The 144,179-nt window shown below is 38.4% G+C and overlaps 5 protein-coding genes and 1 long non-coding RNA gene across 10 annotated transcripts; 5 read left to right on the forward strand and 1 right to left on the reverse strand.

Moving 5' to 3' along the window:
• Window positions 1-9,873: 9,873 nt before the first annotated feature.
• On the forward strand, window positions 9,874-18,738 carry LOC117412739 (spondin-2-like). Its single transcript, XM_034021292.3, has 6 exons — window positions 9,874-9,992; window positions 11,244-11,466; window positions 12,174-12,397; window positions 16,040-16,231; window positions 16,392-16,560; window positions 16,823-18,738. Exons 2-6 carry the CDS (start codon window positions 11,247-11,249, stop codon window positions 16,999-17,001), a joined length of 984 nt encoding a protein of 327 aa, XP_033877183.3. The 5' UTR covers window positions 9,874-9,992; window positions 11,244-11,246; the 3' UTR covers window positions 17,002-18,738.
• A 2,194-nt stretch (window positions 18,739-20,932) lies between these two features.
• Window positions 20,933-38,363, forward strand: LOC117973818 (lysine-specific demethylase 3B-like). Of its 4 annotated transcripts, none has more exons than XM_034927109.2 (25): window positions 20,936-21,512; window positions 23,976-24,143; window positions 24,411-24,524; window positions 24,670-24,775; window positions 25,019-25,143; window positions 25,343-25,411; window positions 25,681-26,319; window positions 26,562-27,924; window positions 28,371-28,578; window positions 28,968-29,182; window positions 29,662-29,814; window positions 30,163-30,270; window positions 30,399-30,526; window positions 30,779-31,151; window positions 31,311-31,567; window positions 32,021-32,287; window positions 33,126-33,297; window positions 33,754-33,844; window positions 33,965-34,095; window positions 34,869-34,988; window positions 35,819-35,842; window positions 36,307-36,446; window positions 36,543-36,719; window positions 36,849-36,983; window positions 37,200-38,363. In XM_034927109.2, the coding sequence occupies exons 1-25, from the start codon at window positions 21,303-21,305 to the stop codon at window positions 37,278-37,280; spliced, it is 5,574 nt and encodes a 1,857-aa protein (XP_034783000.2). In that variant the 5' UTR covers window positions 20,936-21,302; the 3' UTR covers window positions 37,281-38,363. The 4 variants fall into 4 exon arrangements, with proteins under 4 accessions (XP_034783003.2, XP_034783004.2, XP_034783000.2 ...); XM_034927111.2 differs by having other exon boundaries at window positions 31,314-31,567; XM_034927112.2 differs by lacking the exon at window positions 35,819-35,842 and having other exon boundaries at window positions 20,933-21,512.
• A 3,146-nt stretch (window positions 38,364-41,509) lies between these two features.
• LOC131699643 (uncharacterized) lies at window positions 41,510-42,299 on the forward strand. Its single transcript, XR_009308235.1, has 3 exons — window positions 41,510-41,578; window positions 41,879-41,978; window positions 42,184-42,299. It is a non-coding gene; the product is annotated as an uncharacterized LOC131699643 (long non-coding RNA).
• An 825-nt stretch (window positions 42,300-43,124) lies between these two features.
• LOC131699604 (uncharacterized) lies at window positions 43,125-71,552 on the forward strand. The gene is made up of 37 exons (XM_058996714.1): window positions 43,125-43,291; window positions 43,835-43,999; window positions 44,424-44,570; window positions 44,750-44,809; window positions 45,100-45,214; window positions 46,724-46,860; window positions 47,570-47,651; window positions 50,308-50,421; window positions 50,885-51,057; window positions 52,198-52,340; window positions 52,517-52,626; window positions 52,848-52,980; window positions 54,069-54,185; window positions 54,421-54,520; window positions 55,229-55,375; window positions 55,834-55,896; window positions 56,916-57,037; window positions 57,244-57,416; window positions 57,858-57,966; window positions 58,182-58,244; window positions 58,493-59,148; window positions 59,538-59,641; window positions 61,231-61,866; window positions 62,111-62,254; window positions 62,621-62,782; window positions 63,297-63,389; window positions 63,581-63,730; window positions 64,062-64,195; window positions 64,418-64,611; window positions 65,098-65,330; window positions 65,773-65,848; window positions 66,523-66,907; window positions 67,165-67,184; window positions 69,807-70,036; window positions 70,130-70,287; window positions 70,927-71,030; window positions 71,195-71,552. Exons 1-37 carry the CDS (start codon window positions 43,169-43,171, stop codon window positions 71,491-71,493), a joined length of 6,174 nt encoding a protein of 2,057 aa, XP_058852697.1. The 5' UTR covers window positions 43,125-43,168; the 3' UTR covers window positions 71,494-71,552.
• Window positions 71,553-72,258: 706 nt separating this feature from the next.
• On the reverse strand, window positions 72,259-77,941 carry LOC117412794 (programmed cell death protein 4-like). 2 transcript variants are annotated; one of them, XM_058996859.1, is made up of 11 exons: window positions 77,834-77,941; window positions 76,624-76,866; window positions 75,930-76,018; window positions 75,715-75,828; window positions 75,243-75,464; window positions 74,811-74,908; window positions 74,375-74,489; window positions 73,960-74,067; window positions 73,616-73,726; window positions 73,311-73,454; window positions 72,259-72,841 (listed from the first exon to the last, which is right to left on the reverse strand). In XM_058996859.1, exons 1-11 carry the CDS (start codon window positions 77,871-77,873, stop codon window positions 72,827-72,829), a joined length of 1,299 nt encoding a protein of 432 aa, XP_058852842.1. In that variant the 5' UTR covers window positions 77,874-77,941; the 3' UTR covers window positions 72,259-72,826. The 2 variants fall into 2 exon arrangements, with proteins under 2 accessions (XP_058852842.1, XP_058852841.1); XM_058996858.1 differs by having other exon boundaries at window positions 76,624-76,890; window positions 77,834-77,936.
• A 1,009-nt stretch (window positions 77,942-78,950) lies between these two features.
• On the forward strand, window positions 78,951-94,603 carry LOC117412757 (receptor expression-enhancing protein 2-like). The gene is made up of 8 exons (XM_034021319.3): window positions 78,951-79,145; window positions 84,857-84,929; window positions 86,878-86,954; window positions 87,429-87,549; window positions 87,941-88,054; window positions 88,420-88,612; window positions 88,816-88,964; window positions 89,733-94,603. The coding sequence occupies exons 1-8, from the start codon at window positions 79,114-79,116 to the stop codon at window positions 89,805-89,807; spliced, it is 834 nt and encodes a 277-aa protein (XP_033877210.1). The 5' UTR covers window positions 78,951-79,113; the 3' UTR covers window positions 89,808-94,603.
• Window positions 94,604-144,179: the final 49,576 nt, after the last annotated feature.

A 144,179-nucleotide genomic window follows, 5' to 3' on the forward strand; every position in this document is an offset into this window, starting at 1 on the left:
GTAATGCCGTTGTCTTCTCTCGCATTTCTTGGACTTTTCGCCAGAACATTAGCTTTTCCTGGAACACTTAAAAACAAAAAGAAATCCTCAATGTTTTATGGGCAAAAGAGAAACGGCAGACGTTTGTAGTTTTGAAACTTCAAACGAGTTGTCAGAAAGCGTCTCTGTAGCCAGCTTTGCAAGGCCGTCAACAAGCTGCATTTGTAATCGCAAGCTGTATCTTCCCTTTTCAGAAGTCATCATTCTATATTGCAACTGTACAGCTGTTGAGGAGCCAGGAAGTTAGATAACCATCAGCTCAGTGATGTCATAATTCAGTCAGAGCTCTTGCTCCCAGTCCTTCTCTGCTAATGTTTGTAAGTGATAGCTTTTCCCTCTTTACTGAAAAGCACAGGAGAGGCCTGGCACAGTGCTGCTGGATGCTCATCTTATTGTATCTTTTATTTTCTTTCAGTGTATAATGAAGTGCCTGTCAGATGATCTTTTTTTTCACAGTATCAGGAAAAAACAGAACAACCGGTCTCCAGTGTGTTATAAATAAAACCACAGCTACCGAAGATTTATGGGGAAAATCAGTGAACTAAACAAAAGGGGAAATGATTTCATCAGTTCCAATCTGCATGGCTTAGCAGCTGCTGTGTTTTGAGAGCACCAGGTGCATTTTTAAAAATGACTTTTCATATCGCATTACATACGTTTCAGGGTACCTGTCAGTATTATTATTAGTATTTTTTTTGTCTTATTGTTTCATCTGCAAACACTGTCTTGGAGGCTGTTCCTTAGGAGCAATGTGTGTTTCAATAATTCCCCTACCTCTGCAGGAACAATTACTTTTAATTATGGGTTCATAATAACAGTCTTTAACAATAGATTGTCTGAGCATGCATGCAGGAGCTGTCACAATGGCTATAGGGCATCCCTGACTTGAATAACCCTATGTGTGCTGTCCAGTTGCAGCCTATGGGACAAAGAGCTCTATAATTATATTAGCAGCTGGAGAGGGAATGTCTAAATGACATATCTAGTTCCACTCTGCTAGGCTCGTCAGCTGTGTAGAAATGACGTAATGTGTTGATGTTTTAGTGAAAAAAAAAAAAAACAGTGGCACCAGTGGACAGCTCTTTCTAAATCTTAGACTTCAATGCTGTAATGCCGTTGTCTTCGCTCACGTTTCATGGACATTTCGTGGACATTAGCATTTCTTGGGGGGAAAAAAAAAAAAAAAAAAAAATCCTCAATTTTTTATGGGCAAAAGAGAAACAGCAGACGTTTGTAGTTTTGAATAATTCCCAAGCAGTTCCAGGGGACTGAATATCCCAACCACCTCCTGCATCCAAATGGTTGTACTGCGATTATTAGAATCGGGGGTGGGAGGGTAATTGTTTTAGTACTATGAATTTTAGCAGTTTTCTTTTCATTACTATAAATATGTATTTGTTTGGAGGGAATAATTGCATTATGTTTGAGGTGATAACTTAAAGTTATTTAAACTGTTAATTGCAAATTGCTCCCTTCTGTAAATGTTACTTTATTAGCATTATTTTCTTTTAACGTTTTTGTGTTGGTTTATTTATTTTCTTCCTTTCTCGACACCTGCCTAGGGACTGCCAATGAAAATGAGCTCATAGCTACATCTGGGTGTGACACATCTTGTGACATGTCATAAATGTTAAAGATTGTATGTTGTCCCTGTCAAATATATATATATATATATATATATATATATATATATATATATATATATATATTTTTTTTTTTTTTTTTTTTTAATGTAAACAATAATAAGTAGTTGTCATGCCGTCAAAAACCTATAAATACCTCCAATGTTTGGATTCAAACACAGGCTCCCTTGAGAAAGATATGTACAACATATCGAAACGTTGGGCAGCTGGCTCTTTGAGCTAAAATATATATATATATATATATATATATATATATATATATATATATATATATATATATATATAACTAATGCACTTGAGCTTCCTGAGAACTGAGATGCAGGAACAATTACTTTTAATTGTGGGTTCAGTAATAACAGTCTTTAACAATAGCTTGTCTGAGCGTGCATGCAGGAGCTGTCGCAATGGCTATAGGGCTAAAGAGCTCTATAATTATATAAGAATCTGGAGAGGGAATGTCTTAATGACTTATCTAGTTCCACTCTGCTAGGCTCGTCAGCTGTGTAGTGTCTTTATCAGGTGTCCTGCAAGGTGTGTTTCTGTGGACAATGAGGAATCCATTGCTGTGGTAGCTGAGTGAAGGATGTTAGAGCTATCATCACGTGTCAAGGCAACAGGAAGGATTCTCGCCTGTTCATGTGAGGACAGGCATTAATAGGCCCTGCTAACATGACTAAGCTGTGCTCTTCACCTGAGTCAGTGGTAATGATCTGTGACCTTTCTTCTTCAGTGCATTATGTAATACAATCTAAACCTGGATACACTTCTAAATACAGGTTCATGTATTACATTGTAGATGACACTCTTCGTAATTCTAGCACTGTTCGGATATTGTGAGTTACAAACGGCTTATTTAGTGTTTCAGGATGTTGTGTTGGATGATCATCTACCAAAGTTTATAACTTTTTATTGTTATGCAGCCATTAAATAAACACCATATATTGTGAACTTGTTATTGCACGCTCGTACTACTGAAATGTTTATCACATGGATGATTTCTTCAACCAGCCAGAACTTGCATTTACAGCAATGACTTCATATACTAGTTTACACTAGATGCATAGGTTGGGCAGCTTCTTTTTGTTGTAATCTATAATGAAAAATAACATTTTTCTTGTAAGTTCTTGAGGCACTCTCTTCACTCAGATTTGTCCCACCTGGTTCTCTAACTTACAATTGGGATTTAATCAGCTGAGTCTCCAATGTGGTAATTCAAGTCTACCCCTTGGTTCTATAAGCTCTACCCATAAGAAATAAACAGATAACAATCAAAGACTAATGGGACCTTCCAACTCTCTCTATATGTAGCTTAGGTGGGGGAGGCTGGAGCCAAAGGTCACACTATCACATGACTTGAATACAATACAATACAATACAATACAATACAATGCAATTCACATGTCTCGCCTTTCATCACAAGGATCCCAATGCACTTCACACAAAATATGATCAATTAAACCATTAAATTAAAAACAATAAAAAAATGTAATGACATTAGAATTAAAAAAGAGAGAAAAAAATACAACTGAATTGTAAAATTACAAAAATCTGAGATAAAATTCCAGCTTGCTCATAACATACTGCTCCATTCCTTTAAATTCCACAGCAACCATTTCAAAAGCTGCTCCCGACACACAAGATATACATGAAGTGTAATGAGAAAATTAGACCTGTAAAATTCTGCCCAAATTACCAATAAAAACCTTTCCTTGACTCAGTGCTAGAAGGGAAAATGGGAAACAACCACCAGTTTTATCTTTTTTTTTCCAAATAAAAAGTTTTATTTAGTTTTCGTTTTTGTATAAGATTTATGGATAATTAGCTACCGGGCTAACTGATGTCCTGAGGTAGCGAAGCCATGTGAATATTTAACAAGCAGAAAGGTTAAACACCTGTGCATCTGCATGCAGTTGGTGAGCAAACCATATTAATTTAATCCTCCATGCTCCCTGCAGAAACTGACTCTTTCATGTATTTATGTGTGTCAAGCGCACTATATTAATGGGGAAATTATATTTAACGGCCTTGGTTTCCTTTATTTTTGTAGTCTAGAACAGGGCTATCCTGTTTTATTCTTTTTCAGTTTACTATATTTTATATTACCCAGTACCTTTATTTATTTATTTGAAGCAAAAAAAAAAAAAAGGATTGCAGCATGCTATAACGCAATAAACCTGAAGAGGCTTTTGCTGAAATACACGCTCTCGTCTTACAGTCTATGAATAAGCCTTTGTAGTTGAAGTTACTCAGTTTATTTTTTAAAAAAGCATTCGATTCAGCTCAGATCCAGACCAGGATCAGAATTAGAGAAACTGAGCTCAGGACTGGTGCTGATCCTTTCAGTACAATCCAACAGGAACAGAGCCTGGATCCAGAACCGGGTCCTCTTACTACAACCAGTCCCTGGGACTTGGAAGTCTTCCTATTCCTAATCTGCAAAATCCAGTCCCCTGTGCTTTCTCACCCATTTCATTTCTGTGACTGGGCAGCCAGCTGGTAAGACCCAAGGGGATAGAAGCAATGTGTGGCAGGTATCTCCTCCAGTTACAAAGTGTGTTCACACACGGATCCATCAAACTTAACCGGATGCTTTTACACACAAAAGATAAGTGCCAACAAGGCTAGGGGATTTATGCCTCCAAAATACACTGTCAGAATGTTCCCATAACATGACTAATGAAGCTGGTGTATGAAGTGAAATACAATATAAAGTACAACCATGATATTTTCCACCTTTGGGCACAAATGAGATTTAATGTAATATTTTATATAGAGAACCACCTTCGATCCAAATGAGGTCTTCCCTAATACCTGACTATTGTATAGATCTGCGTTAGGAAGATAAGTAGTTTCAGTTGGTTCAATGGTGACAACCTATGAGAAATAATGTGAAACCATCCTTTAACAGTAATGCATTGCCAAAGATGTACATATTTTATATATTTTAGTCCTGTTGTTTTTAATTTACCTTTACCACACTAGTATGCACTGTATGTCTTTAAGACTGGCTTTAATCCAGCATGTTCAGAAAACAGCAAGAATTTTAACAGCAACCCTAGAAAATACTTGTTTATTCTTTACATGTATTGTAAAATACTCTTGGCATATTCAGAGCACTCAGGAACAGTACAGTGTAGATTGCTCAGCTGTTCCAGTGACACAGATGCTATCTTGCATTCCAATCTTGAAATAACAGCCCAGAAGTTGTTTGTTTTTTCCAAGACGTCCTGGCAGCAGCAGACAGTTAGTTTTGAATGGTATGTGTGCTGTCTAAAATTGAGGATTGCTTCCACACAAGCATTCGTCATGTCATGCTGTGTCAGCACCTACACTGAGTACACTGCATCTCACAAAACGCCAGTGCACTGCTGTCAGCTGTGGATTATTTTAACATTAATTCTCCGCTGTGAGGTGTTCATTCCACTTAAGACATTTCAAAATGCCATTGCCAACCGCCATTGATATTTCACCTGGTCTTAGCAACTAAACCATGTTAGTTTAACAATTTAATTGACTTTACACTTTCAGAGTGGAAAAGGAGCAATAGACTCCTGTGCATTCGGTGACTGTGGAAAACAAATCTGACTCTGATTGTTTTGTGGGAGCATTGAGCTGACAGAAGGTGTTTAATTAAAATCTTGGATTCCTTTAAAACACTGCTGCTGACTCCTGAGACAGCTCTGCAGATCATCGTTCTCTGTGTGTGATTGTGTTGTTCTGCTAACCTAAAAAGTACATTTTTATGACTTAAAAGTTGAAAAGAAACAAAAGAACATTTAACGTGAGTGCTTCCTAAGTACAGCAGAGTAAGACTGTGTGAGTCAGGGGCACATTCTCAAGGAGGTGCATGTTTGCAGGCTTGTCTGTCATCATTCAGGCTGTGTGTTAACAATGACGACGTAGAGAGTCTGCTATTGATAGGAGTAGAGTACCTTCAAAGCCATGTAGCAGGCTCTATTTCTCACTTTAGGTTCACAGCCGTGCGTGTTTTATCTGTCTGTGTCTCTGACCAGCTGATACCCCCCACACATTTGTGCAGGTTCAGCTTGTTACTAAGACAGAAACACATTGCAGCCAGATGCACTCCTGTCGTGATCTGAGTGTATATAAAGCGAGTGGATAGCAAACCCCTGAACTTTCCTCCTCCCTATCCTGCTGTGGGGGCTGAGGCTCTCTGTGTACCATTCTAATGAGGAAAGTGCCCTCTTACTGGACTGTACGGGTATGTTTTCCAAGGCAGGGCCATTGACTAATGGCTGGCTTTGGGGTTTCAAAGACATCTGAGGATCTCATCTCACCATGCGGACCCGTAAGATATGACTGAAACAGTAAACCCACATAAACACAAACACTGTCACTGTGGAACTGCTGAACATTTCAAAATACAGGTACATTAACTACATTAGTTACACGGGAGTTTCCATTTGCTGATATTTACCACATGCACTTAGCGCAATATTCTTTGGTTGTGAGGATGGACCAAAGTAATGGTTCCTGTAGTTAATTTACCCGTGTTTTGAAGTGTATGCTTTATCATTACAGGCCAGTTTTAAACTTTTCCCTCGGTGCAAAGTTATTTTTCAAAAAGACGAAACAAGATGTTGGACCAGTGGCTAAATCTATTAGCATTAAAATCACCCATACCCCCAAAGAAGTAACCATGCATTACCATGTGTCACTGCGCTTTCCAAAACTATACTGTGGTTTTAACTGCATTGTATACATATACCATATACGATATGCAGTAGAGGTTCTGTCTGGCCATAGCCTCACTATTCCTAATGACACTTCGCCTGTAGATAGTGGTATTATACACAGTTCTAACAGGAACTATATCAATGCATATCCAGCCATTGAAGATTCTGAGTCTATCATTTTAATAAAAAGTCATTTTTAAGAATGTTGGATATTGAGTACGATTTTAACAATAGCAGCTTTGTTTAAATATTGTTGTGGAGCTACTGTATCTTTGTTGCTATGGTGATTTAAGACAACATTAACAGGCCCAAACTCAAGGATTTTTATTAGTCTATGTTTTTTCTCTCTAATTGGCCCTGAGAAGCCCCCCTGTCATTAAGTGCTGTAGCTTTGTCAAGTCTGGTTTTGAACCCATTTCATGTTTCTTTAACAACCCACCCCATGTAAAAATGCACTTAAGAAATCGAACCCTAAAACTCATGTCTCAAGGTCCTTACAATGGGGCTCTGCTTCATTTCAGAAAATCTGAGGGATCGGTCTCGTTTTGAAGACATCACCTGTCCTTCATTTTAGTTCTATCAATGTATATTGGGTCTACTAAAAACTTCAAATAAAAACATGGGAAGTAAATTAGCTCTACCTTGAAAATATACCGTTTAAAAAAAAAAGGGATGTGGAAAGGTGTCTGACTGGCTGGTTGATGTGGGAGTAGAGATTTAAAAAAGTAATAATAAAATAAATAAATAAAATAAAAAAGAAAGGCTGTCCACTAACTCAGCCAATAGTGTTGCAGCTGATCCCTATCCAAACAGGAAGTGCTTGCTTCCCACATCGCTCAGGACCCCGGCCTACATCCCCTTGTTCTCTTCCCCTGGGTTCTCTCCCGGGCAGGAAGAAGCCTTAATTGAACTGGAGGTAGGAAGCTGCTGCTGTCTGTCTCTGTTGTACTAGAGCCAGCAACCTCCATACTGTGAAGCTGAGCTGCATATCTATATGTGGAACAAAGCTGTTGATATGGAGAACTGTTTTAAAAAGGCATTGGGTGGAGGAAAGGGGAAGTTGTGTTTGGTGGCACTTTTGCCAAACTGCCACTATGGGTAAATGTGCTTTACAACAGATGATGTTTAACTTGTATCCATGGCTTCTAAAATCTAAATGATCATAGTAATTCAAACCATGGAAGAGATAAGCTTTTGCTTCTTTCCATACTTTTAAAAAGGTTATTACGAGGTCCAGCAAATTCGTCAATCTGTCAAATAACTGCTAAGTGTTCTTTTTTGTTGAAAAACAGTTGCTGTTATTCAAAGAAATATACTTATGCATTTGTTATATTCTACATATCAGAATTTTACAGTGATCATTTTATATAAGTGTTGGGATCATATGAACCAATAAATAATCCATCCATCCATCCATTATCATTCCGCTTCTCCTGGTGAGGGTCGTGGTGACCAATAAATAATGTTAATTATTTATTTCATTTTTCACTTTGGACCAATTTACTATAGCACTAGCATTCCAGATGTGTTGTAACTCTAAAAGTTAATGTGTCTAGGTTTTCTGAATTAAATAAAAATCACACGTTTCTACAGCCATACTGTAAAAGCGCAATAACAGAGGCATTAAATAACATAATTCAGATTTATTCCAGGTCTATATGGTATTAATCTCAAATAATCTTCAGAGATAAACAAGCATGTATAATATGAATCACTTGAAAGCAGATGTTTTTGATTTCCCCTAACCTAGTTTTCATGAAAGCCAGCCCAAACACAACAAGAGCTGAGGGAAAGATGAGAGAGCTTTGCGGACATCTCGTTTGTTTTATTTACAATGCCAAGTTCTTTGAAAAAAATGAAATGTTGGCAGTTCCTGAGTGTAAAAACTCCCCAAACTGACCTACTTGTCATTCTGCAGCTCAGAATCTTAATAAAAAGATTAGTGCGGCATACACCAGATGCATTCTTGTAAAAATCCCAATTTTTGTCATAGCCGCTGCATTAATGACATCATTTAAAGTGATTCCAGGAATATTCAGCCCTTTAGTAATGATCTTCACTTCTGTCACAGCTCCCTCCACAGTTTGGGCCAAAATTAAATTTATGTTGAATGGATCTTTCACTTCTGAAAAATGTCCTTTAATTTGTCTAGAGCACCAGGATTTGGTTATTCCTGGAAAAAAGAGTCCTTTCTAGCAGATTTAATATGAACAATAAGAACCAAACTGCCATCCAGTTTTCAGGAACCCTAGACTGTTTATGACATCAGTAACACATAAAGAGGGGACCTTATCATTAATCGGATAAGAGGGCCCACAGCCTGAGGCAGTCTATTAAATACTGATATAGAGAGGCCAGGTCTCTGGAAGCTGTCATGCTAAAGTTGTTCAAGCGTAGGATTTCAAAGACCGGGTACAGAATTCCACCGACAAGATACGGTATATCTGAAGTTGTAAATGCTTCATAGAAAACAGATCCAGCCACAAGTGCTTTTGTTTGGAACTTACTTGAGTTCTGTTGCCTACATGTTTGTGGTTGCTTGAGACAGTTGTGTTCTTATTGGATGTTCCACAATGTCTAAGGTATTTTGTAAGTTCCGCAATGCGCACTGTAGTTAAAGGCAGCAGAGTAGAGGTTACTAAAAAGAAACTCATGAAATTAAATGACAACCATTTCAAGACTTAAGAAAGTTTAAAATTGTTTATGTCAGCTGGTGTAATAGACCAAAACATGAACTATTGTATTAGCTGAGAGGTTAAAGAGGACATGTGGTTGTAGATTGCTGCTCCCTGGTTTCCTGTCTGCCCTCCTGATTAAGGACAGTGTGTCGTGTGTGATGGGATCCCTTTCTGTCTTTAGTGTCTTGTTTGGTGTAATGGTGCTGTGCAGTGCTATATATTCAGCAGAATCATACAAGAGTTCAGAGTGATTATAATAAAGTATAGAAGCAATCACAGTAGCTACAATCATATTCATAATGACATAAAAAAGCAACAGATGATGCCCTTTGAAAGAGCTGCAACACAACAGGCTAAGACCCAACTTTGTTATATACAAAAGCCAATACATTTACATTGTCATTTCTTTTATTTCTAATTTTGAATAAATAAATAAATGAATGCTGAAATAAGGGCACTGGATTGCAAATCTAATAAATAAAAATTAAAAATTAAAAAAGGAATACAAAGTAATGTAACCTTGGGCTGTATTGCATTATTGAATAAACAATCTTTTAGAGAATGTTTGATTTGCATGATCTTTCCATATGAAAAAAAAATAAAATATGCCATGTGTATTGTGCTTTCATCTGGAAAGAGGCAGAGTTCCACCAGTTAGAAGCAGCATCTGCAGACAGAATGCCTGGCTAGAACAATCACATGCACGTGAAAGAGTTAATGATCATGAAGAAGATGATCTGCTTACAGCAGTCAAGTTTTCCACATGGCCAATGCCTTTTCCATACATGGGGTTACAATAATGAGGGAGGAGGTACCTCCCATCCATAAAAAGAGCGCAGGTGGTACTCTGTCTGAGGGAAGCAAAGAAGCAAAGGGAACTACACACAGCAACTCTACACAACAGGCACCTTGCCTTTCAATCATCACCGGTCCTGGTAAGCCTTTCAATTCCATTATTTTAATTTTCTCCGGGATTTGTTTCAGGGGCTAATGGATTAGATTTAAAGCCTTTGCTCAAAGTTTGCAATGTTTTCTTTTCTAAAATAAATCATAACTCGCAAGAAACCAGTTGCAAACATCAGTCCGGCTGCTAGTTTTGCAAAATTAAAAGTTTTGTATTTCTCTCTGACTAAAACTCAACAGTTATGCAAACTTACCACGGGTGAAATAAATGTTTGTATTGCATGTGTCTGCTGCCTGCTTTCTTAGCTTGATTGCATTTCTCCTGGAAGAATCGCTTAACTACTTTACTCCAGAGTAGAATGCAATCAGGGGCTCCCTGTGCACACACCGTGTTGAAATATCATGCAATGACACGGAGGACTGCAAATATTTGTGAAATGTATTTGGTTTCTAGGAACTCTTCATTGTTTTGCTGTTGTGAAAACACTGCTTCTTGCTTCCAGACGATTACTTACTTGTAATCTCAACACAAAGAGACATCTGTCTTTCAAAAAAGTGCCAACTGCACTTCAGCTACTAAAATACCAGTAAACAAATCTTTTGTTTAGAAATATAATGCTGTTAAAGCAACAAATGATAGAAGCAATGCTCAAATGCCAGCCCATGCAGTGTATGGTATATAAAAATAGAAAATGATACAGTCCTTCTTGAAATACTATGGTGGTTTGTTTTGATTTTGTATGTGTATATTGTGTATTTGCACCATTATATAGAGTACTCCAAGGGTTGCTTTTTATTATTATTTGATCATTTCATTTTTCTTTGTTAAATGGGACTAGAATATAGAGTTAAAGACGTTCTCATATTCAAAGCCTTGATATTGGTTATGTTGTTTTGTTTGTTTGTTTGTTTTCCTTTTATATTTTTTGTATTTGGGTTCAATTTTGGACAATGACCTTATCGATGGCACGAGAGCAAAAGCCATATATCCTTGTTCAACTTAGCTAAAACAAACAAACTCTTTTTTGGCAGTTGTGTCAGACAGTCAAAAAGGACTGGAGCCTGTTTTAGCTGAGGGTAGAGTCCAGTGCCGGAGACCCTGTCATGACAAACAAGCAGGTGTGCATTCATTACAGACTGCTCTATAACTGATCTGCAGTACCCTGGGATCTCAGCTGTTTAGTGATTGAAAAAACATGGGACAATCCAAGTTGGATGTTTTATCTGAACATACTGCACCGACATGCCCTTGTGCCCCATTCTGATTGTCTTTTTTTGTTCAGATTATGTCAGCAGAGCTTCTCCCTCCTGGTTGGCTGCAGAGGACCCTGGCAGTGATGCTGTGGTTATCATGTGGCAGCGCTCTCCGGCTAGCCAATCAGATGGCATGCACAGCCAGGAGTCCCGCCACTTACATCCTGGTCTTTACTGGGCAATGGAATCCAACAACATTCCCCAAGCAGTATCCTACGTTCAGACCTCCTGCCCAGTGGTCCAAACTCATAGGTAAGGAAAAAAAACATCCATCTGAGTGATGAATGACTGGCGTTCATGGAGGCAATGATGTTAAAATACGGCATTACAAACTTTAGCTCAAAGGAAAGGTATTAAAAACATTTCTTGATGTGGTTCTGTTCCTGTTGGCCTGGTAACTTTGAAGGACAGGTTTCTGTGCATTCAGGTATCCTTTATTGTTTAATTGATGCAGGACTAGCAGTATCATAATGCATTGTGGTGTGACAACCTGGAACTACATGGTCACCCTGGGCATTCCCATTCCCTGTTGCTGCTGGCAATCTCCATCCTAACCCCCCATTCTCCCATCCCCCGAGGTTCCAGGGTCAGTGCTTAAATATTTCCTGATGCATCCGATAAGAAATTAGGCCAAGGCATTTGGTTTTGCATTCACAGCAAAACAAGGATTGTATTTCAAGCCAACATTTACTTAGGTCAAAAACAAAGTCAAGATTTCCACTTAGATGGCAAATAAATAAACCATAATAATAATGGAAACCAGATGCTGATATATGGTTTTCTGGAGTGCTGGTTTGAAATACAGCCTAAAGACGCACTGGAAGCAGACAGCTGGGACTGCTTGCCCTGTTGTCACGAAGCTTTCCAAGGATCTTCTTTAGCACAGCTTCTATAAAGTATCACAATGTTGGAGGCGGTTTGTTCTGCACAGAGTTTTGTAAGGTTATTTTCTCTCCAAGCGGTCAGCCATAGCAGCAGATTCCACCTGTGGCAGGAGGGCTCCCTGGCCAGTCAGGGGGTGCAGATGTTTGCAGAGAGGGGGGTGACTGCCGCTCTCATCAAAGAGACCAAGGAGGTGAAGAAGAGTACGAAGAGTGTCCATGGTGTGTACAGAGCTCCGGGCATCTCTAACGGGATCGGGCACACCTCCACAGAGCTGCACATGCAACCCAGGAGCCCTCGGGTAAGGCTAGGCACAGGGAGGCTGCTGTAGTGTGCTTGCTAGGATTTTCTGTGCTGTTTATTAGCTAGCTCATTTATTTTGCTGCAGCACCACCATTAAGATAAGCCGGCATTTGTGTTGATTAAGCAAGTTAACTGACTTTGTACAAAAAAAAGATTTAAAAATGAATACAAGTGCTCAAGCAAAAAGCACTCCCTAGTTACAAATACCCACTGTAACTGCTGGTAGGCTTGTAAAATCCCCAAAAAGTCAAAGAGATTATAATGAACTTTATGTGATACATCCCAAGCAGCCAGAAAGTGAGGCACTGAGTCAATTCAGTCTCCCTGAATGTTAGTCAGGCCATGCTAATCAGAGCCCTGCATCTGGAATGGTTTCACTATTTTGCGTGCGTGTTGCCACCATCAAACCATCTTACCTACGAAACCTGAGAGGGAATGACCATGACCCGAAGTAGGAAACCCAACTATTTTAAGGACCCAAGTATTTTAAGGACTATTCATATGAATAGAGCCCTCTGAGAAGCGAAATGTACAGAATCCCTGTTTAAAGCAGTACAAGGCCAGACTGGCTGGCAGTGAAGATTGGATTGCTAGCATTGGTACCGCTTGTGCTATCCCTGTTCTGTGGATGAAGAGAGGGGATTACAGCACCTTCCCAGAGCACTGACATTAATCATGTGCTTACACAGGCAACACAAGCCAATGAATGCACTTGCCATGACGTATTACATGAGATTGATGTATTAGCATTTTTCTCAAAATCTTCCTTTGTCTGGCTTGAGCTTGGATGTTCAGTGCTAAAGTACTGTTTAGCAAATGAGGCCAGGTTCCAGTTATTATACCTTTTATTTATTATTTTATAAAAGGGTTAATTATTGTTAAATTGTGTTTTTCCTGGAACTCTTCTGACACCATGGCGATGTATTTAGCATTAGGCAGGGAACAGCATGTTAAATCTGGGGCATCCTTTATTAGAAGGGAGCCCTTTTTATATGAATATCTTGGCACGGATCCACTGGGCTGGCTGTTGGTTGCTGATATAAGGACAGGCAGCATTTGAATGGAACCATCTGGAGGATTTTATAATAAATGGCCCTGAACTTAAATTCAAGTTGGCACTTTTATGAAGTCCTCCTTCAGCCTTTCTAAACTCAGCGATATTTCCAGCATGAAGTCATGTAAAAAGAGACATTAATCAAATCCAAGCTTTTTTTTTGTTTTTGTTTTTCTGGTCAGGTCAACCAGATGTTATGTACAGTCAGCACTCGGATATATACGACACTCAGATACACATCAGTCACATTTTACTGTCCTTAAGAATAAAATCAATCTTCATTATATATATATATATATATATATATATATATATATATATATATATATATATATATATATATATATATAATAAATTAATAAATTATGTAATAAATTAATGCACTTACCCGTCACAAAGCAGTCTATCTTTATTGTGCAGTTACACAGAGCTTCCTCCAGTTTCACCTGATGAAAATGCAGCAACAACAAAGTGAACGAGACCAGCTACTGTAATGTAAAACAGTTCATCATTAAAGAGTTGTAGATACTGTGATGTATTTTTTTAAATCTGTAATCTTTAGTTGCTTTTGTGCATTTTCATTTGCAAGTGAACTGTGACATTAGGGCCGTATCGAGCACTATATTCTGCAATTTTGAATACTGATTTTGGATACTGTTTTAATAATGGAAACTGTTTTTTTTTTTTTTTTTTTTGCTAAATTGCATTATCTTTTACGTTGTAAGCAGTTTTGTGCATGGGCAACATTTTGATTTCATTTTGCTGTGGGGTTAATAGGGAATTTTACATACTGCAACAATATGTACCGGATTTAAAAGTATGTGCTGTATTACAGTCCACGTGTCCACAGTCGTCTCTTTTCTGAATTAAAATACTTCTTATGTTGAAAATATAGTACTGTACCAACAAAACCAACTACAGTACATCTAAATGGAAGCCTACTTATTTTAAAACACTGTCCTTTCAGCTATGTATTTTTGACATATTTTTGTGTTCCCTGAAAAATGGAAAAGGTTGGAAAGGGCCAAATGAAATAATCAGATATGTGTCTCACACTTTTAACCGTCACTGAAGTCAAAGCGTTACAGGGTCGGATATGTGAGTGCTGACTGTAGTACAGTATCTGTGGTATGTGTGTATAATGAAAATATTAGACACAGCAAAAAACGCCCTACCTCTTAGCAAGGAACATTGTCTCCTTTTTTTCTAACAAATTACTTTTACGATATGTTTTAAAAAAAACACCAACGGTTTAAATGATTAAAAAATAATTTATTTCAGGATGTTTCTGTAGAAAGAAAAGTAAACACAGTGCAGTAAACTTGAAATAATCTGACCAGCGTATTAAAAACAACATAATATTATAATAAAAGGACAAACAATCAGATATAAGTCATAGTTTATTCAGGCCCGTCATATAAAACATTTGCACAACCGAAACATTGTAAATAAATGAACATTTGAACAGAAATGGGTTTATATACAGACATGTTATATAAAGCACAACGGCAAAAAGCGATAAAAACATTAAATAAAAATAACATTTGAAAAGAAGTCTATATACAGGTGTATTATTTACATGCAAAACTGTACAACCAAAACGATGTAAATAAGTAAAATAAATAGGTTTATATACAGAAATAACAAAGCGCAAATACGCAACCGAAACTATGCAGAAAAAAAACAAAAATTTTAACATAAATGGGCCTTGTTCTGGCACTTGGTCCTGGCACTTCACTGGCTTCACTTTCACTGCTGCTGACATATATAGTAACCTGAGTAAATCTAAAAATAGATCACGGGAGATACCTGCTCACATGACAGACAGTAGCGCCTGAGTTACAAAAGGCAATAACTGCTCACATGACAGACAGTGGACGCTACAAAAGACTGATTGATTATAATAGATTCCTTAGATTACAAGAAGCCATTCATGTACGGGCTGCAGACTAATCTAATCACAGTTCAACACATCACCGGCACAGTCCTGACTGATAAATGCAAATAATAAAATAGAATATTGTATAAGCAAAATACTATTGTTATCAATGTAGTGGTCAATTTGCCTGGTCTGGTAGTTTTAGGTATGAGGGTATTATATCACCCTTATTTTTGCAACCCTGTGTTTCCTACTTTGTCAGGATAATTAATACATATATTTAGGAAAAGTCATAAGCATACAGACCCATATCTGCCAGACAGTAAATTTAATTTAAAAACCGCAAACGGTCAAATTGACCGCCTTTGTAGTTTTGTGTTTTGTGTATATCCTAATTATTTTTTTCTTTTTTTTGTACTCTGCAGTTATACCTCTTTCAAACACTCACATACACATATATATTTGAACATAATCAGTATTATTATGCTATTGCAATAAATGCATTTAAATGTTTAGTTTTTATCTTTGTTTGATAGTAATATACATATTTAAAAATGTATTATTATTTAAGACTCAAGCCAAAATGTGTTTCACTATAACAGTAATGAAACTAAGTAATAGAGAGCTGACTGATTGAACGTGTGGCTGGATTGGAGTTGGTTCAAAGCGTTCTCTCTAACATGTCTTGTGTGCACTGCCACCCCCAGCTGTCTCTGATGGGGAAAATCATTCCAAGCCCTGATTGGTTTGTTGGGGTTGACAGCCTTGATCTTTGTGACGGTGGCCAATGGGTACAGGAAGTATCACTTGACCTTTATCCATATGATGCGGGGACAGACAGCGGCTTCACCTTTTCATCTCCAAACTATCTCACAGTGCCCCAGGAAAACATCACTCAGGTAATATTAATTCACGTGTAATGCTCATCCTGGTACGTCTACTGAATGTTCTGAACTCCTTCTTATATGAATGAGGTTGATGTATTTTAAACAAGCTTTAAAAAATAAAATAAAGATCCTTGATTAAGGGTTTATTTATTTCTCTTTTCCCGCTTGCTAGATCACGTCGCAGAACCCAAACCACCCCGCTAACTCTTTCTACTACCCCAAGCTGGAAAAACTGCCCCCTCTGGCCAGGCTGACCCTGACACGGCAGACTGGGCACTCGCCCGGGCACAAGCAGTTCTCCAACCACATCCTCCGAGAGGCTGGCAGCAAACGCTACTCAGGTGAGCACTGACTCTTTACAGTCATTGATTTTATTGACATTGAGGCTGCATGTTTCTTGTTCAAGAGAGACCGGGATAATTAAAAGTATATACAATAATTCACTGTGCAATCACACAATAATCCTAAATCCAAACACATTAGCATTAATATTATTGCAAAGACACCAGCGGTACACATCATGCTTGCTTAACTTCAACTGAACTGTTAGGTTAGTATCCCACACCTGCTGACCTCAGGCTGTGTTTTCTCTCCCATGTTCAGAGACGCCCCTGGACTGTGAGGTGTCAAGGTGGTCCTCATGGGGTCTGTGTCTGGAGAAGTGTGGCAGACCGGGGATCCGTCACAGAACACGCTACATCCTGCTCCAACCGGCCAATAGCGGAACTGCGTGCCCCGACCTAGAGGAGGGGGAAACATGTTTCTCTGAGAACTGCATCTGAGCCCTGGCCAGGACAACCCTGGGAGGGGGGGATCACTACAGACAGACACACCTAGCATTCAGGACAATTCAACACTCCCCCTCCACTCCGCAATCTAAACAGACCCTCTTGCTTTGATATTTGAATTCAGAGCTCACATAGAGAAAAGGTGTCAGCAGGTTAATGCGCTAGCCTCTTACCTCCTGGGTGACAAGGAGGGACGGTTGTTAAGGTCAGTTTGAGGTGCCCTGGAGTAGATATTTGGGGAGGCTCACATGATGTAATAGCACAGCACCATCCACATTGTGCCTGTATGCAGCCTGTGCCAATGTTCCTCACAAACTATTCACCAGCAGCATCAATATTCTTTTTTTAATGAGGCATTTACTGTAAATACCAATAAAATAGTAATTTGTACTGTAGTCCTTTAAATTCACACAGACACACCATTTATAAGAGGGACTGGGTTAAGCAATTATTATTGTCTGCAACTTTTTTTTATAAAGTACTGGTAAACTATTCAATATATGTGTAGTTGAGTATATCTCAGAGGAGGACTGAATGCCAAGCAATAGACAGAATAAAGCATGCATTGATAATGTGTATATTTATATATTGATATGAGAATTGTGCATTGTGAAGACCATTCATATGAAATGAGTGTTACAGCCTGCATTGGGGAACTACTGTTAGTCTGGGTGTTTTAGCACAGGGTTGCTGGTTCAACCCTCAATTAGTTTATTATTTTATTTAAAAGAATCTTAATTAGAATATTTTCAACATAAGCTCCCCCTTGCAAAAATGTGATAGAGGTTTTTCTTTTTTTTATTGCATAAAGAGTGCCAGCGGGATGGAGAAAACTATTTGCAGTCAGCAGGCTCACTCGCTTACAATTAAGTCTTATTTGAAGGGGGCATTGTATATGATTTTATTTTATTGAAGCTGAAACTGCACTGGCTGAGTTCAAGGTCTGGAGCCATTAACTCCTCAGGCCTCAAATAACATAAAAAAAAAAAAAAAAAACTGGCCACATATTTCGAATGAATTCCAGAGAGTAGCAGCAGCTATGCCCAATGGTCCACACGTCTGCTCTGTATCAGGAGACAGGGAGGTATGACACAAGGATGCGGGTCTGAGCTCTGGATTCTCACCTGCTTTCAGATCCCTCTAACAGATGATCTCTGAGTGTGTTAAGTCAACACGTTGTTCTGTCTGCAAATTCGCTGTGCGGAATATGAAATGTGTGATGAACCTCCAAAGTCTTTTCTCTTGGAGAGTTGCAGTACCAGAATGCATTGAATCTGCCGTCACACTGCACTATATAATTAATTAGCACAAATGTTGACGAAGAAGGTCTTCAGAAGGAACCGAATACCCTGTGTTTTGTCCACGTTAGACAGGATCACAGGAATGGTATTTTTTGCATTCAAATGGATAGAATAGGATACCCCAGAGATATTCCTGTTTTGGTATCCGTAATGCTGGCAACTCTGGTTATAAGGGATAATGTCAATGTTGCTGTCTAGGAAACAGCTGGAGGTGAGGAGGTTAAGAAACTGCTGTTCAAAGAGCTAACAAGTTGAGCACCCACACTCATTTGTGCATTCACAGCTCCCTCTAGTGGTCAAGTCAAGTGATCACGTCAATTAATTTCAATGAATATTTATTCAAGCCAGTGTGAACCACGTGTTCAGTTTGACACTTAATACAATTCCTTGGTGTCTGTTTAATACATACTTACATTGTCTTCAAAGCAGTTTAGTGGTGGCATTCAATCACATTTTCCAGGCACTGCATATATATATATATATATATATATATATATATATATATATATATATATATATATATATATATATATATGTATGTATGTGTGTGTGTGTGTTTTGGGGGTGTCTGGAAGTCTGACTAAATGGCACCTATGAACAGGGCAATATGCAGGTATTATTTTAAACTCAATTTAAAAAGGTTACATTGCATGAAAACCATGTAGAGCTGACATTTTTACCACAAGCTTGGTTATATATTAAACTACAACCTGTTTAAAATTCTACAGGGCACCACAGCTTAAAACATTAAAACAACAACATAAAACATTCACATTCCTAAATATAGTCATACACTGAAAACGAACATATATGAAATAAAAAAAAGATAAGCTTGATGCACAGTACAGTTTAACATATACTACATGCAGTGCATTGTAAGCGAGTTATCCTCTCTATTCTAACAAACTGTGAACTTTTTTTTTATTTGTTCACACTTAATTTATTCAATTAAACAGATGTTTAACACGTTTGTTTGTTCACAGTTCTGCAATAAAGTATTTTTGACAAGGAAAATAAATCTGGGCAAGTCTGAGCAAGATTCTAGAAAATGTTCCACACTGATGAACAACCCTGGTCTCCTCCACAGCCTTTGCTTCATTGATTCCTGGCAGTGAGATGCACTTCCTCACTCCAAGGCTCAGTGCAGCTGAGTGCTATTGAAACAGATGGGTACTGCTTCGGCCTACACAAATGCAAATGGCATACAGAGAACCTTTAACATGGAACATCTCCTTTGAAAACACCACTGTCCACATTTAATTCATTTCATTTTGAAGCACATACAGTCCGGAGAAGATTCTTTCCAGGCAGCTGCTGTTTTTATTCAGCGCTACATAGACAGGTAGGAGATATTTAATCATTGTTTTCAGTTCTTTCTTGCTAGGAGTGCAAAATAAAAATTGTAATGGACTTACCAGTCATGGCCTTATTCTTACAATGGGGGGGGGGGGGGGGAGTTTATCATATTCATTCACACTGATCAAAAAGTTATTTAAAGAGGCACTTTTTTTTTTTTACAAACCCTGTTAAACAATAATCTTTCTTGTTTTTTTTTCTCACTTATTCTGACTCATCAAAGCAGCTCTCCAGTGCTCTGCAGTATATGTATATATATATATATTATTATTATTTATTTCTTAGCTGACGTCCTTATCCAGGGCGACTTACAATTGTTACAAGATATCGCATTATTTTTACATACAATTACCCATTTATACAGTTGAGTTTTTACTGAAGTAATCTAGGTAAAGTACCTTGCTCAAGGGTACAGCAGCAGTGTCCCCATCGGGGATTGAACCCACGACCCTCCGGTCAAGAGTCCAGAGCCCTAACCACTACTCCACACTGCTGTTATATATATATATATATACTCTTGTACTGGGACTTAAAAAGATATCATTTCGACCCAATATAATATATATATATGTATTATTAGTCCCCAGGTCACAATATTATGGTACCATAAAAATAAACATTGATTTACTGCTTCGTCCCTAAATATTTGCATTCTTACATTACATAGAGGATACCAGATGGCAGGGAGTGTATTGTAATGGAGTATAATTCCATCAAGATTGAAAAATAAATAAATAAAAAAAATTATGAATCGAGAAGGAATTACCCTACTGTAAAAACCATTAAAACATTTCTAATGGTCTGTAGTGGTCTCTTGTGGTCTGTAGTGGTCTCTTATGCACTGCAGTGGTCTCTATGCTGTGTAATGGCAAATGTTCTTAGTGATTTGTAATATGTTGTAATGGTGTTTTACAACACAATGAAAAGTAAGCATTAAGTAAATAAAATCTCACCAAAAGGCACAATGAGACAGCCGAATAAATTACTCTGCTGCGTTGAAGTTCTGATTGTTTGTTTGTTTTCCGCATATATTGTTTACCTTATTTTGATTCTGTATGTTGGTATTTAAGAAAAAAAAAAGCGGCTTTTAAAAAAGGGAGAGTTAGGGTCCTGAGATAGGACCAATATGCAACTTTGGTGGTTTCCCAAATGGCTTTCCGTTTTGCTTGACAAAATGGCGGATGAGTAACTAGATGCTTTTTAACAGACTAGTAGCGAATCCACTCCCGCCCACAGTAGGGCGCTATACACGAGACTAACGTATTGTACTGTATTGTATTTTCGACGATAACATCGTTGTAGTTCTCGGGGTGTCCGCTGTCCACAACAGGGCGCAAATCTCTGAACTTCGTCATGGCAACTCTTGGGATCGGCCACGGCGAGGCGATGTTGGGGTAACACCAGCCTTCTTAGGACTTGAACTCTGCAGTACGAGTAGCAGGGACGCGTTGGCTGGATAATGGCGGAGAGAGCGGGATCGTTGTGTTGCGAACAATAACATTCACCAGAAGTGATTGTGAAAGTTATTTTTTAAATAAATATTTTGAAACGCCGGTGCAAACAACAACGGCTTGGTGACTTGGGGGAACTGGAGCTTTGAGGAGACAGTGTTTTCTGCAACCGACTTGTAATTTAAGTATGGAGGACTCGCTCGGATTGGTCGGAAAGAGGGTACTGCTTCTCTTGGGAGATTCTGCCTCTGCAGCGGCCGCCGAACCGGACCAAGCAGTATGGAACCGGGACTGGCTCCGTGGGACTGTCCGGGCAGCTGGCGGGGTCGGGGCAGCGGCTGCGGGGTCTGAGGCGAGCGGAGGAGAAGGAGCAGTAGCCGGAGCGGCGATGATGACGGTCAGTGTCTCTGTTGTGGGGGTGCAAATTAATTATTCCGTGGTTTGAATTTTTACAAGGACAACGTAAAACTTATTTTGCCTTGGACGTTTTGCTGCATTTTCAGCGCCAAGGACCAGCGTAACATAATATAGGTTAAACCATGTTGGGTTTCTCCACTGCTGATAACTGTTTTGTAAGGTAGAGTTGAGGAATAGTTGAGACCGGGGATTTGGGGCCTTGTGATGATACAGATACACTAGCGTGCATTTATTTAACATCTTTTTACTAGTTAAACTGGTCAGTATTAACTATGTCGCCAAATTGTGAATAGACGCAGCGTTTTGCACTTAAATATAGGAATTCTGAATTTATATAAATACTTAACTGTGCTTTACTCTCTAGTATCTATAGTAAACAATCACCAAAAAAAAATAAAAAATCTCCACGGTTCAGCGCACCAGTATGTCAGTGTGGTATTTGACCTGTTTGCAATCCGTTTTGTTTGATGACTACGTAAGTGATGATAGTATAATTATGAACCGAGCTCCAGTTTAGGGTGACGTCACTGAACGTAATTATTCTCCTGCAGTGTTATCTGTGATTAAAAATGCGTTACTATACTTTATTTGTATAAATATAAAACACAAACACTTTGATATAAAACATATACAGTTTGAAAAGTATTTGAATGCAATCCTATGTAATTAACAAAAATGATAAACCAACCACAAAATATGTTTTTTGTATTTGCCCCAAAACTAACCAACACATTTCAACTTATTTGTACAAATAAATAGTCATAAGATTAACACGCAGAGCTGAACTATGAGACTGGGAAAGAGTAGTTAGAATTGTTCAAGGAAGTATAGATTCCATTGATTGTAACCTCTTTAAATTATTCACTAAATGTTTAAAAGTATGGTTTTACTTTCTTTGTCACTGTTTTATTTTATACCTAAAATGGGACTGAATCTAGTTCTTAATATAATGGAAAGCAGTACAATCCGCATCAGTATTCTACACTACTACAATTGATTGATTTTATGTCCAGTATACAGTGGTCCAACCTAGAAACCATGACTGTGGCAATAATCTATAGACTGACTGACTGCAGCTGCAGCTTTCTAAAGAATATTTGTTCCATACAGAGGCTAGTATTTGCTTGTCTAGTGCAGCCAGCCAGTCAGGTGTTTTTTATTTTGTTTTTTGTTTTTTTGGGGGGGGGGGGGGGGGGGGCTTCTTCATGGTTTAGCCGTTTGATCAAGCAGATGAAGCTAAGGCACCATCTCTTTGTCATCTAATCGCACCAAAACCTCAGATGAATCCGGCACTTGTTTAAAATCTGTGTTAGCAGGGTGGGGGTGATAAGGATATTCGGCAGCGATTATTAATTTGAGATGTTTCATCACGGGTGGTGTTTGCAATGTATGTCGCCCACACTAAAAACAGTATTGTGAACACAATTGACTAACCTTTTTATTAATTAAAAAAATCTTCTGCTCACCATGTTCTAAGAAATAATGCTAATCTAAGTGCTACAAATGCGTTGGATGTATTAACACCTACACATTGGTCTAGTGTTACATTTCCTTTATTGCATAAATAGTTAATAGTTTAGTAAGAGTCATGATGAGAGGACCCGTTTTCATAGCTCTATCTGCGCACATGAGTCAGAATTCGGTTTACAGGAACAACACTTACTGATGTGATTGTTTCCCTTCCACCTTGTGTGTGCAGTTCTGCCTTCTGCCTGATTCTGGAAAAAAAGTGTGGTTTGTTTAGCTTTTAATTTCATGCCACAGGAAGATGTAGACTGAATTTAGTTTTGATAAATGAATTAAAACATTGCTTCAACAACCTACTGTAAAATACGCAATAATCAGAGAAGCAAACTGAATAACAGAAAGCATTTCCAAAGCTGAAACCTCAAGAAACATGTTGGCCCCTAGGTTTTGTGTGAGCTTTATATGAGCCTCAGCACTGTTGCTCCCCTTATCAGCTTATTTCCCTTTGTAGTCTCCAAGAACAAAACAGTAAACCAGCCCACCTCCTCCATCTTTGTTCCCACCTATTGGTGTCCCTTGTGATTTCAAGGCAGAAGTACATTTAACATGTGCCTTAACAGGGAAACTGTATGACAAGTAAATAACTGGCCAGTAATTTAGTATTTTAGTGGAAAACAAACTTGTATTTCCTCAGCTATACCTATCAGTGCTAAACATGTGGACTACCAACAAAATCCTGTGATAAAAAGCGCAGCAATCTATGTTAAATTGCTTCTTAAGCAAACAGTACTACAGTCCTACTCAGCAAAGAGCATTGAAGCAGCACTTGGATCAGGGCCAGCCCATTTGAATGCACACAAGGTTGTCTGCAGGTGCACTTGCATTTTGACTTTATTCCTGAAAGTATCAGTTGTCTGTGAACTCCTTACACTGTATGTAACAGTTTGTGACTAACTGTTTTGTATGGTCCCTGCAGGTGTTTGTGGAGTTTGACAGCACTTGCAAGAAACGGCACTCTTGGGTCAAGGTTTATGCGGATAAAGTGCTGGCATTCCTGGTGGAGGGATCTATAGTTTGGGCGCCCCGCAAAGATCCAGTTGTGATCCAGGGAGCTGGGGTCCCTGCTAGTTGCTGGCCAGCTCTAGTAAGTGGGGGCTTTTAAGCAGAGCTGCACTTTAAGTTTTGTATAGCCAAGGAAGGGTTGCCTCTTAACTAATCTTTTCGTTTTAACATTTTTTTCATTATGCATCACAGCATTGATCCTTGATGTTTACTTGCTGCAGGTGGTCCTGGTTTTAAAAAAAAACACATTAAATCATAATCAATCTACTGTTATTGATTCACAGTTAGTTAGTTTGCAAGTTATTCCACGTGTTGCAGTAGAGCACTGGTAAGAATCTTTTTGTTTCAGGCTTTTCAACCCTTGGTTGACAAAATTGGGCTGGGTCCAGTTGTTCCTGTGGAGTTCTTTATGGACCGAGTGTTGAGCTTCTTGCAAGACGGCAGCTCTCTACAGTGTTTTGAGGTATCGTCTTTGTTTTTGTTTGTCCCAGGCATTATTTAAAATACTTCAAACAGGCCCAGGGAAAAGCGATGTAGTTAAATTGAAGCTGGATTAGAAATGCAAATAAAGCTTTTAAGTAATATTTGACCAGTTTTATTCTGTGCAGTTGGAAGAGGACATCAGGAGCAAACTGTTGCAGGAGCAGGCAGTGCTACTGAATGCAGTCAACAGCTGGCTGAGTGAGCTTAAATTACAGGAGATCTTGAGGAGAGGTGAGTCTCAGAAGGTGACTCATTATCTGCATGAAATGTAGCATAACCGGGAAGTGCCTTGTTAATGAACAGGGGAAGGAAAAAGGTCAATGTTGGTTTTGTTGAAAATATATATATTTTTTACAATTTGTGTTTTGAGGTGACAGAAGGTTAAACCTGTGATTTGTAGGTGCATAATATACAAGTCATAAACACAGTTGTGGTCCGGTGAGATGCTAATACTGGAATGTTTTTGTGCATCAGGCCCGTATACAATCCAAGGTCAGAAAGTGAAAGTGTACCAGCCTGAGTTTGAGGAGCAGTGGGCCTCAGGAATGGTGTCCCAGCATGACCCTGTGTCTCACATGATGGAGATCACCATTACAAAGGTAGCGTATACAACACTGAAATACTTCTGTGGTTTGCTAACATAAGAAGGATTCATTTTTAGCTTTGTTATTTATTTAATATCAGTTTAAGAAGACTTGGTATGATTTATTGGGCACTTTGTTAGATGATGAACATTAAAATGGTGCTGGAGGACATGTTGTCCTTCTCCTTGGTCATATAGTTCTTGCTTGTTTTCAGGGTGAGGAGACTCGGGTTGTGGATCCAAGGGTGATTCATGTGGTGCTGGCAGAGGACCTGTTGGATGAGGTAGGTGGGACAGTGATGAACTTTGGATATTTGTTTGGAGTGGGAGTGGGGGTGGGGGGGGGGGGGGGGCACAGGAAACCATTTTTTCTACATTATTACCCATTTATTGGTCTCGTCAGTAGTGCCTGTTTACTTCATAGTACTACATTTGAAGGTAACACATTTTTAACATCACCAAAGATAGTTTTAGCTACAGGGGCACTTCATTTTTATTAATTTATTTTTTAATGCAATGTAATGAATACTCTGCTGTTCTCATTACTCCCCAGGCTGGTCAGACTGAAGGCAGTAAGAAAGGCAAGCGCAGGAAGGAAGGAGATGGAAAAGGGCAGGGACGGAGGAGGCGGAACACCTCTGACAGTGATAGCGATGTGGCAGTGAAGAGACTAAAGGTTGGGGAGACAGACAGCAGTGGCAGCGAGGGTGGTGAGAACAGCTTTGGATCCTGGAAAGGGGGCGGCAGTGGCACCAGCAATACCAGTGGGCCAATTCAGAACCAGGGGTCCTCCAATACAGCAGCTCACGTTTCTTCCCAGGGGCATCCCAACATCCGCTTTGCCACCTACACGAAAGAGAATGGAAGGACAGTGGTGGTGCAGGACCGCCCCCTAGCAGCAGAGCCTGCCACTGCCACTGCCGCGTTTCCCTCTCCCTTCTCCTCAACTGCTTTCCCCTCTGTTAGTCAGATGCCTCCAGGGTCTGCACTTGCAGCTGCTCTGAAGAAGGACAAACAGTCGCCAGCAGCCACACCTGAGAAGGAGGGGGCTCATACTTCTCCGGTGACATTAGGGGGATTCCCCTTGACGGCGGGCCCCATCCCCACCTCTGTGCGCATCTCTGATGGGGGTGCTGCTGTGGGAAGTTTTAGTGGCCAAAAGACTGCTGGATGGGGTGTTGGACAGGCTGAGGTGAGCGTAGAACGTTTCTCTTTTGTTACTTAATTTAAATACGTTTAACAAACAGAACAATACAGTGATTCACTTTAGAGTATAACGTTGTGTGAAATGTGACACTGTGCTTATGCCAAACATAAAATGCAATGTTATTAATGTAGCAAGGTCAATGTACTGTATGCGTGTCCTGTATCTGTTATATTTTTGCAACATGAAATCAGGATATTGAATAAAAATGAATGGTCTTACTGTTTCAGAGTGCCAAAAACCCACTGATAGCAGCTGCTGGCTTCCGAATGTCTCAGAGTCAGCCTCTCTCAGTGCCTACATTTGGGGAAAGTCGGGCTCAGACCAACGGTGCACCTACCCAGGAGAACAAACCCTTTGGGTTCCAGTTCAGCAGCAGTACAGATGACTCCAGCAAAGAGAGTGATTCCACAAAGAACATATTCTTCCAGTGCATGGCGCAAAACGTGCCCCGGAGTAACTACTTCACCGCTATCTCTGAGAGCCTGGCTAAGGAGCCGCCCAGTTTGAACTTATTTAAAACGGCAGCCCTTGAAAGCCCAAAAGGCAGTGTATTTGGGGCAGCGCCAGGTATGTCCCCTTCTAAAGAGCAGTCCAAAACGGATTCTAAACCCACAGGAAACGGATCACTGTTGGGGAAACCATTCGGTCCAGATGCAATGCCTAAACTCACTCCAGCTTTTCCAGGCAGCAGCATTGGCGGAGGTGGAATGGGTCTCTTAACCAACACTAAACCTCCAGAGCCCCACGAAAACCTCTTCCTACAGCCCCCCAAGCTGTCCCGTGAGGAACCATCTAATCCCTTCCTGGCATTTGCCGAAAAGCTCACCCATAGTCCCTTTAGCGGCCTTCCTGCTGCGCAGCCCTCTGCCGTCTCTCTGGCTCAGCCTGCAACCCCAGTGTTTGTGCGCCCACCAGCTACCTCTGATTGGCCCAAGGCTTCCGCTGCAGCAGCAGACGCTGCTACCAGTGCTCCCAGTGAAAGCCCAGTAAATCTCTTCACCATGGCTGATCCTTCGAAGGCATTAGCGTCTTCACCATTCTCTGCCTTTTCTTCAACCGCTGCCACCACCACTACTACTACCACCACCACTGCTTCTACTACTGCCCCCAGGCCTGCCAGCTTAGGAAGTGTTCCGCAGACCAGTTCCCAAGAACCTATCCTGTCCCAGACCATGGAAATGCCTATCTTGTCATCTAGCCCTACCGAGGAAGGACCGGGAGCCGGCTCAGACTCTGGCACTGTGCAGGAGAGTGTCAGCGATGTGGTCAAACCCCTTGTGGACTCAGGGAAACAGCAGCCTGGCTTCTCATCATTTATGAGCGGAGCTACTGTCGTTTCAGAGCCCCAGTTGCTGTTTGATCAGACTCTCCAAAATTTTTCCCTGGATGAGCGCAGCACAGCCTCCAGGCGTGACTCGGACTCCAGCACCAATAGTGACCTCTCAGACCTGAGTGACACAGAAGAGCAACTGCAAGCCAAAGCCAAGGAGCAAGGTCAGCTACGGCCGGACTTGGGGGCTGGCATGATGCTGGACAAGGGCAAAGGGAAAGGGGTGGGCAAGAGCCGACCTCGCAACAAACCCTTGAAAGGTGAGATGAACAGAATGTCTAATATGGTGTAAAGTGATTTTTAGCTTCCAATTGTCACAAAAACAAAATTTTCTAATACAGTAGTAAGAATTCATATATTACCTAACTTCATGATTTCAGGTGCACATGTGACGTCACACACAGGTGAAACTCCCTGTTTGTTTTTGTTTGTCATACATAACCACTGATTTTATTACTTGTAAACTGTTTTGTTTTATGCACTGGGAAACCAAGCATGATTTAAAATTCCCACAGATTAAATTTGAATTAACATTGGTTTCTTTACTGTGTGCCAGGACTGAGCTGTAGGTGGCAGCAGAAACAGAACCACATGAACTTGCTTCATGTCAATGAAACCTGGACTGCTATGCGATGAGTCTTTATTTTCATCCATGTGCTTGCTCCTCCCCCTGTTCTTTGACTCTTGTTCTTGTGTGCCTGTGCAGTGGGTCAGTCTGTGCTGAAGGACATGACGAAGGTGCGGAAGCTGAAGCAGTCTGGCGAGTCGTTCCTGCAGGATGGCTCCTGTATCAACGTAGCGCCTCACCTCCACAAGTGCCGGGAGTGCCGCCTGGAGCGGTACCGCAAGTTCCGTGAGCAGGATAACGATGAAGACGATTCCACTGTCGCCTGTCGCTTCTTCCACTTTCGCAGGTCTGTGAGACTGCATCTCTTGACTACTGTTTGGTCTCGACACAGTTAACGTCCGCTCTATTGATCTAAATAAGAGGATGAAAACACCACTGCTACATGGCTCTATTTTAATTAAATGGCAGCTGTTTTTATACCAGTTTAATGGAAGCTTGGGTTTGAGGGTTAACCACCTTTTTGATTGTCATTATTTATACATTTTTCTACAGAAAATTAAATCTTGGACTTGAGGCTAGAGCAGGTTAGGTGTCAAGGGTTTAAAATTCGAAACTATAATTAGAGAACTTTGTGTACTCCATACCATAATCCTAACGTAAGCCCTTTAATTTGTCATATGGATGGTGGAATCTGGAATTAACATCTAAAAGATAGATTGATCTCTTCTGTCTCAGGCTGGCGTTCACACGGAAAGGGGTGCTGAGAGTGGAGGGCTTCCTGAACCCCCAGCAGAGTGACACACAGGCCATGAGCCTGTGGATCCCCTCCCTCACCATCCCAGAGGGCCTTGACCTAGAGACCTCCAAGTACATCCTGGCCAACGTGGGCGACCAGTTCTGCCAGCTCGTCATGTCTGAGAAGGAGGCCATGATGATGGTTGAGCCACACCGTAAGACATTGCTTCTAAAAGCGTGTTGTTTATCACAGTGGCATAGTGTTCTCTGTGAATAACATGGGGTACCCTGGGTGTGATGTAACACCGATGATCAATGAGGATTCAAAAGGGCTAATCTATTAGAGATGTTACAGATTTTCTTCTGGAATAGTATAATTAGGGCTTCTGAGTTTTGGTGTTTCTCAGACTTTTCTGCTCTCCTTTAAGAATTCAATTGATACATGTTAGGCCATTCATTTCTCAGTTGTGATTTGAGAAAAACGAATGGCTTAACAGGTATCAATTAAATTTAAAGGAGAGTAGAAAAGTCGGAGGAGAACAGAGAAAATCAGAAGCCCTAAGTATAATGCATTGACCCCATGCTTTACATAAGGGGAAAAGAAGGGTGATTTTAAGAATAACAGTAATGTAATCTTAACATGTTGCGCATGTCACACTCATGTTGAATGTTCTGTTAATTTCTTTGTCCACAGAGAAAGTGGCATGGAAGCGAGCTGTGCGTGGGATCAGAGAGATGTGTGACGTGTGCGAGACTACGTTATTTAATATCCACTGGGTGTGTCGGAAGTGTGGCTTTGGGGTCTGTCTCGACTGTTACCGGCTGAGGAAGAGCCAGCCGCTTGATGGTGGGTCCCTGAAAGGTTATTGGTTTAGAACGAGGTGATCCTCTACATGTAAGTTAGATCAGCAGGAGTGCCTTTTTCTGCATATGAATCTCTTGCTTGCCGTTTTGGAAATTTCCCTTTGGGATCAGTCTCCACCTCAAACAGCATTCCAGGGTTGAATTCCAATGCGCTGATATTACCAACCGATCTTATGAATGGTTCCTTAACCCCAAAAATGCTTAATTTGCTCTCAATTTAGATAACTTCATCTGCCTACGACCAACATTCATTATGAAGGTCATCCCCACTTCTTGGATTGGAGGCAACAATAGATAACCATTTTCCTTTGTTTTTTCCTGACCTTTTTAGAATCTGAAGATAATCTTGAAGATGAGGTGTTCTCTTGGATAAAGTGTGCGAAAGGGCAACCCCATGAACCACAGAACCTGATGCCCACACAGATCATTCCTGGAGCAGGTCAGGGCAATGGACAGGGCTTTTATTATTAAAAGTACTTTGTTAAACTGGTAATCGGGTTTCTGTTTTAACTGGTCCTCTCAAATAATTGTTTAAGCAGTAATCCTTGTCTGTCTTTCGTTCTGCAGCTCTCTATAATATTGGAGATATGGTACATGCAGCACGAGGGAAATGGGGTATCAAAGCTAATTGTCCATGTACTAGCAGACAAGCCAAGCCTTTACAGAGACCAATGGCACCCAATGGGGTTTCCCAGGTAGGTCACTTGCAGTGGACATTTGACTTCACAGCTGCAAAATTGGCCCCTTTGGTCAGCCAAGTAATGATATTGAGAAGGAGAGTGCATACAATTAGAAACCTATAAATAATATTAATGTTTCACCCTTTAATGTGAATGTTGTCATTACTTGTTGATGATTAATTTGCCAGTGATTCACATTGACCTGATTTAGTGTCATAGGTTGGTAACATTAGCTTACTCTGGTTTATATATTTCTTGGTCTTCAAGCAATCCAGCACAAATTCAAGCAGCAACACAACTCCCAGCAGTGTTCCCGCAAACGGTGGCGGGACAACAATTCCAGGAGATGGGGATGTGTCTGTCAAAGTGGATCCAATGTTGGATGAAGTTAGTAAGACAGGGGAAGGTAGCAGTGATGGCAGCACTAACAGTAACCATATTACTTCAGCTTTGCCTAATATCAAGGACACCACAACTTCACCTTGTGCCAAGGAGAGCACTGCTTTGCCTAGTGTCAAGGACAACGCAACCATACCCAGCATCAAGGACAGCCGGCAGAGCTTTGCAGAAACGGCACCTTCCTCTGCACTGCACTGGCTTGCAGACCTGGCTACACAGAAAGCCAAGGAAGAGACGAAAGGTACAATAAAATCACCCACTGGATTGGCTTATTATTTAACGTGTTTATTTGAACTATATTAACCAACAGCTGAACTGCTATTTCTAAAATACAATCCGTTTTTAATGCAACGTTGTGGGTTTGTTGGCATGTTTTTGAATCCACCTTTTTGTTCTTCAGCAGAATCTGGTTCACTTCGTTCAGTGCTGGGTAAAGAATCGCGATCACCTTTTGCTCTGGAGTCCTTTAGTTCCCTGTCAAAGTCATCTTCAACCCCAAAGCTCTTTAACAGCTTGTTACTAGGCCCTGGCATGTCAAACACAAAGTCAGAGGGATCTAGTCTCAGAGACCTCCTAAATTCCGGGCAAGGGAAACTTCCTCAGGGTGGCCCAGACACTGGCATCCCCTTCCCCTCTGTCTTCTCTACAACCTCCACAGTAAGTGTGATTTTACACACACGCAGAGATGAAAATGTGTAGAATAATATTATAATAGCTGGTTACACACACACACACACACACACACACACACAAAATCATAGACAGCAGTGAGCCACAGCTTAGTTTTTGTACTAGAGTATCGATATATATCCCTTACAGAGAGAAGTCCAACAACTTTTTTTACTTGGTAATCAGATATGCAAGAATACTATGACCAAGGGGTATGGTAATGTAGCAGGATAGGTGATACAATAAATGTATACCAAATAAGCTATTTGAAACTGTTTAATAAACTGATAAGGAAAGAACATTGTATCCAGATTTATGCAGACTTTTTGGAGGGTAAAATTTAAGAGCGAGACTGTAACTAGCTGGTATATTTAGAAAATTCAGTCGGTTACCAAAAAATACAAAGCTGAAATGTCTTATCTTTCCTTTCCTATGCTCCAGGGAGACAAAAGCAAAGGCAATCTTCCGAACTTCTTAGACCACATAATTGCGTCCGTGGTTGAGACGAAGAAGACTGCTGAGGTGAGGAAGGCAGAGAGCTCGACTGAGACACAGAAGGAAGTGAAGAAAGAGAGTGTGATGGGGCTCAGTGTGCTGGACCCCAACACTTCCCACTCCTGGCTCTGCGACGGCCGGCTCCTCTGCCTCCAGGACCCCAGCAACAGCAACAACTGGAAGATATTCCGCGAGTGCTGGAAACAGGGCCAGGTGAGAGCTCAGAAGCTTGGGCTAGCCTCACACTCCCAGACTTCAGCCATTTGTAGTTTGCATTTCACAAATAGGAACAGGAGGATTTAACACAACCGTTTTGCAAGCTGTAGTATGAAAAATATTAATAGCAGGGCACTGAAATGTGGACTGTATATGTTTCACCCTAATGAAGTCTGTAAGTTTACTCATGGAAGTTCATGCAAGTTAGTGTACATGCAGCTATAGAAAGGAAATAGTTATTTAAAAGGGGGTCTGGTTCCTCAGGCTCCTGGCACTGGATCAAATACAGGGTTAGATTTTAGGGGGCTTTCAGACCACTGCTTGTCTATTACATCTATTTAAATAGTGCAACCTAAAACGTCTCCCCAAAATCTTCAGCATGATGGCTTTCACATACCTTGCAAAAATAAATAAGAATGTTGGGTATTTGAAGTGTTTGTGCATCCTAATTTTCATTTGGCCAGGATGGGTTTGTGAGTTTCTAAACTAGGAGGCTGTGTGGTCTAGTGGTTTAAAGAAAAGGACTTATAACCAGGATGTCCCCGGTTCAAATCCCACCTCAGCCACTGACTCATTGTGTGACCCTGAGCAAGTCACTTAACCTCCTTGTGCTCCGTCTTTCGGGTGAGACGTAATTGTAAGTGACTCTGCAGGTGAAGCATAGTTCACACACCCTAGTCTCTGTAAGTCGCCTTGGATAAAGGCGTCTGCTAAATAAACAAATAATAATAATAATAAACTTGCATCAAGGCACACGGAAAGCAAATACCAGGTGTTAAAAGATCCAGATCTAAACACAAGTATTTCTAATTCATGTCTCTGTTTTCTCATTCAGCCTGTGCTGGTTTCGGCAGTGCACAGTAAGTTAGAGGGCGGACTCTGGAAACCAGAAGCTTTCAGCATGGAGTTTGGAGACCAGGATGTGGACCTGGTGAACTGTCGGAACTGTGCCATCATCTCTGACGTCAAAGTCCGAGACTTTTGGGACGGCTTTGAGGTCATCTCTAGTAAGTACTGCTAGTGTACAATCACTACTAAACTAATCCCTAAAGCTGAGTAAGTGAAAATAGGCCACCTGACCTAGTTCTTCTCTTACTTTTTGAGCAGTATAGTATCTAAACATTCCACCTAGTTAAGGGGTGTGTATGTTGGGTTTTTATTTTTGTTTTGTATTGCGTAGCATTTGCGTATACAGCACACCTTTCTTTAACTGGTCATTTTCTTTTTTTTTGATCCGATCAAGCTTCTAATTGGAGTAGTGGCATACCTTTTTGATTTATTTATATATAAAAACAGCTTGTTTTTTATGCTGTTTAACACTGCAAGCACACACAAAACCAAGTTTAAAAAAAAAACTTTATTATACTTTACCATAACTCTCCGTGCTTAACTATGCATTACCATGGGTTCACTATGCTTTTATTACACATTAAAAATGTGGTGTTTGTCTTTTCTATTTGTAGAGCGTTTGCAGGGAGAAGATGGACAGCCTATGGTATTGAAGCTTAAAGACTGGCCTCCAGGAGAGGACTTTAGAGATATGATGCCAACGAGGTAGGTGGTGGTGGGGATGGTCTTTTTCATTTTAAAAGTATATTTAACAAATGTCTGCTTGTGTATTTAACTTACTGGAACTTTTTTGTTTTGTTTGTTTCTCTCCCTTTTTCCGCTCAGATTCCATGATCTAATGGACAACCTCCCCCTTCCTGAGTACACTAAGCGCGATGGAAGATTAAATCTTGCTTCCCGATTGCCCAACTACTTTGTGCGGCCTGACCTCGGACCAAAAATGTATAATGCTTATGGTATGCATTCAGACTTAAATTTGTAGAATTGGTTGTGCTTTTGTAAATGTATACAGGTTCTGAATGTAATGACTGATTTTTGCATGAAACCTATAATTATATTTAGGGCTGTATCCCTCCCCCCCCCCTCCCCCTCCACAGTAAATTGCTTAATACACTGTCTAAAAATAGGTATTTCAAAATATTTCTCTATTTAAACATTTATTAAAGCAGGAACAAATAGCGTTAAATGCATTCAAAACTATAATACAACAAATGTTTCTAAATTATTTAAATACGAAATTGTAGAATATTTAGTTAATGTCCACCTTTATTAAAAACATTTTATATTCACGATCAGAGAATTATCAAACAAAGTAAAAACATAAATAAATGTAAAAATAAGACACATTAAATGTCCCCTTCTTGTACTGGACAGAGCAATCTTTAACAGAAATATTTCAAATCTTTGATGCAGCTGGTGTTAAAGAAATCGTACAGATCTATGCACTTTGTTCCATCATTTACTAGAAGCAAATTAAACCGGCTGTGTTTATTTTTAAGTGATAAAAAATATGTATGTTTACACTTCTCAGAAATGGTAATTTTCACGGAGAACTACAAAACACGGCAATGGGTACATTTCTCAAATAATGAAATCTGTGATAACCATGAAAAAATAAAATACAGCCTTAATTCTATTTATGCAAGACAGAGCAATTGATCTGCAGTGTTTTATGGGTTTCATTTGAGATGCAAGTGGGTATGGAATTTAAGGATTGTGGTATTTGTAGGGTTGATATCAACGGAGGACCGTAAGGTTGGAACCACAAACCTTCACCTGGATGTTTCTGATGCTGTGAATGTCATGGTATACGTGGGAATCCCACAGGAAGAGGGAAATCAGGAGGAGGGTAAACTATTATTATTATTATTATTATTATTATTATTATTATTATTATTATTATTATTTATTTTGAAATGTAGGTTATTGGAAAGAGTAAGTTCAGGTGTAACTACCGTATTCCTTAAAGTTTAAGACCCCCTCGAATTTAAGATGCTGCCCAAATTCCCCACCCTCAATTTGAGGGAACTCCCCCCCATCAAATAAAGCTGCATTTACAAAGATACAACCTCAATTACGCATATAAGAAAACAACATATGGAGGCAGTTTGTGGCCGTCTGCTGTCACACAGAGCATTACCGTTATGCGTTGCTTCTCATTTTGTCGTGATTGCTCGCACCTGCTTTTCTCCCTTTTGTGAACTGTGGTATTGCTTGGCATGTCGAAAAATACAGGGGTCTGATCAGCTTTTCCGATCTGTCCAAGCTGGTATTGTTTGTTAGAACAGAGCCTAATGCTGAAACGCTGAAATTGTAAAAGCTTCTCTTCGAATTCCTCAGGAAGCTAATGACGGTTTATTAAAAATGGCTTCCTGTGTGTCGCGGGAAGATTCGAGATTGGCAACTACATCTTTGTTCATCGCGTTGCTGTTTGTGTACTCGGGTATTCACATCTTTTGTTGGCGATTTTTAATACACACACCATTATACTCGAATTTAAGACAAGCCATTTTTTAGAAGAAAAAAGTGTGCCTTAAAATCGAAGGAATACGGTAAATTATCAGTATCTTGTGAACAAAGTTTGTTGTGTTTTTTGTTACTTTTTTTATACATATATAAACTGTTTTTGTTTAATTAACATTCTTTTGTTTTGATTCCAATACATTTTCTCATTCACAGAAGCTGATATCACTGGATGTAAAGGTCTGTGCATTTTCCTATTATCTCCCTGTCATGCACTTTTAAAATAAACAATACATTTTATGTGCTTTTGCTTAGCAGATGGCACTAGTGTGGAACAGTGGAGAGCAGTAAACATGATTACCGTTCAGACAGTGGAGCAGGAAGGGTACGTTTAGCATATGCCAGAGGGAAATGTAATATTTACTGAACCTTTTGTATCGAGCCATAATAACTATATCTTGTTCGTTGGTGTCAGGAATAAAGAAATGTTTTGATCCAAACAACATGATACAGACCTCTTGCATTCCAGTGATCTCATTGGCACTGACTAACACATAGACATGACTCATTTCATTAAAATATATAGCCAGAAGTATGTATGGTATCGAGGACACAGTTTTCAGACACTGCTGGATCATACTAATTTTGTGGGAGTAATGTTTGATTTAAAATAACTGCATCGAGCTTTGCTTTTTTCCAATCAGAGGTTTTGAAGACAATAGAAGAAGGGGATGTGGACGATATGACAAAACGTCGAATCTATGAAGCTAAGGAGAAGCCTGGTGCCCTTTGGCACATCTACGCAGCCAAAGATGCTGAAAAAATTCGTGAACTTCTCCGGAAGGTAGTTAAGTTTAAAACGTAGCATTGAAAATATTTTACTTTTAAGATTTTTGTGCCGGTACAGAAGTGCTGTTCTGATTTGTTTTTTTGGTTTCAGGTTGGGGAGGAGCAGGGTCAGGAGAATCCCCCTGATCATGACCCAATTCACGACCAGAGTTGGTACTTGGATCAGGTCCTCCGCAAGCGGCTATATGAAGAGTATGGAGTGATGGGCTGGGCGATTGTTCAGTTCCTGGGGGACTCTGTGTTTATACCCGCTGGAGCCCCGCATCAGGTATGCACAATTTCTACATACATTTCCTGTACTCCTAAACTGAAGTCATTTTATTTTTATTTTATATCAACAGTGATTTAAGTGTAAGTTTGATTTGTGTAACAGTTTTGATCATGTTTGTGTTCCTAGGTGCACAATCTGTACAGCTGTATTAAAGTAGCAGAGGACTTCGTCTCTCCAGAACATGTGAAACATTGCTTCAGACTAACGCAAGAGTTCAGGCACCTTTCTAACACACACTCAAACCATGAGGACAAGTTACAGGTCGGTTCCTCATTTATTTATGTTTTTGGGTGGGTGGGGCCACTCATATTAGAAATATGTTTCAAGTTGGAAGGATAAAACAGTAAACGGGTGGGGGGGTCGATAAAGCTTGTCTACAACATTTTTATGCAATTGTGTGTGTGTGTTCTTAAATAGATGTATACATCTATATTTTACGATTTGAATTAATTTGTGCATTTTCTATTGCTTTTCCAGGTGAAGAATATTATATACCACGCAGTGAAAGATGCAGTCGGAACACTGAAAGCTCATGAGGCAAAAGTTGCCCGGTCATAGCAACAAATGACTGTCTGGTTCAAATGGACTGTTCACAACCACGTGCAAGATGTGACTGACCTGGCTGAAAGAGAGGGCAGTCTTCATGGCAAAACTGGACTGCTCACAGGGGGAAAAAAAAAAACCCCCGCTTGTTACAGTATTAGCAAGAACATGAAATACAAAAAAAAAAAAAACCAACAGTGTTGTGATGCCTCTGGTTTTGTTTCGCACTGAACTGTTTAGAGGGGAGAGGGTGGGTTGTTGAAAGGTGTAAGGTGTAGAATCCCTTTTCATTTATTATTTTAACTGGAAACATCTGTTAAAACCCTTTTGTACATGTGTGGAATTCAGTTGTAGATTTGAAATCTAAAGGTTTTGCTTTCTGGTCTGCTAGTTGTGTTCGGTGAAAGAGGTATATCCTTCAGTGGAGTTGCAAGGGCATTTTCAGCTTCAACTACGACCTAGGTTTTAAAGAGAAACCAATTCACATGGATTATTAAACTGCTAATCACCAGTCATCGCCACGTAGTAAGGAGAATTCAGTTTCAAGTACTATTTAAGTTTTGCCCAGTCATGTGAATGTTTACAATAAACCAACTGTTAAAAGAAAGAGACCAAAGTTTTATATATTTAAAAAAAGAAAGCTTTCAACATCTTGACCTTTTTAATTACAGAATTGTTTTGTTTTCTTTTGAAGATTGCTACCCTTGAATTGGGCGGAAAGAGAAACTGCATCTTTAGCTAATTCCATGTGTGTCGCAGTAGAAGTTCCCACATTTGGATATAGAAACAATCCCACAGATTGTAAAGCGTGAGGATGAACTGCAGGTTATTCAAATATTTGAAAGCAGATTTTAGATGGCAGTAGAACAATATTTAGTTCCCGAAATGTAACACTTAAATTAGTTTTTAATGTTTTATTTTATTACTTTATTCAATTGCCACACATTTTGATTTTGATACCTAGACACATGATTTTCACATTGGTTTCAGTCTTCCTTTTACAGTGGACTAAAAAAAAAAAAAAAAAAAACCCTGAAATGAAGGAGTTTCTTCAATTGTTTTTAAACAAATTAATAAAAAAAGACTTCCTGACCAGCACATCTGTTTTGTTTTCTGGTTCTCCAGTGTTAATCAGACCTGTGGTATCAATAAACCCATTTCTTACAAGGCATGTACTGCTGCTGCTTGCTTTGGTAACTTTTGGTGCTGACTTGTAAATTTTTCATTTAATCACCCCCCCCCCCCCCCCCATGGGATACTACATATTTCAAGAGTACAGTTTAAAAAATAAACAAACATACTGTATGTAGTTCTACAGCATTTGGTTTATTTTTTAGCAGATTTTTTTTTTAAAAAAACACATTTTGTTTTCTTTAACCAGTGGTTTGTTTTCAATTGGTTGTTTCTTTTTTGTTTTAAATAAAGAACAAAAAAGAAAGTTCTGACATAAACCCTTAAGGTGTTCTGTATTTTAATTGTTGTGTGAGCCTTTTAATTGTATGTTTTCTGGTCTAGAATTCAGAACCCCCCAATAAAACCAAAGACATTCTGGGACTAAAACTAGCTGAAGGGGGGAAACACATTTGAATAAGAGTAGAAAGCAGGGTAGACATACACTGATGTCTCATGTCAGTTTTTGTTACAATAGTCTGTGGTTTCATAGTGATTTAAAACAAGTAAACTTCATTTCAAGTTGATTTTTTTTTTTTTTTTTGCATAAATGGCAAATGTGTGTTTTATGTTTAGTTCAGGATCTGATAAGATTCTGACTAATGCACATTATACCCCTATTTTCTCAGCTGATGGATTTTGTAAATAAACCACAAGATGTATAGATGAATGAAAAATACAAGAAACGAAAGCAAAGTAAAATTGTGTAGACTGCATGTGACCAGTTTCGGGGATGATCGAGCCAGGGAGGTTTTCTGCTGGTCTTGCTCCCAGTTCTGGATAGTGTATTCTGTTAAAATGCAAATTGTCCTTTTTTCACCCACACAGTGTTTGTTTTGTATTTGGTTTAGACTTCAGAAAGAACCCCACGGAAGGTAATGCTGTCAAGTGCTAGTCTTTGACCCGTGGCCATCTAATGGTATACTGGTTTCCGAAATTACATTCCACCAACCATGGGAAAGTAATGACATTTTTAAGCATTTTTGTGAAGGCAGTCTAAGAACAAAATAATGTACACGTAAAAGCTAGGCAGAGAATCTGGGTGTCCTACATTAGTCCTGAGACAGAGAGGTGGGGGGATGCAGTGTACACTAAACGCATACTGAAATAAACAAAGTATTACATTATAATTTACAGGGGTCAGATATGCCTTGAAGTGGACCAAATCACAATATAAATATACAATAAAAAAAAAAATAACCAACTATTTAAAGTGTAGTTGCTGGTGGTGAGAGTGTCATATTTTGCTAAAAATAAAAATAGTGGCTGGAACAGTAGCCTACTTTGGTACAAAAATATACAGTTGTCGGTGTTCGGCAGGTGGGAGGATCGAGGAAGATGCTACCAGCCCCACAGTCGTACATTTCAAGACCCGTCTTGAAAAATCTGTAAAAGAAAGCCACACGTCCCATAAAGTGCAATGGTATTGTATTCTGATAAGAAATGCGGAGACCTCTAAACATTCCATAGTTCAAATGAGACCACGTGCGAATTCGGAACAATTCTAACTGACTTTTTACAACGATTAAAATGTTTGTATTTGTTAGTTAAGTGTTTATTTTTTTTAACATTTTAAACACGTTTTAAATAATATCCGTTTTATCAGTGTGAGGTGAGAAACATTGTGCTTATTATTTATCTTACGTATTGTTTTTCGTTATGTTTGTCATAATTACCTCTATTTTAATTTAAGTAGCCTGTTAGTTCAAAAAGTCTTTTATTCCACTAATTTCTACCTTTACCGTATTGTGTTTAAACACATATTTATTTTTTCTGAAGATGTAGTCAGGTCAGGGCACTTGTAATTGTTCTGTACACGGTGCAGAGTATTTCTTAATAGGAATACAGAATGCTATTTGTAATTGCTATAATTATACCATTCCCCGCAGCAATATCGCTCACTTGCTTGTTCGACAATGGGGTTTGAGGAGCTGTATGACATAGAGGAGGAAGAGGTCGAGGTTGTTCGAGAGGAACAGTCTGGGTTACCTGTTTTCTCTCCGAAAACACGCATGATTCGGCTTTGGGAACTCTTTGTAGCAACCGCTTCCTTTCTGTGTGTACTCTTAACAATATTTCAGGTCAGTATTTTAAGCCGAGACGTATTCATCTAAATGTGCTACACTATACTACACACTAAGATTTTGCCAGTGCTGTTTGTTTGTTTGTTTGTTTGTTTATTTATTTATTTATTTATTTATTTATTTATTTATTATTTTAACTGGGGTACAGTTTGCACAGTTATATACTCAAGGTGTGCAAATGTCGTCAAATATTCGCAAACCTAAACTATTTGAAACTCAACAACTTAAAAGTGCAGATATTGGACCATTTTGTACCACCCTTGGTGTTCCTTTTATACCCTATGCGGGACCAAGAGGGCGCCACTACCAGACCATAATGAAAAATATATAGTTTACAGTATAGTGCCTGTAATCTAGCATGCTGTAAAATTCCCTTTTTATGGTGAGAAATAAAAATGTCGGGGGTATGTCTATTACAGCCAGAATTTACTAAATCTCCACATTTTTGTTTGTGTTAGGCAAAGATATACAAGTGTGGTGCAAATTCAACAAATGCCTCTCTTATTTAAGCCACTATATCAGACAGTAATTTCTCTTTTTTTCCCTCTAATAACTGGATTGGGTTTAAAAGCAATAACATTAAGTAATATTAAGCCTGAGTTTAAACATCAGGGGTGTAGTTAGTAAGGGATCATATCATATTTACACCACTGCAGATGTGTATTATTTTACTTTTTAGGCACATTTTTTACTGTTATATTTGTAGTGTAATAAGAGCTGACACATGTAATGTATTTTTAATTGTGTCACTTTTTATTTAGGTCACCTTTGACACAGCTGAGCCTGCAATATTGGGCTTTAAATACTTTCTTGATGCTATCTACATATTGAACATTATCTCCCGCTTCTATATTGGGTTTGAATCCCAGGGAGTGGTGATCATGGATAAAAAGCAGCTCCGGAAACGCTACCTGAAGGGCTGGTTTACTGTGGATCTGTTTGCTATCTTCCCCTTTGAGATTGTTCTTTTGACATATCCTAAACAAGATATTTGGATTGTGTTATCTTATTGTCGACTGAACCGGATATTAAAGGTTGTCCGGCTGTTCAGCTTTATATGTGAGTTTAATTTCAATTGATTTTTGAATATGAAAGGCAAGGACCTAGAATTTAGATGAGTAATAATAGACTGTGAACCAACCTTAGTTTATTACATGTTTTTACTTGTGAACCAGATTTGCTATGCCTTTTGCTCCAGTCTAGTTTACACATTTTATAATATACATCGTTAATGTTAGTGCGAAACCTCAAACCTGCATCTTTAGGAAAACGTTGTTAAAACATGATGGTATTTATAGAAGTAATTCAAAAGAGGCCTTTGTATGAATAGAAAATATTCCACACTTTTCTTTGTTTAAGCATCCCTCGCCAAAGAACCAGAACTCAATAAAGTTCATGTCGCCGCCTTGAATTATTTCTGCATCATAGTCATTTTTATTCACTCAACTGCCTGTGTATGGTAAGTGATGCTTTTATAAATATGTTTACAAAATACTTTTCTTTTTGAAGGTGTCAAAAAGTGTCTAGTAATTGTTATTAGAAAAAATGTCTTAAGCTGTTCAGGTGTTAGGACAAGTAGCACTGTTTATATTTGAGTACTTTGAACCCTTCAAGTAAATATTTTGAATGAGTGAATTTGTTTTACTTGGACTTGTTTGCTACAGGTATGCTTTGGCCTGTACGCCTGTTCATCATTATGAGGGAAGACACTGCTCAGAAAGAACATCTTGGCCGTTCTTGTTAATTAACAGTATGACTTTTCAAATTCTTCAAAAACATTTGTAAAGTATTAAAAAAAAAAAAAAAAAAAAACATGAAGCATTTCAGACTTTGAATTTTCCACCACTCCCCACTCACTGTGTACAATACATTATTGCAAATTCCCATTTTAATGTCTTTGGAAAGAATCCCTAATAACTGACATTACTGTATTACACACTTTTGTCTCAATGTATAAAATCCCCTCTCAATCTCTGCTGTTATGCTTATTGGTACATAGTGGATAATATACTTTGATAAATTCATGTTATTTTGCTGTTCAAGGGTATTTAGGAAATGTTCTATTTTAGTGATTATATGGCATTGCAACATTTTTTTTCCTTTTATCAGTTGGTCAAAACATAACGGAATTTAGTATACTTGAAGCATATATAGTATCTCTCTACTGGGGAGGTATCACAATAACCACGGTTGGGTGAGTAATTTCTAAATATTCAATATTGTGTTTTCTGAAGGAGGAAAGTTCAGGCTTTGGTTGAATTATTTTATTAGTTTTATTAGCCTTGTAAATAGAATATATTTGGTCAGACCTATAATGATAAAAAGTGGTTTAAAAGTGGCCAAGTGATACAATACACTACTGGGACTAATACTCCCTCTCCCATCTCCAGTTTTTATTTATTTTTATTTTCACCTTGTTAAAAATAAAATAGAAAGTGCGATTGATACTATTTGAAAACAAAATCATTATTTGACAATATCAAGAGCAGAATATACATTTTATAGTATCGGTGCTTTTTGGAAATCATATAGAATATTATTAGGACAAGAATGTCTGTAATGACAACCAAACTAGTTGTGATTCATTTTGACAGGTATGGTGATATTCATTCATTGACTCTACTAGAAACTGTCTATTCAGTCATCATAATGTTCACTGCTTTGGGTGTCTTGGTTGGAGTCATCATGACTGGGATGAGTTCCATCATTACAAACCTGGATGCGCGGAGAGGCAGGTTCTGCCACCGACTTTATTCCATCAAATTAAACATGGTAGGGTTTTCTGTTTATTATATACCGGCACATCATGTCTTACTTTAGAAACATAGATAATGGAGATATAAAGAGTACAAGAAGATGAACATGTCTGTGTTTTTGTGTTAAATCATTGAAGCTGAGCTGATTATCTCCTTGCAAGGGTACAGTATATTCCTGAGGATCCAAGTAAGCATTAATATAACGCACCGAGGGAGTGTGTTTATTTCAACACCTGCAGACACCCCCAGAGCATGGTATTGCACTTATAAAATGTGCAATTTAAAAAAATGACAAAATGCTGTGTTTACTCTGATTAGTAAATCTGAACTGTGCGGTAGTACAATTCCTGTACCGTCATGTGATTGCTAACAACCAAACAGAAATACGTACTGCCATATTCAGAAACAACACTTGAGTGTCAATCCTCACTTAAGTGTGGCAAATTAATGTTATTTTATGTTGAGAAAGAATTGCTAATTCATTTTAGGTGGTGATTTGCTTTCCAAAGCAGCATTTAATTTGTAATCAATATTATTTTTAAATTTTGTTTTCTTGAAGAAAGACATTGGCTTACCGCCAGAAGTGCAGACATGGGTAGAAAAATATTATGTTTACCTATGGAAGCATCGCAAAGGAACCATCATTGCTGGGTTACTAGATGACCTTCCATTCTCAATCCACTCAGAAATATCATTGGCATGTAACCAGATATTGTTGAAAAAGGTAAATTCAATTGTTGTTCTAATCACTCACAGGGAGTGCTGCAGTCATGCTGGGTAAGTTCTCCTCATTGTGCTTCAGCCACCACTACTGGGCCCTACCACCAGGGTTCAGTAGCTTGGTAACATCTGTTTAGGTTTGCTTGACAGTACATTTTGGCTGATTGGTATTAATCATTTGCACTACAGTAACATAATAGATATAATGCACAAACTTTGTTTATGGATTGGTGACAGCTGTTTTTTTTAAGTGTGTTTGTAAACTTTCTCAAAGGTAACCCCATCTTTAAAAACAGATGAACCTCACACGTCTCAATACCAAACTAATCAAAACAAGGAACAAGGCCTGAATAAAGTGTGAGTTAAAGTTTCGTTAATAGAACTTATATGGCAGTCCATTTATGAAATATTACTGTTTTTTTTTTTAGTCTACCTTGTTCCGTGGTACTGATGAAGGCTTCAAGAGAGCTTTGTCAGTTTCAATCAACCCATATACCTACAGTGCTGGGCAGATTCTGGCTAAGCGTGGTGAATCAAATCAGTCCATGTACTATCTTGAACATGGACTTGTGCAGGTACTAAGAGTAATGCTATCTGGTGTGTGTATTTTTAATTCCTCAGTCATCGCTCTCCAGTACATTGGATTCATATTTAACCCCTTTCCCCCATCTGCCTGAGATATATTGATATCTACTGTGAATCTTTTTACACGGAAATACAAAAATACATTTTACATTCAGATCTATTTTGACAGGCCATTGAAGACAATGCTGAGAAAATAGCTACTGTACTGCCAGGATCTCTTATTGGAGAGGTAGGATTTATAAACATCATTAAACTATTGTATATTTTGTACTGTGATTTCACTGACAGTAAAGGCAGTTCAAATAAGACTTTCATGGTCTATAAAATAACCCTAATCTGAGTGACAAACATTATTTACTGTATAGTGCACATATATGGGACTACCTAAAAAAAATGTTTGCTTTATGTTAACACCAGTGGCTTTAAAATGCAGTATATTATTTAAGTCTGTAAATCAGGAATACTGAGCTTGTACAGATCATATTAAACTGACCCTTCTTTCTCTCTTTTACTTCTCAGATATATTTAATGTACAAAATTCCCAGGAATGTTACAATTTGTGCTGCAACACTGTGCGAGATTTATGTATTGCATCAAAAGGATCTGCTTAATTTATTTGCTGATTTTCCAGAAGGTATGTGTGCACCCTTTTACAGTTTGTACCAGCAGAAATGTTTGCATTTACTACATTTCAGTTACACTTCTCTAGTTCATTATGTAATTATATGGGCTGTTTTTAGTATGCTGCTATACCAAGGTGGGACAAAACACTTTGTAGGCTTGTGGCCATTTGGCCACAAGATTTCAAAACCTGATGGCCAACATTTAAATTGCGGGAGGTGAACTATATACAATCGATCTGCCAGGGAACTAACGAAAATTCCAGGGAACTGTATTCTGTGCATAGAATACCAGGATCTATATACCGTACATAACATTCCAGGGAACTATATGCATTAAGTGCCAGGTAACTATTTACTGTGTACATAAAATGCTCAGGAACTATATACATAAAATGTATAATCAAATGCCAAGGAAGATAACTATATAGAAATTCCAGGGAAGTGAACACATTTCTTTATTTTTCAGTTAGTGTTCTATTTGCTTTTGTATGCTTTTGTAGCAGATTTTACTTCAGCTCACTTTGCTTGAAATTTAAATTGACCTTATGATGTTTTATCCCCTTTGAGCCGTCCCCTCAGATGGGGCTCGAGTCTTCGCTTCTCTCTCTCTCCGCCACCTCCCAAAACCTAGCCACTATCTCCAACTGTAAAAACAATTTTTTAATTTTTTTTTATTTTTTTATTTCTCCTGCCTTCTAAGCTGATCAATCGACCAGTGCGAGTTGCCACGGATCAGGGAAAATTAGGGCTGTATTTTTTTTCCAAGGTATTTCATGGTCTAAAAATATGTATTTTATGGTATTTCACGATTAAATATAATCATTTACCAGAAGCAAACTGGACCGGCTGCCAGGTTCCTAAATGCAGTGTAACAGGTAGTGCGTCAATAAGGCATTCAAACAGGAATCTTCACGGGGAATTACATGGGTAAAAAAGTTGTTTGCTTTTAAAGTTGTTTAGTTTAATTATAGTTGACAAAAGCCATCTCTTCAAAGCAGAATTAATTTGATCATTTCCACTGTTCTACCCTATCTTGACTGGCTGGGGCACGTTACCATAGAAACAAGAAAAGGGGGTTGGTTCCACGAGTTCAAAAGCATTGGCTCTGCCAGATCAAAAGGGGCGGCGCAGATTCTGCCAGTTTTGAAGCAGAAAGTCTTTTAGTATGGAGCCGTAGTTCTGTTGTATGTACAGCAAATGCTTAGTCATTAATGTGACAAGTAAAATCTACTGGCCATATTGCGACCTGGTGACCTGATTTGAACCACCCTATGCTGTACATAATTAAAGTTAAGAAGATGCTTAAATTTTCTATTATTGCAAATTGGGCTGTGATCTAGTCTCATACAGTAGTTATGGTTTTGATTGTACTAACATATTTAAAAATGATAAAACAGAACACTGTGATGCCCTGGTTGTCATGCTTGTTGATATAGTAGACTCTTATAAATAAATAAATGACCTGCAGTTGCTCTGTTGTACTGTTGTAAGTCAGCTTTTTAATTGCTTTTGTTTCACAGCTGGTGTAAAAATAGCACAAACAGCTAGGAAACGATTGCAAAACATAGCCACCCCAATCAAAGACGCATTTGATGTAGGAGCTGCATCTAATCCTCAGAATGTGGTATTTCACAAGGACTTGGGGACAAATTTATTGGTAAAGTGCATATATGAAGTTTTTATATCCTGCCCGACTGGCTGAATAAAAGCAACAATGATGTTCATATTACAGTCCCTAAAAAGTTACCCACGCAATCAAGACATTTTCATTTGTCAGCACACAGGTATGCACACATTCAGTTTAATATGGTATTTATAAAGGCAGATTATTAGATGCATACAGAGACTCAAAAGTAAATGGATCCTGTTCTAAGTGGTGTGTGGTCAGCAGCCCAGTATATGCTGAGTAACACTTTCCACTGTTTGTTATGGATGATGGTGCACCAGCACAACGAGTATTGTTCTGCCAATTCAACCGCTGCCCTGACCCAGTTGTGTTCCGGCTCTAGAGGGTGCCCTCTTTGAATTATAGAACGATCCCAGGAAAAGATTGACATAAATAGGAGGTGCCTGATTGGGTCAGTGTTTTACATAAGACAAGAGGATGGCCCACAAGGTATTCACAGGTACAAGTGATGTTGCCAGTATTTCTGAATTTCAAGGAGAATAAACATGTACAAAAATGTCATACATCTATGTACTGGGTATCTATTTACTTTTGTCGTGTCTTTGTATATATAGTAAATACAACCTAATGAAAACCTCAGCATTAGCAGATTTAAATTTGACAAACTTCTTCACTTTAACCCTTTGCCATTTCTCATCATAATGGCATGGAATCTGAATATTTTCTGTTTCTAATGCAGCCAAAAGACCAGAAGATTTTTAAACATTTTATGGATTATGTAATTCGCCATTCTGACAGAGTCCCTGCCTCTGTTAAAACAAGTTTGGAAGGAACTGTAAAGCAGGTAAGGATATTATTTTTGTATTCCATTTAACAACAAAGGTCATTTGCACTAAGTTTCTTGTAGTACAGTCGACACCGCCTAATCGGGATACTGATAATCGGGATGTCTGCTTAAATGGGATACAACCCTGGGAGATGGTTCTTCCCAATGCTATTTATGCCATCTAATTGGGATGTCTCTGATTGGTTAGCTGTGTCCGTCAGCCATACATTAATCCCACACTGCCTTTGATTTAAATTCCTCCGCCACTTACCTGTCCTAATTCTATAAGTAACCACTTATTAAACCTAGAATCAAATTTTAATCTTTTTAATGGAGAAACTGTTGAAGAATGGTATGAGGATTGAGGATTGATTTTCGGAACCGTACAAAGTACCAGTAATTAAATCATTTTTTTCAAGAAAACGGCACAGTGAAATAATGGAACCAGAGCTGAATTAACTCGAACTTGACCAAAACGAAACAATAAAGGCTATCAAATGACCTGTGAATATCCTAAAAAACCGTCTCCAAGAAAAAGGTAGACTTGCATGTAATGTACGTTCTAAGGAGGAGCTGAACAGTCTCCTCGGATAATTATATGTCCGTTCTGTGAGGAATAAGTCTGCGAGCTGGTATTAATCGTACAGCAGAAATGTGAATCTAATGAAAGATGCAGAATGCAACAATGCTAACAACATATTCTTAAAAAACTAAAAATAAGTGGAAATGATAAAAACAATACACTATCCCCCAGTAACACCAACAGAGCTGGATAAGCTAAGAAAGAAAATAAAAAAGTTCCAGCAAGGCACAAAGCGAGCGTTATCATCACTGCTTTCACCTGCAGCTCCCCTTTGGCAGTTTTTCAAACTGCACATTATCTGGCAATTTTCAAGTGAACATGTTTTTATAATCGTTTTATAATAGCAGTAAGGCACTCCGGGGGGTGGGTTGACATGATATAACAGCTTTGTGCCTTATAACGCCTTAAGTGTGTGATTATATCATGTCAGCCCATCCCCTGTTGTGCCTTAATGCTTCATTAACATAAATTTAAATTCTTTTGTAACCACTGAATATTATTATTATTATTTCTTAGCTGACGCCCTTATCCAGGGCGACTTACAATTGTTATAAGATATCACATTATTTTTTACATACAATTACCCATTTATACTGGAGCAATCTAGGTAAAGTACCTTGCTCAAGTGTACAGCAGCAGTGTCCCCCACCTGGGACTGAACCCACGACCCTCCGGTCAAGAGTCCAGATCCCTAACCACTACTCCACACTGCTTAAGTGTTATAGAAATTCAATTGACACCTTGCTATATATCTAACCCACTTCAGTGCTGAAAGGGTAACAATGTAATTTTCTAAAATATGTTTTATTTTAAATTATACAACAAATGGGCACTGCTCTCCCATTGTTTTCTATAGAGGTCAACCGTTCTGCAAATCAATCACAGCTGAGGAGATGACCCTAATTAATGGCACTTGTTCTAAAACCAGTGCTTACCGGAACAGAGATTAAACATAGTATGAACGATAACATTCAAGATTGGGGAGCTCATATTGATCAATCAGGTTAAAGGAAATCTCAGATCCATTTTCTAATACCTAGTAATCGGCTAATGACTAAATTCTCAGGTTTGTTACAATGGACCAGTTGAGTCTGATTTGAAAATAAAACAACAAGGGTTTTGAGTGGGAATGTTACAAGGCAAGATTTTGTTGTTATGCTAATGTAGAAGACAATATTTTTAAGCCTAGGTTAATACACCTTGCTGTTCAAATGAAATCACATATTTTAATTCTATCATTCTAAAAACAGTTAGCATGTGCTCTGCTAAAGAACACTGAAATGCAGCGCAATTTAATGTTCATTTCAATTTGGTCTTTGTATCTCTTTTAGCCTTTTTGGATGAAAACACTACGACCTGATTCCAAGTTTATACAATTTTGGGAGGTCTTTTTACTCTGGTGCCTCAAAGTTGCGGTTTTCCTTGAAATATGGGTGGTATTATTTACCTTCAACAAGGATATTATAGGTACTTCATTATTTTATTCGGTTTTATTTCTTGTTTAATGCACCAGGTGACAGTTACACCTATAAGACCATTTCATTTTCAAGGGACACCATTACCAAGCTTTTAACTTGCTTTGTTGAAGTCAGTATTGTTAGTTAATGGAAAAACCTTACACTTATTGATAAACTCTGTAATCATAAATGCAGTGCGTCAGAGTCCAAAAACAAAATTTGCAAGCAAGACCATAAACACCTGGGAAGTGTGCTTTTTATTTTTTAGTCCTGACTTGCTTGGGTTGTATACTGATGTAATACAGTAGAAGGGGGGGGGGCATCAAGATTGGAATGATAGTTGATGATAAGTTAGGGATTGAAATTGGCTGCTTTTTGCACAACCCTGACCAGCAAATGTGTTCTTAATGTTGTTATGCTTTAAGGAAATTATTTAATGATTTGCCCAGGTGTTCACATCAAATGTCAACACTAAGATAATAAATAAAAGTTTCACAGGGCAAGTGAAAAAACATGATAGCAATTAGTCACATAAACAGGATAACTGTTGTGTCACCCTAAATAAAAACTGTGTAGGCCTGTATTTTGTTTTAATTATTGGTGTTTTACAGGTTTCAATAACACTGGTTTTGGTGCAACATTGCATTCAATAGCTTTCCTTGTTGATTTAATAGCTGTTATAGACATTGTCATCAATCTTCGAACACAAGTCACGTCTAAGAATGGTAAGTTCCTTAATTAAAAGTAATACATTTTTATGGTTTACTTTACATTAATTAAATACTGTCTAAAGTTTACAAGAGAGGTATTGTAGCCTTCAGTATTTTTTATCTTTCTGTGATTTGCTGTTTCCTCAAGTTCAATATAAAGTTTTAATTTTGTATTATTTTCAATACTTCCTTTTTCCTACGTGGTTACTGAGACCTCTATTCCAGACACATCCCCCTTAAGGTATACACCACAGGCTCATATGGTAAAAAGCTTATGGCAGATCCATGTCTCCTTATACTCAATTCAGTGCCACTCCATGACAGGGTTCTTTTTCACTAGTCTTCAAAAAAAGCATTGTACTTCAGGATGTTATACTGTATTACTGAGCAAAGTAAGAAGTAGTTTTTATTTTTTGCTAAGTTGCAAGTGGGTGGGAGACATTGGCTGCTGGCTGCTTTTTTCTTTCCTTTCTTACAGGCAACCAATCAGACTTTAAAAGCATTTACAAGAACTACCAGAGCACTTGGAATCTGTATTATGATGTGGCAGCAGTTTTACCTACAGATCTGTTCACATATGTTGAAGAAGAGCATTTACGCTGGCATTATTTGGGATTGTTCAGAATGAACAGGCTTCTTTGGCTCCGAAAGGTTAAATATGCTTTTCTGTGTAAATGTCACTAAAAACTGTTAACATAAGATAGATATAAAAATAACATATGATAGATATAAAAATAGTAAAATGCTTTCCAATGGGCGGGATTCGATGCTATGATGATATAGACTAAGGACAGGGGTGCAAATCGTTTTGAACAATGGTACTAAACTGTTTTGAAAGTTTAGCACCATAGAGCCTACTGGTGCTGAATTAGCAAACCCCACCCTAATCAAGCCCCTCACCCCCACTCTTCAATGAGTTTTTTGGGTGGGTCACGTGAGTAGGCCAGGCCCAATGAGAAATGGTTGTTAAGGAATAAAACATTTTTTTTAAAACATGTCTACTGGCACCAGAATTTAATGACGCTATATGAGGTACCCTAGAATCTAGCGCCATAGCACCAAATGTGCACCCCTGAAAGGAATGTACTTACTAAACTATACAGAGAGTTCTGCTTGGTACTGACATTTCAGCGGTTTAATCAGTGACAGTAGAGGTGTGTAATATCAACTATACAGTATTTGTAATTTATAAAGAATGTACAGTAAAAAGAGAATAACCTATTTTGAAATTATTTCTATTATAAAATTCCGAATTTCATTGGTTCGGCATTTTTTGTTCTGAAGTTGTGTGATACGCATTACTTAATACAACATTTGCAACGGGATTACAGGAGATAAGGCAGTTATTTCTGTTTCAGCAAGATGATTATTCTTCAATTTGTCCCTTGAATTTGACACATTTTGACCCGTAGAAAGATGTCAATTGTACCAAACTGGCACTGGCCTACGTCCTGCATAAAAGTATAGTACAATGATAGTATGATGACATCAAAATTCTACAAAAATAATGTTCCATTCTGGGTGCCAAGAGTCACTGTAAACATAGCCACTATTATACTACAACTTTTTAAAGTTATTTATATATTTACCTTTGCTTGCCTGAAATAATCAATGTTGTCCACTGAAATATCTAACAAGGCTCGAGCAACCCTGTGAAACATTTTATAAGCAGTGTGTCGTTAATTAATTTAATCTTTTTATAACAGAGTTATAACAGAACGACTGAACTCAATAGAAAACAATAGGAGAGCAGTGTCTGGAACGTTAACTGTTTTTCTTTTCTTTTTTTAGGTGTATTTATTTTATGTAAAAAGAGAAAATGATCTTGAGAAGAACTTGTTACAGTACAGAGCGTCAAAATGTGTGTTCATGTTAATGTTCTCCATTCATACCTGTGCAGGATTGTTTTACCTTGCCGGCTGCTTTAAACATAAGTAAGTGCTAGAAATAAACAATGTAAGAATACCTCAGCGCCCCTGAATTGAATACCTGTTGTTTTATTTCAAGCTTCTCCTTTAAAAAAATAAACAATGAAGAGCTACAGATTTCAAACAGCGCTTAAATGTGTGATTTAGAAGGTTCTGATGATTCTCACTGCATCTTTCCTCAGGTGTGATCCAGGATCATGGGCAGAGAAATATGGTTTTACAAAATATGACCCTGACATTGAACATTATATAACTGCTGTCTACTGGGCTGGGACCACCATGACAACTACAGGTGAGGTTTGATGGGTTCCAATATAAAAAAAAATACTAATCCAAAAACACAGCTTCAGAGATAATGTTGTTAAAGAAACCAATAACAGTCTAGAATAGTTTTATTAATACATAACTTAGTGCATGCTTAAATACCACACGTTAAAGCTTTGCAAATAGGACCAATGTCACAGAATGTCCTGTGATAAACATTTTTTGATTTCTAATAACTTTGTTTTCCAGGATATGGAGACATTACAGGCAGCACAGCACCAGAGCGAATTATTTGTATTTTTGTAAGCATAATTGGTGCATTTGTTTTCAACTATATTGTAAGTCAAATCGGTGCCACTCTTGCAAGTACTAATGCAGCCAGGTGATATTTTTTTCTTCTTTTTTAAACAGTAAATGAAACAATAATAAAAAAAAGATGTTAGATACTATTTACAGGGGATAGTATTTTAATAGTAGAAAACTGCAAGAAAGTAATTGTAATTTGTCAACTTTTATAGAACTCACCTCTAGTACAACCCTTTATAGTTATCTTCCATATCCACCCTAGTGGCATTTACTTTACTTATTATAAAATAGAATAGAACATTATAAGGAGGATATATTGCTAAGGATGGGACATATGTTTAAAAAACCTGTAGGGGTGTAACGATACATTAACCTCATAATACGATACATATCACGATATGCAGGTCATGGCACAATATATATCACTATATATGTTATTGTCCTGATTGGCTATTTGTATGATGCATAATAAGATCAAATAATCATTTAATGATGGACCATTTTGTTAAAAGTCATACATTAAATGAGATAGGGAGAGTGTGTATTCATACCAACTATGAAACACATTCATTCTTCATTCAGGAACCATTTGGTGATTTACAATGAGCTATGTTGTGCTTTTGGTCTTGTATTACGATACTAATCATACCTACCGCTATTACAATATGATACATCATGTAAAGAAAGTATAACAATTTATCAATACACAATGAATTGTTACACCCCTAAAAACCTGTTACAGATTAAGATTAAGAATGGAAATAAAAGAATATGTAAATTGTAGTAGAGATGACTAACCTATTGAAAAATACAGACAAAGTTAAAAATAATTAAAAATGTAATCTTTATTTCTTCTTAATATGGCATTTATTTAAAAAAGAAACTAAGATTCTTAGATTACTGCCGGTATCATTGTGTTCTGTGCCTCTTTGTACTATTGTAATAGAGACATTTTCTGAATTAAGTGTAGACTTGTTTAATACTGATACACATACACAAAGTCTTCCAAATGAAAAAAAAAAAAAGCTTGGTTGATTTTCTTGGTTTTCCTGTTCACATCTGAACTGAAATCAGATATTAAGATTGTGGTGAAATTAACTATTGATCATATTGGTATTGTTTTACAGTACAAATCTAAATGTACATGTTTTTTTTAATATTTAGGGTAGGATTTCAGAACCGTCTTGTGGCAATGACGTATTTTATGGAATCCCATGATCTAAGTCAGTCCCTGCAGCAGAGAGTAATTCAGTACATGAGCCTGCTTTGGGAAAAGTACCAGTAAGTTAAATAAAATTAAAAAAAAAGAAATAAGTCATGAGTTGTGGGTTGGTTAACCTAATAAAAAGCATGACAGAACAAACGAGCCAGGTAGTTATGTTTTACAGTTTAATCCCACTGTTGTATATGAAGATTGATTTCTGGGTGTTTGATTCCTGACTTGTATTAGATTGACAGTATGAAGTTGAACAGCACCGGAAAACATACAATTATTTTGATAATGTTTGTTGTTTAGTGGGCAAGCATATCCTGGAGGTCCTTTTCTGATGCATGACCTGCCAACTGAACTTCAGCAGATTGTGCTCCTGAAGGAACGAGGAAAACTTCTGTCCAAGGTGTGTTTACTTGAAAGAGCATCAAACACAAACTGCCATCCAGTGTAAAGTATGTTCCCACTGGACACTTCTGTGGGCTTCTTTAAAACACATTAGTACACTGAATAAGGCTGTAGCCAAAATGTTTCTCTTCTTGACTTATTTCTCACAGTTTTATCGTGTTTCAGACGCTCCTTTTGTAATGTTTTTTTTTTATTAAGTATTTATGTGATTTACCCCAATTTTTACAAATTTGAATGTCACCACCCCTGCTGTCAAGCTAGTTGCCATCTCATCTTCCAAACCTACAATGGATATTACCAAGCTCAACCTGGTCCACCTAGACTTGTTGGCTGCATGAACAGTAGTGGTAGCAATCGACTATCGATTTTCCACCATAAGTCTGTAACAGCACAAAAGCTAATGCATCATCTCTTTTGGATCCCTACTGGGGACCCACTCCTTGTGTTATGACTAGTCAGTAAGGCTTTTGAATTGCACTATTAAGAGACATTATTAATTTGTGCAGTCTTGGACACAGAAGCACCTGTCAGTCATGTCAGATTTGATGTCTTGTGAATTGTAAAACTCACTAACTAACTTGGAAGCAGCTTTTATATATTACAACATGTGTGTCTTGGGATACTATTTACATAAAGTACTGGTAATTTACAGACAAAAGTGCCCCTTTACGTTTTATAATACAGATATTCTGTATATTTTTCACAGCTTCCTTTTTTCTACAATACCGGATCTTTATTTATTCGTGAACTTGCAACAACTTCTATCATGTACTTCTACCCAAAAGGAGAGATTATCCAGTACAGTGAAACCATTAGCCAGGAGTTGTTCTGCATACGGCGGGGGTGTTGCCAGGTTAGAATCAGTGACTGGGTTTACATGAATGCAGGGCATTTTCCCATAAAACTTGCATTATTGTTTCTAAATGTCAGTGTGTCAAAAATCACTTTGTTTACATAGCTCTCTGTGTGAAGGAAAAAAATGAAATAAATGAAGTTGGTAACTCCACATTTTTAGATAGCTGCTAACACAGTATATGAGGACAGACCGTGTCTCTATATAATATTGTTTTGTGCACCACCACTGAAAAATTAGTTAAGATGAAATGGTTGGATATCAAGGTGTTACATTTAAAAAGTGTAAGCAAGTACTGTAGATTTGTTTTGAAAGTTATATTATTGAAATAATTAATTTGATTCCTTAAATAAAATATACATTGTATTACTGTTGTCTCTTTTTATATCATACAACACAATAATATGAAATATTTGCTTTTTTTATGGAATGTATGCACCTCTCTATTTTATCCACAGATTTTGAGTGATGATCTCAATTATGTTTTGGGTATCTATACAGAAGGGATGTACTTTGGAGAGGTAATGTTTTTACACATGCATCTAACAAGATATTCAGTGTATATATATATATATATATATATATATATATATATATATATATATATATATATACACACACACACACAGTGCTCACCCGTTATAACGCGCCCTGTTATAGTGCAGAATCAGTTATAACACGGTAGGGTCGTGGCTCCCATTTGCTCCATAATGCCGTTACAGTAGCCCTTTTATACTTGTTATAAGGCGGAACACAAATAGCACGGTCTTGTAACTATGGCTCCCCACTATAGCGTTATAAAGGGTGAGCACTGTATCTCTCTCTCCCTGTCTCTCTCTCTCTCTCTCTCTCTACACACACACAGCTCTGGTCAAAAATAATGTTACATATTGAATTACATACCGCCATATAATGGAAAACTGACAAATTGAAATTTCAACATTTTGAATCTTAAATTAAATGCTGTACTACTATTATAGCTTCCAGTAGACTTTTGTGATATAATTTTGTAGTTTCTTTGATTACATGATAAATAAAATATCTAAATTATGTTCATATGTTTTTGTTTTGTTTTGTTTTTTAATTATGTTTCAATCCTAAAATTCTAGGTGATGCAAAACCTTTGGCCATGGCTGTATATTAGAATACAAAATAAATCTAAATTTCAGTACTAAAGATATGCATAGTGTTACTGGTATGGTCTATTAAGAGCCAGGTGGACTCTAACTTTATGAAGGTGGAATTTAGCAATTAAACTCATCAAATTTGTAATACAAAAGTCATTGGTTTCCTTGACGTTACATTTTGTGAAACCCAACAGTCCATGACCAATTTGTAATTTATAGTTTTTGTTAATTTTATCAGCAATAAAGGAAACTACATCTTTCCAAAATATTCTTGAGTATATACAATTTCAAAACAGATTAATAATTGTTTCAGTATAGTTATTCCAGATAGAAAATATATGCATGTTTTAAATTGCTTTCATTGCCTAGATCATTTTTATTCAATTTTATTTTTGTTTGGTATTCCATTTTAGGTTGGCTTTCTCTTTGGCAAACCAGCGACTATGACTTTGCGAGCAAAGACATATTGTGAAGTTTTAGTAATTAACTTTGACAGATCACATAAAGTCTTTGATAAGTATCCTGCAATAAGAAGGTAAGTTTGCATTTATTTCCAATTGTATTAAACAGAAATGTCAACAAATATACTGATCTCTGTATTAAGTAATATGCAAATATATTTTTGGAAAGACAAAAATGTGGTTTACAGTTTATAATACACAGCACTCATTTTTACAGTGGTGCGTGTTATGAAAATAGCTTATCTTGGGATACATTTTGATTTTATTTTGTAATCTTCAGCCAACTACAATCTCTGAAAGAAAACAAAAAGTATCACAGTACGCTGGTGAGATACATTGACATGATGGTGAAACAGAGGTTGAAAAAAATTGGACTTGAGGAAAAAACTTCAAAGAAAAAACGAACCTTATTGACTTATCAAGGCCGACGATTCTCCAAGAAGTCAAAGTGCTGTGAGATACCTTACCTGTGATTTATTTTTTTAATGTATAGTAGTTTGCTAAACAGGGATGTTGATTGTGGGAGTGGATTAAATTGTAGACAATAACAACTTTCATCTAGTACAGAAACTAGAATTTCTGAATATTAAACATGTGTATAACTTTCTTGTTCCACTTTGCTTAACTTAATCTATAACATTTAAGTTCTGTTATTGCAGATTTTTTATAGAAAAGACATTTTAATAGAATTTTGAGGCTTGCTGAGATTATCAATGTAATATGACGATAAGGTCATTTATTTCCCAAAACAATAAACTAACAATGAAAGTATAGTTTATTTTACAGTAGCCATACTGCATATTTATCTATTTATTTTTAATGTGCAGTATTTGTTGATATTATTACTAACAAATATTACTAATAGGACAATAACCTATAATCTTCTTTTCTCAGATGTTGAGGATTTTGGTAATTTCCCAATTTATGCTGGGGCTGAGGAAGAATCAGTTAAAGAAAAACTGGAGAAATTAAGCAAGACTAGATTGGTCCCTCACAAACCTAAGTATGTTTAACACTGCATGTTTAAAATGTTCTAGTTTTTCAAAGCTACAACAATATGATTCATAAAAATGTTTAGCTTTTTATTACTGTTCAGATTAACAGTGATACAATTGAAGTCTACAAGACTATTAGCTCTCTCAACTTGTATGTCCTGTTTCAAGAGAGCAGTACACCCAAGGGTTGAGTTATTAATGTACTGCTCTGTCTCTTTTGCAGGACCCTGAAAGGAAAACTTAGTTTATTTTTCTTTATGACGCTTCCTGAAGTATTTCTGATGACGTAAGTGCCATCATGCACCTGACAAAGCACTTTGCTTTCTTCAGTCTTTAGCAGGAAGCTGCTGTTATTTCTTTCCTACCAATAACAAATATATTAATCATGTGACCACGCTGTTCATAAAAACTAAGAACCCCCCCCCCCCCCCACACACACACATACACATACACACATACACATTCACACATTTCTGTTTTCACACAAACATCTACAGCTATTCATTTCTTCTTTTTAATTATTTTTTTTTACAGGAGTGCCATACTGCCAAGTAACCGACTGTACATCAGGTGGGAGATGTTCCGGATATTTCTGGCTTTAACAGTCAGCATTCTTACCTCTACCCTGTTTAGTTTCCTCCATCATAAGAGAGAGCTCTGGTTTACCTGTTACATCCTTGGGGGTTTCTGCTGGCTGGACATGTATGTACGGTTACATGTGGCGTTCTACAAAGACAACAAGCTCAATGTAGATACACTGGAGACAGCTAGGCATTATGTAAGGACAAGTTTTCTACTAGACCTGGTCAGCTGCTTTCCTTTTGAGGTGTTTGCTTGGGCGGTAGTGTCCCCATTTGATGAGGCTGGTAACTTTTACACCAATAACAAGGCGATGCATCTCTATGCCTACCTTAGGGTACCTCATATTTTACAGCTATATCGCATACCACTTGCATACAACTACTGGCAGATGGGAATCGCCACAGAGAAGCTGGCAGTTACTTTTATACAATTCTTTTTATACATGATACTCTTCCTCCATTTCTCCACCTGCCTAATATATGCAGTACCCTGTGGTCCATTATTAAACTTCACCATCATTGAAAATGAGACACATCCCATGTTTCAACACTTTTGTGATAATAACTCCTGGGTGCTGCTGCTGAGAGAAACATTTGGAATCGATCACTGTAAGTAAAGTAGCTGTTAAATCCTGTTCTTTTCAAGTACTATAAAATATGTTTTTTGGGATCACTTGTTTTTATTTTGAGCACAGACATAATCATTTTTTTATTGCAATGAAGTAGTCTGCTTTAAAATAAATCTATTGAATATCCTAGTGGGAATATCTGATCTTTGTCAGGAAAAGTATTGATCAATTCCAAGGAAATTGTTTCAGGGATAAAGAAGCCATAATAAAAGTTTTCAATGACTTGGATACATATTAATCAACCCCCCCCCCCCCTCCCCTTTTTCTTTATTCATAATGTAGTCAGCCTTAGATCAGTTGCTACTCATATTTTTAGAACAGTGAACCAGGTAGGGACATGGTCTTAACTTTGTTGTCCCTTTCTTTTAGCTACATTGTCTTTTAAGGAAATATATACAATAAGTATGTATTTTTCAACAACAACCATTTTCAATGTTGGATATGGAGACCTTCGTTCTCATACTTTTAAAATGGTAAGGGATACCTAAGGGTTTCTGGTTTTCATTAATGTTTTTTGTTTTTGGCAAAACAGACAGGGCTTTATTGATTAGGATGATTTCAAAATAGCTTTAAAAATAATTAAAAAAACAGTGCCATCTAAACAAAAGCAGAAGAATATTATATCTCCATTGAGATTAAATGGGCCCTATTTACAAAGCCTAAACTCATGTTATTTAAATAATGTTTTTCTGAGTCTGATTTAGCAAATCATTATATATATATATATATATATATATATATATATATATATATATATATATATATATATATATATATATATATATATACAGTTAGTGGACAAAAAAATGGAAACACCTGGGTAAATGAGGGACACCAAGTATATTGAAAGCAAGGGCTTCCAAACAGGTGTGGCGCATGCGTTAATTAAGCAAATAAGTTTACATTGGTGTTTCCATTTTTTTGTCAACTACTTGTATATTACGGCTGTCAAGCTATTAAAAAAATGTGTTGTGATTAATCTTGAGATTCAAAAAATGTATCTCAGTTAATCTTGATTTTAATCGCATATTTAATTGATACAATTACTGCATCCATCTAATTTAAGTTTGCTTTATTACTGATGCTGTTATTATTATTATTATTATTATTATTATTAATATTATTATTATTAGTATCATTATCATCCATCATCATCATCATTATCATCATCCAAAAACCTACCCAGCATAAAAACCCTGTTTTCCTATTTCTGAATTAGCTTTATATTTACTTACAATTCAGCAGTTGTTGTTAAATTGTTTGAACCAACTGCTAACATACAATGGAGTCAGTTTATTACTCACCCTACTGCATTTACAATTATCAGTTTCCTTTACTCATAAACTGATGTTTTTCATTGCCATTTAAATAATCATTATCATCATCATTTATTATTATTATTATTATTATTATTATTATTATTATTATTATTATTATTATTATTATTATTATTATTATTATTATTATCTTTTATTAATAACTTGAAATTGCCTAAATAAAACAAAACATTCACTGATTGTTAATATTGTTTAAAAATAAATCTAAACAAATCTTCAATGTTACCAGGTCTGCATCGGTAGCTATACAACAACACTGGTTATAGTATCATACTTAGCTTGATTCATGGATTCGCAGTGATCCTGAATTTCTAAAAGAGTAATCATGTGTTTCATTTGTGTATTTTGAGAAGTGAAAGCATGTGGAGCAGCACTCAGGTGGCATAGCAGACTAGATGCACTTCTGTGATACTGGAACTCACTTTGACAGTAGATACAAGTAACCCATTTTCTATCCAATGAACCATCAGAAAGTTTAAAAAAAATAAACTTCCCATTCACAAGTCCTTCAGTTTGAGTACAGTTCAGTTTGCTACATAATGCGGTTCTGTGACTAATTTTATATTCAAACAATGACTACAGTCATTCAATCCTGACATGCACTTGAGGGTATTAAAATTAATTATTTGATATTTAAATTGTATCTTCTCCCTGTGGTCCTGGAAACAGCGATGCTTCTTCCTGTGGTTCTGGAGACAGCAATGCTTCTCCCTCTGGTTCTGAAGACAGCGGTGCTTCTCCCTGTGGTTCTGGAGACAGCAATGCTTCTCCCTCTGGTTCTGAAGACAGTGGTGCTTCTCTATCTGGTTCTGGAGACAGCAATGCTTCTCCCTCTGGTTCCGGAGACAGCAATGCTTCTCCCTCTGGTTCTGAAGACAGTGATGCTTCTCCCTCTGGTTCTGAAGACAGCGGTGCTTCTCCCTGTGGTTCTGGAGACAGCAATGCTTCTCCCTCTGGTTCTGGAGACAGCGATGCTTCTCCCTCTGGTTCTGGAGACAGCGATGCTTCTCCCTCTGGTTCTGGAGACAGCGATGCTTCTCCCTCTGGTTCTGAAGACAACAGTGCTTCTCTATCTGGTTCTGGAGACAGCAATGCTTCTCCCTCTGGTTCTGGAGACAGAGGTGCTTCTCTGTTTGGTTCTGGAGACAGTGGTGCTTTTCTATCTTGTTCTGAAGACAGTGGTGCTGCTCTATTTGGTTCTGGAGACAGCAATGCTTCTCCCTCTGGTTCTGGAGACAGAGGTACTTCTCCCTCTGGTTCTGGAGACAGAGGTGCTTCTCTGTTTGGTTCTGGAGACAACAATGCTTCTCTATCTGGTTCTGGAGACAGCGGTGCTTCTCTATCTGATTCTGGAGACAGTGGTGCGAGAGAGAGAGAGAATTGTGTGAACTGTTGTTCAATAAGCCAACCACACTGAATATCAAAATGCATTTTTTTAAATCAAAACATTATTTAAATAACCCATGAGATAAAGCTTTGTGAATAGGACCTTCTTTCTAATGACATACCCCTATTTCAGTGATTGCAGAATGAAGGCTTAGATTTAGGTTTAAAATTTTCATTTCAATCACATAGTGTAACTCTTCTTAATGTGCTTTCTTATAGGATATTGCTCTTTTTATTTTAATGGTGTTAGGATCTCTCTACTTTGGTTGGATGGTTGGTACTGTCACATCTATCCTTGCCAATGCAGATGCTGCCAGAGCAGTATATACAGAGAAACTGGAATCTATAAAACACTTTTTAAAGGTAAATATTTTTTTAAGTTAATGTTTCTAGCACATGCAAACGGACCTAGTGGCTCATCCACTAAAGGCAGTGTGAGTCATAAATTCAGAAACTTGCTGGTCTTGCAGATCTTAGTGGGGGCCCATGGGAGTGCTGATTGTCCCCTGAAAACAGTTCCCCTTGATAGCATAGGTTTAGCCGGTAAAATTAGGCAATTGGCTTGACAGTGGGAATGGAGGTCGCCAGTTGATCCTTAAATTCAACTTTTTTTTTTTATAACTTTTCAGTTATAAAAAAGCAGATGGACAAGGAAATGCAATGTCTGATGTTAAACCAACAAATATACACTATTGTTAGACTCAGTATCCCAAATATTTTGTTTTTCAGAGTCAGAAGATTACTGGCCCTATAGCTGACAGTGTTCAGAAGTTTTATTCCTTCAAATGGATCAAAACAAAAGGTGTAGATCCAGAAACTCTCTTTGAGTACCTGCCATCTTCCCTTCTTGGAGATATTTCAACTATTATCTACTCAGATGTAATTGCAAAGGTATTACTGCAGCCTTAGTTTACAAAACAGATTAATAAAAATGTACCATTTTAGAAAATAAAATAACATTACATAATTTAGCACATTTCATTTTGCACACATTTAGGTAGATAACATAACTTTACTAGGTCAAACAGAACATTACATTTTAGTAGAAATGTATACAAAATCAGGCCTCACGTTTATCAGCACTTACTGGTATGTGTTTCTATCTGCAGTGAAACATTCAGACTGCTAGCCACCTAAATAACCATATATCCCTCAATAGAATCAGACACTTTTCAAATGCATAAACATTATTTTTGCCACTTACAAGAGCAGTGGGGCCACATCTCTATTTACTAGGAATGATGAGTGACTGAGGGTGGGACATTTATTATCATGTCAGTAAATACATTGATATACCTGAATAGATCCTTATATCCACTAAAATAATAGGTAAAATATTGTATTCTAATATAAGTGTTATATATTGCATACTACAAAACCTGAGTGAGTTAACCTTGTATTTCAGGCATTTGGACTGAATATCAAGTCAAAGAAAATGAAAGAATGTTCCTCCCATGTCCTAACTCCACTTGAACGGAGGTTATCAGGAAAACTTGATGTAAGTTTGACATCAGTTATATTTAGAATTTTGGTGTCTTTTTGTACCCTTCTTAAATGTCTTGGATCAGTTTCTCAAAAACAACAAACAAAAAGTAATTAAAAAAATGTTCCCTGCCCTTATAATAGTGAATCTTGGGTTTATTATAAACCATGCATTAGTCTCTTTTTTGTTATGTTGTGTATCATCAGGGGCCAATTTTTGAAAAGACCCTTAGCAAAGAGAGTCTGGAGAAACTGGAAACAGATGGAGGATTTATCCGTATGCTAGCAACGAAGATTCGGCCTTGTGTTTTTAGAGCAAATGACTTTATTTGCAAGAGGAATGACTATGGATCGGAGGTAACTTAAAGAGGAATTTGATGCAGATATGAGAAAACATTTTTGTAAAATGACTTTCTGTGATAGCTTGTACTATTTTAGCCTTAAATGTAATTTTAGCTTTTAAAAAAAAATAAAAAAAAAAATATATATATATATATATATATATATATATATATATATATATATATATATATATATTTGATGTGACGTAACTTGTGAAAGTCTGCCCAATGATATTAGAATAGCAAATCCCAGAAGTTAGAGTGCTCTCATTGTCCCTAATCAAGCTCACCAGAAGAGCCAGACAACCTGGTAGATGAAATTGTGTCTTAATATGTTTTTGTTCCAGATGTTTTTCATAGAAAAAGGAGAGGTGGATGTACTGTCTCAGGATGAGAGAAGTGTAATGGTGACTCTGAAAGCTGGGCAGTACTTTGGAGAAGGAAGTCTGCTTTTCTCAGAGCCACGAAGCACTTCTATCAGGTATTATAATGTTCAATAATATTAGAAAGAGGATTGTCCTATGTAAAAAAAAAAAATAAAAAAATAAAGATTCAGATGATGATCATTCAGGACATTAACAGTTATATGATAGTGACTAAAGCTTATAATTGTATTTGGATAATGATACTGAAATCTGATTGTGTGAGGCAATATTACTACTAATAATAATATAATACTTACAGTGATCTATTTAAATCGCAGGGCTTCTACAAATTGTGATATGTATGTTTTGGACAAGAAAGATTTGGATAGCACTGTGAAATATTATCCTGACATCTGCAAGGAAATCAGGGATTCTGCCATTGCCAAACGGGAGCAGCTGTTAAAACTTAAAGCCCAGCAATTGCTGATCAGTAAGATGGAGACAGTCAAAAACGACAAGTTTGACGCCGGGTGTACGTAATACTTATTATCAGAAAAAGAAAACATTTAGTGAAGAAATACTGTTATTTGTCGCATTATTGCTGAACCTATTACAAAATCACAATGCTATTGTTGAAATGTATCTTTTAAAAAAATACAGAAAATGACCAAATATGTTCCTTGACAATTAGTAGGCATCATCAGACATGGTAGTAATACTACAAGTGATTTAAAATGTATGTTTCTATACAGAAATAGTCAATGTCATATCAATTCAACCAAAAACATGGTGAAGTTGCCCATTAATAAGCAGTCAAAAAGTAGGACAATATTTTTGTCATCTCCTTGTTGAAAAAGCATAATATTGTGAGATGTGACAAACTATAGACTCCCTAAAGGCTGAGCAGTACAAACGATGTAAACCCCTACCATTTAGATCAGCTGAAAAGATCCCAAGTTGTGTTATGGTATACTTTTAAAATGTAACATATCATTTCAATTTCATTTTTTGTATTTAGTTAATCAGATGTACTTGAAATATATGGCAGAACAGGAACTGAAATCTAAATATGTTGCTCTACCATTGATTGTTCGAATGCGGACAGCTTTCTGCCAGTTTTATAATGATTCCTTGAAGAAGATAATCCAGCTACACAACATGACAATTGATCCTGAAAAAACTTTGCGAATCATTTTGCAGTATACCTCCTGCTTGTTTATCATTATCTCGTTTTGGACAATCACCTACATGGTAAGAATTTTTTTTTTTCAGTTCCATAATATGAATATCACTCACAATTTTCTAAATAAATGTTTTTACATTTTTGAACTTCTTAAAAAAAAAAAAAAAAAAAAAAAAAAAAAAAGACATATTATACAGTTTAACATAGATAAAAAACATAACATGGTGAAATTATGTAGATGTCATGTTGACCTACACCTAATGTGTTATTTATGTCCTTGGTGGAGTACAGTGTATGTATGTTATGGTGACAAAACAGTGTGAATAACATGCATAGAGCATGATCAATCCATTGTATCATATTTTTTAATACACTACTGTATATATTGAAATATAAAAAGTGTTATCATTAATACATACTGAACATGAAATATTACATCAGTATCATTAAGCCACATACATAATAGTGAACAAATACTAATTCAGCATTTCTTTGATATTTTATTTATAGCCAACCATTGTCAAAATAGACGAATATGTTTTTTCTATCAGTATGATCTGTGAATACATCCTGATATTGGAGGTAGGTCTGTGTGTGAGAGGTTTTAAGTAGATAGAAAAACATAGTCTTCCTGCACTTCAATAAACAAACCCACAATGTTAAACAGCATGCATGTATAGCCTCTTTCACACTGGCACTCCTACCCGGGTCCTGACCTGGGTCCTAGCTACCAGGGTTACAATCCTGCATAGTGTGAAACCACGTACCTGGGTTGTACCTAGGGTAACCCAGGTCGCAGCCACCTACCTCAGGATGTGTGTCGACACGCTTTGACCCCATCAAAATACATGATGGCCGTTTGTAAACCGACGCAGTAACAAATAGCCACGCCTGCATGAAGGTTTCACTTCCACAAGGAACATTTCTGTTTATTCTATTTAGCCATATTTTTGTTGAGATCCACCATGAGCCAGATTGCAGCAGGGATGTAGAATCATTTGCTCTAATCAACATTTGGGCTGACGGTTCAATCCAGAGACGCTTGGATGGGAGTGTCAGTAACAAGTTGCTTCCGTGGCAATGATACGCACATTGTGTACTTGCGTCTGTCACCCAGGTCAACCCTGCTTTATCAAAAGCAGTGTGAAATCACAGTCGACCTGCATGATACCGGGTCCTGACCCGGGTAGTTTCTGACCTGGGTAGAGCATGCCAGTGTGAAAGGGTCTTATGGCAGTCTTGTATGCTACCAAAAAACAGCAAGAAAGAAAGAGCCACATCAGATCACCCTGGTGGTCAGATTTGTGAATTACTGTTTTACATACATGGTTTTTTTGGTTTTTTTTGAAGATTTTCAGTTATTTTTGTTTCAGATTTTCTTGAAGTTTCACATTTGTTATTGTGATGCAAATGGGACGTACATCTGCGATTATCAATCAGTATCTAAGTACTACCTGACGAGAAGAGCCGGATTTGTTTTTGATATGATCTGCTCATTTCCTTATGCATTGATTGTCTTACTACAAAATGATTCAAGTGTAAACCTCTTTGATTATCACATGTCACACATCCGTCTGTTTCATTGCCTACGGCTGTTCAGTGTTTTCTTTTTTATTCACGAGGAAGAAAAGAGGATCACAACTAAGTAAGTACAGTTTGTTGTTACATTTAATTATTTAACCTTTTTTTAATTTGTTAATAGGAAAAGCCAAATAAATGTACATTAGCTATTTGATGAGGAGATTTAGATATTGTTCACTTATATTTAGATGAACAAAATTCTGCTTTTTAAATTCTTTTGTTTTTTTTATATGTTGTTTTAAAACAACCATTAAATGACATGTATATTTAAGAGGACAATCATGTTTGCAGTCCACATTACTGTATTCTGCATATATGCAGTGACATGGTGTGTGATTCAGGTTTGTATACAATACAGTTTACATTTATATACCTTCCATACCATGCATTACAACAGGCTGTGCATCATGAGTTAATGTGCCAATGATTGCAGAACAAATTTTAAAATCAATTAAAAGAAAGCAAAAAAAGTCGCAGGAACAGCGAGTAAGATGGTTATTTAAAAGGGCTGCTTTGTGCAGCCCTAACAGTGACACTGTAGACCAGTTAGATTGTAAGGTAATTCTATTTGAATAAGATAGATACAATGGGTGTTTAGGCATGATGGTACACAGACTAGCTATTCACAGTTTATGGGCTACTGTCAATGGGGTTGTGTAGCTTGTCCACCACTCGGATTGGTGGATTTCCCTTACCTTTTGTATGACAGGTAATATTAGTTTATGTCCTGTCGATGTTAAAAAATGAACAAAGGGGGAACAACTATTAAAAGGGCGTGGGGGGTAATGTGGTATAAATATATTTGCCCTACAATGCACAGGACATTTTTTTCAAATTGTCTAAGAACCTGGTTTATATTTTCTATATTACTGGTCTATATAACCTATAGATCCTATGATCAGTCTAACTTGGTCCACCTGCTCAGATCAGAATTAGCCAGATCTTCTGATTTGTACTCTGTAATTGGGACTCATTTTGTTCCTGGGGATTTTCTAGTCCCAAAGTTAGTCTGCTAGAAGTGGACTAAACCACTGGTACGCTGCTATTGACCCTCAGTGACTGCTTATCACATCCCAAAAAGGAAATGTTGGTGACGGACAAGGACCTAGTTAGTTATTACAAATTATTTTATTTCAGGACGTTTCGGTCAAAAGTCCTTCTTCAGCGTGTAATCATTTAAACCTTTTGTGCACTTCCAAACAGACCTTTTCATTTTTGTACACTGCAGTTTTACTGCCTTTCAAACCTAGTTAAAATGATTGTTATGTATGAATTGTAATGTATGTTTTCTCTCTTTCACAGCCTCATGTTTATTCGAGTGTTTAAATTTATTGTACTGATATCTCTCTTTGTGCACATTTCTGCTGTGGTTTTTTTAACAATGGCTTGTCCACAAACTTGCCACAATGGGTGGCCTCAACTGACAGGTAAAGCTTTTATTTTTTACTTTTACAATATGGTTAAATATGTAAATCCTATTTATAATAACCGAAGATTTATTATCCATCGACTTGCACTTGTTCTCCAGAATCTAGGAATCCGCAAATGATTTCACATCACATAGGTTTACTTCATCTAGAGAAAGATTTCCACGACACCTGTTACAGTATTAGAATTTATGTGACTCATCTACCTTTATCAGAAGTGATATTTAGAATAAAGTATTTCACTGTTAACACCTGAGACGAAGACCCTGTCCTCACTATGCCTTTAAACCAGCTTAAAAGTGCCAAATACGGTTTGCGTCCACACTACGCAGCATTTAATACGGTGCTCGAGAACTGGACTTGAGACCACCTCGGGGTAGTCTTGAGTCTGGTTCTCAATTAGATTGCATCAGGTTGTGCGGTTTGTCAGAAGTGTGGACGCTGTAATACCCAACTACATTTTTTGTCTATCCTCCAATATCCCAAAATGCTTTCTCATATATTTTGGAGTGTGGACATCAGAAGTAAAGTACTCAGAACAGACACCTGAAGGAGTTGGGAACAACTATAGTATCAATACTGCTGTACTGTATACCATTTCTGAGGCTTGTTGTAAAATGGTGGATCATGGAGCGACGTGATCAAATGCCAAGATCAATGCACATTAAATATGTGAAGCGATGAAATCGGTCAAGGAGAACTTCAGAGTTCAAAATGAAATGCACACATTATGATAAAATGTACCCTGTGTTTTTAAGAAACAAAGCCATAACATTCATGCTAAGTGCTATGTCTTCCATGGGCACGGGCCTCATGTTTGCCGGGTTGTAAACATAAAATACATTGCATGGTGGGATAATGTCATATTAAGTCCCACAGTCCATTCCACTGGTAGGAACTGTAACCAAATTATTTTAATATTGTTTGTACGCATTAAGCCCGACTAAACAGGAGTCAGTACTTTAGTGTGGACGCTTTGAGCTGGATTAATTAAATCATTTTTGGTTCTCGAGATCAGTTATGTAGTGTGGACAGGGTCTTAGTATCATGCAGGAATTAATGTGGCCCAAGGACAATGGTTTCTTCATAACTGACATATTTGGATCATACACTTTCAATAGCCAAATAGTGAAGCTTAGAAGCAAACTCTTTGCTTTGGAAATTAACAAGTGTGGTTAATTCCTTAACAATACACTTACGTTTTATCAAGAGAGTTTCTGAACCGCGTTATGCAGTCAGCAAATATGGCTGCGTTGTGTCTCTGTGTGGAGTTCAATGCAAAACATCACCGCAAGGCAGTGATTTTGAAAACTACAGCTATGGCCAAATGTTTTGCATCACCCTATAAAATGAAACTACTTTTGCTTCATAAAGTCAAATGAAACCTGCTGAATGTTACATTAACATAATGAATTACACACTGCTTTGTAGTTTTACATATACTTACGAAAAACTGACAAATTGGAAAAAGTAAAACAGATCAGAAATGTAAAAATGTTCACATACTTTTGTTACTAAAGCATTACTGTTTTACAGGTCACATTGATGAATTAGTCAGTCTGTACATTTATGCCGTTTACTGGGCAACAGCAACTTTCACAACAACAGGTTACGGAGATATCCGGGCTGTTACATATCCTGAGATGTGGTTTTGTGTTCTTGTCATGCTACTCTCCAAAACTTTAGTGGGGTACAATATAGGAATTATTTCCTCCACGCAGACAAACAAAAACTCCCTCCAGGTGTCCTATGAAGAGAAATTACAGGTAATTAGTCATAAAAAGTTCTTGGAACATTTTCACAACAAAAATTCCAAATTCTTACTATCTTAAATGCACTCACCCTAACATGTATTTCAGACTATTAAAAACTATATGGAAGAGGAAAACATCCCACCATCTTTACAGCAGCGTGTAATGCAGTTCTACAATTATCGATGGGCACGTACCAGAGGCGTGGATTCCGATTTGCTTTTCAGTGACACTCCCAGCTGTATGAAAATTGAACTTTTTGCCAGGTATTTATTGATTCCATTAAAACAAACATGTTGGTATTACTATGGAAGACTATTAACTGCTATTCAGACTAGAGTACAAGATTTGCAGATAATAAAAGGAAAAGTTCATAATTTAATTAAAAGTATCACTCAGTTCAAGGTAAACCATGAGTTTCTGTACATAATGTCATTTTCCCTGTGGAATTTTTACACAGTGGGTATTTTTGTAGCGTTTCTGTTTACTCCCTTCTGTATTTCAGCATGAAAGGCTTTGTTTGCGGTTCTGAGTATGGTTGTCATGGAGGTAGCCTGTTTCTCTGTTTTAAACAGGGGCTTTGTTTGAAGCAATAATTTAATCATCGTCTCACCCTAAAACTCATTTAGAATGATCATGACCACAACAGAGCTGATGGTAAAGTGTATTTTGTGGCAGTATGGCTTGTGGATATAGTTTGGGGTACCTATAACAGGAAATGTGGTGCTCACCTGTGCTGCGCTTCATAATTTAAAAGCTGAGAGGATTAAAGGATTGTCCTGGCAGTCCTGGAAAAAAAACAGGGGGTACAACACTTCATCATGTGCTTTAAATTAATTTCCATTAGCTTTTCAGCACAGTACCTGAAAATTCAGTAATCTAAATAGTTTTTTTTCTACCACCAGGATTGCCGTAAATTTAATGAAGAAGCAGAGAATGTTCACCCACCTGTCAGACACCTTCCTCCGCCATATGTCGACCAAAATGAAACTGAAGAGCTATACTCCTGGTGAATGAACACACACACACACAATATATATATATATATATATATATATATATATATATATATATATATATATATATATATATATAAATTGATCATTTCTTTGCTGGATTTCAGTTGTATCATTGTATACAGGTTTTTAAAATATTTTTCTTTTCAAAATGTAGGAGAATACCTGGCAATGAAAGGAGATATTGGCACAGAGATGTTTTTAATTTTGCATGGGAAGGTGAGTGTAAAGAAGTTTGGAGCAGATCACAAGGAGGTGGTGGAGCACCTGGTTCATGGGAACAGTTATGGAACGGTCTTTCTCATCAAGCGAATGTCATTTCCAGAGTCTGTCATTGCTGAAAACTATGTGGACATCCTTACACTCTCAAAGGATGACTTTGTAGAGATTGGATCATTCTACCCAGAGGTCATGAGCAAGCTACTAAAGAGAGCAGTTCATTTGTATGGCTATTAAGGAATAGTATGGACATGACCCTTACTGGTTTAATTTTTTATTTATTTATTTATTTTTTATATTTGATTGATTTAAAAAAAAAAAAAAACTGTTACACAAAGAATATTGTTAATATACATAAGTTTTAGATTTATGTGGATAAGTGCTGTAATTGAGTCCTATTACATGCAAAAAGAAAAAAAAATATGTCGGTGTGAATGTGTCATTCTAAATTTAAGATTTCAAAAGAGGTGGTTTTTTTGGACCTTAAAAACACAACTCCAAAAATACAGTGGAAACTGTTTCCTGTGTCTGTGGCTTCCTGACAAGTGCCACAAGAGCGATTGATCACAATTTCCAGCACATCTTAGTTGTATACAGTATGTGCTTGACTAGCTCTTATGTTACATCTGTTACTCACACTGTCTTAATGCATTATCACCACATGATTCAGAACAAAAGCAATACTGTGGTTTCAACTCATGTTTATCGCACATTATTTAAGTACCAAAATGCTACTTTATTATCCCAGATAAGGGTATATTTAAGGAAGCTTTGTCTTAAGAATAAATTATCCTATTGAGATTAAAGTTAATACAGTCTAGGTGACCAGATTTTGCGAGTTGCCTACTTACCAGAACAAATGGGCATCTGTTACTTGCTCATTTTAGTACACAAATAGCAATACCTCCCTACACTTACCTTACAGTACTTGCTCAGAAACCATGTCAGGTTTTGTCATTTGGACAACAAAAAACAATGGAGGAATAAAAATAGAGCGGGCTATTTTTTGGTTTTACATATTGATCTTTATTGAATAGGACTTGTTTCCAAGACTAACAGGTAACATTTCAATATGAAGTAATGCCCAGAATGACAACAGCATATTTAATTTGATAAACAAAATCGGCTTCTAAAAAATACTGCGTGTTATTTGGCCCCAAACCATTCTAAACATAAATTGCCAACACTCTAAGCAGATTCTTAGTACTGGATCATCAAAAAAATGTAAAAAGTGTAAGGCTTGTTTTACCACATTCAAAATAATTATATTAACATTTCAAATACTGTCCCACATTGAACACACACCTTATGGAGATAACCTTACTCTGCAAACCACTGTGTACAACCAGGAGTGTGTAAATACCCTGAATGCCCTGCTACACAATGCAGAAATAGGATTTGTAGCTTTGCTTAGACATGCTAGCAGTTAGCTGTTAATACCCTTTAAGGAAACATACCCAATATACATCCAAAACAGACTGGAAATTCTTCAATTCTAATGAGGATGTCAAAGAGGTACATTTTCAAAAATAGACTGGACGTCCTGGTCTGTATAAAACAATTTTCCTCTTCAACTGTTATTCACCTTGGGAGAGGGGAGAGGGGAGGGGGAAAAAATAATAATAAAACAGCAGCATGTACTGTACAGTACACACATATACACACTGACCAGCAAATTGTACAAGAGTTAAAAACAAATATTAAGTTACTAAATCGGGAGGACCTCTATTCCGGTTGTCAAGATAATCTTTTATCCACTGAACTTCTCAGCTGTCACCAAGCTACTGCTACGGAAAAACCAAGTCTGGAAGATCTCTGCCTGGACTCAGAGTGTCCGACCAGTAGGGGGACGCTGAACCACGATCAAGTTAACTATTCCCATCCGAATTTTCCTCCCCAGCCCATGGTAGTGCTTCCCAGCCAAGACAGGCAACTCGGCATGACCAGGATTGGAACCCCTCACTCATACACAGTAGTGTATTTTAGTGAAAGGGAAAAACACCTGAATACTCTCCCCTAAATACAGGTTTAACCAAGTTCCACTAATAGTGTACCTGTTCTGTAGGGCAATGATCATGGAGCTGCTTGCTGATTACACCTTCCAGGTAACACAGTTCCACAAAACTCTCCAGAGCTGGGTAACAGTTTGGGATGTCCAGGTGAAGGTCTTGTGTCATTGAAAACACTCGCTTAAACCCCTACAAAAATAAATAGAATGATGTCACAAATAATTTTTGAAGTAACATACTGTTTTCTACATGTTACTTGAAAACCAAAATACTTTACATTGTACAATAGCAGTGTTCAAGGTAGTCCCATTTTTGATTAAACGTTACCCAATTAAACAAAAAAGCCTTACCTGGATCATTTGGTCAGCAGTGACAAGTCCAGATTCCCAGAAAGATTTCAGCAACTTCATTATCCTCTTGGGGCTCTCTCTATTCATTGACTCAACAGCTTTCACTACAGCCTTGAACCATTTAATGAGAAAAAATAAAAATTGTAAATTAACACAGCCCCTTACCAGAATGCTTCACACATCTAATGCTTAGAAACAGACCAGTAGCCACTCTTGTTGTGACTATGAACAGTAGTGTCTTAACATTTGCATTACAAATTAGTATGACAATGGTGCAGGCATTGCAAAATCTGTGACATGTGGGAATAGATAGTTTTGTGCAATGGTAGTTGGATTTACTGTACCTCATAGACAAGCTCATGGTGAAAATGTGGCACCTCCAGCTCACGCACACACCTCTCAGCCTCCTTTGCATCCTCAGAGAACAGATACTCTTCCAGCAGCAAGTTCATCTACAAATTAGATTTGAAATACTGAATTAATCGATAAGATCATTGGAGAAATTAGCTTCTAAGACATGTCCCAAAGGTATAAATAAAGATTCTGAAAAAGCCAATTCTGTTACACAATCTAGGGTCAGTCAAAATATGCAGATTCAATAAGAAACCAAGTCAAGTTAATAAATGTTTTGACTACAGCCTTCATCTTGTCTAGTTCTTGCTTAACCTCAGTGGTCAACACCTATTAGTGGAAAAAGGAGGGCGAGTTGAAAATAGCTGCCTTAAAGGATGCCTAGAAGTAACTGTTTAAACTGTGTACCTCTTTAACAAGCTCTTTGACAGGTCTCTGTCCTCCGCCTACCCCCCAAACATTGTCCAGACGCAACCGACCTCTCTTTATGCTGAGCAGCACAGCAGCCCGATTCAGCGTCACCCTACAACAGAGAAGAGAGGTTTATTTCACAATGAAAGCCCTGAATAAACCCAACCTTCTCATTCTCACTTAAAAACGTAGGCATTACTATAGTAGCAGGTAAAAAAACACACACACACACACACACACACACACACTAAACCAATAGGTCAATAAATAAATAAAGCCTTATGCATATCCACTTGCAGAAGTGTGCCCTAGATTTACTAAGTCACAATACTCTTTCACCAGTAGGCCTAGAATTGTTTGACTTGTACAGGATTTATTTAACACAAAGCCCTATAGGTAACTGATACATTTCAGCATGCATACGAAGACCTACCGAACATGATCACAATCCACTTTGCCTTTGTAACCTTCCAAGTAATCAGCAGGGAGCACGTGGTCAGCTATTGCACGAGCAATAAACTGGCCCAACATCTTTAAAAAAATATCAAACACACCTGTTAGAAAACCACTTGCACAACAATCAAAGGCATTATTGTGGAAATCTGCTAGTGTCAAATATTTCATGCACAAATAAGTATCGATAGACTGCACATTAACAAACCCCAAAACAGATTGCTTGAGCAATGAAGTATACCCAACTGACCCTGATTCCTAGGTTTTATTGTACATGTTTATATTTTTACTTGCCCAATGTTTCAATGAGAAAGCACTGAAAAGGCTTTGGTATAACTGTACAAAGGGGGCATAGAGGGTCACTAGGGTCTGCACCCATTAATGATGCTGAATTGCACGAGTCTGAGGTTACCTGCGGTGCCGCAGGCGTGTCCAGGATCAGTTCGGGCAGCTCTTCCAGCAGGGCATCGAAAGCGACTGCCACATCCCTGCTGGACAGACACTTCCCCACAAGGTTAGTGAGCAGACAGGAGGTTAGCTCCCGGTGGCTGGCCTTGCCATCCAGAGACAGGTTTACAGCCAGGAATGGGATCTCATACTTTCTCCTGCCAAGGGTTAGACCTTCCAGGAGAGCCTGAGAGTGAAAGATCAAACAGGGTTAGTAATGCTGATCTAATAACCATCATCAATAGCACTTTTTTGAGATAGTAAAAAGATTTGCTAATGAGACACATCTGTATATCATTGCCACTATTATTTCATAAGGCATGCCTATAAAAGTAAGTATAACGAACAATACTTAAGGTTAGAAAGTACTCTTCTATATACAACTCATTTTATTTTTAGACCACCTAGCTTCCTTTTATTTTCAAAATGTAACCTACCAGCACCTCATTGGTGTCTCCATGCTCGAAATACTCCTGTATAATAGGGGTCACTGTCTTGTTAAACTCTTCACCATCCAGTTCTAGGACAACCGTTTCATAAACAGTTTCCCCCTAGGAGGAAAATTAACCCAGGTTATACACATAGCTTTCAAATCCTGCACGGATGGTTTATTATAGGATTAATGTTAGAACATAACTCAGCTCCACATTACCTCTTGAGCATCTTCATCTTCATAGCTGGGGTCCTCAAGATCATAGACCTCTGGGGGTGCTCCCCAAACTCCTTTCCCTCCAGAACCCCCTTGAAACAGAGCAAACTGTATCATCAACCCTCATAAAGCAGTAATACAAGTAAAAACCTTGTTTCAAAGGAGAATACATTGGTTAGATCACCTGTCCTATCAAATACAGGTAGGGCAGATTTACTAAGTCATGCCGAGTTTAAGGGCTTGTTCTGCCCCAAACAGATTGTTAATGCCATCTTTCTTTTTTTAATATAGGACGTTTTAATTGAGTCATTCCACATCAAATGGACTCAATTTTGTAATCTTACCCACCTTACCGTCTTCAGATTCCTTTGATGTTGAATATGGAAGGACCTGGAAGTGTTTTAGGGAAGATTCATATTTTGGGATTCTTCCTAAAACACTTACAGATCCCTCCATATGCGATATCAAAAGGAGACAGGGACATGGGTACCATTTGGTCCATTTCATGTGGAATGACCCAATTGTTCAATTGACTAAAATCTAAACTTAACTAGTAGTGGATAATTAACAGTGTAGCGGACGGGGGTTGAGTGGAAATGCAAACACATAAAACTCCCTTTCCCTTGCTTAAAAATCACAGACTGGGTACAAGTTAGATGAGCTGTGGTCTTGAGAAGCAGGTTTGGCATCGCTGTACCTTTCTTGGGCAGTCCTCTGCTCTTCCCAGACCTACACTTCCTGTCAAACACCCGGATTGTGGGACTCCCAGGCCGAACAACAACAACGTCCACATTTTCCGAGAAGGACTCGCATCCAGAGTCCCGAGAAGAGGACTTTCGCTGTCTCCTCTTTGCCTTGGCTCGGAGCCGTGCCTCCTGCTGCTCTCGGTCCAGAGAGGGCAGCCAGTCTCTCTCCGGATCCACTATACGAGCCTTACGAGCTACGGGTAGAGACAGAAACAAATCTATTTCAGATAAAAAATAAAAAATAAATAGGGATGAGATTTATTATAATGATACTCCTTAGCAAAAATCTGAATCACCATCTAGAGGTGAAGTATATGGAGGCACAGTGTTGGTCTGTACATATAATCCGTACATATTAAAAATGTGCATACATGGTGGCTGTATGACATCGTGATTTATAGAATGATGGTAAGCCGAGTGCTTCTAAATGTGATAAGCCTCATGCATATTAATAGGTGTGTATTTTGATACATGTCCAAAAGCTGCACTGTTTGTAGTCCACCAAATGGTTCTTGAAGGATTAAATGGGATTTACAGTTGGTATGACTGCACACTCTAATCTTACAGTACTAGGTCATGTCATCTTTGTCTTTTAACAAAATAGTCTATTCAAAAACAATCGTATTACACTTCATGCAAATTAGTACATCAGGACCATAACACACATATTTATATGTATCGTAACCTATAGATCATGAATGATACCAATCGTGTTACACACGAGTCGCAGCGGAGAATGTCACATTACTGTATTTCATTAATTAAAGTTACATCACATTTGCACTACACAGAAAAAAATAAATAAATAAACGATTGAGCCGACGCTCTCACCTGCTCGACTCGAGAGGTATGTGAAGCACAGAGTATATGTAAAGAAAGACATGAATGATGCCGGGAGCACGCAGTAGAGGCTGTAAAACCCAACCGGTTGTTAGTACTGAGATATAGCATTTATTCTTTGGGGTTTCTTACCGGTAGCAGAAATACAGTACTGGTAATAAGAAACCCCAATAGCGCTCACAGTAGATTTTTTTCTGCTGGTTCTAATCACTTCGTAATGTCAAACCATTTTTTAAACAAAATGTTATACAGGTGTTTAATTCTGCCAACAAAAACAAATACATAGCAATTATTCAAAACTGAAAAATATAACATTATTACCACGCGCCACAGTATCGCATTGTTGAACTTCGGTTCCCATTTTGAATCGGATTTAAGATAATTTTTTTTTTTTCCCCCCACAATGGAAACAGTCCGGTACCAAAGCCAAAGTTTTAACAACGTGTCCTAGTACGTCATTTGCTGTTCTCATCACTGATTGGATGAAAACAGGTGGTGGGCGGTAATTAATTAATCAATTAATTTATTATTATTATTATTATTATTATTATTATTATTATTATTATTATTAGTGCAGTTCAACCCAACCCGCCCCGTGTTATTTCGGTAGATTCCAGTTCTATTAAATATGCGTGCTGAAATGTAATCATAAACTGCAGCTTATGCACATCGTGTCAGCAGCAATAGTACAGTTTATAACTGATTGATAGGTTTAAATCGTTGAATGAACACGCGGCAAAAACAGGGAACAGGGCAGGGAAGTTTCTTTTGATTATCCATAAACTCCCAAGCAAAAACACTCGCACAGAAAACCACATCTAAACCACGGATTATTTTAATGTTGCACATTGTATAAGGTTTATTCAATTCCCTTTATAATATGTAGCTCTATTCAAAGGTGATCATATAATTGTTGCATATAATAAAAATACTATCTGCAAAGTTATCTTCTTTTCACACCGTTTACCATGCGATATCTACTCCTTGTCTCCACCGTGTGGGCAATATAGAAATGACGTTAGTTCAAATCACAAACTTCTGGGATAGTGGTGCAGTTAAAGGGTAGGTCTGGATTGTGTGTTTATTCCGGGAGCCGCAGGATTCAAGTGAATACTTTTTAACAGCATACTTGATTTTAACGTATTTCCAGCCTCTTATGTTTGTATGTGTGTGCGCGCTTAACATATTACTGTAAAGAAATGCAGATTATAGTTTTTAAAATGTTCAAATAAATGTGAGTAAATTACCCATTTTGGTGGGGAAATAACACCCACCGTATTTATGAATCACATTTAATAATAATAATAATAATAATAATAATAATAATAATAATAATAATAATGTATTTATTTTCTAATATGCAATCTACTGTGACTGGAAGAACAGGTTTGACAGTTGTTTCCTGTCGGCAGATTCCAGCGCATTGAACTGCCCCTTTAATCGAGGAGGAGCTCGGTCATTTCGCCAGCCTCATTCACTACACAGACAGACAGAATGCAGCAGAATCACTATCTTTAACATACCCCCTTCAAATAATTAGAATAATACTGTTTGGGGGAGAAACTGGAAAAATAAAAAATAAAACTTACCAATTTAGCAAGATGGTGTCCTGGATCATCTCAAGATTAGTGGTGTAAGTATGCCAAATCTTATTTTTTGTTGCAATATCGGCTCGAATTTGTGTTTTTTTTTTTTTTTTTTTAATTGTTATATGTACTGTACAATATTGCGGCTAGCAATGTCATTCTAATCCATTTTAGCTATTTAGGGCATTAGGTTAATCATCGAGATAATTGTACTCAGTAATAATACTAATCGGTGCATTGTGTGATGTTGTTATTTTATTTTTTCAGTAAATAAAAAAAAAAAAAACATCTAATTTAAGAAATGTAGGAAAGGCAGATTGTAGAGAATTTATTCATGCATTCTGCCTAAAATAGGGCGCATGCGAAGCACACCTTGCTGATGGCTATTTACATTATTTGTTGTTGTACAGTATCATGATTATAACAGTGCCATGTCTTCAATAATAATTGCTGTTACAAAAACAAATAAATCTAAATACCCCAAACGTATACTATCCCGGTACTGTATTACATTGTGAAATATTATTCCAGACACATGCATTTTTTTTTCCTTTTACTGAATAATAGTCATTTGTATAAAATACAACACAATGATATTTTATTTAATGTTAAAAGATTTGATTCCTGGCATAAATGACTCCTTAAAATGCAGATTGGGTAAGGTCACAGAGGTAGTCTGCACATGCTCAGTGTGTAGCTATGTGTCACCCCTTTTGTCCACTGTCCTGATCACTTTAGGCAGAATGCAGGCTGCAGATATGCAGTTTTTTTTTTTTTTTTTTCAGGGTTAGCTTTTGTTTTTGACTTGCTTGATATCACAGTCCAAAGTCAGAGCACCACATCTGGCTCTAGGAATGTGTGTATTCTTTATGATTGGTCAGGTCAAGGAGGGATGCGTGATAGGAAATAGCAGGAACATTTCATTTTGGGAAGGATTCCTGCAAATCTGACAGCCTGTACTCTTGTGTGCAGTGAGACAGAGCTGGGGAAGGAGTTTTGCTTGACTGATTATGTACTCAAACATTATGAGTTAATATGCTAGATGTAACCAAGTTCTCAACACCAGAGGAGGGTTAATGTTCACTATTCGTTCTGTAGCTGTCCAATCCCCATACTGTGCTTTCTGCAACACAGCCAATATTCTGAGGGACTGCCCAGCTGCACCATGCTGACAGGAGCCTCTATTTGTAGATACTAATTAATTAGACCTTGCTGTACTAGCTAGGTTTTCTATTAACCTAAATAAACCTGCATATCAAAATCTGAATACACACTCAAAATAGGACTTTCATCTCGACTTGCAAAGTATGTGCAAATAAAATAGAAAGCCCTGTCGCTGATTAAAATGATTAGAAAGCCATTGTTTGGTTCACCACAGTACACAGGACTGTAATTCACAAATCAAAGAGTGCCTCAACCTTTCTGACAGGCCACCTTCCCAAAGTAAGTTCAGTCTGGGTTATGATCGCTCAAGGCACTGCATTCTTCTGAGCTCACATCAGATTATATAGATTAGCAAACTGTACGTCTCATTTTTACAAACGGACGGGGGGGGGGGGGGGGGGGGGCTTTTACAGTAGCCATAGCTCAACACACACAGATGCCATTTTCTCCCTAAGGAGTGCCAACCAAGGGTTGAAATCCTGGTCACTTATTAACTCTAGCAGTATTATCACTGCTCTCCCTTTTCTTCTGTTGAAGATCTTTTGGTCCTTTCCTTCTTTTTTCCTTTTACTGGGATATTCAGTTATTTTAAGGACCGGAGCTCCAACTCCCTCCAATGTTCTAGCTGGCTTCAGACCATGTGCCCTCCAGCAAAAGTACCAGGATGTAGCAGTTTAACTATAGTGCTGTATTTGAATCATTTGCATAGCCTGAATTAATTTAAGGGAAGAACCAAAACAATGTCGATAAAGCTAACAAAATAAATATGTACATTTAAAATAAATTAAGTAAAAAATAATTAACAATAATGGCTCAATGTCTGCAATGTTAATCCAATGTTAGAAGTCCTACAGGACTGGCAGTGTATACTGTATCGATACAAAAATAAAATAAAAATTCAATTTTGTTTAAACTTGGTTGGGTTATTCTTTACTCCAGGTCTTGGGGTATATATGACGTTTTACATCAGGATTGGATGTAGGTCATAGTGATTTTTAATTTGTAATACATTTTAGATGAGTAATGAACAAGTTGTACAGAAAATCATATATCACATCACAATGTGTGTTGACAGTAAAGCTTCTCATGCTAGTTGCACAGGCTTGCTGAATTTACAATTCAATCCCCTCTGGGGATTTTCACCAGACAGATACACATACAGTATCACAAAGGCTTTTTTTACATGAATATATTTTAGCTCCCCCTTTTTTTTAGATATCTTGGCACATCTTTTAAATAATGCATAACGTGAAGTCTTTGTTTTTCAGGTCTGTATTTTTTTGGGTAGAGTCAGCGGGAGAAAACAAGACTGGAAATCTTTAGGAAAATGTCACAGCAGCTGTCATTGATACAATCTGTTTGCCGCTATGCTCTCAGTGATTGTCATCATGTTCCATTTGGATATCCTTTGTGATGTTTCACTTGGAGAGAAAGTTGTTGCATTTCCATAAGCAGCACGTTAGCACATACCACCTCTGAGATCAGGTGTTTTTACAGTGATTGCTTTAGAGTCTACGTGCATCTCTGACTGCGATTCACATTTCTGGAAGTAAAGAGGAATCCCCGGGACTGAATACCACAAACATACTGGGTTCTCAAAGATTATTTTACTCCAGATCAGCATGCACAAACCCAATGAAGTTACCAAACTAGAAATGTGCCGTTCTGACTTCTTCAGGTGCGGCACCCAAGCTGAGGGAACACAAAGCCACTTTCTGGCTTGGAACTTGGTTTCAGGAGACTAGGTTTCAGGCCACTGCATGGTACACCAGGGGAGACTTGGGGTTTGATACAGCAAAGTTGCCTCAAATGAGGTCTCCTGGAACCAGGTTTCAAGCCGCTGCTTCTAAAAAAGTGGCTTTGTGTTCCTTCAGCTTTAGACTCCCCTGATATTCTGTGTGCTACAGTGTGAGTGAGCCATTTCCAGTTGCTGTTAATACTTTACAACTTAGGCTATATTTTAAATAAACCCAAGCAGCTAATGGTAAGCATAGAACTGAAAATTCTTTCAAGGTTTATTTTTACTGTTTTTGCCAGTTTTTCAGCATTTTGTAATCTAAAGCTATTCAAAGTTTCAGACAGGCAATTGTAGAAAAATAAAATAAAATAAAAAACCCTGGAAAAAAAATAAAAAACATGTCAATCTTCATCCATTGGCAGTTACCAGTCATACTGAAGCCAGGTACATTTAAAACTACCACCTGCTCCCCAAGCTGCACCACATTTTCAACGTCGCTTGGGGGATTGGCAGTCGAATTGCCTCCCTGCCTATACACCAATATTTCCAGGCAGCACCAAATGACCCGAAAGGGAAGGCCAGTTGCCTCATCATTGGAAACGAGAATTTGTTCTCAATTGACTCATCTGGATAAATAAAGGCTTTGATTAATTGATCGATTGTCAAACCAAACAATTCAAAAGTTCTGTCATACATACTTGATCAACTGCTTTTATTCTTCATAGTAAACTGCTGTTTGAAATCACAGATCTTAATGGGACCCTTATACCTGTGAAAGGGGGTAGCATCATTGGTTACTCATGGTGTAATCACAATAAAAGACTTGAAATATGCAAAAAAACATTTTGTAGAAAACAAGACGTGCAACTGCACAAGGGAGAAAGGCCATCTGATCGGTACCCTTTAAGCTGCCAGTAACTTCAGCAGTCTTTGAACTTCCTCACCCTGTACTGTACTTGGACTGATCGACAGCTGATGTCATTTCAGCTTCACTAAACTCTCAGAGACGTGACCTCTATAGCAACAAACAGTCTGTTATTTTCAGTGTCCGTCTGTCTCGTTAGATCAGCAAAATACAACAATCAGAGTCCGATCCCGCCCTCCGCTGTGGCTGTGTGGAGAAGGGCTGAGAAGAATGGTGCAGTGTGCATGAACCAGAATGGTAATCCTTCAATTGAGCTGGCACTGGGGATGACTAACGGGGGGGTTCAAATGGGCTGCTGCCAGCTCTGTCCTCCCCCGTGCTGCCCGAGAAACAGCACAACAATACATTGAATTAGTAATTAGAGTTTTAATAGCAACTATGACGTTCATAAACTATGAAGTTCATTGCTAGAAGCAGAGCATGGTATTCTGTATTGGGTAGGCTGTAGGCTGTGTTACTGTGGCATACAGTACATTTTACTTCTCAAGAGGTGGAATGAGTCACCCAGTTGCTTGACAAACAACAGCTGCTGAAGTGTATATATATTTTTTAATGTATTTATTTATTTATTTATTTTTAATTTAGAGTGACCAATTATTATTTTTTTATTTATTTTCCCCCAAATTTGGAATGTCCAATTATGTTTTTTCTCCTCACCGCAGCGAGTCCTCACACAGCACAGACGTTCCGAGGGCATGTGAGCGTCGTCCGATCTCACAAGCCTGAAGCCAGAATCGCTTTTACGCTGAGCAATCCAGAGCAGAGGTGGGCAGACTACCGATCCCGGAGAACAGAGACCAGCCCTGCTTTTTATCCACTCTGAATGTGCTCGGTGTCTGGCCAGTAGGGTTCGCTGTTCCACGATGAAGAGAAGCAATCCCTGCCGGTTTCCTATCCCCCACCCCAGGAGCGTCAGAGCCAGTGTGACGCCCCCTTCGGAGTCCCCAGCAAAGCTCGGCCTCTTTGCACAGCCCGGACGCGAACTGGCGCCTACAAAGCTGTGTGACTCATCCTGCGCTCCCCGCGGCAGCTCTTTAACTTGATGAGCCACTCGGGGACCCCTAAATGTATTTATTTTAAGGAGTCATATTTTCACTGCTAACTGTATGTTAAATTTGTAGAAGAGACTGAAGCTAGTCTAGTTTGGCTCTTTTTGTAGCTCTGACATTAAAAAAGAAAAAAGACTGAGCAATTTTATACTGTGTATGTGTACATTCCCTTATTTTTGCAGTTTTTGCACAATATTTTTGCAGTTTTCCCATGATTTTATACTATGCATTTACCATAGTTTACCTTAATTTGCCATGTTTATTAATGTGCTTTACAAAGTTATGCTTTCTTATCACTGAAACACCAGTTTGCTAGGATGAATGGAAGTCGTTTCATTGGGGCGTTCAATGAACTTGTTTTGTTAAATGAACGGAGGTCCTGTGTGTGTGTGAGTATTTGGACCAGTCTTACAGAGCTGGTTGTACAGTATGCTGGTATTTCTTTCTTTTTTATGCTTTGAATGAAGGTTTCTCTGCTTGTTTAGTTATTGGCAGAACAAGTGTGGAGGTTTTATTCTGCTGCCCTTTCTTAGTGAAATGAGCTTTGTGAGTAAAGAGAGCCGCACTTGTTCCTTACAAGCGCCTCCTTCAGGTAGGCGTTAGACTGATTACGTGACAGGAAGAGCCTTTGGGGCTGTACCAGACCAACCTTAATGATGTGGTAATGCTTTAACACATTTGCTGTCAAAGAAGCAGTTAGCCTTCGTGTTACTGTATATTGATTTAATTTTCATCCAATTACCAAAAGACTTTTGAGCATTCAGTATTCAAATGTTACTCCTAAGATATTTCATTTTGAGTCATACAGTAGGAAGTTTGGCCATTTACCAAACTATTAATAAGTGCTAAAATGTCCTCACTGTCACGTTATTTGTTTTACAGGCTAATATTTGGGACACTGTACCCAGCCTACTCTTCATACAAGGCAGTAAAAACGAAGAATGTTAAAGAATACGTAAGTACATTGCCTTTATTATCCAGAATAAAACTACAGTGTGCTTTCAGCATTCAGTTTTGTAATAGATGCACGTTTCTGAATTGTCTGGATTCCAATGCTGCAGAAACATCTAGGCTTCCAGGGACATCTACACACAGACCTAATCCCAACCACAGTTTTAACCTTTAACCCTAAAGTCATTGGCAGTGTCCCCCAGCTGGACAATGGAAACACAATTCTCTGTGACAGATGTGTGGATATTGAGGACCAATCACTACCCTGTGCATACTCAAAGTTACATATTTTTACCATCTGGGCACCAACTGCGAGTTAATAAATTCACGGGGCAGGAGCAATGGCTGAGTGGAGAATGGATTGCTGGAGTTCCCTCTCTGGCTCAGAGAATGCAATAGAAAATTGGAATGACTGAATATTTGGCATGGGTGTTCCCCTCTGGCTTGCTGAGAACCACCCTCGCTGACGTTTTCATGGGCTCTACTTTGTTTTCCATCACATGGTGCCCTCTTTGTCCCCAGTTAAATAAAAAATGAAAGTCGGTTGGAGATCAAATCAAAAGATCTAGCTTTAAATTCCAACACCCTTTAGTGTTTGCATGTAATCAGCCCTGAAAGATTCTAACTGATTGTGCCCAGGCAGGAAAGACTGATAGAAACTACCTTAGCAACCGTTGCCATAGAGACCAGGAAATCCTGGGAACAGGTCCATTGGAGGTAGTGTCAGGGAAGTGGAACAGAGCTACACTGCTGTTGCTGCTGGAACCATTTTGTGAAACATACTAAAACTGCAAACTGTGTCCTTACTGCATAATAACACAGAGATGCAGTAGTGATCTCAGGAAAACAGCAGAAGAACTGTATTGAAAAAATACAAAATACATACCCAAAAATATAAAAAAATACAGCAACAAAACAGCGTTTTTCATGTCTTGTTTGTTTTCACCCCAGTCACATTCCTGACCATCAGTCCTTGATATGGAGATTTATGACTACAAATTTCTGTTTGAGTGTTTACCTGCCTGCCTTCAGCAGCGCAGTGGCATGCTGAGTGTTTCTAGAGCTGCTGTTAATTATGTTTCCCCCCCCCCTGAGCTTTCCGAGCACAAACACATCCAAATTTTCCTACTTTCCTTCCTCCGCTTATTTAGTCACATTTTATAAGCTCGGAGTCATTCAGACTGAAACCTAGGAGTACTGCAACTAATGTAACATTTAATGTGGCATTTTCTGATCAGGGTGTGGAGGAAATCTCAGTTTGACTCTCCCTTGAAGGTATTTGCCCCAGGTAAAATCCCAATCGGATAAACTGATGTGCAAGAAAACCCCTTCCTTATAACAATCTGTACATGTGTATACACATTTTAAAAACAATCAAATACTATGTAAAGAGTAACACACTTTCATAGAGACAGCTCTTCCATGTATGTGTACATATTCTGCAGGCTTGCATGCAAGATTTCCATTACACGAGAGTAGATGTTAAAACTTCATGCTGATTTGAACTCGGCTCTCGCCAAGATAAGCACCAACTAAGACGTAGCTTTACAGTAAACTAATGTGATCCATATGCGTCTCCATCCATTTACGTTTCCTTCCATATGATGATGTAGATATCCTTCTGTCTGGTGTTAATGGCTGAAGTGTAATGCTGGCTCCAGGGATCAGCTTATTTATACACCATATATACACCATATATACACCAGTGGTATAAATATCAGCCATAATGTTTTAATTGCACATTCCCTACTCATGAACCCAGGAATTTCTTCATGTCAGACCTTTGCACAAACCGCTAGACCATACCGCATGACTCATTAGAATAGAGCTGTTGACCTGTTTTTCAGCTCATTTTCCAGGATTGTATTTTGTTGTGGCATCTTGTATTTATTCCTCCCTCTGCCCCTGCTGGTCCCGCCTCAGTCTGGGTCTGAATCTCGTTTCTTTTCCAGGTGAAGTGGATGATGTACTGGATAGTCTTTGCATTTTTCACAACAGCGGAAACGCTCACAGATATCATTCTTTCTTGGTGAGTATTTCAATTTTTAGATTGATTCGATCTACATGAACTCCTGTAACAATAAAAAAAAAAGTTTTACTGTTAAAAGGCTTTTCTCTCTTAATAACGCTGTCCATCATATTATAGAAAAACTACGTTATTTTGACAGGCAAGTGGATTGGGCAAGTCCCCAGGGTTCTAATGACTTTTACTTGTGCTCAGCTGAAACAGTCAGTGCTTACCAAGGTGACAGGAGCTGGCTGTGCCCATAAGGAACAGAAGATTAGAAAAAACAGCTGTGATACAGGCAACAGCCTAGACCTCCAGATAGATTGCTTATTTAGTCTTTATTTAAAAGGTTTGTTTCAGGATTGGTGCATTGAGTCACAGAATCTGTAAGCAACACCTGCTGGAGGACTTCTGAGAGTTAACCGGCTTTGATCACCATGTGAGCTTCAGTCTTACTTTGTTAAGGAACACAACAAAGCATATTTCCTCCCTCAGGTTTCCATTTTATTTTGAACTGAAGATTGCCTTTGTCATCTGGCTGTTGTCCCCCTACACAAAAGGCTCCAGTGTGCTCTACCGGAAGTTTGTCCACCCAACGCTGTCCAAGAAGGAAAAGGTACTTGTCTGCTCTGTACAGGTTTGCACAGGTGGAGACTCTACCAGCGGGAAAAAAACCCCTTACTGTGACCAACATCCCTAGTGTCTTATACATCGCGTCTTCATGCATACATGGTCATTAATACCAGCATTCGATGTGGCCCACAAAAAAGAAACATCTATGCAATCTAGTTGGCACTGGAGCCAAAACTAGCCTGCTTCCTTCAAAGCCCCTGTGTGTGGGTGATTAGCCTGAGCAGAGAAAGCCAATTAAACCCAATGTAGTGCTTCTTCTGCCAGCTCAGTATTAGGCAGCAGTGGGGATACCTTCTGTACCTTATTGCAGTGGTTCAGTTGTGACACTGTGTTCCTTTGCGTCGCTTGTTGTTTTTTTTTTATTGTATTTGAAGGAGATTGATGAGTACATTACCCAGGCCAGGGACCGGAGCTATGAGACTATGATGACGTTTGGAAAGAGGGGACTCAATCTAGCAGCCAATGCCGCTGTCACTGCAGCTGCCAAGGTGAGCAGGGATCAGATGCTTTTATTCTTTTACTCTTCTCACAATGGGTTTTGATAAACTATTCAGTATTGCTGTTGCAGTACAGTATTCCAGCATCAGAAGTAAGCCACTGATAAAAAAAATGTCAACATTTCTTTTGGTATTATTGAAGATGAATTCATATCTGTCCATAGAAATGTTTGTAACATGCATGTGCACAATCTCAGCTGTACTGGCAAAACGTTGACTGCTCGCCAGATTGTCAGTTTGGTGGAAAAGCTAATCATGCTCCTTTAACACCTGACACAGCTTGCCCTCCGAAGGCCCTTGTCTCTCTGTGAGGCTGTGTAATGGGGTGTGATGGGGTTGTGATGCTTTCGATACAGGGTCAGGGCGTCCTCTCAGACAAGCTGCGCAGTTTCAGCATGCAGGACCTGACGCTGATCCACGACGAGGAGACGGTGCACCTGCGCAGCTCGGACCCGCGCAGCTCAGACCCACCCATGCACACGTCCACCAGCAGCCTGCTGGAGACCATGGCCGACTCCAGAGGGGGGGGCAGCGCAGGCCGAGAGAAAGGTACAGAGCACACCATTCCCAAGCATGATGAGACTGGCAGCACTGCGGATTAGGGTCGTTTTGAGAGACCTGGGTTTGAATGCCTGATAGCAGAGCAGGGTACAAGCAGGGCCCCTGTGAAAATGACATGTGTAAAAAAATCCCAGCCCATTCAGACCAGACATCTCATTATTATGAATGTACTCATTCCTTTTGTCTTCCAGCCCAACCAGAGGAGCTACATCACAGTCAGAAGCTGGACGGGGACCAATCAGACACGAGGACAGAGCAGTCTGATGAGGACGCTGCGGACAGAGCCCCGAAACGCACACAGAGCGTGAAGACGGTGAAGAAAACCACAACGAAAACAGAGGTACTGAATATGCAGGCAGGGAGGAGTCCCCTGCAAACCACATCAAATATCTACAATGTGTACACCAATTTACAAAGTACAGGCTGTGAGCAAAAGCATTGCAGTAAACCTTACCTGGTAGATATCACTATCATTTCGTTGGTCTCAGATTTTCCTGTATATAAAACGCTTGCATTATGGTAAAGATGACTTCGATTTTTTGAATGGTAGTTTATTTAAAGCTGTTGGAGAAGGATAGTTATTGAACGCTCCCTGCTTGATTCTTCAAAACTGTACTTCCACTCAACTTTCTAAAGTCGCATAAAGGAATTAAGTTGCCTTTGAAAGAATGTCAGTCAAAGGAAAAGCAGTGATTGGTACTCAAATGTGAGCCAGTGCGTCGAGCGAGTTTGACTGCTTTAAAAGAAAATACTGTTAAAATCAAATGCAACATTAAACATAAAGTGTGCCACTTTCATAAAGGAAATCTACAGTGATGCTAATACATATTCAATAAGATTTACTGGACATATTTTGTTAGCTATACGCATTTTAATGTGCAGTGATTTTGGCCTGTCACACAAAACCTTTAATAAAGGGTTGGTTTTGTATTTTCAGTGAAAGCTCAGAGTTTTGAGATGTGTGCTGTGTGTTGATATTCTCTCTGAGGAATGCAGACTTGGAGACCTGCCTTCTTGGAATAATTAAGCAGGGAAATGCGTACAAAATCCAGGCTGTAACAATCAGCTCTTGTCTGCCTTTAAGTGTCTTCTCTGTTGATGCTTTCAGCCTCAGACAAAAACCGTGAAGAGGCAGCCAAAGAAAAAGACAACAACGGCACCCAGCAGCAACGAAACGGCGTGAGGTCCTTGGAGAGCGCGAGGGGGCTGTCCGCCTGTCCGCCTGTCTGTCTGTCTACCTGCCTTCCGCACGCCCACACACATACACACTGCTGAACTACCCCGGCTTCCAGAGGGGCTGAGATCACACCACTGTTGAGATGACCCGGGGGTACTGGATGCTGCAGCAAGCACAAGAGAAGCTGGAGGTGGTTTACAAAACAGTTTGGTAATTTGCTTTGAGTTCCGGATCTTGTCCGGGATTCATTTGAGAACTATTAACGACCCCTTGTTTTAAAGTTAGGGCCCTCAACAAAGGAAAGTGAGCTTCTTACCAGAAAGTGCTTAGCATGCTGCCATTATTTGAGGGCCTCATCTTTTGGCTATAAAATGAATACATGTTTTGTGTAAATTTAAGCAACATAACGTAAGCAAAAATGAGGGTACATTTTAGGTTTTTAGTTGAAAAAAGGGAGTATGTTTACTCAGTAGAGTGGTATTACATACAATTATATTTTTAGTTTGGGAAATAAGTTAATGTAATAAATTAAAATCAATTTTGTTTATATATCTAGTAGTATAGGGCATAACTTATATCCAAAGTGGGCCTTAAGTTTGAAAAATCAGGCTGAACAAACCGTAGAAATATCGTATTTAATCCAACTACGCTGTGTTGTTATAAATCAATGTGACATGAGGCATAAATGCGCAGCGGAAATATAATAACCCAATATATATGCATTGTTAGTGGAATAAAGAAACCCACGGCTACAGCAAAATGTTAATATCAGATTGATATTGTTTACTGTGAAGCAGTTTAGCAAATTGTAACCAGGCACAGCTGTCAGCTAGGATTTTGTTTTTAATGATAGAGAAACCTACCTATAATTTAGAAAATGTTTTCTGGGTTATTTCATATTTGCAAACAAACATCGTTTGGTCTGCTTTCCTGATAATCATTCATCAGTCACGGAAATTGACTTTATTTATACAAGTACTATATATTATATTTGTATATATGCTGTATATGTATATGTACAATCATGCCCTGCATATACTGTGTGTACCATGTGTACTAGTTATGTGTCTTTATATATATATATATATATAGCATATACAGTATACACAGGCAGCTAGATAGAATATACAATCATGTAAATGTATGTAGATGCAGCAACATATATATACAGTATATATACTCTATATGGTCATTCATTTGAGAAGTCTTCTGTTGTAAATGTCTATTTAGTCCTGTTACAAAATAATTATTTTGTTAATATCGGTATAGTTTCAATCCAATGTACTTCGATATGCTGTAGTGAACGGTTTATATTATTAGTGTAAGGAAAAGCAATGGATGTGGCGTCAGAGTAAAAGGCAGATCATGACAGAAGGAGATAAGAAGAAATACCACAAAGCAAATGAGTGAAAAAGAAACATATTGATTCGTTTGTTTGAAAAGAACAAAAAGACATATCGGTTGAAACATCAGTTGGGTTTCCTCCGCTGTACTTCCTGCATTGCTGCACTTCAGATACCTGGAGCGCAATCCGTTTTTATTGAGGATTCAGATTTTCACTTGGGAGTGAAGATAGCTGAGAGGGATGAGAGCGTTCAGATCTTCACTAAGTTTCCAACTTGTGTTTTTGTGTGTTTTGATGAAATATCACTCAAAACTGTGTTCCTCCCAAGTCTTTCTCCTACCCTAGAGTACTGGTTCTTAAACTTTTTTGGACCTCTTGTCTGTGGAACTTGACGCCTCCCCCCCACCCCCCACTTTGCTTTAAGTAAATACACATTGGTTAAGATGTGCGTGGCCCCCCAGGATACATTGTGCGCTCCCCAGTTTGCGAACCATAGCCCTAGAGTACTCCAGCTGAAATACCTGAATCATACTTTCTGCATTCAGATCTCTTTTTCAGAGATGACACCAATCTGTTGCTCTTTCAGTTTACGAAAATCCTTGCTTTCATTCCTAAAAGGGGGCAGAGATAGCATTGAGGGTAAATAGTAAGAAGTATTGAAGGTGTGGAGGCAAGTGAATACGCAGTTAGTACTAGGAAAAGACAATAAGGGTACAAAGGTGATTAAAGGAGGGCTCATGTGGAGACAAGGACAAAAGAATGTGAGGAATCTGAAGCAAGGATTACATCTAGTCGACTTTCGTGAGCAAAAAATACAACCAGGTATCTGGTAATGGTCTGACTGCCAGTGAGGAGCAGTGGAAATAGCAAACAAGCACTTCTCTAAACCCTGCTCTGCTCCATACAACCAGTTGCTACCAACAAGTTGGATCGGTCTGAGCCCTGCTTAACTGGGGTTATTTAACTCCGAGATATCATAGTATTGCTCCAGATACACCTCGTGGCATACACATTGCATTGCAAGGATTTTCAGGTTTTTTTTCCTCATATCTTATAGCACTTGCTTTGGCGATATTTTTCCTGTGTATAGTTTACGAACCAAATTTTGCCTGACAACCACAGGCATGACTATCAGAGAGTCATATCTAAACCTGATCCCTGCCCTAGTGTTGCATTCGATTAAATTACTAAAGCTTGTTGTACTGTACGGTGCCAATTCAAAGTCAAAAACACTCTGAACAGTCAAAACGTCCAATTACGCAACATTAACACAATCCGCTGATACACTAAATGAGTTATACCATGAAAATATAACAGTTTGTTACATTGGATAAGTCATCGATATCAGAATATATGGCAGGCACAAGACTGTGTGTTAGGATATACCCATCACCACATTTCCATTAGATTGATATTGATGACCTACCAGTGTACCAAGCAAGCACGTTCCTAGAAATGCCCTTCTATAATACACACCTTAAAAGGGATATCCACTCTGAGTAACAATCCCTGCCTTTGCTGGTTGTAAACTTTCCAGAGTATAAGAGAGCTTTTGTTCAGGTGGTATTACCTGTGAGGGGGATGGTGGTTGAGGGGGAGAAGGGTTATGGATATTAGAATGATATTAATGTCATATATGAGAAACAAGTAGAAAAACAAGTAGAAGCATGTTTATGGAATATGTAAGGGGGTGAACGCTGTATATACATTGAAGTGCAGTTTTCTTAATATAAAAAAATTGTTGAAATTATAACTAAAATACATGAGGGAGTACTGTATTCTTTAGGAGATGCATTGTTTTATGTTTACATTGACTATAATAAGTTCTTACACTAACGTCAGTATTATTTGATTTTCATCAAAACTTTGACTTAACTTGAGTTACAAGAGTTTATTTTGAAATTACTACCAGTGTAGTGTCTTTTCAGCGTTTTATTTATTTGAGTATATGGAAAAACAATTCCACGATCTTACCAGCAGGTGGCACATTTATCCAAGTTTTTGTTTCACACCGCAGGGGACTGTTCTGTTGCTATAGTAACTAGGAATTGTTGCGAGATCTTTCAAAGCTCCGGTGAATCATTACATCTCAGTATAAGGGCGACTTATTAAAAGCCGTACAGCAATCAACGAAAAAGCACCTACAATTGCATGGACATATCATTTGATTACAGCATTCTAAAACACATACATGTCTTAATACAGGTTGAACTGGCCATTTCTCTGTCTGGATGCATTTTTTTTCCTGCTGTATTTTAGGTTCAGTTTCCTAATGATAGGCTTCTAGGCAGGGGTTGGGTTGTGTGCATTAAAACCTTAAAATGCTATAGGGTGATTCTGAAGTCGATTATTTACCGCATGTATCCCTTCATTATCAGTACTGGAGGTAATTGTACAGTTGACCCTCTCTTTTATGGTATATGCAAGAGGATCTGTCACCCAAAGTGCAAAACAGTAAGCCACTCTTATCCCACGACGGAGAGAGTCAGCTGTAAAGAGAACGCAATAGAATGTTCTTCCCCCTGTCTTTAGAGTTGTTGTCAGTTGGTAGTCTACCATGCATGAGACAACAGCTATGGCAAAATAAGGTGTTCTAAACTCTGCTATATTGATTGCCAGAGAGTGGCTTCATCATTATATATATATAGACACATATATATATATATATATATCTATATATTCTTATTTTTTATTTTCAAATTGAAACACACTGCAACGTAAAGTCACTTTTTAATATAAAGACCACTCCTGTATTCAGTATTAAGGCCACCATCAAGTCTTCAAAGAAGACGAATACATTGGGACAGAGCTAGTAACCATATCTAAAGGAGTGCTGTTGTATTCATGTATTTGCACTTTATTATTATTATTCGTTTATTTAGCAGACGCCTTTATCCAAGGCGACTTACAGAGACTAGGGTGTGTGAATCAGCTGCAGTGTCACTTACAACTACGTCTCACCCGAAAGACGGAGCACAAGGAGGTTAAGTGATTTGCTCAGGGTCACACAATGAATCAGTGGCTAAGGTGGGATATGAACTGGGGACCACCTGGTTACAAGCCTGTTTCTTTAACCACTGGACCACACAGCCTCCTTTATATGCTCCTCTATCTTTTAGATTAGTTACTCGGCAGGCAATGTAAGCCTGGACACGTAAGTAATACATACAATGAACCTTTAAATAATAATAGGGCACAGTGTTAAAATACACATGAATTAAAGCCTTTTCACGTGTAGAAAAAAATAGATCACTTCAGCGCCTCATATGATTCATTTTTTAATGTTTTTTTTTTTTTTTTCAATATTGTTTTTGTGTCACCGGTGAGATTTCTGATGTTATTATTTTACAAAGAACTGCCTATTTTAATTGTTTAAAAATGTTTTACAAAAAAAAAGAAAAAAAGAGTGGAAATATAAGTCTGAAATGTACAAAAAAGGGATGTATTAAAAATTGAAACCCTTTCTTGGTCTGTGATTTCTTGTCATTTCTTAAAGTAAAAGAAATGGAACACTGTCAGGCACATTTAATCCAGCCTCCCCTATTTTTTATCATTGTCTCTGACCACAAGAGGGCACCATACACCACAGTATATAAACAACATGCCCAGGAAGCTTGGAACAGCACAGAACAAATAATCATGTTTCTCTGGTCGATACAACTTTCTAACTGCATTCAGTGTTATGGATTACTGTTTGTATTGATTGAGGCCGTTTACAGTCCTCTGCAACCACCATCTTCCCCTATGAGTTGCAGTGGTGTGTGGGTACTATTAAATATTGTACTATCCAGTGCATTGTTGGAGCTGTTAGGCTACTGTGATGTCATTTTATCAGTATTGTTGCTGTGTTACTGACTATATAAGCAGCAATTCCACCAGTGAAGGAATTTGACTCATTTTTCTTATCGCTAACAGACGGCACAAACTGTCTAATTATCGTAATTGAAGGAAAGTAATTTATTACAAGACAGACTAAATGGGGGAAGCAATGGATAAGATGGACTTAAGTTTAAATATTCATATTAGCCCCATTCAAAGCTTTTCAAATAACAGTCTCAATGCCTGATATCGTGTCTATTGTCTGGTTTTATCGCTTAGACGGTGTTTAGTGCTCGTTAAGTCTAATCGCTCCAGCTCCCAGGATGAGTTTTGGAACAGCAGCTCACTACGCTAGGTGTCCAGTGGCATCACTGGACTCCCCCAGGAACTTCTTAAAATTGACAAACCACACACATGTACCTGTAGCCTGTAGCACACCTGTAGCACATCTGTTGCTTGTCACAATGTGTAGAACACGTCTAGAAGCTTGATCTGTCATGACCTGCTTGCATCCGCAGTTCTGCTTGACAGTGCTGGTTATCTGCAGATTTCAGGAACACCCAGGAGTCTGTCTAGATGGACACGCTGGTCATTGTACACTGCACTGCGGAAAGAGCCGTAGAGCACAGACACCCGCTGCCCCTTGGGAAGTCACTGAGATCATCTGCTTGCTCATGATTGTTGCTAAATAGTTGCACACAACTCTCGCCAGTTGATATCGGTCTGTTGGATCACATGACATATCACATGATCACACACGTTACCATATGTTACAAGGCTCCCCTTTTATAATGCTACAGTCTGTAGCCATGGTTACGGGACCCTGCGGTTTGGGTAACCCCTAATGAGAATGAAAGTGCCAGGGGAATGGCATTGTGGGGTTTATACCACCTTATAACCTTTTCCACGGTATAAAGGGTCACAGTATTCTCCAATTTTTTTAACAGTGTATGTCCTGACCATCAACACACCAATTCAATCAAGGTACTTTTACATATGCAAGTGTTATACAGGTATCCAGGGGTTTCAAAAACAAAGTGGCTGCAAATGGACTTTATTGATAAGAGTGTTTGAAAGATGGATGGATAAAATCCAACCTAATTGCTCTAATGTATTTGTATAGTGCACACGGGGCTGAATTCAGCCCAGTCAGATGTGCAGCAGGGTGGATGACTCACTGTGAGGTTCAGCACTGCTGGCTGCTGGTTACATAAAGGACTGCAGAGGCTGCATCTCATTAGAGTGAGGGGGTGGGGCCCCCACAGGGACGGTTTGTGAATACCGAACCAGGAGAACGGGGGAATCCCCTGCCGGTGGAGTGCAGGTAGTGGGGTGGAGCGGGGATCCCTTCCCTTCACAAGGAAGAGCCGAGGAGATCAGAGGTATCCCACAAGCCACACAGTGACGTCAAGGAGACCCTCTTATATAACAGTGCTGCTGAATGCAGCACAGGGCTGGGGAGGGTAATGTATTCAGCACTGATTCGATGTTATAAAGAATAAGAATAAGATATTCTGTAAAATCTACCTTTGTCTCTCTTATGAGCTTTGGAGCCCTCTGATTCAGTAATGAAGAAAAAATGGCTTTTTGATAGCTTTTCTATGCTCTCCGGGCTATTGAGTAACACCATGCTGTTTTGAAGTTTATGAGATTTACTGACAATCTCGTCACTATTTTCAGCAGACATTATCGTTTTGTGTTTATTTTATTTTTTTGGTTGTTAAGGATACACTTTGTAAAATGTAAGCCGCTTCTAGATAATTTGGAGTGGAATATGCAGCACAGTTACTGATCAGAGTATCATATATAAGAATGCTATCAAAATGACATTTGCCTTCTGGAACATTCTGCCATTTAAAAAAGTTTGAAGCAGGAGTAACTGGAACAGGCGTTCAAGAGTATGTCATACTGACAATAAGGCTAAAGAGAGTTACTTTAACCAATCCCATTTGCCTCTATTATGTAGCAGTACAGTTATTTATGTAAAACTATAGTTTCTGTTTGTGGCCTCTGTTCAATTCCATTGTTAACAAGATTAACATCACATTCATTTATCACTAAACTATAAACCGATAACCTGTACTATGTAATAGTCAGTGCTCCATTAGATACCTTTGCACCCAGCTCCTTATTTTAATGAATGTTTATTTGCCTCCTAGAAGTTGGTCCTATTGTTAACAGCAGAACCCAATACCAGTGTCCCATTGTAAAGAATTAGTTTCAAGAACTGGTGCAGGCTCCAAATGTTCAAAAATGTAAAACCCAACCCCAGTTAACTAGTGGGAGATTCAATCACAAGTAGAAAGCAAAGAATACATTCAGAGATGAAGCCTAGTTTCTGTAGATGAAATATCTGCTGGTTGAAAAAAGCTTTTTGGATCAAATTGGAAGAAATTCCCTTTGTCAAGAACAATACATGACTATTGGCATCAATAAAATATAATGCATTCATGCAAAAAAAAAATAGTAATCTGTTTCATCACTAGAGCAGACAGCGCACCTCAGTGACCTAAACAGTACAATGTGGGCCGAGTTCACTCTTTCGCTATCATGCTGTATCTCAGTGGGCTGGAAATGCAGCCCCTCAAGCAGATTCAATTCATACAACTTTGGGTGCAGGTGCTGTGCATGATAATACAGACTCTGGGTCTCAGCTACTCCATGACGAGTCCCCCCTGACTCATTGAGCATTGATAGTGAGATAGGGGAGGCAAAGTCTTTTATTTAATGCCTGCAAAGTCGCCCTACAGTCAAAGATGGGTCACCTCCTATCATTCAGCGGGCAGGCAAGCAGCGGTTGGCACGACCCTGTGCGCTCGGCTCACAGGGGCAGCTGTGTGCTTTATTGCTCGGCAGTTCATTTGTAATCTGCACCAGCCCGTCTCCTCCTGAAACACTCCATCAGTCTTCAGGGAGCACAGTGCTGAGGAGGGCTTTCGAAATAAGAACATGGGAAACACCTTTTAACACAAAGATCAGAGTAACCCCCTTGTTTTACTGAGATGAAAGATTGTTGGGGGAGAGATCAGTGAAGAAGATGAACAGCAGAGGGAGGCTGGTAACTCTCTGAGTGACGTCAAGGCAGCCCTGTTATATAAAGAGGCAGTAATGAGATGCAGGGTGGATGAGAGCACAGTGTGAACTTCCACATTAATAGGAGTGTGTATAATGATCTACAGGTAGAGCAGAAGTCTGTTTCCTTTACATTATCCTCCTCCCTGTATCCTTTTCCACAGGTCACTTCCCCAGCTGCAGCCAGAGCCTGCTTTTAACCCTGTGTACATGTCAAGTATCTTTAAGTACACAACATGAAATCCAACACATAATAGAAAGGATCAGATTTTCTTTTGATTTCACAGAACCAGGTGCACCTGTTCCTTTAGCTGGATGATTGAAGATTATCCACTGAAATGCAACAACATCCCATTTTTATTCATGCCTCGTCCCCCTATTCTTGTCTTCAAGGGGAAATGGAAATATGTTTGTGATTTAGCCATATCAGCCTTGGACCTTTTTAAAGATTAGTGCAGGGCACAGGAGTTAATGCCCTGCCCCTTCCTTGCAATAGTCACAAAAGATCTCACACAGCAGTTAAGTCATTGATTCAGCACCCCATCCAAAGGACAGCGCATCCTATTGTGCAGTACCCTAAATACTAACACCACACTGTGGAGAAGATTGAGTTGTGTCCCCTAGGGCATAGCCCTCCTTATTGAGCTGCAATTGACTGTAATACACTGCTGCACCTGCAATACATTTAATACACTGGATCTCCAATCCAAAAGCTACCTGCCAGGTCCAGCTCAGCTTTACCGAGATCGGAATTCTAGTTGGCATGGTTACAAGCGTTGTAATTTAAAACACTTGGAAATGACACCACCCAGTGTCCGCTTTACCGAAGACAGGCTGTTATCTGCAGAAAGGAGTTGTTACCTTGTCTGGCAGCTGTCAAGTCCCAGTGGAAATAACGTGGGCTGACAGTGGCAAGGCTAAGCTGTTTAGACAAACAGTCTGACCTTTGTTGCGTGCAGTTTAATTCCTTTTTAATGAAAGAAAAGAGGAGCAGGGCAGTTATTGCTGCTGCTGCTGTGATGGATGGACAGGAGGGGGTGGTTGAGAGGGGGTTTCCACTAACTTCTACTAAAGGGGTGTTCCAGTACTATGCAGTGACGGACACATGCAGAGAAGTGAAAGACGGGTTTGCAGTTTAAATAATTGAGATATAAACAACAACATCATACCTCTCTTGCATAGCAGCAATATTTTATAATATCAGTAATTCAAACATGACATACCAGCCCAACCCATAGCATAGCATAGCATAGCATAGTATTCCACGTTGCAAATCAAAGGCTTAGCATAACTACTGGGCAAATGCTAAACAAAATAAAGTTTTAGCCAGGCTTAAATATGTGGACTGTCTTGTTTGTGGATAATATCAGGTTCAGTTCCATTATCAAGGGGCATGGAAACTCCAGGCTCTTGCACTAAAAGACATTGTCTTTGGATGACTGTACTGGCAAGCTGGAATTGGAATATCTTATGTGTAGATGACAGGCACATTTCTTAAATAGATGGTGAGTTACAGTACAGCCAACAATTCATTCCAAGTTCCGATTTACTAGCCCCACCACCCTCCCATGTTATGTATGGTTTTGCCCTGTAGCTCATACATTGTAACAGGAGAAAATGAAATACCCATTACCCAAACTCTCAAGTTTTCCGAACCCTAAAAAAAAAAAAAAAAAAAAAAAATCTTACTGACTATACTTTGATGAAATAGTTTCTGGTTTGCAATCGTTGTCAAACAGGTTCTTGTTCTGTTGACGGGAACTCTCTGGGATAGATGAAAAGGCATCATGACGTAATAATTCAGTGGACCTACATCCAATTGTTTTCTACACCTGAAACTTTTCTTTCGGTGAGACTGCAGTTACTACTCTGAACACTAGAGGGCCTCATTCTACTGGGAAATAAATAATTGTACCTTGCTAGGCCAAATGAAGTTGTGACGAACTGTGGTGAACAGTGCAGAACGTCTGTAAGACTGTGGCTGCCAGCAAAGTTTGAGAATAACCAATACAGTATCTTCAATTTCCATCACAAAGGCTTTATAGTCATTCGGACATCACTCAGTGCAATATGACATTTCATTCAATCTGTTACACATAACTTTAAAGGATCATGAATTCTGAAGTAGAATGTCAATGTTACACTGCTGCAGGCACTAGCTGAAATAATTGTTTTACTCAATAAAAAAGAATTAAAGCAAAATGCTGTATGCAGCATATTGTAAAATTATTGTTTTTCTATTTTAACTCATAGGTGAGACGCTTGGCATTTAGTTCTGGTGTACCACTGTTCTTTTAAAAGTAGAATTGTTTTTCCATAAATCATCCACAGCTTCCAAACACGCAATCCAAAGTAAAACATTAAGAAATTAAGTCAAGCAGACACACATTTGAGCCAGTGCCTTAGTCAGTGTGCTGCAGAGTCTGTAAAGCTCTGGATGAATTCACTGTTACCCCTAGATTGTAAAGGTGTGACGAAGTGTCAGATACCTGGGATTCTACCAGTGTAACAATCCTACATGTCTCAGGTGTGTTTTACTCCATTTACATGCTGATACCAGGATTCAGCAATGAAAAAGTCAACATATTTTGTATTTGTTTTGTTACGCGGTACTTCGTAAAGCAGCTATACGGATAACGACCCCATTATCATAATGTAACCCCAGACGCAGTATGGCTGCCCATTATCGAGTTTTAATCAATGCAGGGCAGTATCACATGGTCAGCTAATCCTGATGGGGCGTATGTGTAAATGTCACATGTCTTAGTTCCTGAACTCATTAAAAAGCTGCTGAAAACTGACCAGGCTGAAGAAGTGGATTTTATATAGCCCCTTATAACAGTTTCCAATAGCAAAAGCACAGCAGAGTGTAATAAAGCATGGTAAAGCATATGGAAGCATTGTAAGCTAACCCTTACAAATGTTTCCCATAGTAAAAGCATAGCAAAGTGTAATAAAGCACAGTGAAAGCATGGTAAAGCATTGCAAAGCCCAGAGTGATATTCTGAAGCATATTAATTTCTGCAATGACCTACTTTTTCATGAGAGTCCTATCACATGTTACATAAAGCAAGTATACAGTTCTGCATAAACCCTTGCTTGTTATTTGTTTATTTATTTAGCAGACGTCTTTATCCAAGGTGACTTACAGAGACTCGGGTGTGTGAACTATGCATCAGCTGCAGAGTCACTTACAATTACGTCTCACCCGAAAGACGGAGCACAAGGAGGTTAAGTGACTTGTCAGGGTCACACAATGAGTCAGTGGCTGAGCCGGGATTTGAACCGGGGACCTTCTGGTTAGAAGCCCTTTTCTTTAACCACTGGACCACACAGCCTCCGCATTTATCTTAATAAGCCTCCACACAGCCTTGTTAAGATAAATCTCTCACAGCTTTATCACAGACAAGTATACAATAAAGTAAGTGCTATTAAAATGCCCAGCTTTAATACCAATAAAAACGGAAATCCAATGGTTTCTGATTTGTAGTAGCTTCGCTTTTTAAGCTCTACAGTATGGCAACTACACTTGTTTTTATTACAAAATTATTAATATTCACCCCGACAACTGTGGATACATTAAAAATCCAACAATAACACCTTAAACAATTTCAAATGGAATATATTTTTGTTGTCTATAACATTGTGTTTAATTATTAACACACTATGGTACTGGTACATGTAAAGTTTTATTAAATAGTTCATTTTTAACATACTGTTTAATTAACAATATTCATATGAGGCAGTGTAATATTTATTCTAGAATGTTTTTTTCTACAGCTTCGGAAGAATGTTTGCTATCTAATACACTATGTAACACAATTTTTGTTCCTGGGTAGTAAGTGTTATTTCCTAATTGCTTATGCCTCAAAAGTATAGAAAAAGGCTATTATTCCCCACAAACTTTGCTTTTGTGACCAGGACAGTGACAGTGACTGTGGTCCAATGAAGACACCGGCTTTGACCTTTGCCTCAGACAGCTTAGGGAAGAAGTCTTGAAGGTACTTGAAGGCTGCCGACTCCTTATCTAGAGCTCTGACAAATTGTTTCATAAGGCCCAATTTGATGTGCAGTGGTGGCATCAGCACCTTCCGGGGGTCCACCAGTGGCTCCCACTTGACGTTGTTCCTCCCCACAGAGAACTCGGTCCGCTGTGGCCAGTCCCGCCTGTGGTAGTGCGCCTTGGTGTCCCTGCTGTCCCAAAGGCAAAGATAGCAGGGAAACTTGGTAAAACCGCCTTGGAGACCCATCAGGAATGCCACCATTTTGAAGTCTCCTATGACCTTGATGCCATCTCAGAAAAATGCAGATATGTATCCACTTAGGCAGCTGGAACTAAACTGAACTGGTGGGCTTAAGGCCCCTGTATTTATACTACTATTTATATTACTGGAAAGTTCTAGAAAGTTCTAGAAGTTACTCCAAGTTTACTCAGCACTGAATCTATCTGGAATGTTCTGGAAAATAGGTAAATTTCAAAATATCACTGTCCTGGTCACAAAAGCAAAGTCTGTGGGGAATAATAGCCATTTTCTATACTTTTGAGGCATAAACAATTAGGAAATAACACTTACTACCCAGGAAAAAAAAAAAAAAAAAAAATTGTTACATGGTGATATTGCTACAGCACTTCCATGCCTTTTCAGTTTCATACATGTGTGTGCATTTCCATGACAACACTTCTCTTTATCTGTACAGCCTCCAATAGAAACCCAAAGGAAATAATAATAATAATAATTACCGATACTCATTTTCTCGCTAACTAACCAGAGTTGGAGTAACTGGGGGTCAAACTAATTAATTTACTATCACAACATTGCACAATGCAGCTGGGACATGCTTACACCTGGGTTCAAGTCAACTTCAAATATAACTGTTCTGACAGGACTACTGAAGCACATTTTAAATTAGACAGGGAGGTGTGAATGTTGCTAGGGAATATAAATCTTCTGCCAGCAGCAGAAACTACAGAGGTGTATGAAGCTATGCAATGTGTGCTTGTTTTTAAAAACTTATAAATAGGCATGTGTATTTAAAGCACTGAAAGAGCAAGGCAATGTTATTATGTCAATATAGATTTGCTATAAATGCATTCAATTCCATTTCTGTAACTGTCACCATACATTTTATAATGTGTCACCATTGCAATTTCTCAAATACAGTGTTTTTATTTGTGTTCAGGGGAGTTAAGAAGCTGCTGTTCAGTTTGAGTTACTTCTATAGATATGGACATGATCAGCCAACGCGTCTCGATAGAAGTAATAGCCAGTGCTAGTTTCTTTTTGTATTGCTGACAATACACTGCTGCAGACTAGATGGTGCTGTTGCTTATTGATATATATAGACACTTTGGCTTATCTACTCTAAATTACATGAAGATAAGCTCCAGTCTGCGGCTCCTGAATGCAGCTCCTGAATGCATCGTAACACACAGTTATCAAAACATAAAAAGCACTCAGGATGATTGCAAACATCATACAAAATGTAAGGAAACAGTGAAATCCATGCAATGTCATTTGAAGCTCCTTAATCTTTTCTAGCCGTCTTACCAAATAGCCTAGAAACACTAGCAAGAGTAACCAAACTGCTGTCTTCAAGAATAACCTCAGTATAGCGATGAGCATGGTTAGCTATGTTAGATAGACAGGGGATGCTGTAGTTGAAAGGGTAAGTGATCCGTAGCAAGAGAGAGGGAGCAAAGGGGGTAATTAGTGGACAGACAATGCCAAATTAAACCTGCGACGAGGTACCATTCTGTAAAAGCACATAGATGGTGGAAGTGTAGATTGGTACCCCTGTTCACATTCAGTTTGAAATCTTGATTGATCCACCCACTTTTCTGTAGAATAATGCTGTGATTCAGACATGATAACAACGGGTCTCGTTATTTTTTATCGGATTTGCAGAACCATTAACCTCAGCCAACCAGTTCCTGAGCCTACCGGACACAGCCAATCCCGGCTTGCTTCTGTCAGGTTTTGTTTCCTTCTACCCCGGTGAGAAATGTTTGAATTGATCTCTCCAGGTTCATATATAACGAGTTAAAGCATCAGAAAAGCAACTGGAAATGACAGCGAGAACAAACTGCGGCTTGGGGAACAACCTCAGATCAATTTTTCATTGGAAAGTTTGACAAAAAACAATGATGAAAAATTCCTAGCAGTGTGCATTTAACTGCATGAAAAAAGAAACAAAGCAATGTTGGACGCACACAGGTTATCTGCTAATCACCAATAGAAGTCATACAGCATTATTTCATTTTCTTTCTTCTGACCTACAGATGGTAACTAATGTAAAAATACAGTTATGAAGCATTGCTGTTGACAGTGCCTGTAACACTACAGCGTGTCACGCAGCAGTGCTCCTCCTGCATTCCAGGCTCATTGTCATCTGGAGGAGAGGCATAAGGAATGACTACAAGACAATTGTGTTTCAAGCCTATATTCAGTGGTTGTTATGGTGATAATTACAGCAGATCCAGTTGGCTGTTAAGTGACAGTAGCATTTCAGTGCACTAATGGTTTCAGTCGGAGCAAAGGAGCATTAGGTTAGGAAGCAAAAGACATTTACAGTGTATATGTGTTGAAGTCTCGTTGAAAAGCATTGTCGTTGAGGCTTCATACAACTAGGCAGCGAATGCGTCACTTATTTAATTTTATCTGGGTTTGGAAAGCATTGATAAGAATGTGCAGCTTCCTTCCAGAAGGCTGATGACAAGACATTTCATACGTTCCGTTTTGTTCAGTAGCTCTGTCCTTGATTCTCAGTGCCAATGGACAATGGCATTGTTCATTTCTTTCATAATCAGAAGTAGTTTAAAGAGCTGAGAAATAACTATAACAAGTACAGATGGGAATGTGCATTTAGATTCAGAGCAACAAATTGTTGACCTGATAATTATTTTATTACTGCGGTAACGCTTATTTGTAGTAATACTAACAGAAGCTTTTTGACTATAAATCATTGTCAAGGTCTCCAAAACGTATTCTGCCATAGAGATATTTCACAGTCATGGCTGGCACTGACACAACATGCAAGTGCATGTTAAAATGTATTGAAATAACATGTATTTCTAAAGTGTTATGAAATTATATTATTTAATAGATCTCAGTAATTACTACTGTGTTAATGGCTATGAGTCATAGACATGCACTTCAAATGCTGAATTTCCAATTTAATTTATTTTGGTTTCAAAGTGATTATGAAGGATTATGCTCATAGATTCTCATAAATCATCATTAGACAATTTTCATCTGAAAGTAAAAAACAAACAAAAAAAAACACCATTACAACTTATGGTTACTTTAAAAAGTTTCTCAGTTAAAAGTCATAGTTGTTTATATCTGGTTTGGTTTAACTTTATTGGGTACCCTTTATGAAGGTGTGCGGAATGCTACATAGTGTCCAATTAAAAACAGCATTACTTTTTATTTATAATTTGATATGGAAGTCCCTTCCATGTATCCATAGAGCTGAAATATCAGTGGCAATGAACACACTCTTTCTCACACTGCTCATGGTCATGCCTGAAGTCTGTTCAGGAAGGACTATCCCGGAAGGGAGCGGAAGGGGCTGTTTCTCCTCATCGCCCTACAGTGGACCCTACTGGCCAGGTGCCTAGTGATCTTAGGCAGACCTCTGCAGGGCTGACCTTTGCCTCCAGAGGCTAGTAGCTCACTGACATCCACTCACAAGTTCCTAAGTGTAAAAGAGGAAGCTGGCTGGTCGTGGGATCAGAGGATGCCCACTGAACCTTCAGTTCTCTTGAACTGTGTGGGGAATTGCTGCCTTGAGGGGACATCATAATTGGACATTCTGAACTGGGGAGAAAATCATGGGTTAAACATTTTTAAATCTTGGCCTCGTGTTCTGGGACCCCTGATAAAACACCCATGCTAGTGTTGTGCTGTGTGTGGTGGTTTTGTAACGAGTTGGGAACAACAGCAAACTCCAATTTCAAATGTCCACGGCGGCCAGTGATATCCCAGAGGAAAACTAAAGACTGAGACTGATGAGGCTGTTGAAACTGTCTGTGCAACCGAAAGTTCAAGTGAAGTAGATGGAGCTGAGATCAGGAAACCATAACAACGTTATCCAAACTGCATGTCCTCAGCCAGCTTGTTTCTGCGTCCTCTCGTTCAGCCAGGTTTCATTCCCTGGTGACAGCTGGTTGGATTCATCTCTCTGTGGTAATGAGGTAAAGAATCAGAAAAGCAACTAAAAGTGACAGCGGTTAGATCCTGCTGCTTCGAGAGCAGCCTCAGATTTCTGTCATCTTGACATGGTTATTGAGACAAAGCCTGTGAATGATTACCATGGTACATTTCCATGGTAACTGCAGTTTCGCACTGTACTGGCACTATGCAAGTCCCAGAGATTCAACATGCTAGAAAACAATACTAAAAAAAAGATACTGTACATAAACAAAATGAAAATTAGAGTGTTCCTTTAAGGCACTGTACTGAGTTTGAAACTGTATACCGAGCTCTGGAAGGGGTTACACCTCTTAGCTGGGGAAGTCCTAACGCCCACGTCCACTAATATCATTGAGTGAAGTAATTTTCCACCTATATCAAATCCTCGTAATTCCCTTCTGTACCACTAAATAACGGAACAAAGGGACTTGCCATATTACTGTATAAATATTACATCAATAATATGTTGGTAATATTTCCCCGTCCCCTCAACAATACATCATCCAAGCCATAATAACTGTATTATTTTACATTTTGTTTCCGACAAAGCTCTCCAATTGTGTTCTGTCACAGGCACTTAGGCTGTTATGATGCCTACAAATTATTTATTTACCAGAGGCGAAAAGGTCTGTTTTTTGACAGTCTAGATGAGTTCATTTGTTGAGAGGGCTGCAGAAAACCTTTTGTTCGTACTCTTCAGGGATTTGTTTTTCTCTCGTTTCTTCACTAGGTTTTTATCCTTTGCTAGACCTGTCACGACAAAAGAGTGTAGAGAAAAAACCCCTGTCAAATGGAGATTTTGTTTTCAAAAGAACACAATCTTTCCATTTCCTGTTGTAATTAGCAGAGGATCTTGATCAAATCATGGTATTTTCAAAGTCACATCACCAAATTTAGAAATAAACTTAGAAGAAAAATGAACTATGTCAACGTTTTGCTAATTCCTCACTTTTTTCTATTCTTCATGTGATGTGAGCCCTTTGGTTTTTAAGATTCGAATTATTCACTAGGAACCCCAAGCCAATGGGCTCTTTTTTTCTACTTGAGATCCTACCATACAGATAGGAAGTATTGGCAACTAACTATGAGAATTAACAATGTATCTTGCAATTAACCCAAATGATGAAAGCCTGTCTTATCACTGATGAAGACATTTGCTTACTTACTTACATTTACTTGAAATGTCCTTACTTGACTTATCTTATGGTTGAACAAAAAAGACAGCAAATAATTGGACTGGCCTTGCAGTAGATGCAGAGGTTGTTGATTAGTCTTGTATTAAATGCATTCACACATTTAATAGCAGCTGTTCAATTTCAATTGTCCTGAGCCCAATTCAAGGTTAGGATTAAGTTCAGTTTGGTGTAAAATGATTATTTTAGGTCAGTATTAGGTTTATGTGTGGATGCTCCTGCAGCATTTGCCTCCAGACGAAGCAACAACTGGAAGTAGATTAATTTATTTATAGGTGAGTGTGAAAGTTCAGGACAAAATAAGGAAAATTTAGCACATCTACAGTATTGTAAGCCAATATGTGCAATATTTGAACCCACTCCGAAGTCATCTTCTTCCATGAATTTAGCCCTTGGTTTGATTCAGCTTGGCCGTGTTCTTATTTAACAGATCTTTCTGTTATGCTCCTGTCACAAATGGAAGCTACACTGGAGCACAGGCTTATAACTGCATGCTGCTTATACTGGGCTGTTTTAAGCATTTTGTTCGTGTTTAATCTTGTTGTGCTTTTAAAAACTACATGCAGTTTAGTTTTATGATAGGGGAGTTCTAAACATTGTTTGCTAATAAAACACTTTGTTGATAGACCTGTAGCTGGCAGAAGGAATTTACCCAGAGCAATAAAAGCCACTCTGGTTTGATTGAGTTGGAATCCCTTTGCTTTGAAACTCCCTGGCTGTGAAATGAGCGAGGGCATCTCCTGGGACCTGCTGTGGGAGGAAGTCCCCCCTCTTTTCAGTTACACAAGCCAATGTTATTAATGTCAGGGACGTGAAGGTTCTCTCATTTCAGCACGGCAGTCCTGGCTACGTGGGTGGGATTGCCACTGCAGTGCTGATGGAGCTTTCCAAACTCTCTCTTGGCTCAGGAAACCTCCCTCTCCTCCACTCCTCTCACCTCACTTCCCCGAGACACAAACACACCCCCGCTGTAATTCCCTTTCTCCGGCTGTTGTCAGATAGAAAATAGCCATCCGTTCGTACCTGCTGAAAGAACAGCTCAGCAGGCTCCTTGCAAAAGCAGGCTGGCATGTGGGTGCTGAAAAAGGAAAGAGGAAAATATGCCCCTATGGAATCACATTTCACCCCTTTATCTGCAAGGCAAATCTTCAAATACAGTACTATACCTGAGGAACACATAGTGGCTGTACATCATGAGCTGCCGTGAGTAAGTGCATTAATCATAGGCGGCACGTTTAAGAGGCTTGGGAAGGCTAAGCCTCCCCAAAATAAATTGCCCAAACACAAGAAATTGTTCTGACCAACACAAAAAATATTTGTGAGTGAAGAAGATTGTTTTTTTTTCCATCGCAAGCGTGCAAAGCAGGTCTAACAAACATATTTCTCATTTTCCTACTGCACAACCACCAAAATCAACACTGTAGTACAGATACAGGATTTAGTTGCATTTCTATGTCATTGGAGGAGACAATGCTTGGCTGGTTTAACGTCAATTCTTCCCACCAAACTGAGCCCCCATACCGCTACAGGAGGCAGCCGACGAAAACTCTGAATCCTTTTAGCTCATTTCCTTGCCTGGAACATCCTCTTCACAATTTCCAGATTTATTCGAATTGCTGTTATCTATACAAACTGCTTGATCCGAATCTGATTTTACAGAACTTGTAGCAAAATATTTTCGTAGCATACTGTCTGTTTTCACACACCACTGTTTTGTAAGAATTTGATGTGACGTTACAGTCAGAACATACTTCCTTCGACTGTATGAACAAATGCCACCTTTCAGAACACTGTTTGTGGTGCCAGATTTAGATTTTTCCAGTCATTCACTATATTTTCAGTGAAAGCGGGGTCTTTTGAACTTTTGAAAAAGTGTCTGCAATTAAAGCAGAAAACCGCATCTGCCTGCTTACTGTACTCTAAATATGAAAACATATTTTAATATTCTGATGAAAATGAATGGTTTTGCTTACCAAAGACAGTTTTCAGATACACAGGTAAACAAGGCTATGACTGTCCTGTTGCAGTATCACCAAGGTCCAAAATACAGGATTTAGATGCATTTCAATGTCATTTGAGGAGACAATGCTTGGCTGGTTTAACGTCAATTCTTCCCGCTGATTAGGAATCGCAAGATCATAAAGATTATGATAGAGCATCACAGAATCTGTCTCCAATACATGTCAAATGGAGTGGGCAAGTCTCTCTTTCAAGTGAAGTTACAGTATATGTTAACTGTGGTCAAATTATTATTTTTATTATTATTATTATTTGTTTATTTAGCAGACGCCTTTATCCAAGGCGACTTACAGAGACTAGGGTGTGTGAACTATGCATCAGCTGCAGAGTCACTTACAACTACGTCTCACCCGAAAGACAGAGCACAAGGAGGTTAAGTGACTTGCTCAGGGTCACACAATGAGTCAGTGGCTGAGGTGGGATTTGAACCGGGGACCTCCTGGTTACAAGCCCTTTTCTTTAACCACTGGACCACACAGCCAAATTAACTATATTAAAGTTCTTTGCAGTACTTCAAAGCAACTTTCATTGCCGTTCAACTGCAGTAATCTAACTTTGGAGACAGGTCTAGTTACCTGCATTGCGCATCATCCTGTACCTAATTTTAAGTTTCTTGGAAAAAGTGAAAGAAGCAGGTCAGACATGTTGTGTCTCCCTCATTTGTGCACGTCTCCAGGTTACTCTCCCTACGTGCAGCTAAATGAGTCTACTGGCTAACAGGACAAAAGAGTATTGATTGTTATCTGAGTCTTGCATCAGCCAACCTTGGATTATTCCACGGGAGCAGCTGCCAGTATCTGCTGCTCATATAACACAATGAGCTAAAAATATCAGCATTTTAGCTTACAGCCCATCTATAAACCCTTAGAAGTTAGCATCATGTTATGAAGCTAGATCAAGGTAATTTTAATACTGACATATTATTTATTATTATTATTATTATTTATTTCTTAGCAGATGCCCTTATCCAGGGCGACTTACAATCGTAAGCAAAAACATTTCAAGCGTTACAATACAAGTAATACAATAAGAGCAAGAAATACAATAAAACAAGTAAAATACAAGTTTGACAAACCACAATTCAATAATACAGCAGGTAATAGTGATAGTTACATCAGGATATGATTAAATAGTGATAGTTACATCAGGATGTGATTAAATACAAAGTACTACAGGTTAAAAACTTGGCAGATTACAGTATTCTGAAGTACAGGATTAAATGCAGTAAAATAGGGGCTGATAAGAGCAAAATAAAGCACATTTACATGAAGGGTGATAGTGTCCCAGGATACAAACAGAGGAGTTCTACAGGTGCTCTTTGAAGAGGTGAGTCTTAAGGAGGCGCCGGAATGTGGTCAGGGACTGGGCAGTCCTGACATCTGTAGGAAGGTCATTCCACCACTGCGGAGCAAGGGTGGAGAAGGAGCGGGCTTTGGAGGCAGGGGAGCGTAGCGGTGGTAGAGCTAGTCTTCTAGTGCAGGCGGAGCGGAGAGGTCGAGTGGGGGTGTAGGGAGAGATGAGGGTCTGGAGGTAGCTGGGTGCAGACTGGTCAAGGCATCTGTAGGCTAGTACAAGAGTCTTGAACTGGATGCGAGCGATGATCGGGAGCCAGTGGAGCGAGCGGAGTAGTGGAGTAGCGTGGGCGAAGCGAGGCAGAGAGAACACTAGGCGGGCAGCAGAGTTCTGGATGAGCTGGAGCGGACGGGTGGCGGACCCCACAACTAGATACAACTGAATTTCTGGGCTGAGACACAAACCTAGGTCACTAGCCCCAGAGAGAAAGTGAAGCAATACTAAATGCCTTTATACTACATGACTCAGATAGCGAGCTGTGGCAGGGCCGAGCCCTGCTGGAAAATGTATTATTAGGATTTAAAAAGGAATGGTTTATTGTTGTATTGTTATGATATGGATGTATTGTTTGGTGTTTGGAAGCACACTGTTTTTGGTGTTATTCTTATACAGCATGGATGGTGTTAAAAGTCCCCATCCAGCTAAATTAGTGCGTAATGTGGCGCTCTCCCTCTGCCCTGCCACAGGAACCAATGCAGGACTATCAATAACTATCATTGTATTGCTGCTGCTTAGTTCTTGATAAACTGATGTGTGAAAATTGGCCAGAGATTAAAGTGTTAAGAACAAAAGAGCCCCTTTAAGGAAACAGGCAGAAAGTACATTTTAGGATCCTGAGGCTGTGTGGAGGTTCTTAGAGCTTATAAAACCTTCCTTTAGGCAAACACCCACACCACTTTTTATACCAGATTATATTTAGAGCAAGAACAGAAGCAATATGCAGTGCAGTTTAAAATGTGTAAATAAAATGCTGTAACTTGAAGACCTTAAGGTCTGAAGTCAGTATGCAGATCAGATCTAAAAATGTTTTTATGGAGTGGCCTCCAGGTTTGGGAACCTTTGAGAAAGATTAGAGGCACAGGTTTCATTTTTACATTCTGAACAGTGAATAACACTTTGGTTACTTAAAAAGTTGCAGATTTCAAGTTACTTGCAAAATGTTATAGTTAACTTGAAATCCGCAACTTTTTAAGAGCTGAGAACAATTAAAAAGGTCAAATTAAGCAAATGATGAGTTCAATGAAGGGTTTAGTTAAGTAATTGAGAGCTCAGTTGGAATGAAAACCAGCAGATGACCAGATTTGGGAAGCCCTAAGCTTAAATATCTCAACACTCCCCAGATTTCTGTCCTGGACATACCTCAACTGTAATCCTCCAGGGGTTCCCTTAGTGTTGCTCCAGTTTAAATGGAGAAAATGTGGGGCGTAAGTCTTGAACCAATGGCCCTACACCTCCACTCCTATGGGTTTTGTTAAAATGGGAGACATGCAGTTTTGAAGTCACAATTCCATGGACTTTTTCAAAACAGTGATCCAGGCTTTATTTATTTATTTGATCACTTATAAACTGCAACATCACGAAGATCAATAGTGGTGTTTCCATAACCACCAGCAAGGAGTCTTTGGAGTCTCACTGTAAATGGCAAGGTAATAAGATACACCACAGCAGATTTTTTTTTAGTTAGTGATTCCTATGCTAAAAGCCTGGAGTGCAGTTTGACATTATTTTTTAGTCCAGTCAACCACGCGTGATGCAGAAAATCTTTAAGGAGCAATGGATAAGGAGGTCAAAACCTTATCGCAAACCTTTCACTCGTCATGGATTTTAAATCTTGGCTGGGCAGTAATTTTCCATGTTAGAGCTCAGATCGCCCTTAATCAGGTTGAAACTCTCAATTTTAAAACAAGAAGAGGACCAGAGGGGTGCCAGGGTCTGAAAATCTGCTTGTGTAGCGGCGACACTGTGATAGCACCAGTGTTACACTGGCCCAGCTCTCTGTGTTTAATGTTAGCTGGCATTGTACTCCGCAGGCAGTCCGTGGTGTGTCTACATTTGCTTTGTGGCAGAGTAACAGACACATTGACCTATTCACTAAAGCTCAGCGTCAACGTCAAACCATGAGGAGATACAAAGCTTAGAATGCTGAAGCAGTTCGGGAAATCAGGATACAATGTATTAGGAAATGTAATAATGAGAGAGCTCCATTTCTATTTTCAAATCTCTCCTAAACCATTGACCTGCTGCACTGTATCAACCCGCCAACAAATACCATTACCTCCCTGAGTATGAATAGAACCTGGGATATAATGGTTTAACCCTTTAAATCAGTGATGACTATACTCTCTTAGCAATGCGCCGTGCTTTTCACTAGGCTGTTATAGGGTTGCCAGGGAAACCGTTTTTTGTTGGTGGTTGAATGGGAGGGGGTGGTCTTTGAAAAACATTTTTTTAAGACGCATTGGCGATTGCCTGCAAAAATGAGACTGTAACAAATTAAAATTTTTTGTTAATTACATTATTTAAAAGTGTATTCCTGGTATAGAACCATGTATACATACAGTATATAGATATAGTAGGGTGGCCAAAGTTTGCCCTACCAGTCCTGCTGTTTGTTACAGACCTGTTCTGTATTGTTTAATTGAACCAACTGAACCTTCATCCAAACTCTCATGTACAGTAGTTCATTATTTCATTTTACCTGTTAAACCTGGAGTGATTGGGCATCACTGATACATAGTAAATGCTGTATGTGATAATAAGTGGGGGTGTCCACATGACACGCAATGTATCACCAGCACACTGCTGTAATAACAAAATATGAGCAGAAGGTCTTGTGAATAAATGCATTGTGTACAGTATGTGCTATAATGATGGCATAAAGTCATCAGAATTTGACACAGCTCTCCCAGCTGTGTAAAGGCTAAAAATACAGTGATGTGTTCCAATTTCTGTGTGAAATACATCTGTGCCTGTAGAACAGCAGACTGCCAATTTACAGATGCAATCCTAAACTGTGCCAGCATTAGGTCCCAAGGGTACTTTGGAACACTGACTCCTTGACTAGGTACATACAGCTGAATAATAACAGAACACCAGACCATATGGTATGAACGCAATATTCATGCAGCTGTCTTCAAACAACACCAGCATTTCACCAGGGCATTCTCTTAATGATCCTAATGAGAAAACAGTGTTTGGACTAAATCTCAAATCAATTTACCTGATAAAAGATGATGGGTGGCCCAGAAGAGTCCCTGCTGCAACAAGGAAATGTCAGCATGCTGTTACTATGGAGCTAATATCAGAGGACAAATTGAACACTGCCTATTAACTGTGCAATCGACGAAAAAACCATTCTCCTTTCCAGATTTTCCAGAATAAACCTAGTCTTGCTTTCAGGTTTTTCCCTCTACAGAATGTACTGTATACATACGTAGTTTGAACTGGAGGGGTATATATTTTATTTATATTTAACTTATGTATGTACTGTATGTATTTAACAGACCGAAATGTTTTATTTCATCATATTCTCAGTTTCATTCATATTTGAAATGTACCCTTTATGCCCTTCGCATGCTGCCTTTCCAAATAAAGCTATCCCTTTCCAAGCTCTGCATGTCAGACACACAGCCAGCTGGACTCAAACTGAGAAGCAGGTGACAGATTCTCATTATCAGGTGATGTCATTGTCACCAGGCTATGCATGCAAAAAATGCCCTGCAGTGCCTGAAAGACAGCCAGAAAAGTTTTGTTCCAGAACAGAAGTCAAAGCAATAAAGATAAAGCTAAGGACCAAACATGGAGGAGAGAGCTGCTCTACAAAGGGGCTTTTGAAAAGGTTTCATGATACAGGGTGGGACAATTCATTTCAAGATAAGAGATACAGTGTGTACATCTGAAAGCCAGAGAGAGGGCACCTTTCTCTCAGATCCAGGAGGAAATCCCCCCCTGTACCCAGCTCTGCAGCAAGCTCACACTCATTTAGTGACTGATGTAAATACAATTACACTATGTAACACAATTTTTGTTCCTGGGTAGTAAGTGTTATTTCCTAATTGCTTATGCCTCAAAAGTATAGAAAATGGCTATTATTCCCCACAAACTTTGCTTTTGTGATCAGGACAGTGGTATTTTGAAATTTACCTATTTCCAATGAGAAAACGGGCAAATTTGTGTCTTTTCGTTCACATAAAGTCAGAAAAAAACAACATATGAATCCAAATTAACATGTATTTATACTAAAGTAATACAAAAATGACTACAAAAGATTTAGAAGTGAGTAGTTTTTCGAGATTTACGATTATACTGTAAATCACTTTCACGAATCAGCCCTCAAATGTAGTCTCCCATCCCAAAATTTGTTACACGGTGTTATTACCGGCAGTCGAACGAGAGTGCAGCATAGCTAGTGATGTCAGGCCAGGATTCCTCATGGAACAGCTTCATTAGAGCTGTGAGGCGAGCACTGTGGGTATTGATCTGTGGAAGCCGATCGATCGGAGTTGCCTCGTTCTTGTCGGGGCTTCCACCACAGGCGCCCGCATCTTACTAACTCCACAGGAAACGACAGCGCCATCAATTTCTACAGCGAATATTGCTCCTAATTTATTCAGCTTGTTTGCTTAACTGAGCCTCCCTGAGGTAAAGCCCGGGGAAATGCAGTGGACAGAACCCAAAATGTAACAGGGCAGCTGTTGGGTAAAAGTGGGATTTTTGTGAGGCTGCTGGAGGCTAAACGGCCATTAGCTAGGGGGTTCAGCCGCTTACAGAGAGAAAACAACTGATGATAGGCTTGAGGGAGATACAAAATGGATGAGAATATAAAGTAAAACATGCTTCAAGTGCAAAGCTTTTGTCTTTTGGAACTTCTATAAAAATGGGATTACTTGGGGACTGTTTACTACTTATTTTAAATACGCAGTCTATCCTACTGGCTTGAAAGGCAGACCTTGTTTTCCAGTCGAGAAAGTACAGTAAAGGGCTGCCGAACTGCTGCATAAACTATTTAAGGACCTGTTAAGGTCATTATCCTGGTTTTTCTCTGTATAACATTGTCATTATATATCTTCATAAACTTCTGTTTGCAATTAGTGCAACTAAATATGTCACATACCATTACCGTGAAAAGTGCAATTTTGATATTGTACTTTAATTAGCTAGCGTAGACTGCAGCCTCTATATCATATATGGACTGACTTAGAAATGTGCATTACTAAAACTGAAACTAGATTCCAATTAGGCTTTTTGGAATTTTAAATTAACTCTTGAATTGCTGCAACAGCACACCCTCCCCCAATGAAAAGCAGCTGTTTGCAGTTGCGAGAGGCTGTCAGTAGAGCAGCTGGCTTCGCAGACAGTTTTGACAGAAGTCATACGAAGTGTTAATGCATGGATGGCAGCAAGGAAAGTCATCATTGTTATGTTGCTGCCTGCTGGCTGTGTCAAAAGTTATTGATCGGAGAGAAGCATTACAGTTCAGGGACAAACAACCCTATTTCTTCTTCTCTGCTTATAACTGCCACCCAATAGACTACCTAAAAGGGGGCTTTGAATTGGCTTCATAAAGAATACAGGTGATTTAGCACAGGAAACATGCAGCATGGACTAGGAATGGACTTCAGGGTTTAACTTTAAGGTGAATCTGAAATCAGATAAATTAATAAATAAATAATGGTCAATGTACTTTATAACCACAATGTCTCAGCTTAACAAATCCCCATGATCTGGTCTTGAAGAAGATAATCTACTACTATAGCACAAATAGCCTTCGACAGACTTGAGATCTCACAGTTTATGTTGGCCTTAGCTACTGTCTACTAATAACTGTTCTTGTCCAGGTATTTGTCCAGGCTGGTAGATTCCAGTAGATATAAATACCTGTTCTGAATAAGGCCATTGGACCAACTGCAAAATTTCAATGCCTCTCTAAGAACAGTGAGCTGTTTCTAGTCCATTAATATGCAGGTGGTCTGTGAAAACTATAAAACAATTAACCAATGCTGTCGCTAATTGGTAACAGGTGATTGATTTGAAGGTTCATACATATTATAGCTTTCTTGATTTAGAAAACAGTACCTCCCAATGCCTTTTTACTCCATTTCTCATCTCATTCAGTACCATTGATGAAAATAAACTGTCTACACCAGTCTAGTTCTCCTGTTGCCAAAAGGGCATTTGGAAATATAGAATACCATAAAAGTTCTTTCATAAAACACAGCGTCCTTCTTTTTGGTATGTAATGGATATTTACACCCCACATGGCCCTCTGGAAAGGGGAACCACCTGATTAAACTGGGAATAACATGTGACTCCATTTCCTGCTGCAAACCGATGAGGCATGGTGTCCAAACTGTTGGAACTGAAAACATTTCCAGTGGAGGTAAGTTATTTGTTTTTTTCTAGCATGTTTTCTCGACATGAGAAAATAATCTGAAACGAAGCGTCTTCAAAGAAACGTCTCCGTGTTTGTGACCTATTTTCTTTAGATTAACAACAGCTGCCACCAACATTCGTCCAAATCCATATCATTCACTGGGTTCTGGAACTGGTTAAAAGGAACCTTAATCCAAGACCATGAATCATGCCATAATTATACTATTTCAAAATGGGAGCAGTTTTTAAAAACTCTAAATGAGTTTAATGAGCCATCTCCCCTTATCAAAGATGAGAATTAAGCACTTATCTTTCCAGGTAGTGATTTCGCTTTGTACACAGGGAACAGGCACACGGTTGTTTAATTGGATTTCTAGCTGTGTTCTTCCATGCATGATTAGCAGTTGACTCTGTCATGAATTAAAGCTGGTATTTTAGGAAGCATTATTTAATGAATTAATGTATTTTTAAATTAGAGCTAACTCAGGCTAGTTTGACTGTGAAGGTGTTTGATTTACATTATCAAATTAGTAATTTGCTTGTACCACTCTATACTACGTCTATGTAAATATTACCATCAATAACATGAATATGCACGAATATAAACAAAAATGATCCTTGTTAAATTTATTAAAACAAAAAGGTGCCTGTTGTTTTTGAAAAATAAAGAAATGTTTAACTGAACCCTGAAAACATAAACCATGTTCTAAAATCATGCTGACTGCAGAGCTGTCAAGCTGACACTTTTTATCTTTTTTGTACACAATTTAAATCCATTTTACTATCCAATTTTAATGCCAATCCCATTATGAGAGCAAAAAACAGATTCCTTCATTTTTTTATTTCAATAAATGACTGCCACATTCAACATTGTTTTTACAGAGATAAGTCCTGATCTCCTGTACTCTTCTGTGGAAAGGGGGTTATTGTTGGAACCTGGAATCTTGCCCACTCTATCTTACTGTGACACTTAGCATTGCAAACTGTATGCAGGGCTAATTCCTCTCCATTGAATCTGAATGCAGTGTTTTATACTGTAAAGGTGCTTTGACATGTGTAATTTATGGTTCGTTGGAGATTAGAGAACCCGGGGATTTCTTGTCCTTTTAAAATTTCTTCATTACAGCTGTTTGTCATACAGAAATAAATGTATTTTTTCTGATTCTTTCTGCAGTAGAAAAGCTCTACCGTGCATAAGACATCTGGTTCCCTGTAATATGCATCAGATATCTGGTTTGATTGATTTTTGACAGCAATGTCCTCATTAGGTCTGTACTAGTGGCATGAAAGAATCAGGCAGCAAAAAAAGTGAATTTGTTTTTGACACTTATACGCTTTTATCTCTTTGCAGATGAAACTTGTCTTTCAACTAATGTTTTTTTTCCCCCTGCCAAAACAAGGGCAATATTTGTTAAGTTACTGCGCTAGATACATTCTTTAAGTTATATGTGTGATCTGACATGACCTTCCCTAAACAGAGCTGAACTGAAAGTAGGGCAACGTTTGCTACTTTTTCTTCACGAACGGGAAATCAGTGTCTGTATTATAAAACTTAGTTGTAGGGGTAACACTTTAGTTTAGGTATCTGTTATAAGTGATTAAAAACAACAGCAAAAAAATGATCAAAGTGTATAATAAGAGCCTTATTATTTCTAATCATATTCAATAATTGTTAATAGTATAATTAATAACATGTTTATAGATGGTTTATAATCGCTTATAATGGATACCTAAACTCAAGCGTTACTGTTGCAGGTAGGAGCAGTAACGTTATTATTGGCTTCACATTTGCACATATTATTTGACTCCCTGTACCTTTTGAAGATGTTCACAGTAGTTCTGAGTAGATTCTTGTGCCATGTTACTGATATTTAATGTGTCTCTGGCTTTGATCTGTTTTGAAATTGGATTCTCTCTCGGATTCCCAATTCTGGTAAGTGGCTCCTAGAAAGTATTACTGGAATAAATCTGGGGACGGTATTCCTGACAATCTGGCATTGAAAAACTGTTTCATATTTGATGCTGCTGTGTAATTATTATTATTATTATTATTATTATTATTATTATTATTATTATTATTATTATTATTATTATTTACCAGATACCTTCTTTTCTATACATTATCCCTGTTATATTAACAGAATACTCCCTGGTTGTCCATGGAGTGCTGTGGGTATTTTGCTCATGAGGATGGTCAGAGACAACCCACTCAAGCCTTTCTTGTTTGGCTGTCCTCATTCATGCAAGCACTACAGTAATCCAAGAATGTTCATGGTGTATCTTATATTTATTTGAGAAACAGCACTCAGACCTACTCAGCTACTCCACTCAGATATCTTACGACATTATATATATATATATATGTAATGACGCTTGAATGTAATTGTTACAATGCATGTATGTAATTGCAGCTATATATTTGTCCATTGGTGCCATGCCTTGGACCTGTCAATAAGCAACCCCCAAGAGACAAACCCTTCTGCAAGGTGGAGAAAGGGACAGTGGTGGAGAAACTAAACGTGGGGGGCCTGAGGGGCGGCGAAGAACAAACAGCAGGTGCTCTCTGCGCTAGTTTCAAGGTTGGGTCCATATTTTCAGATCACATATTTCTTTCTGGAGCAGTTAGAGCTGCAAAAAAAATTATAATAAAAAACAATGTTCTTTTAAAAAAAAAATAAAATAATGTATTCAAATGAGAAGCATGCTGTTTTGTTTTCGCCTTGAGGGAAGGAACTTTCTGGAACAAGCGCTTCTTCACAGTTTATTTAGCATTCTCTCAAGTTCCCTTTGCAGAGATCATTTATTTAGCAATACATTCTTCACACTTTTAAATAATGATTCATATACATCACATCGCTACTAATGAGTGCTGTGTTACTTAACAAAAAAAAAAAGAGTCACTTCCAGCAATGCGTTTCAGACTTCAGCTTTCATTTTCCCTTTTGATTCCTGTGATGAGGAGCCTCATTATAAAATGTCACACTCAAAATGATGATGGGATATGTTTTTTTAAAAAAATATAATTAATTCTTAACCACTCAGAATCTTTCCGTCTCAACCACAGCCAGTTGCTGCTCCTCTCTGTTGCTTCAGATAAGTTCTTCACTGTGCAGGGAAACTCTTGACCACTGAATCCGACGTCTCTGAGAAACCGGGTTGTAGAGTGTGCCACAAATCCTTGACAACCCACCTCCACTGGGTATTTACTAAAGCCCCTTTCACACTGGAATGATCTACCCGGGTCAGAACCTACCCGGACAGGACCCGTGTCATGCAGGTCGGGTATGTGATTTAACACTGCTTTTGATAAAGCAGGGTTGACCTGCGTGATAGACACAAGTAAACAATGCACGTATCAATGCCCCGGAAGCAGCTTATTACTGATGCTCCCATCCAAGCGTCTCTGGATTGAACTATCGGCACAAATGGTGATTAGAGCAAATGTTTGTTCATCCCTGCTGCGATCTGGCTCATAGTGTGTCTCAAGCAACAAAAATATGGCAAAACAGAATAAACAGAAACATTCCTTGTGAAAGTGAAACCTTCACGCAGGCGTGGCTGTTTGTTATTGCGTCGGCTCACAAACGGCCGTCAAGCATTTTGTCTCGCTCAACCCGGGACAAAGCGTGTCAACCCACGTGGTACGTGGGATTGTGACCTGGTTAGCCAGTGTGAAAGGGGCTTAAGTAACTATTATGTACAGTAAATACACAGTAATTAGAGACACTTAATGTAAAATGTTACCCAACCTATAAGAATTCTCTCATTAGCATTTATATTGTTTTAGGAGTTTAGATTTAAAACAAATAAATATTTAGGCCCTGATTGAAACAGAAACACGGACTGTTCAAAGAATATCAGGGCAAGAGATGGAAACCTCTAGATGAAAAATTTCATGTTAACACACTGATCCTTTCAACTGAAGGAAAAAAAAAAAAAAAAACATCTATACTGGGGCAACACATAAGAAAGGCAATGAAAAAAGTGCTGCTGGTTCACTCTGGAGAAGCTAGTGTTCGTCTGAGTGTGTGCAGGAATTAAATTCCACTCGCAGTGTAATAATGGCGTGATCAGCAGCAGGTAGCAGCTCTGATTAAAGACTGCATTTCTTCAGTCTTTCATTCTTCTCACATGTTCAGTTGTTTTGAGCAGGCGGAGGGCTGATTTGCATCTCAGAAGGTTGCAGGCCATTAAAGCGCAGAGAGAGGGAGACGCGCGAGTTCTGAACCTGACACTAATGAGGCGGCTTTCTGATGGGAGCTGACAGTGGAGGAGAAGAAAGGAAAATCCCTTGACACCAACGCAAGACAACACTCCGGCTTAATTGGGAGAGAAGCGCTGGCTTGTGTTTGAAAGGTACAGATAAAAATCCATGGTCGGGGAATACTGCCGGAGCGAGCTTTTCATTTGTAAATGTTCTGTCGCCCCACGGTATTAGCGTACACTCCTGGGAAGTGGACAGCAGAGGGAGGTGGCCGCTTGGCACGCAAGTGCAAAACAATCAGGTGCGCTGTGAACTTAAACAGGATAGCAATCATCTGCAGCTCATTAAAACAGCAGCCCTGACTGTAAGGGCCAGGCAGCTGCTTGGCATTGGAAGCAGTGTGCTCTGCTGAGTAAAAAGTATACCCATGCTTTCAAAATCCAGATTTTACAGAGCAAAAGAACCCTGACTAGTGGGCGGGTATTACTGCCTGGTAGTTGACCGCTACCATACAGACTAGGTCAACTACCAAGGTAAAGCAGATGATCAGGGTCTTATTGTCAATGTACACATTTTAAATCTTTACAGAGGTATTTGCCTTTGACATTTTTTGCTTTCTATCTGCGTTGCTTTTCTACAGCTACACAGTGTCTTTTTTTTTTTTTTTTTTTTTTTACATTTTTTTAATAAAATGCTGGTGGGCCATACTATTTAACTGTTTGATTACTGTTTTACAGAGTTCTCTGAACATACAGGCTTTATCCTTTTTGGTTTTGTAGCCAACCCCCATGCACTGTTTATAAGTCTATCAGAGAGAAGAAAAATCTTCTAACATATACCATACATGCCAACAGTCCCTATATGGTCGGGACAGTCCCAATTTCCTAACAAATGTCCCGCGTCCCGATGCATAGGAAGAAAGTCCCGATATTTACCCATAGAAAAAAATTATTCTGCACAGTAGAGTTAGTGAAAACCACACGCTGTGCTCTTCGTGCGGTTGACACATCTGCTGATCACTAACTTATACAAACGTAAGAACGCTTCATTATGTCTATTTTTACTGTCATGATGGTCGTGTGGTGTTGAGTTGGGGGGATACGTCTATTATATGATAATATATGATCAGCGTCCCGCTGAACAGTTTCCAAATGTTTGCAAGTATGCATATACTGTACATATTTGCTTACACAAATTAATGTCTCATTCGAATACAGTTTTGCAGCCATGTAGAGACTATGATTAACTTAATAAATCAACAGATTACAAAACCTCAAGATGCTATAAATCATTGTTTATAGGTAGATCATGTAACAGCCAGAGTTTCCCATAACATATACATAGATACAGAAATTAAAATACAGTATTACTACTGGCACCGTATGCTCTCCATTCCTAGTTTCCAACTAATAACTATATTATTCAAGCTGGAGAAAAGGTGCTTGTTTGCACAGTGCACTTGAATGGGTTAAGAGAAAAGTACCATATTTAGCACACAGCAGTTCATTTTCTTTATCTGTACCATCGTTCTAATGCTTTACAAACAGGGCTCAGGGCACAAATCTACAGTAACTTAAAGGGTAGAAACATTTAGCACACAGTCCAAAGCATTTTCCCTTTTACTTGAATAATGTATTTTTAATTTCTCCGAGGGATTTGCAATCCAAAGGCTGATGCCTGCCTGAATAAAGAATAACAAATAAATGCAAATCCCTGAACTGATGAGATTAGAACGGGCACTGAAATAAGCCCGGACTTGAATAGACACAGAACACAAAATCATATTACATGAAATTCAATGTGCATGGCGTCATGCGTGTCGTGACTTTTACACAAGGTGTTGCTTCATTGGGTTTGCCCCAGAATTGCAGAGAACTGGAAGGGTCCTGTTACATTCTCAGAGTTCCCCGCACACTATAGTATATTACTAGCAATATCAGAAGAGTGACAGCCTAAAACCCAACATTCTCGCATGCTCATTAACGCTTCAGCAGAACCTCACTCAGCATTTCAACTGGGTTATTAGATTGGATGCCCCTAATTCACTAAAAGCAGCTCAAGATTGTTGGTGCTGATGGCAGGCCAATAAACCGTAAAAACAATATGAAACCGCTGAATCATGGACTCAGTGGACAGACTACCATACGCCTGACTGTAATTCTGTATTTATCAACGCACTGTGCTTACTGTCTTGTATACTTTTCAGTTCCAGTGTTAATTCTCTTGAGCCAGTGCTCAGATATGTGACAGGTCTGATCTCAGACTGCCGCAGCAACACAAAGTGAACGCGAGTGACTCATGAAGGTTCCCACAGTGTGGTCCTCGCTTCACTGTCAGGGATCCAGATGGACGAGGCGTGGCGGAAGCTGAAGCGGACAAGATTGGCTTTGGAATTGACAGAAGGTGGCATGTGTCCTGGATGTACAAGGGAGATCGCCGCGGTAACCTGTTTACCAGAGGCTTGAGCAATGTTCGAGAGGGTACATACTGTATGCAAAAAGGGAAGAACTGCATAGCCTACACAGACAGACAAACTGTTTCGCTTGTTTCAGTAGCATTACACAGCCATACAATATAACTAATAAGCCATCTTTAAATATGTATACAATATATAAAAAAAAACTGCATACCTTTACTTACCGTAAATATTGTTTGTTTAGGTATAACCCTAACCTGACGCACAGAACACTAACCCTACCCCTACCCCTAACCTTACCCCTAACCCGCGAAAAAATTGTGTTCTATTTCAGAGGTGCTTTTTGAACAAAGGCAGTACTACATTTTAAATGCTGTATAATGTCCCATAATTGTCAAGCTTAGTACAAGTACTTTTATTTCGGTATTTATTCTAATGTTTTTTCACCTTGAAAAACAGAAATAAATCTACAACGCCACGTCCTGGTACTGTAATTGTATTATGTTTTAAAAAATAAAATCTGACGATCCAGTTGTTAAGATCATTAAAACATGACAAGAATTTCAGCTTTTGAAGCATTAGGCATTCTGCCATAGTGACAGGCAGTGAGAGAACATTTTCTCTATTCCCCAACTTGACATTTCAATCTTTAGCATGTACACAGGAAGACCTTTGACTCCTGTGCAGTGCATAAACTCAGCTAACTGCTATGTTTAGTTAGGAATGTCACTTTTGCTTAAACGAATCTGGTGCTAATTGCTCCCCTTAGGCTGCTGTCTCCTGTTGCTTATAGATTACCCGCTTTGTTAAACTTATCAAAAAAACATGTTGCTGTTGCAACTATCGGGTGAGCTGACGGGGGATTTCATGTGAAACATTAATCAGAGACCAAAGCTCTTGTTACAAAACACACTAACTCCTTTTCTCTGCCCTCTTTTCTCAGCAGAGATAATGGATATTACTGCATTTACTGCAAATCCAAAAATGAGAAGAACACAGCTAAGTTCTGGGCTACTATTAGGTTTCTTTTGAACCAAACACATTGGATAAAAATGCAATTTGCAATACTTTTTGTAAAAGTTCTTATGTTCTTAAATGAACCTTATGAATTGACAGTGTTTTTAAACATGATTAGCACACAATTATGTGTATTATATATATATATATATATATATATATATATATATATATATATATATATATATATGTACACTGCTGTGCAAAAGTCTTAGTCATGTTGCATTTTGCTACTCTGATGCATTATGAACATCAACAATTTACTCAAAGCCTCCACTAGTGTTTTGCATAAAGAAGGAAAAACATTGAGTGAAATAGCTTGCATCACTTGATTTTCAAGGTGTGGTATCTGATGCATAATCAACAAGTACAGAGAAACATCATCTGTAATTGACAAACCCAGGCCTGGAAGACCCAAAAAGCTGTCTAGTCAAAGGTTTAGCAATACTTGAAGATAATATCCTTAAGGAATAGAAAGAAGACAAGCGTTGAATTGACAACAGAACTGGCAGAAGGCACAGGTGTCGTTGTCCCCTCCTCCTCTTCTTCTCCACAGATAGGGGCCATGTTGTCCTTCCTACCCCAGCTGACGTGCTGAACCCAGGCATTCCCATACCAGTATAGAGGTATCCAATGGTCCATAGTATGGTGGTGTGTAGCATTTCAAATATGTGTATTATTACAAGACCCTCACACAAGAAATGGGGCTCAGTACTAATATTAATAAAGCTAATAAGAACTAAATAAATACATAAACAAAATAATTACAAGTTTAGTTACAAGTCCTTTAACAGGAATTGTCCTTTCACACATTTACGGGACCTTATTATAGAACATGAAAAGCAATCCAACCCTCATGAAAGGTCTGCCTGAATGTACAGATCCCTCTGTACCTTTTATGTGACTTGTCATTGGCTTTAATGTGTGAATTACAGTGCAAGGCACTTATCTATGTGAAATACCTAACGTAACGGGTAAGAAGATATAACCTAAGGCTTTCTGATTCATATCCTTTCTGTACTGAGCATCAAATTGAACACAGTCAGAGCCTCTATTGCCCACAAGGCAGAAGTTCAGTGAAATGTGTTTCTAATTTATTTTAAAAGACCAACTAGCCTGTTTGGGTCATTTAAAAGTAATTTATTGAAATGTTCAAATTTCCTCTGTGAATGTTTTTCGGCTATACTTTTTTTGAGTGTCTTTGCTTTAGATGGAATTAGCATTGCTGTCTGTCTCTAGATGGATATATTATGATACGCCATAGCAACTGAAAATATCTCATTTATTTTATGTTAGCCTTGGCCTAGCTTCACCTTGACGAGTGGTGAACCAAAGTGGAGCCCTGAGTGAGTTCGAAGAGGTCAGGTTAATGAGTAAAAAAGAAATCAATATTTTCACCTGAGTCATGGCATATTATTACATTTATATAATGCTTTTATTGAGTTGCTTGATGTATTTTTTTTGTTGTTGTTGTTGTTCTTCAGTTTAAATTGGGGCTATGTCGTGTCCTTCCGCAGTCTGCAGTGATCTATTGGTACATCAGTGTCTTGCTATTGGTTGTATGACCGAAGGAACTTTCATTTTATTGGTTCTTCATTTCCTGGGGGCGGGGGTGGTGGGAGTGGCGTCTTTTTGAAGCTCAGTTGAGCTGCGGCGGTTGAGGAGGCAACATGTCCTGCTTGAAGTGATGGATTTTCTCACCCAGTCCCAAATTATATATAAAAACATGTATTAGTCCAGTTGCTCTGCCTCACTATGATTGGAACGTGTTAATTTTTTGGTATCACTGTCAAATCAACTCAGTAACTCCCCTATTTTCATTTAGGTTAACTGAAGAAACATGTAATGTGCTATTTTATTTTAGTTAGCTGTTCATTTTCTGATAACGTTTGAAATAAAAATATATTCAATAAAGAGAAAAATCAACTTACTTGCAACTAAGATAATACGATAAACTGACGTGAAAGGAAAGCACCGATGAGCAAATGTTGCAAGTTGCAGTCTTTTGTTTTCATTTTGAGATAGTGTGAAATATTGGGGATACCAATAATAACCTGATACAGATTGTACTGTAATAACCTGATACAGATTGTACTGTAATAACCTGATACAGATTGTACTGTAATAACAGAAGTGCCCGGTGCACCAGTTTTTTTATACCACTCTCAGGTAGAGAAGATTAATTAATCATTTTTTTAATTGCTCAGAGCTAGTGAGTGAAAGTCTCTTCCCGTGTACTAAAATAACATTAATTAAACAGTATCGCTAAAAAGGAAATTTCAGATAGCGGTTTCATATCAATAGAAGGGTATATACCGCTTATAAAACGGCTATAAAAAAACACTTTTTAAATAAAAAAATAGACTTTTATTATGTGTACATTCGCAGTGTTATATAGTCCCAAAGGACAAAACATTTAATTTGTATTCAATAATTTGTTTCAAGTTTTACTTGTTAAAAATAAACTGCACGTTTCCATTTATTGTGAATTTCTGCATTGAAAGCAGCATCTCATAAGTAGAGGGCACAGTACAAGCTGGTAAAGTGTTTCTGTGGCCAGCGTTTCTTGAAACTAAGGAAGGAAATGGCACAGCTGCAATGGAGGCTGGAGTCGGTTTAGAGGTGAGTATGAGTATACAATTGAACTTGGCTGTTTTCTGTTTTGCAGTGTTGGAGTCCAGTAGCTTCATCTGCTTTCAGATCAATGTCTGGTTACAGAGAAAGTTATTTCCCTTGATGCCAGCTTGGCTTCTGAAAGGAGGTGCACCGCTGTACTACTCAAGCCGTGGTTTGTATAGCGCAGCGAGAGACTGGCTTTGTAGCTTAGTTTAGCATCATTTCACTGAGGAAATGTATTCCCATCGGTTCACGGGGGTACCAGTAGAGTCTAGTGTGTGTGTATATATATATATATATATATATATATATATATATATATATATATATATATATATATATATGTGTGTGTGAGAGAGGCAGATAACATTCAAATAAATGCGTGAGACTTGATCATAATGAAAATAAGAAGAAAAAAAAAGCTTTGAATTTTATATGTATTCCCATCAGTTCCTTGCGATGGAATTACAACACAGAGCACTTCCTGTGATTTACGGAAAGTACGGTTTTTACTGTCATTTGAGCTCAGTGGAGATAAAACGCTTTTAGTCAGACAGTTCATCCATAAATCAATCACAAACCCAGACTGATGTCCCTCTTTCTACACTGCAATAACACTTTTTTGCAAATTGTTTGTGTGTCAGTCGTTGATGGCTATTATGGGTATTACCTGCAGCATTTGTCTACTTAATTTAGTTTATTGTAGTTTTATGCCATCTGTCAGTCTGTGGTTGACATAGCTAAAGTTTGCTAAACACATTAATGGAAATAGCTAAAGAAATGGAATAAATTCAATTATTTTAGCATTTCTAAATGAAGCATTTTTTTGGTGTTTTAATAGTTATTGATATAAACATTATATTTTGTATTAACAACATTAACACACACAGTACATTTATATTCTATACCCATTTAAAGGACATAGCAAAGAAAAATACAGCACTTTAAATAGTATACCAACTATTTATTACTCAAGAGTCCTAACAAAATCTACATTGTAATCGCTACTCGACAGTGACCCCTGCTGGTTGGGTTGTTAAAGAGCTGCTTTACTCTTTGGCGCCTGTCAAACCATGTGTTTGATCCAGCAGTGTCCTGTGCGCTCATGGCCAGGAAGTAAAACTCTGGTTTCTGGGGGACATCCTGCCATATGGATAAAGACTATGGCCTGACCTTGTCCCAATTCCTGGGCTCTATGTGGCTTTGTCACTCATGTCAGGTTTTTAACTATGCAAACTTTCTCTGTTCAGAGGCAATGAGCCCACTGGCATACAAAGTGACTGCCTTGAACTGTTTCAAGATTAACATTAACACAAATATTCATAGTTATTCCACCAACCGTCACGCTGAAGAGGTTGAAGAGCTATTATTCACATTTATCACTTTGAATCTTTTACTCATCTTTGATATTAACACATTAAAATGCACACACAAAACTTTACTGTCGTTTGTTTAGAAAAGGAAGAAAAGTGATAGCAGGATCCTACTTCCTTAATCTCAGATTAAACATCTTCATGAATTACTGAAAAGTTTTTTTTTTTTTTTTTTTTTTTGCTTCTATTACAATGGACACACATCCAAAGTAGATACAGTATTTTATACATGAAAAACACTTAGTTGCATGTCTAGTGCCCAGACGGAAAGGCTTCCTGATGCACACATTTCCCATGCAGATACATTTCTCAGATAGGTACAAACATACAGATAATTTCCATGTGACAGAATGCATTCCGTCTATAAATGGGACGGCTCCCAATGATTTCAGTAATCTGCAAGATTTCTTCATGCTTGGAGTCTCTGCGAATCCTTTGTAGATGAAAGAGTACAGCTTCTGTCAATGGCCTCCAGCAAACTGAATTAAACATTGATTTTATCTGAGGTTTAGTCATTGAACACTAGGACTGGATCACCAATGCAATAAAGCAGGAGCAGTGAGGGAAAATACTCAAAAGAAGGACCAAAACGGCAGGATAAAGTAACAGGAAAGAAAAGATTCGTTCCAGAATGAAGTATATAGATTAGGATAAAGGAAAAACATGGCTGCATTGTAGAAGGGGACCATGACAAATAATATCAGGTTTGTTCTGTATCAGGTTATTACAGTACAATCTGTATCAGGTTATTACAGTACAATCTGTATCAGGTTATTAGAGTACAATCTGTATCAGGTTATTACAGTACAATCTGTATCAGGTTATTACAGTACAATCTGTATCAGGTTATTACAGTACAATCTGTATCAGGTTAATACAGTACAATCTGTATCAGGTTATTACAGTACAATCTGTATCAGGTTAATACAGTACAATCTGTATCAGGTTATTACAGTACAATCTGTATCAGGTTATTATAGTGCAATTAACTTGAAGTACAGCAGCGACCCCGTGTCTAGGGAATGTGTCTGTGCTATTTGTGCTGCCTTTTCGATGGTCATACTGGTTTACTACTTAGTTACTACAAGTTTGTAATACAACAGTACTATTGCCACTCAACTAGTGGTCTACTTGTACCTTTTACTACTGCGATTAAATAGTTTAGTACTGACTGTGACTATTTTCTTTATACTTAGTTTTACAGTTATGCAAGCTAATTCAGTAAATTGAGTTCTGCTAAGAATCACCTGCTTAATAAACGTGCATTTCACAATGACTTCTGTTAGTACAGTAGAAGTACAGTGGTATTGTTGTAATGTGACCGTACCAAGCAGAAGGAAAAATGAAAGTAGCAGGCTTACGACCTGTAAGGTCTTTCTTTATGTACAATTTGAACCACTTTTTATTTATTTATTTTAATGTGTTTTTTTTGCAGTTCTCTGTTGTTTCTGTCGCCAAGGTTTTGTTCTGACCCTCCTGTTGTGAATGTGTACCTTGTGTGACAGGAATCGGGCATGACTAACTCCTGCATGTATTGAGGCCACATAAACCAGTTCCTTTTGTAGTGTAAGAAGTGCTGCACTGATAGGGTACTAAGTTATGTGACATCACACTCACACAAACACACACACGCACGCACACATGCACACACGCACATGCGCACACACACACACACGCACACACACACGCACACGCACAGGTCTGTAGAGCCAGTGCTTTTCCTAATTTCAAGAATGAGGCTTATAACAATGGGTGTAAAAGTTAAACCTGGAACTGTCAAACTAGAAATGGTGTCAAACTAGAAATGGTGGGCACATGTTGTTAAATCCTAACTTTTATTTTTTTTCACCAGCTCTGTAATGGTTTATTACAATTGATGGGTTGTCAGAACAATGTAACTTCCATGTGACAAACGCTGTCTAATCTTGTCTAACGAGACTTTAACAGACAGCTAACATCTTATTAAGTCAGCACAGCAGTGTTCCATCCCTGGAAGCCATTTGTTGATTTTGCCTTTGTTTTGTTTTCAGAAGGGGGCACTTTGAGAGTATGAAAGCCTTCTCATCCTTACCCCGGACCCTAACCCAGTTCACTAATCTATTAGTGGGTGACAGTGCTGTCAGCAGGAACAGACTGCCAGCTCTACACAAAGATTTCCTAACAAAAAAGGTTCTGGGATAGCCTCCTAGGATTTCCCACGATGCACTACTGTGTGGACCTCTAAATAGCGTCACATGACCTGTTTCAGTGAGAATTCCACTGCAGCAGAGATAAATAATTAAAGCAGTTTTTTCATGTTCAATTTGAAGGAGTCCAGCATGACTCATTTTTTTAAATCCCCTGTCTGTGGTTTCCTGGCTGCCGCTTACCGTTATATAAACTGTCACTTTACTTTAGAAAAAAAAACTTGAGCTTTGCTGCAGTTTAGCTGCGTAGGGACATCGAAACAGGGGAGGGGAGAGGCCTTGAGTCATCAGGTTAGCCCGGGTAAGTCTGCAGGAGGGAAGACAGACTCAGCAAGCAGGATTAGCATTTGGAGACTTAGAGTGGAGTTGAGCTTAGAGGTGAACATAAAAAAGAAGAAAACAGCTAACCACCCTTACTTTTTGTCGACTTCCGGTACCTCTGGTGTGTCTTCGGCCTCACAAGTATTCCATTATCAATATTTCGCACGTCAGTCCCTTTATAACCACTGCAAGGCATGTGTAACAAGGAGAAGGCTGGGGTGATGCAAGCGAGATTTATGACGTTTTATTGCTTTTGTTTGGTTATGGACTGATAGTCAGTTACATAGGGGTTACATTTGTTGATGGTCCAAAGGGAACATATTCTGTACAGGCTGACAAAAAAAAAGTATGAAAGGCACATGTGATTTACTGGTGGAACAAGAATCTGAGGAAAAAAACCACATTGGTCTGTATTCAAACTTTCACTTACGTGGCTATCCCCATCCACGTCCAGTTTTTTGGGGTTGCTAAGGGACAGCAGTTCAGTAGGTTAGTCTAAAAACCCATCAAACATATAATTTCTGAATTCCTTTTGGAGAGTATTACAAAATGCTATATGAGCTAATTAAATTACAGTGTATATCTCGGCCTCAGATACTATTGTGTGTGATAATGAGTGTTCTTTGCCTTTTCTCTCTCGCAACATGTTTAATATTTGATGCCTAACATTCATGCCGGTAAGTTTAACAGTAGACATGATGCATTTTAATCACACAGATTAAAGGTATTGTACTGATTATATGTAAAGTATATTCTTACCATTTATCACCCATTAATAATGCATTAAGCATCGTTTTCATTCAGACATGTATTCAGTTGTACAGTATATAAACAGCTCTGACAGATGACAGCAAAGGTGATTGGTGCCCTTTTTCATTATTGACTATATTAGGCATTCTCAATATCATGCATTTACACGCTGTACATAATATACTGACAGAATTATTCACAGACATATATAAATATATAAGCTTTGCATTATACATTAAATATTAAAGTTCATAGTCCACATATAGCATTAGCTACAAAAATGCATTAAAAATATTATTTTATAGTAGAAACTTAATTTAATTGCATTTACATGCTAAATACTGAAAGTTTACAGCTTTATTTATTATTTATTTTTTGACAGGAGAGAGTGTAGTTGTGTTTATTTTTATGACAATCAATAAATGGTTTCCAGTTCTTCCCTTATGAAACTAAAGCCTTTTCAAGCTTCAAAACCAGGATAGTATGAGAAACACTGGTCTTTAACTTCAATCCTAGCAAAAGACAGAACGCTTATCTTAATAAACTTATGAGAACAGCAGCTTATGTTCATTTTATTGAGCAGTAGAAAACTTGTCTTTGGCTCACTGACATATTGAAATGTAATTAATCCTGAAAAATAGCCCCTGTCCCAGGTATGTCTCTTACAGAACAGCACAGACAGTGCTTTTCTCATAAAAAAAATACTAAATACTGTTCAGTGTAAAAATAGATGTATAAATAATTAAAATAGTATATAAACAAGGTAACACAGGCTATGTGTGTTACAGACCTCTCTCTTATAAAGTTTATATTCTGGAACAAAGCCTAAAAAAGTGTCTCGGCTTTGCTTTCTAGTTTTAAGTTATATTTTAAGATTTTAAGAACTAATTTTGCAATGGAAAGAGAGAGAGAGAGAGAGAGAGAGAGAGATAGAGAGAGCGAGAGAGAGAGAGAGAGAGAGAGAGAGACTGTACACTGTTACCTGTTACAAGCTACACTTCCAATGTGCACCAATGTATACAAATTCATTATTGAAAACCTATTTTTTTTTCCAGGCGTGTCATGTGCACATCTAAGCAGTTCACTTTTTCTGACACAAGAATGGAACATGTACTAAGCTATAATACACGTTTTGAATTATTAAACAACCTTGCTACCTTTGTCATTCGTTTCCATGTATAATTTAATTTCCTTTTACTTTCTTAACTTGCAACGTAAATATGTCAGAGTGCCAATGGAACAGCTGAAACGGCTTCCTCATCTGTTCTTGACAATTTGCCCTGGAGAGGCATAGTAGAAGGCTAGGCTAGTTCTCCGGGCACAGCACTCTCTGATTGAGGACTTTCCTTGGAAAATTGTGACATGTGACTACTAGGAGGTCCCTACAGTATGTTAGATTCTCATAATTTGCTTACTGACATGCATCAATAATACAGATGCTTCTATTAAGATTATGCTTAATGTAAAACTAATTCTCAAATTACCATTTATCTATTTTAATTCTTATTTTTTCAAGGGAGTTGATCGATAATTTTGTATGTGTTGTTACTGTATGTCTCAGTTTAGCAGATGGGATAACTGGAATAAAATTGTAAATAAAACAATGCACTATATATTGTATTGTCAACCCATGACTACAAAAACCAAAAACAAAAGAAATTGTTATTTAAAAAAAGAAAAAAACACCAGCACATTTAAATGGAATTCAAAAGAAATAGACATAATTACACTGTAGCTCGTTCACAAACTACACGAGCAGCGGGGAAACCACTCATTAAATGTAGATTTCAAAAGCTTTAATTGCTCAAAATTCCCTGTAATTAATCTATAATTACTGTGGAGAGCTTGGCACTGCTGGATTAGAAAGAAGAAATTATTTGCGACACTGAAAAAATGAATAAGATGAATCATGTGAGAGGAAGACAGATACACTGTAAAAAAAATATTTCCGCAGTGCTGGGATCATTAGGTATTGTTCACTATTGCAATTTTATTGTATCGCATCCATTAACACCAAATTGCCTTATCTTTCAAAGCTAATGGGTTACTAAGATATACAAAAATAGCAAGGGGATTCTTGTAAAAGGTCCTTTACATAGGTCAAGATATATACTGCAAATACCCCTCATATATGCTTGCAAATAAGCATGGGAATATGCTGAAGAGATGGTCATTCTTTGGTGGTTGGGAAGACACGCTATAGTCACCACACGACCACATAAGTAAAGCATAATCACAAACTGCTGTGAACATACTGTAGCGCATTTGCTTATTGTCAGCTCTTCACTGGAGGAAACCCTCACCAGCTATTTGGTGTTGTCTTGAACGTGTCATGTTCATGTTCTTACACCCGCACTCAAAGCATTACCCTGAGAAATACATTCACTGAGATAAATCAGTCAACTCAATGGCCAGCTTACCTCACTGAATGTTACTGAATAGAAACCAAGACTGGCATTTGTCAGAGAACAATCATGCATTTAGTTTTTATTGCTGCTTCCTCTCAACTAATTTAAACTCTTAAGCTGAGGGAACACAAAGTCACTTTTCAGGAACAGAGGCTTGAAACCTGGTTCCAGGAGACCGGGAGACCTAGTCTGAGGCAACTTTGCTGTATCAAACCCCAAGTCTTCCCTGGTGTGCCATGCAGTGGCCTGACACCTAGTCTCCTGAAACCAAGTTCCAAGCCACAAAGTAGCTTTTTTGTTCCCCCAGCTTTAGACATTCCCTCGTCTATATTATTTGCAGAGAGAGGATGGGTGGGGCAGTGCTTATCTGACCCACCCTGTCAACCTGGCATCAACAAATCAGCTCCTCTTCAGAGATGGAGGCCAATAGTAAAATCAATGACATTATACCAACTCAATACTGAAAACACTGAACCACAGTGACTGGCCCAAGTACAGCAGCTGAACGAGTGTTGCTCATGAAAGCTTTTGCGAATAGTTTAACCCACTCTCAAATTATCCCCTGCCTCCAGACGACAGTGGTGTTCCCAGCTGAGAGCCAAGTGGAAGTCTCAGTAGGCACTAAGGCAATATGCTTACTACCTTACTACCCATGCCAGCTAATTGTATCATGGGGACTTCTGTACCCATCTGGTGCTCAATGCCACTGGGATAGGGAAACACACTTTTGCATCTTATTTATCTGAATGCTGGGAAAGCTAACAGGTCCTGGGGAATTGGTTTACCAGTAGGAATGAAACTTGTGTTTAACAATGGCTTCAAAAGCTGGAGCTCCCTTGAGTATGTATCTTTGAGATAGGCTTGAATGAACCCAAGACAGTGCTGGAGTGCTTAGCTAAAGTATCCACAGTATTTAACTTTGTTACATTTGCATTCTTTGCATGAATGAACCGAGCACACATACTTCACTGGCATCGCCTGGTGGTGGGATAGTGTGGGAAACACTGGTCTTTACCTTCAATCCCAGCAAAAGACAGAACTCTTATCTTATTAAACTTATATATATATATATATATATATATATATATATATATAGATCTATATCTATATACATCTACTCTCGTGTAATGGAAATCATCATCACAATGATGCATATCACTTACAATTGAAGTTTAGTAATCTTCAACAACTGGGGCCACTGCAAACAGCAGTAGCCAGTAACAACCTTGACTATAAAGTTTTCTCTTCTGTTTATTAGAAACAAGAATCATAGTATTGTTATGGCACAGTATAATAAATGATAATATTATTGATAAATATGTTTTATTCTCTGCTTGTCTCTGTGGAAGTGGCTACATTATTAAACAGGAACACTGTCGCTTTAAAGCATAAATGGAAAAGTGCAAAGAAGCACTATTAATACCTTATATCATATACCATGTGATACCATATATCATATAATGCATATAGTAATATACAATATCATTTCATAAACAAGTTGCTTAAATGAGAGAGAAAGCAAATAAAGACAAGGACCATTGAGCTCTGTGACACATGGCACTGCTTCCCTCCAGTTGCGAAGATGATAATATTTGTCAAGTCTCTGGTATCCAGGGGAACCCCCCTCTCTGCAGCTCACATAAATTGGAGTTTCCCTCCCACACTGGGATTCACTTTGACAGTAATTGGCTCATAACCCTTTAATGTAACTTTGTTCCATTTTTTTTTCCTACTCAAGCTTTTAATTGGATTCTGCAGTTGATAAAAAAAACTTATTTTTTCCCCCATCTTTCATTTCAGAAAAGGAGCTGATGCTTCAAACATTGTAATTTCAACACATCAACCTCCAATTAATTATTAAACTGATTAAAAAAAACAAGACGGATTGATAAAAATGTAATATACTTCTCTTTCATGAGTTGCCTCAGCTCACATTTGCAATGTAGATTACTGAAATATATTTATGCAAGATAAACCCACTAGGATTTATCGCCTTTTTCCAGGGTAGTCTTCCCCCATTTATAGGGGTGGAGGGATTCGATTAGCCAGGGCATGGGGAATTTAATCAGAATTTGACCTGTTTTGGTCACCAAGGTAACTACAAAACAAAAAGGACCTCTGTATAATATGCCTCTCACATAATCTGTTTTTAACCATGGCTCATGAGGCATTATTTATTGACCCAGGCATACCTAAGACTTAACATCTTTGGTAATCCTCATGCTTACAGTAGTACAAATGACCCAAAGGTAGACAAACATTTCGTCAACGTTGTAACGGACAATGGTCTGTGATGCACTGCTGTTAAGGACCTCTGTCTGGGAGATGAGGTTTAAAAGGTCTACAAGCACAACTGCACACAAGCCTCTTTTGCATAGTGATTAAAACACTTCCAAACTTTTGCCAACCTTCATTTTTATATTTCTGAACTTATTTGTCCAGATTGTAGAAGACATGTCCCTTTCTTCACATAATAGTGCAGACGTACTTCCTGCCTGCGCATTTCAGCTTTGCCTTTAGTCAACGTTTACTGCAAGCCAATAATACTTTAAAGCTGAGGGAACACAAGGCCACCCTGTGGCTTAGAACTTGGTTTCGGGAGACTAGGTTTCAGGCCGCTGCATGGCATACCAGGGAAGACTTGGGGTTTGATACAGCAAACTTGCCTCAAACTAGGTCTCCTAGTCTCCTGGAACTGTGGATTGAGGCTATGTCCATTGTGGACTTTAGACTAGCCTGAAACTAGTGTAGTTGATCATATCACGGGGCAGATCCACTGAGATTCAACATCTTGTTTTTGAAGCTAAGGACTTGTTTGAGATGATTTAACAGTATGGGAATATGAGGAGGACACCAAGGTTAAAACCCAACTCATGGGACCATAATGACCTCTGATTAATTCAACTGAAAAAAATGTCAGCTAATACAGTGTAGTGTTCCTGCCCCACAATGAAACAGCTGGTATCATAATAGAATTATCCAATATTAATAATAATGAAGATTTAAAAATTATAAACAGCAGCCTAAATTGTTTTCACAAAGGAGATCAAAGTCACATTAACCTTCATTTATTTCACGGATAACATGAAGTAAGCCTCTATTAATATTCAAAGCCGGTTCTTTCTGACTGCAAGGCATGTATTTAAAAGGTTATACAAGTGCAATTCTGCAGGTGGCAGAGTTGATGAGTCTATTTTGGTAGTCATCCGACCTGGTTCTCATTACAGGTGTATGTGTGGTGTGCGTCAAAACACTGCTAACATTTCAAGTGTAATGAATTAATTTGCGCACCAGTGGGACATTCTAGAATGTTCAGTAATTAAAGAAGCAAATAGTTTAATCCTGCCTGTTTGCTGCTGCTTCTTTGTACTCAGACAGGCTTGTGGTGACACTGCTCAGTGTGTATAGTAGCTGAGAGCTTACAGCCCACTGCGTTTCCATAACCGTTCCTCCGTAACTTCAGACACTGATACTTGTAAGAAACTGACAAATGTTTCAGCTAAAGCCTTTGTAAGAAACAAACCAGGAAAGACTATAAAAGCTCTTTTGAAAATGCTGGTACTTTGAGTAGGCTTACGAATTTGAACACCAAAAAAAGTACTGCAGCCGAATATAATTACCCTTCTACTTCGTTATTATTGCAGACGACGCATTGATTCATCGTGCATTAATATGAAGCAAGCTTTGATTAATGAAACATTCAGCACATGCAGTGTAATAGCATTCAGTATAACGGACAGAGGAAGGGATTTTCATTAGGTATGATAGATCAGTATACATCAGTTATTAGACATGTTGACATCTCTGTGGGCACCGAATCTACACACTGAACAATGTCTCTGAGATGCAGGGCTTTTTTTTATGTGAAGGAACACTCTGCAACAGTGTAACAAATAGGCCCGATGGCTTAGGCCCATGCATCTATTTCACATATATACTATTTGATACTGTTTTCCACATGCAACCTTTTTTTTGTTGAACATACAGTAAATATTGTACTGTCAAAAATCTGAAGTTCATGAGCTATAGCATCTGTAATGTTCCTGTTTGACTACTGCCACTTTAAGACAGTAAGCATTTTATAAAGTTCCGGTGATCAGAATGTAAGGTAAGGAGGCGAGGGGTCAAAAGGGAAAGTTCAAGAGAGCCCCTGTGTTGTTCATTTGCAGTCGGTCTCTAACTTGAGTATATAAAAGTATGATTTTGGAGAATATCACAACATCCAGCCATAGCACACCTCTTATGCAACAGAAAGGTACATGCTACGTGCCTTTGACACAGTCGGTATGAAGCGTTGCTTGTGCTTTCCAGCAGAGTGACACCTCTCTTTGTGTCTCACATTGATGCTAACAACAAGAGGTGAGGAGAAAGGGGCTGTCTAATGTCAGACACTGTAAACAGACGTATGTTCTCCTGCTTTGTGCTTTTTGTCACATGGAGTTTACACCTTTACCCTGAGCACCTGCTCTGAGCTAAAACAGGCATCCAATGTGCACCTGCTGTTGTGCTGATTAAAACTATATATATATATATATATATATATATATATATATATATATACCTACACATTGATATATGTATTTGAAAAACGTATAACAGAAAACAAACAGACTTGTTTATTAAAAAAGAGAAAGAAACAAAGAAGCCGAATCACTCAGCTCTGCAGGGAGACGTGAATGATTGATATGGTAGGATTCCCTTTGACGTCAAAGGCTGGAAATCCCTTTCGAATTTGTGAGCCCACTGTCTCCATGCAGGCCCTGAGACGGGGGAGGAGAGGTTTCCAGAGTTATTGCACTGACCACACAGCCCGCGCACACATTTTTAATAACTCGCTTTCCCTCAAGACAACAGGGCTTGATGAAAAAAACAGCAAAACAGAAAAGCTGAAAACAGCAGACGAGCCTTGGCTGAAAAAAACAAATACATGAACAAATAAATAAATAACAACTCCAAGCTTTTACCCCCTTTTAACAGAGCCTTGCAGTTAAAGATTGATGAGTCTACGGTATGCATTTGAATTAAGTTGGCTGTGTTGTGTTCTCAGCTGCATATGGTGCATATTAAATGCACAAATGACGATGTAGATTAAAGTCTGCATTGAGCTATCTGTTAAGATTACTGTCCTAGTCTTGGGACTTTAATATGTGAAGGATGGAAATTGTCCTAAAAATGTCCTTCGCAATTAGCTGTACATTGGAAGAGCTATTTCCCAATTGATGAGGTGTAATTCTTTGAAGCAGCTCTGTTCCCTGCACTTCAACTTATCCAGGTAGAAGGATGAAGATTAAAAGCCATCGTGTCCTTAGGTTACTCTTTTAGAGCAGCACGGTAACTATATACAAAAAATGACAAGTGTAGCTTGTGTAGTCGGTGGTCTTCATAAAGATTTAAAATGCAAAATCTACAGAGGAATTCATCACTAAAGGGAACTGGTCCTTTTTTTAAGTGTCTTCAAAATAGGCATGTGTAATTACAAAGACATTTCAAGTAGCCTTTCTATTCCATATCATTGTGTAAACTCATAATTGTATTGATGTGAATATTGTACCTCGGCTGTACCTGCCTGCTGTTCTGTAGTATATAATGTGTCTCAAGGGGTAAACATGAAGGAGCGAGAGGGTTGCAATGAATAACATTGCAGGCTAAATCCAGTCTGTTGCCTGTCATCATCAGAACAGAGGGGAAGGTAAACAGACATCTGTCAGGGAGAACCTCTCCACTGTCTGCTGCTAGTGCCCTTCATTGTTTCACTGTTATTGTTGTTGTATAACCACACATGTCCATGTGTAGTTACTGTGTTATTACAGTGCAGTTAGTGTAAAGTGCTTACTATTTTATACTTTACAAAAAAAAAATCACATTGCTTAGAACTTTCTTTCTAAAAATATACCTGTTAATGCTATTCAGCCTTCGCGCAGGATGTACACATGTGAAAAGGCACACAAATAATGTTTCAAATCCTTTAGTGCCTCACAGAGCTCAGGTATCTTGAGCGATTATATAAAACCCATTACTTTTGTAAGCTACTTTTAGCTGGCTGTTTTTCCCCATAGTTATGTTTCACATATTCATTCGACAATCACTTTTTTTTCCCTGAAGCAATGCTTACATTTATTTCTGCAAGAAATACCATGCATTTCGAATATAATTTTTCACAGCACAAAATTGGCGATGTCTTCAAATTAGATTTTCTTTTTTAAACCTGATTTTGACAGTGTTTTTCTTTTCTCTATGTTTCCTAATTTGTTTTATGCAGCGTGTGCTGGTATGAAGCCATTAAATGTATTCTTTTTAATCTCATCACGGTGATTTATTTAGAGTGGTAACGCAAAAGTGTCAGGTCACAGCAACATAGGTAATGTCCAATAAAAAGATAATTATTTATTTAACGAGAAGCTTGGAATGGGTATGAAATATCAGCGTTTACTTAACTAATGCATTCTTCTTCTTAATTCACTTTGAACCATCTTCTGTTTCAGTCACCAAATCCTGGTGACTTTTTAAAGTTAAAAGCCCCCCCCCCCCCCCCCCCCCCTGTGTCCTCAATAGAGCTCACAGAATCATGTTTAAACTTTAAGTGCATCTGGTACACCAGAATGTAGTCCTTATCCAGCCCCCCTGCCACCGCTCCTGGTGGATGTAAGAAATGTGTGTTTCTTACACCGTCTTTTGAGGCCTTGCTGTGAACTTGTAATTAAAAAAAAAGCCACGAGCTGCAATGACTGAAACATAGAAAATGTAACTGTGTGCTTATTGCAGTTGTTTTTAGATTTTCTTTTCCTGACGTTTCTTTTTATTTGGAGGTTCCAGAGGTTCGGCAGGTTTAATTTTTGATGGTTTAAAATCGCATAATTACAATAGGCATTTAGGTGTTATGATGATAATAGACGTTACGATAATGAGGCTCGTCATATGAAAGTCTTGATTGCTAGAAAGTAAATGTGCAAATTACAGAATGTCTTTAATTGGCACATTTGTATAATTGTAAGTCGAGATCAGCCAATAGCTTTCGGCTTTACGAAGAGCGATAGGGAGTGGGAAAAGGTGGGACTAAGGGAATAAGACGCAAGCGGGCGATCTGAAAAGTTTCACTGCACTGCACCCATACAGTTTAGTTTAGTTTAGTGGCAACAAAACGTTTCTAGCCCTGAAGGCTGCTTGAGTAGGATAGCTGGCACAGAAATAGTACATTTATGTTTGTAATTTCATTTCTGTATGTGTGTGGGCCCTCCTCTGGCATCGGGGCCCTGGGCGCTTGCCTGGGCGCTTGCCTGGGCTGCCCGGGTGCTGACGCCAGTTCTGTGCCCAGCCTGCGTGTTTAGCATGTTTGGCCTCCAAAGTTGTCCCTGCCAATCCATTTTTTGCATCAGGTGACACTGATTGTGAGAGGCTTGTATTAAAAACAAAGACTTTGTTACATTGACTGTGACTGGCTGGCATACTGGGTAAAGCTCAGAAATCTTTCAAACCATCATGGCTTGTGCTCTGGACTCTGTTGATCCACTAAACCAGGAGATACACAAGCAATTTTGTAAGTCATTTTTTCTTGGCAACTCAAATTGGCTACAAAAACCGACCGTGTGTCACTAATTGACAAGTCAAGTTGTTAACGCATTTTCAATTGGCAATTGAGTTGCTAGAATAGACCACTGCTCTATTTTCAGCAATTCAGTTTGTACATGTGGCTGTGTGTGGTCAACCAATGCTATTTTCTAATTCACCTGATTTCACTCTCAATTTTGATAAATAAGATGTATGGCTACAGGTATGTTCTAATTTAAGATGCTGTTGTTCCGAAATGCTTCTAGGTGGAATACTCTCAACACTTGACCCTTCACTCAGCACTCAGAAACACAGCGATGAAACAGTTAATCGAATGCTCTCTCCTGCATGTAAACAGATGTCCCTCTGCCGTGGTTCTCCATCGAAAGTCGCTGAGGTAGGAAGATTGCGTTTTCCACTCGGTGAAGCGAAACATTTCTGCGTTGTTCCCCACAGTCATCCCTGCGGCTCTGTTTATGAAATTTTAAAGTGACAGAAGACACTTCCTGAAGTCAAATGGACTGTGCTTATCGTAGAGTTTTGGGCTGTCAAGAGTCTGTGTTCTCCCGGCTCTGCCTCAAGTCAAGTTCCAGTCGGGATTCTTACAGTGATGATTAACACTTCCACTGGACCCCCTCCCCCCCTTCCATTCACTTACATTTCAATAAACACTGTGTTACAATTTATAAAGAGTACTTCTGTATTCTGTAAAGAGTATTACATCTGTACTCGCATGCCTATAAAGATTAGAGTTAATATTCACACAACCTATCCTGATAAAGCGTAGAAGGCTGCTAATGTTTTATGAATGCAGCCCTTGGGTTCCCTGAGCAGTCACTTTGGTAACACTTTACATTAAGTAGGCAATTTTGAGTGTAAGTACTGAGTAATTACTTATGTACTTACAGTGTATTTACAGTGTAGTTACACACAGTTACAATGTAGGTAATGTGTAACTACTTATGTTGTTATGTATAATTACCCAACAGCATACATAATTACACATTACCTACATTGTAACCATGTGTAACTACACTGTAAATACACTGTAAGTACATAAGTAATTACTCAGTACTTATTTATCTTTAAGGTTAGAGACATCTTGCCTTGGTCATATTAATTATCACTTAGCATACAGTTCAGTTTACTGTTTAGTTGAATATGAATGTGTCAGGCCATGGAATGTATGGCAATGGAGAGATTTGGAATTTATGGCAATGGAGAGATTTGGAGATTTGTAAATGTTAATGTTAATACAAATATAAACAGCAGTGAGTTGCGAACATAGTAAATACATGTGTACTTACACATAATTACAATGTTATTATGGAAAGTTTTTGCACAATTTAACCCTAATCCTAACCTTAACTCTAAACCTAACCCTAACTCTAAACCTAACCCCTCTAACCCTAACTCAATACAATTGTGTACTTACATATATCGTGCAAAAAGATTTACATGTTAAGTACACAAGCTTTGTGTGAGAAGAGTTCAAGATAATTAATGAGCGATGCTGATGGAATTCTCTGTACTAGAGAAAGCTTGCAAACTGTCCATCTGTAAATAATGTTTGATTCCAATATCATTTAAACATTTGAATCAAAAGTGTTCATTTCTGAATCCAAAGAAATTAATTTTTCTTTTTATTAAAAGATGTGTTGATCAGATTATTCCAAAAGAATGTTAATATATATTAATAAAATTATTTGTTAACATTAAAATACAGAACCTTAAGTTAAATCCTTACTATAGCTACTGTGTGTAGGAGTAAGATTTAGAGCTATGGGGCCCTGATAACCATATATACAGGGCTTAATTTGTAGACAGAAAGGTACCTTATAATTAAGGACGAGGGGTAGCATTTTTTGAAATGGACCTGCTCTTGATTTACAGTGGCTCTCATACACTGTATGCTTCATGTTCTCTTCCGCTGGGGGATGGGGGTTCATGTCTTATTGTTTGAACAATACCAGTGGCAGGCCGACTAATCTCATGAACAGGAGCGACAACAGTGTTGTTGTTAAGGGTGCTAGTTTTGGACGTTTACAGTACATGTTTGTCATTCAATTCATGGAACAGGAAAGCGTTTTTTTTATTGTTCGTTATGTATATACTGTAGAGTTAATTTGCAAACTGTGTAATTCTCGCCTGTCAGACAAAAAGGTTTGAAAAAA

Source organism: Acipenser ruthenus, chromosome 23, assembly GCF_902713425.1.
Source record: "Acipenser ruthenus chromosome 23, fAciRut3.2 maternal haplotype, whole genome shotgun sequence".
NCBI lineage: Eukaryota > Metazoa > Chordata > Actinopteri > Acipenseriformes > Acipenseridae > Acipenser > Acipenser ruthenus.

Bases quoted from the DNA above. Each gene is read 5' to 3' on its own strand.
- LOC117412739 (XM_034021292.3), top strand. From the start codon at position 11,247: ATGTCAGCAGAGCTTCTCCCTCCTGGTTGGCTGCAGAGGACCCTGGCA. The intron at 16,232-16,391 runs GTAATATTAATT...CCCGCTTGCTAG, and splicing joins CCCAGGAAAACATCACTCAG to ATCACGTCGCAGAACCCAAA. The intron at 16,561-16,822 runs GTGAGCACTGAC...TCCCATGTTCAG, and splicing joins TGGCAGCAAACGCTACTCAG to AGACGCCCCTGGACTGTGAG.
- LOC131699604 (XM_058996714.1), top strand. From the start codon at position 43,169: ATGTTCACTGCTTTGGGTGTCTTGGTTGGAGTCATCATGACTGGGATG. The intron at 57,417-57,857 runs GTGAGATACCTT...TTCTTTTCTCAG, and splicing joins CTCCAAGAAGTCAAAGTGCT to ATGTTGAGGATTTTGGTAAT. The intron at 59,149-59,537 runs GTAAGTAAAGTA...CCTTTCTTTTAG, and splicing joins AACATTTGGAATCGATCACT to CTACATTGTCTTTTAAGGAA.
- LOC117412794 (XM_058996858.1), bottom strand. From the start codon at position 77,873: ATGGGAACCGAAGTTCAACAATGCGATACTGTGGCGCGTG. The intron at 76,891-77,833 runs GTAATAATGTTA...TATCTGAAATAG, and splicing joins ATGCGATACTGTGGCGCGTG to ATTTGTTTCTGTCTCTACCC. The intron at 73,727-73,959 runs GTACAGTAAATC...AAATGGTTCAAG, and splicing joins ACCATGAGCTTGTCTATGAG to GCTGTAGTGAAAGCTGTTGA.
- LOC117412757 (XM_034021319.3), top strand. From the start codon at position 79,114: ATGGTGTCCTGGATCATCTCAAGATTAGTGGT. The intron at 84,930-86,877 runs GTAAGTACATTG...TTTCTTTTCCAG, and splicing joins CGAAGAATGTTAAAGAATAC to GTGAAGTGGATGATGTACTG. The intron at 87,550-87,940 runs GTACTTGTCTGC...TTGTATTTGAAG, and splicing joins CGCTGTCCAAGAAGGAAAAG to GAGATTGATGAGTACATTAC.
- LOC117973818 (XM_034927109.2), top strand. From the start codon at position 21,303: ATGGAGGACTCGCTCGGATTGGTCGGAAAGAGGGTACTGCTTCTCTTG. The intron at 31,152-31,310 runs GTACAATAAAAT...TTTGTTCTTCAG, and splicing joins AGCCAAGGAAGAGACGAAAG to CAGAATCTGGTTCACTTCGT. The intron at 36,984-37,199 runs GTCGGTTCCTCA...TTGCTTTTCCAG, and splicing joins ACCATGAGGACAAGTTACAG to GTGAAGAATATTATATACCA.